Source organism: Prionailurus bengalensis, chromosome A1 (assembly GCF_016509475.1).
Source record: "Prionailurus bengalensis isolate Pbe53 chromosome A1, Fcat_Pben_1.1_paternal_pri, whole genome shotgun sequence".
Lineage (NCBI taxonomy): Eukaryota > Metazoa > Chordata > Mammalia > Carnivora > Felidae > Prionailurus > Prionailurus bengalensis.
Genome location: NC_057343.1, coordinates 197404656 through 197514919, shown reverse-complemented (window position 1 = coordinate 197514919; position 110264 = coordinate 197404656). Strand labels below are relative to the sequence as shown.

The following is a 110264-nucleotide window of genomic DNA, read 5'->3' as shown; positions in this document are numbered from 1 at the left end:
AAGCGTGGACACCGAAGGGCTTGTGGTGGGCCTCAGTTACCCTAGTGACCTTGACCTTTAGGGAGACCTTTCTTTGGTTGTACACTGCCCCCTCCTGGTGGGTCCTTCTGCAATGTGGCTCCTCCTGGACCACGCGGCCAAGCGAGGCCCCCTCCTTGCAAGGCAGAGTTGACTGTGCTGAGGTGACACGCTGAGGCAGTCAGGGAAGTCACCGTTAAAGAGGTGGTGTTTGCACTTGGCTTTGAAGAATGACCAGACAGGGATGAGCTTGAATGCCTATCAGGCAGCTGTGATTTATTCTCCTGGTCAGCGGTCCACCCAGAGGAGGTTTGATAAGCAGGGGAGAGATGCGATGCCAAATGCAGTGTGGAGAATGGACAGGGAAGGGGGGAGCAGGGCAGATACAGCTGGAGGCAAGGGACGTGTGGCAGTGGTCCAGGGAAGTGGGGTAGGGCCTGCCTCGGCCTCTACCCCACTGGGACCTCACCAGGTTAATTCCTGCCTCTGGCCTGTTTCCTTACCCGTGAGAGGAGAAAGCCAGGCTCCATGTTCTCCAAAGACTCTCTTCCAGCTCTGAGAAATAAAACCACGTAAATCAGAAATTATGTCGATGAGGTTGTGAATGGCTCCACCCTTTTGGCAGTTAATCCGGCTTTAGCTATTAAAATAAACCAGAGCATCCCCTCTGGCCTACTTTCATTCCATTCTACAAAAATTAAAGCTCCAGTCTGTAAGGACGTATTTACCAGGGTGTTAGAGCGGTGCTGTCGTATTAGCCAGAAAATGGGAAGTGAATAACCTAGGCCATGCATGCTATCTCCCCCCTCTGTCCGTCAGGAGTCCCCCGACCCTGTAGCCGGTGTCCATCCAAGCCCTGCCCCGCACTCACCAGCTTCAGGGCCTGGGCCTTAACTCGCTGAGCCTCACTTTCCTCCTCTGTAAACAGGGCAGGGAACCAGTTACCTGCTCCATAGCGTGCCCTGAGGGCCAAGCCAGGAAGTGCTCCCCACAGCACAGAGCCGGCTCATGGTTCAGGAGCTGCCACTCTTACTCAAAAGGCTGTGGCAGACCCCAGCGTCTGGAGAAATGGCTCTGATATATCACTAAGGGAAAAGCGTGAGTTGCAGCGAGAAAGAGAAGAGTGATGAAAACGCACAAACGGGAAGGGAGGATTAAAACCCTATGCAGGGTGTCTGTCTGCGTTGGTCCGAGGGAAGGGAGGAGGTGAAGGGACTTGACCCCAGGCCCCTGAGGTTACCAGCCCATTAGGGGAGGTTCTGGAGGGGCAGGGCAAGTGGGCTGGGAGTGGATGAGATGGAGGGAAGGACTAACTTGGTCTTTATACATCCCTGAATTGTTTGACTTACGATTTCAGTAATCACTTTTAAACCTTTTGTAAACCGTTAAAATCTCCGATGAGGCTGAAGAAAAAAGAAAGCAAGAAATTGTCATCCAGGGAGAGGGAAGGAGGCTATGGGAAACCTCCCGGCCCAAGTGATTTGGCCCAAGGCTAACCCATTGTTACAGTGAATGAAGGGGACATCTTTGGGTCCAGGGGGCAAAGGCAGTCTTCCCAGATGGGCTCCTCTCTTGAGAGTTCCAGTGCCAGAAGGGCCTTTGTCTAACCTCTTCAACCAAAACAATTGTTGAGGATCAGAGAGGGCAAGAGACTGGCCCAAGTTCACACAGCAGAGCCTGGCCAAAAAGGCAGTTTCCTGACTCCTGGCTCAGTAGCCACCACCCTACATGATGCTACCTTCCAACTCTGTGCAGGAGCCATCCTTCTGGGGAAAGAAGAATATCATGTCCCACCTGCTTAACTTCTTTCCGCTCCGCTGACAGTCCTTTCTTCTCTCATTTCCTGAGTGCCCTCGCTGTGCCCTGCTTGAGAATTCAAGGTGACTAAGGCATGCTGCTTACCCGAGAGGCACTCATCGTCAAGTGGTCTGGAAGCTTCTGGTTTCTACCACTAACAAAGACATCTTTTTCTAACTGGTAAAAAAAAAAAAATGCTCTGAGGCTAATTTTTTTTTTAATGTACTGTTTTGTTTGCTGCTGTCTTAATTGTTGCCATGTTATATTTTATCAGTTTAATGTTTTAATTTTGTGCTTGGGCGCTGAGGCAATTCAGTGAAGGGTATCATTCAGAAAATCAAGAAAATAAAAAAAAAAAAAATTGTCCACAGAAGAGGAAGCCTCCCAGGAGCTGAGGACAAAGCATAAGTGTCTGAAACGAATTTTATTAGGAACAAAACAAAATCAAACAACCTGTTGCCAGACAGAAGGTATTAGACCATCCTGGTTTTGGTTTTGTTTTTAATTTAATATCAGTTCTTCATTTTTCCCAACGTCAGCACAAGAGTCATCATCCCGTTCCCTTTACATTGCCGTCTAGAAGCTTCCCCATTTCTGCTTCCAGGCCTGTACTCACAGTGTGTGTCCTGCCTGATCTGCCCTCTTTCTTCTTCAGGAGATAGGCTATATGCTCTAACCACCCTTGTGTTTGCCAATATTTGTTGACAGGTGTTGGGATAACACAGCCAGCAAGACAACCCCAAATCTGCCTTCAGGGTATTTATATCCTACAAAGGTGTTCATTCTCAACGGGGGTGATGATACCACAAGGGAGTGAAAATTAGTTCTTGGAGCGGTGAAAAACATCTTTGGTTTCTCCCAAAGATTTGTATGTTCATCAGCCTGTTGACTAGCTCAGTCAGTGGCCCATCCAGCCACCCAGTCAGGAACCTGGGCATTGCCATCAGTTTGAGTCGTCAACCATCTCCCAGCTCAGGTTGCTGGTTATCAGCCTCAGGGTCGCCCAGACCGCAAAGGCTTCCCCTCTCTCCCTGCAAACTGACTCCGTCTGTCTCCACTTCCCTCCCTGCCCAGAGCCCAGAGGTTGGGCGCCTCTCTTGCCAACACTTTAGACCTCTGTGCCCCTTTCCCCCACCCATCTGGCAAAACCCGAGGCCTCCGGATAAACCCCACTAAGTACTTTCCCCCGGCCTGCACCTGGGTGGGAGAGCTACGAAGGGGGATGTCACTCAGCGGGATGGGACAGGACACACATAAATTAACGGTCGCCAGCCTCAACTGGGTTGTCAACACTGGGGATTTTGTGGGCAAGTTTGCTTCTCAACTCAGAATGCTCATTCTCCTCCTTCCTCCAGACTCTTCACCACCTCTTCCTCGCTCTCAGCAGAAGACCTTGCCTCCCACTTTGCAGAAAAAATAGAAGCTCAAGATGAAATCTCCCTTAACATCCCACTACAAACCTACATCTACATCTGCACCCGTCCTCTCTTTGTTCCTTCTTTTGGTTTTAGAGAAGTCATCCCTCCCCCTCTCTGAGACCAACCCCTCCACCCACGTGCCTGATCCCTCGCACATGCCCGTGAACATCACTCACTGATTTTCTCCCCTATTCCCTACACCCCTAATTAAACTCTCTCCCCTTGATCTGCCTTTAAACAAACCCAGCTCTCTTGCGCCTTAGAACACACCTCCCCCAACACGCACACACTGACCCTGTCACACTGTCTCTCTCGTCCGCTTCACTCAGAAACTTTCCAAAAGACCCACAACCTCCCTCATCCCGCCTTCAGTCATCAGACCACTGCCACCTGACTTTCCCCATCACACCACAGAAGTGGAACTCCCGAAAGCCATCAACAATCGCCATACCTGTCATTAACCCAACGCTCCTGGCTCTCTCCTCACCCCATCTGACTTCTTAGAGCATTCCCCATGGGCTCGCCCCACTTTCCTGAAGCTCTGTCCTTGCCTTCCTTCCCTACACCCACGGTCCTGGGTTTTCTCCTGTCTGTTCACTCCTTCTCAGTCTTTGCAGACACAACCTCCTTTGTGCAGCCCTAACCTGTGGGTTCACCTCTGAGCTCCATCCCGGGTCCCCCTTCTCTCCTCTGCCCCTGTTCTGCTCCCTGGGCAATCGGCCCTCATCCACAGCCACGATGAGCATCTCTCTACTGACAGTTCCCCGTCTTCACGGGAGTCCAAACCCAGGCTTCCAAGTGCCTACTCAACACCTGGACTCGACGTCTCAAAAGCATTGCAAGCTCCACGTGGCTAAAGTGGAACTTGTGCTTTTCATGTCCCCCTCACCACCCTCCCCTCCTCGCTCTGCCCCCACCCCAGTCCTCTCCCAGCGGTCTCTCTTTCGCAGGGAAAGTAGCTGCCTGCCAGGCTGCACAGAAACCTCAGAGTCCATCCTGACACTCTCTCTCCATTCCAACACAGCTCGATGACAATTTTACTTCCTGATGACTCTGGAATCTTCCACCACACTCCACCTTCACTGCCACCAGCATCACCCCATTATATTCTCTCTGGATGCCTGCCTGTGCTCCTACCCCTCACTTGGCTTCCAGCATGTACACATACACACCCTACTGCACCCTCCACTGAGAATTCACACAGGTCACATTAAAATGAAAAATCATCCTGTCCTTCTTGGACCTACACTGTCAAGTGGCTTCCTATCATACTTAAGATGAAAAGAAAGATCCTTAATGTGGAACCTGCCTCTGCCCACCTTCCATATTCCCCAATCCCCCTGTTCCTCTACACCCTGCTACCAAGGGCCGTTCTCGCCTCTTCTCTAAGCTGCACCTTCTGCCTCAGGCCCTTTGCACTGGTTCTTCCCTCTTCCTAGGAGTCTTCCCCTCCCATCCTCACCTATACATAGTTCATATTTCCTCACAAACAGCACTTCCTCAGGGAGTCCTTCCCTAACCCCTCCTTCCTGTTAAATGCTCTCACAACAATGGTTAACATACATAGAAGCACAGCACTATTGTTCGGAGCCCTTCTGAGCATTTCTGTTTAGAAGGCAGTTACTCCTCGTGACAACCCTATGATGTAGAAAGTATAATTATCTCTATTTTACAGATGAAGAAGCTGAGGCACAGAGAAGTTATGTAACTCATCCAAGGTTCCCTAGTGAACAAGAAGCAAAGCCAGAATCTGAACCCTAGCCCTGTGACTCCTGCCCTGTGTTTACTGTTCTGTAAGAAAACTCTATCCTTTTCCTATCTGCATGTCCTCGCTGTTTGTAACAATGTGTCTGTATGACTGTTTGTTTAGCGTGTCTCCAGCGTGTCTCCCGCTTTAGACTCTAAGCTCTGTTGGGGTGAAGATTACTTCATCCCCCATAGTAGGTGCTCAATAAATATTTTTTGGTAAATGGCTGAATGCAGACTCGTCTCCTCCCCCTTTCTCACTCACTGCATTCAGTCACCTAGCCCTGGCCCTGGTTCTTCCCAGAGCAGCAGTAACCCTAGGAGGTTCAGTTATGTGTTTATGTGCATCCTAAAACTGGAAGGAAAATGTTACGTCTGTACACATTCAAAATTTTCTACAGCAGGGTGCCTGGGTGGCTCAGTCCGTTGAGCATCAGACTTGATTTCAGCTCAGGTCATGATCCCTGGGTCGTGAATCGAGCCCTGCATTGGGCTCTGTGCTGAGTATGGAGTCTGTTTAGGATTCTCTCTCTCTCCTTCTGCCCCTCTGCAAAAAAAAAAAAAAAAAAAAAAAGGGAAAAAATATTTTTAATTCTCTACAGCAAAGTCTAGGTGGTTCATGCTGTCTCCAGTTTCTCAATGGGTTCATGAAGTTAAAAAGAACTGATGCAAATATTCCCCAGCCTACTTCATCCTCTCCCTGCCAACCTCTCCTCAACAAGTACAACAACCTTACATCTAGTTTTTATTCTCCACGCATCCATCTCTGCATTTTGATGATAGCAATCTTTTAAAAACACAAACCCAGGTCACCCTCCTACATAAAACCGGAGATTCTCTATCACCCTTGGAACAAAGTGCAGGCTCTGCTGGGCAGGAGAGGGTGCTGTAGGGCCTATTTCTTCCCCCATCCTCCTGTGTCCTTACTCTTCCCTCTTTCCCACAACTACAGCCCACCAGCACAGACTGAGTTCTATGTTTGGGCTTCCCAGCCTATACCGGGTGGTTTCTCCTGTCTGTATACAGGCACTGCCCTCTACCTGGAATGCCAGTCCTGTCTTCTGCAGAATCAGAAATTCCTATTGCATCTTTAAGCCTCAAGCTAGATATCTCTTTGGGGTTAGGTGCCCCTCCTCCCTGCGTCCATAGGCTGTGCCTATCCCTGACAATGCGCTCAAGGCATTGAACCATAGTTGCTTGGTTACCGACTCTCCTCCTTTTGAGCTTTGAGGGCAGCCACCATTTCTTAGTCATCTTTTTATCCCTACATTCTAGGTGAACACTAGCCTAAGGTATGGTGCTCAAAAACGGTTTATGCAGTGAATGAATAATTATAAGTAGTCATGGGCCCTAAAAAAAATCTGTGAAATGAATAAGAGTGGGTAACTAGAAGTTCGGGACCAGAGAGAGATGCAGATTTAAGATGTTCAGAGATGGGTAAGACCCTATCGCAACCGTCAGAGCTAACATGGAAGACAAATGCCTGCAGTGAACGAGTCTGGACGAGGTAAGAGGGAATCATTCATCTCAAGGCTGGGAGGAGGGTCTAGGTCTCAACACGCCCTCCTCCCGCCAATGGGAGGCCTCGTAACCCTCCAAGCCTCCGCCCCCTTCACCCGCTTGGGGCGGGGCCGGCCACTCCAGGAGATAAGACTACACTTCCCGGCGCGCCTCGCGGCCAGGGCGAACGAGGAGCCGGAAGTGGGCCGCGCGAGGTCTAAGGGCACGAGGGAAGTGGCGGGCGGGGACTCAGGGGGGCGTGCAGGTGAGCCGACTGGCAGGGGTTTGCCGGCATGGCTGAGGCCAGGAAGCGGCGGGAGCTTCTTCCCCTGATCTACCAGCATCTGCTACAGGCGGGCTACGTGCGCGCGGCGCGGGAAGTGAAGGAGCAGAGTGGCCAGGTGAGCGTGCGCGGGCCGTGTGCGAGGGCCGCGTGCTAGATCTGGAGAGGTGCTGCCTGCGCCCCCTCCCGTGGCGGCCTGGCGTGCGCCCAGAGCCGGACTCTTCGGTGGCCCGGGAAGCGACCAGGGGTACCGAAGGAGCCGCAGCCTCTGCACACTTCGGCTCCCTGTCGCTCTGGGCCTCAGTTTCCCGAGCTGTGCAGTGGGCGGGCCGGGATGGGAGATCCGACGCGGAGGGCTTTGTAATTCCCGCGCCCCTTACCTCCACCCCTTCCTGGTAGCGGCGGTTTAAAGTTTCCGAAGTCTCTGGCCACGTGGCTCCGCGGGCCGGGAAGGTTGCTGAGAGCCTGAGGGGTGGATTGCGACCAGCCCCCAGGGGAGGGTGAGGAGGCGAAAGAGGGAACCGAGGCGAAGGGGCTCGTGACCCCTTAGTTGAGCTGAATGAAGCTCGGGCCCTTATCCCTCCCGTATGGAGTCGGGCAGCTTTGGGATTCGAGCTTGTGGTGGAGTCATTGCACACTTCATTCATTCTTTTCAGCAACTCCTGAACTAGCGCTCAGGGTGCTGATGATAGAGTGTTGAGCACAGTCCCCCGGCCCTACTAGAGGTTACGGTCTAAATCCAGTAGGGGAGGTAGACATAAAGAATCGCAAAAGTAACTGTACACTTAACACATTAAGTGCCAAGAATGAGAGGCGTAGGGCGATAAGACAGGGATGGCAAGTTAGTTGCCTGGGTCAGGGACACCCAGGACAGCTTTCCTGAGGAAATGGATGTTGATTTGAGACCTGAGAGAAGAGAGGTGGATATTCAGGCAGAGGGGCACATGCCCTGTGGTGGGAGGGAACTCGTTGCATTTGTACTGGCCTCTGGAAATTCCATCGTGGCTGAAGGGTGGAGTACAGGGTGACGGGGAGAGTGGGGGGGGGGGGGGTGCTGGCTGGAGCCCCACGGTAGTCTGGTCTTCATCTGAAGAGCAGTGGTAAGCCACTGGAGAGTTTTAAATCGGTAAGGTGGATATTGACCTGATTAGTCAGCCCTCTGGCTGTGGTGTAGGCTCTGGTCCTGATGCTTGCTCCCAGGATCTGCATAGTCTAAAGGGTGATGGGCCCTAAGACATGATCCAAGCTTTTCCCAACCCTCTCCGGACCTTGACTGCCTTGGGCAAGAAACATTACCCGTGTTCATTGGGGCATTTGCCGAGGCAAAAGTATCCTGTCCTCATGGAGCTTACATCACAGCAGGGGCAGACAGATGACAAATCTTTAAAAACAAAAACAAAAAAAACTAAAGATACTGTGTGTCAGGTGATCATATGAGCCATAAAAATAAGGCAGGCAAGGAGGATAAGGAATGTCAGGGTTCAGTTATAAATAGGGTGATCAGGAAGCCCCACTGAGAAGGTGACATTTGGGCAGAGACCTGAAGGAAGTGAGGGAGTGAGCTGTGTGGTTAGCAGGAGAGAGCATTCTAGACAGACAGAATAGCAAGCCCGGATGGGGCCGGTGGCCTGACACATTTGAGGGACAGTGAGGAGGCCAGAGTGCCTGGGGCAGAGCAGGGTAAAACGGACTATTGGAGTCTCCCTGTTATCAGCTCATGTGCTGGGCACTGACTAGAATATCTTGTTCAGGCCCGACAGCACCCTGGGTGCTGCTCTTATCCCTGTGTTAGAAAGAAGGAGCCTGAAGTGTGAAGAGGTGAAGAGATGAGCTCAGCCAGTTAACACAGGAGCTCTGCCTGACTCCAGATGTACCCTCTTGGCCACTCTGCCCACGTCCCTGACACTGCTGTCACCTTACGTTGCTTTACTCAACCTCCCTGGGGCGCTTGACACCCTCGGTTCTTGACATTTGCAGAGTGGGCCATCTGGCCTCGGCTCCAAAGGGCTGGATTCCACCCGCTTCCCTCTGCGTCTGTCAAGGGACTGGGGCCATTTGGTTTAGTCTCTTCCCAGCGGATGAGTGGACTGCGGTCATGCCACCCGGACGCCTTGGATGTCTGGGCTGTGGTTCGTACTGCCCTGGGACGATTGACCCACCTGACCTTTAAAAGACTTTAGAAAGGTCAGGGGTAGAAAAAGCCCCGTCTTGTGGCCTCTGAGCGTGGTGGGTGTCAGGGAGAGGGAGCTGGATAATGCTAGCCTGGCACGTTCCAACTCCAGGTTCTCAAAGGTACCCCTCACTAATGTGTTATCTTAAAAGGTTTTGGCTGGAAGGACTTGCCCTGCTTGTCTCTGGAAGGTTTGAGCAGCACTGACGGGGCTAAGCAGACATATTTCCCTGGGCAAAAAGTCTCCCATGAGGCTGTGGAGAGTTGGGCCCAAAGAGGACCCTTATTGTGCCGGGGGGTTAATTGCTGCTTTCTCTTTACTTCTCTGCAGAAAAGTTTCCTGGCTCAGCCTGTAACCCTTCTGGACATCTATACTCACTGGCAACAGTAAGTCCGACAGGGCCTCAAGAGTGGAGTAGGGACAGCCCAAGCTGTCAGCTTGAAATAAGCTAGGATGCTAATCTGGTCTGCAGTCTGCCTCCATAGCCCAGTGTGGACACCAGTGTTGCCCCCAGGAAGCCAGGTCGCACACGGGGGTGCCCGATAGGGAGAAAGGACGTTGGGAGCTGTAATCAGTGCTCTTAAGGACCAGAGCTTCTCGGCCACTTGTTACTCATCCAGTCAACAAACACGTATTGAGTACCTACCTCCTAAATGCTGGGTCCTGCTCTAAGTATGGAGACACTGTCATGAGTGAGACAGACATGGTTCCTTCTTTCCTGGAGCTGATATTGGAGTCAGGGAGGTAGGCATGCCTCAACGAATGAAAGAAAGAAATGTAAAATTAAAATGATGGTAAAGCTTATGAAGAGGACTTGGTGCCAAAACCAGGTTAGCCTAGCCTCATTTAGGGGTTTAAGGAAGGTTTCCCTGTGGTGACCTTTGATTTGAGAGCTGCGGGGAGCGGGGAGTAAACCAGGGAGTAGTAGGTCTCATGAGGCAGGAGTTCACCTGGCATTGAGAACTGTGGGTGCCAAAGCCTATAGCTGGAGCCACAGGACAGATAAGGCCGGGCAGTTGGTGGGGCCCACCTCACTCCGGATCTGAACGTCTGTGGTGAGGAGCTGTGTCTTTGCCCCAGGAGCAGCGGGAGCCCTGAAAGGGGGGAGTAGGGAGCAGCGAGGTCACTGCAGGACAGCTTGGCTAGTCGGGGTGTGGACACCATCATCCAGGCAACAGCTTGTGGCGCTTAGACAGGAATAATGGGGTAGACAGTCAGCCGATTCCAGGAATATTAGGGGGTGAGACTGGGAGCTGGGGATGGTCTAGAGGGGCAGTCTCGTTGACTCCCAGGTGCCTGGCTTGTGCACCTGCATGGAAGGTGGGCCTGAGTGTGGAGCTGGAAGCGAATGCAATTGGAGGGAAAGATTTCAAGGACCTGTTGAGTGCGAAATGTCTGAAACGTGCAGAAAGAAGGAAGGGGTGATAATCCAAGGGCATATCAACAAAGGAATGGTTTGGGAGGGAGGGAGGGGAAAATCATTGTCTCCACAAAGTGGCCTGACCCACAGTCAACCAGGGAAGTGAAGGGCCTGCGATCATGTCCCATGGGGAATGATTGGAAAATACTGAATTGTCCAGGGTGGAAAAGAGCAAAGGGGCAGGTGATGTGTCTGCACATCTTTGAGGACGAAGGGAGTGGGGCATTCTCTGGGGCTCTGAGAGGCTGAAGTAGGACCCATATGTACCGTTTTAGGGAGACAGGTTTCAATTTCTGAATAGAAGCACTTGGTCATCAGAGCTGTCCAGAAATGAGATAGGCTATGGTTCCCTATCATCAGAGGTGTGTAAGGAAAGGCAAGAATGGTGTGGAAGAGATCGCAGCTTCCAATGGAGAGCTAAGGTCTTTGAAAGTCCTGTCAGCTCTCAGTTCTTGGCTTTCCTCTGCTGCTAAGGTAAGGTCAGAGCATAGGGCCCACCCTGCACTTCCTCTCCATCACCGCCTCCAACTTGCCCAGGTGTTTGGGTATGACAGCACTTCCTTCGAGAACTGCCTCAGTGAGCCCTTGTCACTGGCCCCTTTTGTGGGTGAGGGGTACTAACAAGAATGAGGACCTCACACCCACCAGAGGTGGCCTTGCCTGATGGTTCCCAGCAAAGTTCAAACCCAACAACTAGCTGTGTGAGCTTGGGCAGACTTGGCTTCCTTGAGTCTGTATGTTCATCTTTATCTGTAAAATATAATAATAGTAAATCAGGGGGCATCTGGGTGGCTCAGTCAGTCAGGCATCTGACTTTGGATCTCATCTCAGGTCTTGATTCTGAAGTTCAAAGGTCGTGAGTTCAAGCGTGGTGTTGGGTTTTGCGCTGGACTTGAAGCCTATTTAAAAACATAAGAAAATAAAATAAAATAAAATAAAATAAAATAAAATAAAATAAAATAAAATAAAATAAAATGGTAGTAAATCAGGTGCTAAACCTGACCATCAGAGTTATTTGTCCTGTAGGTATTTATTGAGCAGCTACTATGCGTCAGAACTGTTCTTGATATATCTGGAAACAACCAGAGAGAAATCCCTGCCCTTGTGAAACATTCTGTTCGGAGGAGGGAGAGCGGCAGAATGAATTGATAAGTGTAATAAATGAAACCTGTTTTTCAGGGGGGATTCCCAACAAGTGGCCTTCCTGGGAACAAGGGACCCACATCCCAAACTGTGGTAGAGCATGTCTATCCCAGCTGGAGAACATGGGACATAGACAGTGATTCCCTTGGGATGGGAGGGTGAGGTCACAGGAGCTGGTACTTGAAAGTTCCAGGGACTGAGCCATCTGGGTGCTTGTCCTGCCGATGCCCAAAACTTACTCTTTGACCCTGAGCAAGTCACTGAGTCGTTCATTTTTTGAGATGTGTGCTATGTGCTGAAGATACTTAATGAGCTAGCAGAGGTTCCTGCCAGCCCCTCCCCCCGCCCCGGGTTTGACCTTGTAGGGAGGGAGTCAGGCAGGAAGTAAGTAGAATAACAGGAGAGAGAAAAGTGCTCTGAAGAAAATGAAACAGGATGACAGAGCGGAGAATGTCAGGGGGAGGGGAATCATGATCAGGGAGGGGCTTTGAAGAAGCTGTATTGGAGCTGAGGCCTAAGGGACAAGAAGGAGCAGGGCTTCCAGAAAGAGGGCACTATAGGTGCTCTAAGTTCTGGAGGAGGGAGAACCCAGATGATTCTATGAACAGCCCGCAGGTGCTGGCACATACCAGTCAGTGATGGTTAGCTGCTGTGACTATGCAATGTCACCAGCCCTTACTGATTATTTTGGAGACTAATAGTTGTAAAACCAGTGTATGAAATGGGTGAAAAGGCAGAATACAAGTGTATCTACGCTGTTTTCAAACTCTGTGCGCATTTCCTGGCAGGGGTTGGGGGGGGGGGTGTCTTTCTTGTCAAATCTCCTGGCCTTGCCCTTGTCACCTGGTTGGTACAGCCAGTCACCCTTGTCCTGCAGGACGTCAGAGGTTGGCCAGAAGCGGAAGGCAGAGGAAGATGCAGCGCTGCAGGCTAAGAAGACCCGTGTGTCCGACCCCATTAGCAGCTCAGAGAGCTCAGAAGAGGAGGAGGAGGCAGAGGCCGAGACCGCCAAAGCCAGTACGAGTCCCACGCCCCGGGGGAGCCTCGGTCATTGGTGTTAGTGGGAGCTCAGCCCAGGGCCCTGCAGCTCTGGGGAACAGGCTTTTGGATATTGGGTTGTTCCAGGGGAGAGTCCACCTCCAGGTTCCCCTCCAGTGGGCCCTGGGAAGACCAGGACCTTCTAGAGAGAAGGCTGGAGGGCCCCACATATCTACTGCGGTATTTATTTGAACCCTTTCTCGTGGCAGACATTGTGTCAGAGGTACTGGGAATCCAGTGGTGAACAAAAACTTAGCTGGGCCCTTACAGCCTAACTTGGGGTACAACAGCTACATTTTTACAAGCCCCCAGGTGATTCTGACAGGTGGAAAGAAGCCTGCGTTTGTAGAAAAACTGCTGGAAAGATTGCAGAGAGGGCAGTTGGCAGGCACCTTTTCTGCGTCACCTGTGGCTGCTGGGGGAGCGGCTGGCTTTCCTGTTGTTTTGGACGTGTGCAGGTTAGCCCTGGAAGGCTGTCCCGGGCACTCTGGTTTCAGAGCATTGGCAGGGTTGACCCCGTGAGGCCTTCACAGCCCCTTCTCCCCAAGTCCTCCTGACAGTTTGTGTTTTAACCAACAGACTTTTGACTCCACAGAGGAATCATCCTTTTTCTCTGCAAGGTTATTAGCTTTTGCTTACATAGAAGGTGATTTCTTGATTCTTAAATGTATTTTCTGATTGTAAAGGAAATACAGGATTCGTTATGGATATGCAAATTACTTGTTAAAAAGGCAGGAAAAAAAATTACCCACGTTCTTGCCACCTACGATTTGGCAAATTATTCTTCCATTTATTTTTCCTGAGCATGTTTTTAAAAATATTCAATATCATGTTAAATACATATCTTATATCTTCATCTTTTAAAATCATAAATGCAAAACAAGTCCACTTTGAACTATATGTAAGCATCTGGAAGAAAAATGAGAGGTTTTCTATTCTACCCTGGATGGGTCCCTTTTACCCCCTGAATGCATCCTGGTGGGTAGCTTTAAAACTGTCCCCTGCGCATCTAGTCATACAGATAGCCGTGCATACGTGCATGTCCACACCAACACACTATGTAAAAGCAAAAATTGTTCAATTTCATACTGACTGATATTTGATCTTAATGGATTTTTATTTCATGAATTTTTTCTATGATAAGGGAATCGTTGCAAGAAGCACGCTGATATGTTTGTGGGCAACATGATACGATGTCTGGCATTTTTTTTTCAGAATAGTACTTGATGGGGAAGGGTACCGGAGAGGCCGGTTGACATCACACAGGCCACAAGCTGGTAATGGTTGGGACTGTGTGGTTTGCTGTACTTCCTCTCTACTTACAGATGTGTCTAAAAAAGAGAGGGAGATGGAGTTAAATTCCAGGAAGAGAGTCAGACCATGCCATTCATCTCAGCAGTGTCCCATGTCACAGCATACCCTAGAAATCTTACCCTGTCTGACATTTGGGGAGACAAGTTTCCTGCTGGAAGATCACCCAGAATCTGTAGGTCTCAACATCTCACCAGTTTCCGGTCTCATAGTTCAGCTCCTTTTCCCAGTACAAACTCTTGAAATCCCGAGCAGCTTTCTCTGTGGACCAGGGGCTGGCTGCCTGACTGCTGCTGCTGTCCTGCTGAGTGACTCTCGGGGCCGCAGCATGGTAGCCTGTGGGGATGGCCCACCCTGAAGTCATGTGGTGCCTTCGAGGGGGTCTGCAGCGGCACTGTGAGCCAGCGCTTCCTTTTCTGGGGTCTTCAGTGTCTCGTGCCATCAGGGAGTTGGGGCTCCATGGGGGATGCACACCCGTGGCTTTCGTGGTGCCCCGCTCTCCCGCTCCTGGTGGATGTGGCTCGTGCACCCCAGAGCTCTTTCCCACAAGTCTGGGCTCAGTCTCAGATGCTCAGGCCAGCACCAGGCACAGCCATACCAATTGAATCGTTAGGTGAGCTGAAACCTGTTGGCTGTTCTTAAATGAGAAAAAAAAGCTCATCTGGTTCATGCAGCGGGTGTCTGTGTCTTGCAGCCCCAAGACTGGTGCCCACCAACTCCTCGGTTCCGGGGGCAGTTGTGCCATCAGGCACGAAAGAAAAAGCCAGGGTGAGTAGGACCACCTCCAAGCTGTCGCCCTTTGGGAGTTACGTGCCCTGTAGGGGGACAGTCCCCTGTCAGAGAAGGATAGGGTTGTGAGCAGTTACCCAACCTGGATTCAGTTCTGGGCCTTTATCACCAGCTGTGTGATCCTGGTGACTCCTTTACCTCTCTGGGCCTCAGTTTCCTTTTCTGTAAAATGGAGGTGATGCCCCACTGCTTTGGGCCGCTGGGCACATCATGCACCTGTAACAATTTCTTTCCTCCTTCATCCGTGCATTCACCTGTTCAGCCAACGGCCTGTTACTGATCCAGTTACTTTCCAGGGACCGTGGGAGGCAGTGGGGGCACCACAGTAAGACGCCTGTGGGTCTGAAAGCTGGAAAACCATTTTCTAGACTGCAGCTCCTGAGAAGGTAGAATACCGTTGCTGGTAGTCCACAAAGCAGCATCACAGACGTGTAAAGCACACGTCCCTGAGATACCTGGAGCGCCAACTACAGCATGAGGTAGTGAGGACGGCCGCAGCAGGCTGCCAGTTACCGCTTAGCCAGTAACTCCTGGGTCCCAAGAGCTGTAATTTGGTTTTCTCCGTGCCTCTGTGAGGGGAGGTACCGTTCTCAGCCCCATCTTAAAGGTGAAGAAACAGACCAAGGGAGGTAATCTGTCCGAACTCCTACGCCTGGGAAGCGGTCTGTGCTGGTCATTCACCAGGCCACACCCAGCGTGTCTGTCACCCCCGTCCTTTGTAGGCAAAGACCAAGAAGGCCGGCAAGGTGGTGAACTCCACACCGCATCCTGCCGCTGGGAAGGCGGTGGCCCACCTTCTGTCTGGGAGGTCACCTAAGAAGTCAGCAGGGCCTTCAGCGAATACCATCCTGGCCTCAGAAACTGAGGAGGAGGGCAGTGTCCAGGCCCTCAGAACCACGGCCAAGCCTGGTGAGCGTCCCCAACTTGTAGACGTCAAGCCCCCTGAGTTTGGGCTGGGGAGGCAGGCCCGGCACTGCTTTGTCAAGCTCTGGGACGTTCTGGAATTTAGAGGTCTGTCTCCATGGCAGTAAGGTCCCGCGGCAGCCCAATAAGGAAGGGTCTGCTGCAGGGACATGTCAGGCTTTGCTAAGAGAGTTTGAGCAGCCCAGGTGATGGTGGAGCATTTTCTGGTTTATTGCTCTCAGCTGGGTACAGGGCCCACTGCGGAGGCTGAGGCTAAACCGAGGCCTGGGTTCGCTCCAGTTTCTCGTGTGAAATAGGCGTTTGCCCTGCCTGCCTCAGTGTGATGATGGAAGGAGATGCCCGGACTAGCAGACGGTGGCTTGTGTGTGGTAGGACCTAGCATGAGCCTTCCCGGGGTCACAGAGGTGTGGGCAACACAAGCGTACGAGTGGCACGTGCCTCAGCTGTGGGGCTTCAAGGTAGGCGGGGCTGAAGGTCCGCACTCGGGAAGCGAGCACAGGCACCTGCGTCTCATTTCCTGGCCTGGCAGAGAGCCGGGGAGGGGAGTCCGGAAGGGCAGGCCCTCAGTCCTCTCCTGCTTCGTCCCCCAGGAATGGCATCGGCCAGCCAGGCTGACAGCTCCAGCGAGGAGACCTCCACCTCGAGCGATGAGACATATGTGGAGGTAATTGCCACCCGTCCTCAGGAGCTGCCTCTGCAAACCTCTAACCCTCCCGGGGGCCTGGCCAGGGCTTCGCACACCAGCGGGGCCAAATCAACCGAGCAAGTGTTTCAGGGTGACCGGGAGCTGGAAAGGCTGAGGCCTGGGGAGCAGAGCCAGATGCTCTCGTCACACCGCGGGTGTGAAAAAGGTCTAGGGTTGTGGGGGAGAGACGCCGTCCAGCCTGTGAGACCAGGGAAGGCTTCCTGGGAGAGGTGGCACTGGAGCAGGGCCTTGACGCACAGGGGATTCTCCAGGAAGGGATGTGGGGGCAGGGTTCAAGCAGAAAGAGTTGCATGGCCGTCCTGCGGTGTGGTCCGGGTGAGTTGGGCGAGGCTGCTGAGTGGTTCTGGGTGGATGCCAGGCCTGGGCGCTTGGTCAGAGACGGTCAGGTCTTGGTCTGTGGCCTCATCTCTGCTCTGAACTGTGACCCGGAAGTCCTTCCTTATTGTGCAGCCGGGCCTTGGGGATCTAGTGGCAGCACGAGGTGCATGATTGCTGCTGCTATGGGGATGTGGGAGGTGGGGGGGGGGGTCCCTCAGAAGTCTGACCGCAGTGCTCATGGTTACTATAAAGGGAGAATGTAGAGAGCCCTGAGGGGCCCTAACAAGAATGTGAATGAGGTGAAAGTGCCTTAATTAAGAGGAGATCAGAGGTAGGCAGGGGCCACATCCCTGGGGTGCCTGGAGTACTTCTCACCTCCTGCCTCACCCAGTAACCTGTGAAGGTGGAGACCTTCCTCCCATTTACCCAAGGCCTATCCTCTTCCCACGTCCATCCCCACTTTCAGGCACTGGGTACAGCCATAAGAGCACCCAGGCTCCTGTTCCTACTTGGCCCTGGGAAACCAGCAGCCAAACACACAGCCTTGGGGGGCCAGAGGCCAGCACAGGGCCCTGGCAGCAGCGAGGAGTTTGCGATTGAGGAGATGGCTGCCCCAGAAACCCAGGGTCAGGTGAAATCTACCTGATGACAGATGTGGAGGTAGGGCACTGCCTGCCTTAGGAATGTCAGAATTTTAGAAGTCTAAGAAAGAGCCCATGGAGGAAAGGAATATGCCCGGGGTACCTCGGCAAGACTGGCATTCAGATCCTGGCCTCCCAGCCCCTGGGAAGGCCGCCATGATCGGATACCCCTGTAGTTGAAGGGGCAGGTAGGGTGGGCCTTCTGGTTGAGAGAGGCTGCCCCTGTGTGCCAGGCAGCAGGGGAGCATAGTGGATGGGAGTTCTGCCCCCAAGGCGACACAGACATGGGTTCTAGTCGTGACTTTGCCCTTAGTATTGGTCTTGAGTGACTTAACCTCCCTGAGCTTCTTGTCCCTCTCTGGAAAATGGGTGTAAAGATAGCATCTGACTCAGAGTTCTTTGAGAATTGGATGATGTTAGGAAAGGGGTTTGTAAACCATGAAGCCTCTCATAGCCCTCAGAGGCAAAGATTATTATTTCTTCTCTAATTGCATCCTCTTGTTCCAGGTGAAACCTTCAGTAAAACCACCCCAGGTCAAAACCTCACCAGCCCCTGCCAAGGACTCCCTAGGGAGAGGGGCAGCCCCAACCCCTGGGAAGGCAGGGGATGTGACACCCCAAGTCAGAGGAGGTGCCCTGACCCTAGCCAGCAAGGCCAAGAAGCCAGAAGAGGACTCGGAGAGCAGTGAGGAGTCGTCTGAGAGTGAGGAGGGGGCCCCTTTGGAGCTGCCCCACCAGGTGAGTCCTGGGGGCAGACCACGCCTCGGCGTCCTCAGGTCCCCCGGAGGCTGCCGAATGGCTATATAAGGAGCACCTGGTCTCCTCTGCCAGATAAGACTGACCTTGGGGTTTGGGGAGCAGGAGGTGGGGGTATGAAAATGAAGGACAAGGGCAGCTGGGCTTGTCAGTCCCCTATGGAAATTGCCTTCTTGTGTGAACCGCAGCCTGGAAGAGCTACTTCCCACAGGGTGGCCTTGCACCCTCCTCTCTGTCAGCAACTCCCCTTTACCTCAGTTTCCCTGTCTCGAGAATGGGATACGGCCAGCCAGTCCTATTGTGAAGGGACTTAAGTTTTAATTGCCTAGTCCTCTGGCTTCTTCGGCCAAATCATGGCTTCTTAGCTAACAGGAATCTTTACCTTCCATCTGCCGGGACCCACTCCTCTGGGCTGGGTGGCCAAGACTCTGGGTGCATCTGAAGGGAAAGCAGAGGGGCTGGGAAGCTGTTGGAGTCGGAGAGCCAGGAGGAGGAAGCATCAGACAGTGGTGGTAAAAGGCCCCGAAGCTGGCCCGGTGAGGCCCAGGAGTGGAGGTCCCAGCCCAGGGCCGGATGGTAAAGGAGAGATACAATAAGTAAAATAAAGTTCATCTTGCTGGGTGGTAATGAGGAAGGTAAGGGGGCGGGGGGCGGGCTGTAGGAATGGTCATTAAAACAGCGGCTCAGGGAAGGCCTTACAGAGACGTTGCGGGCCTGAAGGAGCAGGGTGGGGGTGTGTGCCACGTGGACATTTGGACAACGGTCGTTCTGCTGGGGAGCACGGCAAGTGCCCGGGCCCTGATGTGGCAGTGGGAGAGAGAATTGTGATCCGGAGTACAGTGGTCGACCACGCCAGCCGTGGAGCCTGTGCTCTCAGGGCTCGCCCGCTGACGGGAGCCCAGCCGAGGGAGCCTCTCTCTGATGCCTGTGTGTGGGTGACTCCGGGAGCGGTGCAGGGGTGTCGGGGAGAACTGCCACGAGGAACTGGTGTGTATCTCGGACCTAGAGGAGGAGGCAGCAGTGGCCAAGTGAGCTGGGCAAGGCTGCGAAGGCCCCGGGAGTGAGAGAGAAGCTGTCGGGCCGGGCCTGAGCCCCGGTCCAGGTGGAGAGCGAGAAGCACAGGGGGCTCTCGTGAGCCCCAGCTAAGGCCTAGGCTTCGTCCTGATGGCACACTGGAGGGTGAGGAGGGCAACAAAACCTCCCTTTCTCTCTCACTAGGCGAAGGCCTCGGAGAAAATTGTCCAGGCCAGGGCTGCCTCGGGCCCCGTTAAGGGGACCCCTGGGAAAGGGGCCACCCCAGCACCCCCTGGGAGGACAGGGCCTGCAGCTGCCCGGGCCAAGTCAGGGAAGCCAGAGGAGGATTCAGAGAGCAGCAGTGAGGAGGAGTCTGACAGCGAGGAGGAGCCGCCAGCTGCCAAGACACCACTTCAGGTGAGGCCTGGGGAGGGAGAGTCCATGAAGCCGTGCCCCTCCGCAGGAGGCCTTCTGAGGACCGGTTCCACTCTCTGTCTGCCAGGGCCCTAGACACACTTGGAGCCCTACCCCTTCTCCCCTGCAGTGTGTGTGGCGTCCTTTGCCCTGTCCAGCCTCTTGTGTCTCCTCACGTCCGCCCTTGTGCTCCCTCCCGATTCTGCTTGTCTCCCTCCAGGTGAAGCCTTCAGGGAAGACCCCCCAGGTCAAAGCTGCCGCAGCCTCTGCCAAGGAGTCCCCTAGGAAAGGGGCCCCTCCAGTGCCCCCTGGCAAGGCAGGGCCTACAGCTGCCCAGGCTCAGGTGGGGAAGGGGAAGGGGAAGGGGGAAGAAGACCCAGAGAGCAGCACTGAGGAGTCCGACAGCGAGGGGGAGGCGCCAGCAGCCGTGCCCCTAGCCACGAGCCCTGTTCAGGTGAGGCTGCAGGACGCCCCGCAACGGCGCGGTCTGCCCCGTTCTGGAGAGCCTGTCTGTCGGCTTATCCTCCCCTTCCACACCTTGGGTCCCGTGCCCTGCATTTGCTCTCCTCACCTGGTCTTCCCTCACGGCTAGTCTCCTGTGGGCTCCTGCCCTGATCCTGTCTTTTGCTACTCCAGGCAAAGCCCTTGGGGCAAAACTCCCAGGTCAGAGCAGCCTCCGGTCCCGTGAAGGGGCCCCCTCAGAAGGCAGGGCCTGCAGCCACCCAAGCAGGGAAGCAGGAGGAGGACTCAGGGAGCAGCAGCGAGGAGGAGTCAGACAGCGAGGGGGAGGCGCCGGCCCAGGTGAGGCTCCTGCCTGTAAGTTTCTTCCTTCCCCTTCAGTGTCAGGAGCCACCCCCCCCTCCCCCCACACACACACACCCACACGCTGACTCTGTTTGCCCTCTTGGTTTCTGGTGTCTCTGCACACAGCCATACTTTGTACTCCCTCCCCTGTTCCTGTGTGTCTCTCTCTGCAGGCAAAGTCCTCGGGGAAGATCATCCAGGTCACAGCTGCCTCACGTCCTGCCACGGGGCCCCCTCAGAAGGCAGGGCCTGCAGCCACCCAGGGCAAGGCCGAAAAGTGCAAGGACGAGTCAGAGAGCAGTGAGGAGGAGTCAGACAGTGAAGAGGAGGTGCCTGCAGCCGTGGCTCCAGCCCAGGTGGGCCCGGGAGGGGCTGCCCCACGGCCTGACCTGAGCCACTGGCACCCGTCGGCTCCCCGGGGAGCTGTGGGGAGGCATGGCGGCAGGGCTCCGCCCCAGAACAGATGGGGGCTCTGAGCTCAGGCTCCTTCTTTAGCTTCTGACTTCTTCCTCTCAGGCAAAACCAGCTATGAAAACACCCCAGACCCAGGCCCCTCCAAAGAGGGGCACCCCTGTTACCCCTGCACCTGCCAAGGTTCCCCCGGTGCGAGTGGGCACGCCAGCCCCTTGGAAGGCAGGAGCCACATCCTCTCCAGCCTGCGCCTCATCCCCAGCTCTGGCCAGGGGCGCCCAGAGGCCCGAGGCCTCTTCAAGCAGCGAGGAGTCGGAGAGTGAGGAGGAGACCACTCCTGCCCCACCAGCAGGACAGGTGAGGCCAAGTTGGTCTGGCAGATTCGGGGCTAGTCCTCTCGTCGCCCTTTGACCTGAGATACGTGTCTCTTCCTTGTCATTCCAGGCAAAGTCTGCGGGTAAAAGCGTCCCGGTGAAAGCTGCCTCTGCACCCACCAAGGGGTCCTCGGGCCAAGGGGCTGTCCCAGTACCCGCTGGGAAGGCAGGGCCTGCAAGGGCCCCGGCTAAAGCTGAGGTTCAGGAAGATTCAGAGAGCAGTGAGGAGGAATCAGACAGTGAGGAGGTGACTGCAGCCCCAGCCCAGGTGAGGCCTGGGAAGAGCCAGCCCATCCCGCCCACACCAGGGCCCGGGGCAGGGCTGAGGAGGGACTTTTCTGGGCTGGGCTTGCCCCTGGCTGTGCAGAAGCCTCGAGGGCAGCCTCAACTCAGCCTGGTTCCCCACTTTTCACTCGGTCTCCTCCCCTGTCAGAGGTGTAGTCTCCCCCGTGGCCTTCTCAGCTCCCATTGAGACTCCTTATGCCACCCGCAAGCTCTGTGGAGCGTTCCTCTGCCTGGTGCTGCCCTGTCTCCCTCAGGGAGTTCCCAGTCTAGATGGGGGCGTGGATGTGCACACAGGCTAGTCCAGCATAATGTGATAAGTTGGAAAATACGTCACGTACCTGGGTTACAGCACTGCAGGTGGGTAGCGTCTCGGGGTTTCCCCGACGGGAAGGCCTCCTGGAGGAAGTGGCATTGGAATTGTAGGCTTGAAAGATCTGGCCAGGGGAAATGGAGTGTTCCAGGCAAAGAAGCCTGCTCGTGCCCGGAGGGTGGGAGAGTGCCTGGCCTGAGGGAGCTGCCCCGAGCAGAGCATTTTGGTGGGATCACTGGGGGAAATGATGCAGTGGCAGACAGAGCAGGGGGCTTGGAGCCAGACTGCCTGGGTTCAAGTCCTGGCCCCATTTCCTACCAATTGATTCCTACCTATCAGGGCCTTTATTGACTCTTCTGTAAATTGGAAATTAGCTGTCACAGGGTTGAGAATTTAATGAGATCTCACCTACCATACCCAGCAAGGGCCCTGTGCACACAGCAAGCTCACTCCTCTGCCTCCCTGAGGGTGGGCCAGGCTGATGGGGAACAGAATCAGGAGTCCCCTCCCAGCCTGGAAGAGCTGAGCTGGGAAAAGTGAAGATGGCTCACACCTCATGCTCACCCATGGTTTATTTGTAATTGTCGCTCTTTTTTTTCCCCCCCAATAACCACTCACAAATGAGTCATTTCTATTTTCCCTGTACCAGAGCACGTGTTTTCTATGGGATTTTCTTTTGTCCCCCTCTCACAGTTGCCTTGTGGGACCCAGGGTCCTGTGATTCCCCTGTGATTTGACAGGTGCATGTGGGCCCTGTTGGAGTCCCAGCCCAGCAGCTCTTGTCCCGTTTCCACGCTGCAGACACATTCCAGACCAACACCTGAAAAGTTTCACTGTGCCCATCGCCTAAGTATTTGTCTCCCCATCTGAACCTCCCACCAATACCGTTAGATAGGTGTTCATTTGCTTTCGTTTCTGGAGGAGGAAATTAGAGCTTAGAAGAGTTGTTTGCTGACCAGCTTCAGCTCAGCAAGCCAATGAGGGTCAGCTGGGCCTGTGCCCCAGCGTGCCCGCCTCAGAAGCCTTTGCCTTTTATGCTTTCTCCTGCTACATTTTGGCCCAAACTTTTCCAACCACAGACATGATTATGTTGTGGGGCCTTACTTCCTCCCAAGGTGCAAAACAAAGCGGCTAATCCCTCTCTAGGGGCCCAGCCTTCTAGCCTGGTGCCCTGTCAGGAGATGGTGCCTTGCCTAATTTCAAGAGGCCTGAATTGCCCCCACTGAGACCGGCGGGTCTGATGGGAATCTTGTCTGGAGGATAAGGCTCATTAAGCCCCTGTTACGGGGTTAGGAGGATTCAGTGAAATAACACTTGTGTGGCCTCACTCTCAAAATGCTGTCTGTACATACTAAGTGGGTTCCACACTGTTCAGTGTAGCTGGGGTCAGAAGTGAGACACGTAGTCGCTGGTCTGCTCAGAGACCTCACCCAGCTCAAAGGAAACCATCTATGTGAGAGCTGAGGTTCAAAATAACGTAACAAAGACAGGATTGGTTCTGGAAAACCAGATGTGCCAAAGACCAAGGAAGGAGGTGATTCTCGGTTGAAATGCTATAGGAAGAGAGCCTTTGTGTGAGAAGGGTGGGAGAGCTGGTCAGTCAGAGTGTGAGGAATGGCTGCGTGAGTGGTAGAGTGCCTTTGGAGTCTGACCTTGCCTTGTATGTTGATCTTCCGTCCTGTGATGACGTTACATTTGCTTATCAATTTTCATGGCTTTTATAGATTCCCTAGGGTTTTTTTATATACAGATCTTGTTGCCTGTGAATAAGGACAGCTTCACTTTTTCCTCTTCAATCTAGACGGCTTTTATTTCTTTTTCTTGTCTTACTGCACTGGCTAGAACCTCCAGTACAATGGTGAGTAGCAGTGGTGAGAGCAGACACCTTTGCCTTGTTTTTAATTTAGGGCACAGCACTCAGTCTTTCACTGTTTAATAGGATGTCAGCTATAAATTTTTCAAAGATTCCCTTTATCAGGATGAGAAAGTTCTTTTCTTTTTCTTTTTTTAAAGATTTTATCTTTAAGTAATCTCTACACCCTCATGGGGCTTGAATCCATAACCCCGAGGTCAAGAGTCACATGTTCTACTGACCAAGCCAGCCACGTGCCCCAAGCTCTTTTCTATTCCTAGTTTGTTGAGAGTTTTTATTAGTTGAATTTTTGTCAAATGCTTTTTTCTGTTGAAGTGATCTTACTGGTTTTTTCCTTTGTTCTATTAATGCAGTGTATTATGCTTAGTTGGTTTTCAGGTGTTAAATCAACCTTTTGTTTTTGTGATAAATCCCACTTGGTCATGGTGTATACTCCTTTTTCTTGCCGGATTTGGTTTGCTCATCATTTGTTACGGGTTTTTGTGTTTATATCCATAAGGAATACTAGTCTGTAAATTTCATGTGATGTCCTAGCCTGGCTTTGGTATCGCCCTGATAACTGGCCTCAGAAAGTAAGTTGGGTGGTATTCTCTCCTTTGTTTTCTGAGGGTTTATGTTGGATTGGTATTATTTCTTCCTTAGTAGAATTCACCAATACAGCCATCTGGGCCTGTATTTTTTGTGTGTGGAAGATTTTTTGGTTTTTTAGTGTTTATTTTTGGGAGAGAGCATGCAAGCGGGGAAGAGGGGCAGAGAGAGCTGGGGACAGAGGATCCAAAGCCGGATCTTCGGTAACAGCAGCGAGCCCAGTGTGGGGCTCAAACTCAAGAACTGTGAGATCATGACCTGAGCCGAAGTTGGACGCTTAACCAACTGAGTCACCCAGGTGCCCTGAAGATTTTTTAATTAATCAATTTTGAAAATTGACTATTGGTCTATTCAGGTTTTCATTCTTCTTGAGTCAGTTCTATTTTGTACCTTTTAGTGATTTTGTGCACAGTTAATAATTTCTGCCTTTCTAGAAACTTGTGTGTTTTCATCTCCATTGTCTAATTTGGTGGCATAAATTTGTTCATAATATTCCCTATAATTCTTTTTAATTTCCATAGCGTCTATAGTGATGTCCTGCCTTCTTCCTAATTTTCGGTAATTTGTGTTTTCTATTTCTTGGTCAGCCTAGCTAAAGACTTACCAATTTTGTTGTTCTTTTCAAAGAAACAACTTGTGGTTCCATTGATTTATTTTGTGGTTTTTATTTCATTAATTTCCACTCATATATATATATATATATATATATATATATATGTATATTTTAAGAGAAAGTGGGGGGCAGGAGGGGCAGAGGGAAGAGAGAATCTTAAGAAGGCTCCATGCCCAGCAAGGAGGAGCCCGATACAGGCTTAATCTCACAACTGTGAGATCATGACTTGAGCTGAAATCAAGAGCTGGAGACTTAACCCCATCTGCTTTGATCTTTATTTTTATTACTCCTTCTTTTGGGTTTGATTTGCTCTTTCTTTCTAGCTTCTTAAGATGTGCATTTATTTTTGAGAGTGCACAAGCGAAAGAAGGACAGAGAGAGGGACAGAGGATCTGAAGCAGGCTCTGTGCTGACAGCAGCGAGCCCAATGTGGGGCTTGAACTCAGAAACCATGAGTGAGATCATGACCTGAGCCAAAGTCAGAAGCTCAACCTACTGAGCCACCCAGGCACCCCAAGGCGGAATCTTTAATTGTTTATTGTAGCTCTTGTTTTTCTTTTCTCTTTTTCTTACTTTTTTAAAATTTATTTACGTATTTATTTTGAGAGAGCGCACACGAGGGTGGGGGGGCTGGTTAGGGAGAGAAAATCCTAAGCAGGCTAGTGGAACACACACATACCACCTCCCCCCCGCTCCCCACTGACATCATGAAGCCCTACACCCTACTCCAGACTCATCTCACAAAATGTGAGATCATGACCTGAGCAGAAAAAAGCAGTTGGAGGCCACCCGGGTCCTTCTCCTTTTTTTCCAATGTAAGTGTTTAATGCAGTGAATTTCCCTGTAAGGACTGCATTAACTTTATCCCATGAATTTTGAAATGTTGGGTTTTTTATTCTTCTTTGACCCATGGGTTATTTAGAAGTGGGTTAACTTCCAAATATCTGGGACTATGCAGATTACTTTTTGTGGTTGATTTCTAATTTAATCCCATTGTGGCAGGAGAACATATTTGGTGTGATTTCAGTCCTTTTAAGTTTACTGAGACTTGTTAGGTCAACTTTGTCCTGGTGTCTTTTGTTTTCTTAAATGTAGGTAAACACACTACTCCCCTCAGGATGACTTTTTGGTGCTGATGAGCACCTTGACCTTTATCAGACACAGTCTGTGCTCTAAAGGGTTTTCTTTCTTGAAGTCCTGATTCTTAATTTCACTTGGTCTTGTGTGGATGAGGGAAGCTGGGCTGTGGGGGATGTCACTGATTAGGTAGCCTCTCTGAATGAGTCAGGGGCCTAGACGGGCTGTCAAATTCCTCATTCTACTTTACATCAGCAGGCTTTGCTTTCATACTCTTATCAACAATCTCACAGTCAGAGATTTTATTCTTTGTTGCTCTCATCTCTCTAGTCTGTGTTTGCTTGGATACCCCAACAGGCTTTTTGGGGATCACCTGGATAGCCACTAAGATTAGGTGAAATGGAAGAAACAACAGTGGTTTTCTTTTTTTTTTTTTTTTTAAATTTTTTTTTTCAATGTTTATTTATTTTTGGGACAGAGAGAGACAGAGCATGAATGGGGGAGGGGCAGAGAGAGAGGGGGAGACACAGAATCGGAAACAGGCTCCAGGCTCCGAGCCATCAGCCCAGAGCCCGACGCGGGGCTCGAACTCACGGACCGCGAGATCGTGACCTGGCTGAAGTCGGACGTTTAACCGACTGCGCCACCCAGGCGCCCAACAACAGTGGTTTTCTATCTTGTTCTGCCATGCTGAGTGTCGGCTCCCTCCTCCTAGACTAAGATGGCTGCTTGAGCTCCAGCTGTTACCTCAGCATTTCTTCCAGTTGGGAGGAAGAAGACACATGTTTTTTGCATGTGTAAGGATGTCAAATCGTGTACTCAACTTCCATTCTGTTAGCCAGAAGTTAAATTCATGGCTGCCTAGCTGAAAAGGGGCCTGGAAAACACCTGTGCTCTGGGTAGGCTTGTACTTAGCTAACATTAAGAAAAGTGCTCACGATAATAAGTTTACAGGAGTGCTTATTATGTGCCAGGCACCATGTTAATTAAACATTATGAATCTGTCATTTAATCCTCATAATAACCCTGTGGGTGGGCCTTGTTATGACCTCCATTTTACAGAGGGGGAAACTGAGGCCCAGTGAGGTCAGTGATTTGCCCAACTTCACATAGCCATTAAATGGAGGAACAAGAATCCAAGCTCGGGCCTCTGACTCCAGAATCCGTGTTCTTGGCTAACCACCCTGCTGCACCTCACCTTGTCCGTTCTGTCATCCCTGTTTCTCCTTCCAGGTGAAGACCTCAGCGAAAACCCCACAGACCAAAGCCAACCCAGCTTCCACCAGAACAGCTTCAGCCAAAGGGGCAGCGTCTGCTCCCGGAAAAATGGCCACTGCAGCAGCTCAAGCCAAACAGGAGTCCCCGGCCAAGGCAAGGGGGACCAGAAGCCCCGGGAGGTGCCAGAGGTGGGGTGGAGAGGAGGACCAAGCAGTTGCCTCCTCCTGGACAAGGGCCCTGTGCGGGCGGAAGGGACTTCCGTACGGTCACATCGTGGGTGGGGCTTAATCGAAGTGGAACCCTGTTGTCGACTTCCTTCCCCAATACACTTACCTCTTCACGATTCAGGTAAAGCCAACAGCAAGAACCCCCCAGAACAATGCTGTCTCAGTGAGGGGCCAGGGGTCTGTGGCAGCTCTGGGGAAAGCAGTGGCCACGGCAGCCCAGGCCCAGCCGGGGCCAGTCGGGGGCCCACAGGAGGGCTCGGAGAGCAGCGAAGAGGAGTCAGACAGTGACGGGGGAGCCCCCGCTCAGGTGAGGCCCGGGGAGGACCGAGAGCAGCCCCGTGCTGTCCCTTTCACTCCCTCCCCTGACTGTTTCTCTCACTCCAGGCGAAGCCCTCTGGGAAGACCCCCCAGGTCAGAACTGCCTCAGCCCCTGGCAAGGGGTTCGCCAGGAAAGGGGCTGCAGCAGTCTCCCCCGGGAAGTCAGGAGCCGTGGCCACCCAGGCCAGGAAGCCAGAGGAGGACTCGGAGAGCAGCAGTGAGGAGGAGTCTGACAGTGAGGAGGAGGAGGCAGTGGCGGCACCAGCCCAGGTGAGGCCTAAGGAGGAGGCGGCTGCCACGCGGGGCCTCTGAGCCACCGCCACCCACTCCTCGCTTAGAACTTGGGTTTGGGGCCAGGTGAGGAATGAAGACCAGATCGAGGCTGCGACTCCCGGATCCTTATCCCACCTGCTGTCTTCCATGTCTCTAGGTGAAACCTGCTGTAAACCACCCCCAGAGCAAGGCCTCCCTGACGAAAGGTGTCGCAGGCACTCCTAAATCTACCAAGGCTCCCCCAGCACGAGTGGACACACCGGCCCCACAGAAGCCTAGGCCAATGACTCCTGCCAAGGTAAACAAGGCCAAGAATCCAGAGATGTCACAGGGAGTCTTGAGGAGGCTTGGACTGGGAGGCAGGTACCATGCGTCCCCTGGGGAGCTGGAGGGAGACCCGTCCCTTACCTGGGCCCTCATGTAGGCGTGTACATCTCTCCACGGAGAGCTCATCTGGTGTGAAGCCTGGGGAGTGGAGAGAGGGAGGGAATGAGGAACGAACTTTTTTTTCCGGTCGGTCTTCCTTCTGTTTGCAGAATGCAGCAGGAGCAGCTGTGTCCTGTAGAAGTCCAGGGGGGACAAACTCCAGGACTTCTCGGGCTCAGACATATGCTGGAAATGATGTACATAGGCCTGGTGGTCAGCATCGAGCCTCGGTGTCAGGAGAGACCGTAGCGGGTGGTGGCAGCCAGGGCAAACTGGAGAGCTCTTGCCCCATCTAGAAACACGGTCCTTGTCAGCTCCAGCAGCCAGTTGTGACCTTGTAGAAATGTACCCTTCGGGTGGCCAGATCTTCGTGTTGTTTTTTGGTTTTTTGTTCTTAATGTATGTTTATTTTTGAGAGAGACGGAGACAGAAGGCGAGTGGGTTGGGCAGAGACAGAGGGAGACACAGAATCCAAAGCAGGCTCCAGGCTCTGACCTGTCAGCACAGAGCCTGACGCGGGGCTCGAACTCATGACCATGAGATCATGACCTGAGCCAAAGTCAGATGCCTAACCGACTGCGCCACCCAGCTGCCCCCAGATCTTCATTTCTTAAGGGGAATCGCTGTGCCAGCCTGAGCCCCATCCCCACTTAGATTCCTGTTTTCTTCACATGTGAAACAAGTACCAAGAAGTCTGTTGAGCACTCCTAGCACTGACTTCTGCCTTCAATGCACGAGACCAACTACGAGTGCCCTCTCTTGCTGATAGACACAGAGGGATAAAAGATGTTGGCCCTGCCCTCAGTGGGACCTGTAGTCAGTAGGGCAAGATGAAGTGGCTGTATTATTGAGGAATATTCTGGTAGTGCTCTGTCCGATGGAACTGGGAGAACAGGTCTCTGAGAGGCCCAAAGAGATGATTGAGCAGAACTTGAAGGAAGGAAGACCAGGGGTTCACCAGACAAAAAAGTGGAGCTAGGCACTCTGGGGCCCGAGGGCAGGGGTTGCCAAGGGGAAAGGATGTGAAGTCAGGTGTGTTCCACAAAGGCCAGCCATCCTGTAGGCAATACTCACTTCTAGTTGCTCGTTACCAGTACCATTTTTGGGGGGCCTCAGTGCCAGACTAAGACACAAGGGTCCCAGCCGTGTTTAGACATGCAGTATTTTGGTGTGTTTTTGTTTTTTAAGTTTCAAGTGGTTTCCTGTATCAGGACATCTGAATCTTCAGGAGAAAACCTAACTGCAAGAGCTTAAAGGGGATTGGCCATCTCCTAGTTTTGGGTACAACGTTTTGGGGTAACGCTGCTCTAAAGGTGGTCCATTCAGCTCGGCATCATTGGTAACCTCGATTTCTTATGCTCTACCTGCCTCATTTTCGGGGCAGGGCTGCAGCACCTCCAGAAAAGCTAGGAAGTCCCCCAGCTGACCTCCTTACCCCTTATCTCCTTGTCCAGATCTAGGACATGTACTTCCCCTGACAAAAAAAAAAAAAAACAAACAACCCCAAACTGCTCATTGGTAAGGGTCTTGTGGTTCTGTGATTGGCTGGGAGAAAGGGCCACCCTCCTCAGAGCCTGGTGGGGGGCAGAGAGACTACCAGAGCAGAGTTGGGGTTCTGTTAGCAAGGAACACATGGGGGCATGGCAGTTGCAGCGTGGGTTGTAGCTGACCCATTTAAAGATTAGGAAGTGACACCATTTTCGGGATCTTCTAGTGTCTCTTGAGAAATTGGATTCGGGCAACCTAGGTGGCTCAGCCACTTTGGTGCTGGGCTGAGTAGTAAAGAGGGGCCTCTGCCCTGCCCTGGGCTCCCCTGAGCTGGTTTCCCCCGGTGTCTGCTCCTCTGGCCCCCCGACAGCAGCTTCTGCCCAGCCAGCCTTCCTCGTGTATGCCTGGCCTGGCAGGAGGGGATGGCAGCCTTGGGCCACCTCCAGCTGGCTCCTGCCTTTCCCTGGGGGTGTCACAGCCAGATGTGAGCTGTGCTGGGGCCGCTGGCTCACCTCTGCAACCTCATCCTGGGCTGCTCTGTCCTCATTCAGACGCCTGGCCAACAGCACTCCAGCCCTCAGCTGTTAGTGGGTCTGACTCGCACGTCCCTTTCAAGAGTACACTCGGGAAGGGGTGTTCGCAGAGTGGAAGCCTGTGTTTCCACTGGCTATGGGGCAGGCCAAGCCGGCAGCTGTCCTCCTGTGCATGTAGTAAGGGGCCGTGCTGCCTTCCGTGGACAGCCAGCGTGTGTGAGGGTCATTGCCCACCGGCTGTGGTCCCCCTCAGCTAACACCTTCTCTCCCCTACCCGTCTGCTTGTCCCCTCAGAAGGAGAGTGACTCCAAAACTGCCAGAAGCAAGACCCTGGCCCCAGCACGTCCAGAGAAGAATGCCAGAGGGTCCTCGGAGAGCAGTGGCGAGGAGCTCCCGGCCAGCCAGGTAGGCCCTGCCTTCTCTTTGAGACACTGCAGACTCAGAGCAGGGCAGTGGGCCTCAGGTGGGTGGAGTGGGGGCGAGGGCAGCTCTTTGCCATTTAAACGGCACTTCACAATTTCCTGGACTCTTCCCTCTGTTTTGATACATCCATCTTCACAGTAACCCCTGGGAGGGGGGCAACAGAGCATCCTTGAACATTAGGCCTCAGAGCCAGTGTAGGGTCAACACCAGCTCTCCCGGCCACCAGTTCCGTGACCACGGGCACATCTTAACCATTCTGAGGCCCAGACGTTTCCACTGAAGCAGGCAGAGTAACAGTCCCCCTCCTGCGTCTGTGCTCTGCTGTAGGAGGGCACGTGCTTTTGCCCATTTGCTGTGTCAGGAGTCAGAGCCCAGTGAGTTGCAGTCAATTCCCCAAATACCCGTGACCCATAAGAAGCCAAGGCGGAGGTAGACGCCGGCCCCCTGCCTCCCTGTATCTCTCTGTTTCGTGTGTGGCCCTGGGAGCCTTCCCCACGGGGTTTGTCTGAAGCCAGGGGGCAGACCGTGCTGGCGCACCTGTGGCACACGTTCACGTGCTCTGCTGCACCCCAAGCCCTCCCCAGCTGCACCCCTGAGGTTGGGACCAAGCCCCCCGGGTCTCCCCAGCTTCCTAAGTCTACAAGACTGGTGTTCAGGCCTGTGTGAACCCCAGCCTTTCTAGCAATTTCTAAAATTGCCCTTTGTCCTCTAGCCCCAAGTGCCTAGAAGCTTCTGCCAGGTCCCCTCAGGGACGCAAGTCCTCCAGTTACCAGATGAGTGGGGTCTCCTTAACCGTCTCCCGCACATACCATACCATGTGCTGACCAGTCCATCAGCAAGTTCACATGTGCTTGCACACCCCGAGTGGTGGGGCACGGGGTTCACTGCCTTTCTCTTCTCAGTAGCAAGGATTATAAAAATCCTGATGAATGGCTACATCTGACATTGTTGGTCACTTTGTGTGTGCCAGGCACTGTGCTAAACGCCATACTTCATTATTCTGTGTAATTCCTACAACAGCCCTGTGAGGGTAGGTCCCTCTTTTATTCCCATTTTAAGGAGGAAGGAATGAGGCTCAGAGAAGTCGAGCGACCTACCCCAGCATCACACGGCCAGTGCCAAGTGGACAGACCTGGCGTTTGAACCCAGGCCGTCCGTGCTCTGCCCAGCACTGCCTCCCCACTCCTCTCCAGGGAAGGAGGAAGGCGGTTCAGCATTGCCCTCTAGCTCTCCATGGCACCCTTACGAGGCCGCCTTCTCTGCTCCGGATCGGGACAGCTGGGAGGGAGGGGGCCGCCTCGCCCTTCTCTGCGGGGGCGGACTAACACAATTACAATGAACATCACGCTTAAACTGAACCATTTAATTGGTACGTTAGTCCTGAAGATTCTGGAGTCCCTGTTAAAAAAGAAGGACAAAAGTTGACATTTTGCGCGTTTCCCTAGGATTCAGGGAAGACGGCACAGCCTGGGGAAGCCGCAGCCTCCTCCTGACTGGGGGTTTTTAGCGCCTCTGTCCTCAGCGCGCTGTGATTATTATCATTATTATGCATTTGTCAAGCACTTCTCTATTGACAAGTTTCACTCTGTCTTTATTATTAGCCCATCAGTGGGGAAAAGGGATCGATGCCAGGGTAGTGGGCAGAGCCTCAGGCTGGGAGGCGGGGAGGGGATTGTGACTCCATTCCCAGGCTCCCTCACTGTGCCTCAGTCTCCCCACCTGCAGGGATGGGCTCCAGCCTCTTTCTCTGAGAGGAATTCCTGGGGGTGGTCTGTGGCTCAGCCCTGTGGTGCTGGCATTGCTAACCCCAGGCCAGGGTCTGGGGCAGGTACTGTATTAAGACCTAAGCCCTGCCTTCAGAGTTTCCGGTGGAGTCAGAGAAAAAAGCCTGTAAGGAGCTAAATTAGGGCATTAAGTGGGAGCCCTGGCATGGTTGGTCCTGGAAGGAGCTCCTGTCTGGTGCCTGGAGAACTAACTTCCAGTACGGCTCTGGCACAGTTTGCTGGTCACCCTGAGTGAGGCCACTTGCCCTCTCTTGAGCCTCAGCCTTCTCAGCCCGTGGGGTGACATTCCCTGGGGGCTGGTGAACCACCGAAGCTCCAGGCTCCTCCTTGGAGGGTGGGATTTCCTGGCCCCTTAGGGCAGGGCTGGCCCAGAACCTGTTAACTAGCCCCAGGCAGCTCTCTGAGGCTCTTGGGGTGCTTTTTTGGCTCTGTTCTCCCCTGCCCCCCGCGGGGTTAACAGCCTGGGCTAGTCGGCCCCCTCCCCCACTCTGCCTCAGACTGGAATGAGGGCACAGTTGGAGAGCTCAGCTCTGACAGAAGATCCCCAGGTTTGCTTCTGCAGTGGGAAGGGAGTCCCTGCATTCCCTCTGGGCCCTTGGTGCCCACAGGGCGGCCCAGCCAAACGTTCAGGCTGCCTCAGCTTCCAGTGAGTCTTTGACTGTCACCTCTGTATGTGTATGCTGTGCTTTGCAGTTTCCAAAGCGAATCAGAGCCCCTCTGGTGAGCAAGCCCAGGCTGGGATTACTAATAGCCCTTTCAACAGGTGGGAAACTGAGGCCCACGAAGCTCAAGGGTTGGGCCACATGGTGAAGTCTGGCAGAGGGAGGATCAGAGGCGGGTTTCCCCTCATCTGTGGGTTGCATGACCCACCTTTTCAACTATCCACTGCCACTGGACTACTGTCGTGTCCCTGCCCTCCGAGCCAGGCCCCCTGCGCCGCCCCCGGCCCAGAGGCCATGTGGGCAGGTGGAGCAGGGAGGAGGAGGCGTTTGCTGCCGAGCTGCTTTTAACATCCCAGACGCTATTGTTTGCCTTGGTGCGTTCGGTGCCTCTCTTCATCCCCGACAATCTGTTCTTCTGTCTTCTCACATATATATAGATCCCCCCTCCCTCAACTGTAAGCCTTCTCCCACTTTCCATCCTTCTCTCTTTCATCATGTGGGAAGGCAGGCTCTGGAAGTGGCAGATCAGAGCAGCCGCGGGGGAGGCTGTTTGGCAAGGGTAGGAAGGGCCCCAGCCCAGCAAAGCTTCCAACCTCCGCGGTTACCCCTCTGCTTTACTTTTCACGGTGCCTCTCCCACTGCCCCCCTGCGCCCTGGAGGTAGGCAGGGTGGTGAGGTGGGCAAGACTGGGCCCTAGACGTCGGCCTTGGGCAACTTCCTCCTGCTGCTCCTGCTTCCTGTGTTTCCCCCAGGGCTAGACAGGGAGTGGAGCTCAGACCGAGTCTGACCCGAGGGTGGAAGGTGGGCTCATCTGGCGGCCTGACTCCTGGCTCCATGCGTGCGAGGGGCGCGTGCGAGCGGTGGGCATATCCACTGGAGCTGTGACCCCAGCCTGGTCCGCGGGATCCCAAGGAGCTGCCGCTTTCTCTTGTCTTTTGCTGTCTCGCTGGAAGATGGAAAGCCTGCCCAAAGATAGAACAGCATCAAAGAACCCCCACGTGTCTTCCCCAGCCTCAGCGGGTCTGCATTCGTGACCAGGCTCGCTTCCCGCAAACCCTCCGCTCCTTCCCCAGTACCCCGGCTTCCTTTTTTTTTAAAGGACAGCCACCATCCAACGTCACCCCTGAGAAGCTGACCCACAAAGTCAGTGTCTCCATTTCCCGGATTGTCTCATGAGTAATACTCTTTACATCTGGTGTGTTCCATGGAGTCCCTTAGGTCTTAATGTGTTGGGTATTTCCCCCGTGCGGTTTGTTTGTTGAAGACATTGGCTCTGTGTCGCTAGGTGGTGGCACCCTGGGCCGCGTCTCAGGAAGCCGCATCAGAGTCTCTGGGGTGGGGGCAGCTCGATGATGCACAGCTCCTCAGGTGAATGTGTGTTAGGGCCCAGGCAGCCGAGGGGCGTGGTGCTTAGAGCACCCTGCTGGGCGGGCATCTGGCCCTGGCTGTGTTTCAGTTAAGCTGTGCGCCCTTGGGCAGTTCTTTTCTCCTCTCTGAGCTTAGTTTTCTCACCTGTACAATGGAGCTTCTGCTGCTGACCTCAGGGGTTCCTGTGAAGGTCCAATGGGCTCCTATTGAGCCGTGAGGTACGGTGCAGGTCTTAGCAGGTGCATGGCCTGAGGGTGAGCCAGGAGTGCCCTGGGCGGCTGCAATGGCCTCTGCCTTCCCAGCGGCCCTGAGCTCTCTGGACCCCTTGCCCTGTAAACCCCCACCCAACTTCCCCTTTGCCTGGCCAAGCCTTTAATCACTCGGGGGGTTTGTTTTGTTTTTGTTTTTCAAGGTGATTAAACCCCCTCTGATTTTTGTCGACCCTAATCGTAGTCCAGCTGGCCCAGCTGCTACCGCCACACAAGCCCCAGCTGCAAACACCCCGAGGAAGGCCCGGGCCTCGGAGAGCACAGCCAGGAGCTCCTCCTCTGAGAGCGAGGATGAGGATGTGATCCCTGCTACTCAGTGCTCCATTCCCGGTGAGCACAGGCCTGTAATGCAGGGCTGACTCCCCTGCCGCACCTGCCAGGCTCACCTGGGAGGGACCGCCGGCACGTAACATACGTACGCACGCACACACGCATGCACCAGCCAGCACATCCACACGCACAGACCCCATCGAGGCCCGGAGGGGAGAGGATGCTGACAGAGTCAACACAGCATGTGGCTCAGGCGGGGCTTGGTTCATCCCTATAAGGAACTACCTCCGATCTCCATTTCTGGAGGAGTATTTGCCATGACTTCTGTGTGCCGACTCCAAGGGGTGGAACCCACGCTAGTGGCTAGGAGCTGCAGAGCAAGTTTGTACATAATCTAAGGAAGGGCTTTGTAGTGAATGATGGCCTGAACAGGGAGAATGGTAGTGAGCCTCCTGTTCTTGCTCGTATGTAAGGAGGGTTAGGTGATCCCCAGCCAACCATTGTAGGCAAGGATTGCATCTATCAGGGGGAGATAGTGCCGTATCTGGGGTTTCTTTTACTTCTGAGAATCTGTGGTACGACCGACGACATCAGGAAAGTGGTTAATATTGTAATGCTTTTTGTGAAGATAGTAACAATACCTGATCTTGGTAGGCTAATTAAACACAGAGCAGCACAAAAGAAAGAATGTCCCTGTAACCCCACTGTCTGGAATAATTGTTGATGTTTTATAGCTGTTAACTTTACAAAAACTTAAGCTTTGTATGTGTTTTTGTAAAGTGAGATCACATTGTATGTTACCCTCAGGAATTTTTACATATTTTGATGTTAGGTATTTACCATGGGATGCCTGCTGGCCACAAGGCAGTCCCTCGGGTGGACTTAGCCTAGTTTACGTAGGCAGGGCCGTACTAGAGGGAGCGAAAGGTTTTGTCTGGGGGCTCTGGGACTAGCACGAGTGGTGCTGCGGTGAACACGTGGACCTGAGCCTTTGCAGATGACTGTGCTATTGTTGTGGAGACTCTTCTAAATGCACAGAGTCCCATTTGGTACCGGTACTCCCCACCATTACTCAAAGTAGTGGCCTGGCCAGCTGAGGGGGAGCATCATCGAAGACAGAAGAATGGGGAGGGGCAAAGGGAAATCCTGGGGTCACTGCCACAGCACCCTGAGCTTGTAACGTGAGATGGTGACAGCTCCTCCGTGCAACACTGAGGGAGGGCATTACACAGGCTTCTGCGGATGACATGAGCCCTGGGCCAGGTCCCCAGGCTGATATCGGGGATCGCTCTTGCGTGCACTGACTTACATCCCGCCCCGCTCCGTCTCAGCCACTAGAACAAACGCGACCACGCTCGTGGCCCACCCAAGGCCCGCTGTCAGAGCCAGCAGCAGTGAGGCGTCCGGTCGGGTGTCGGAAGGCAAGAAACAGGAGGCACCAGTCGCTCAGGTACCTGGCAGGCGAGGGAGAGGGAGGGCCGTGCAGGCCAGCAGGGGTGAGGGGCCCTCTGTCCCTCGGTACCCGCACATGCTGCTGGGTGGGACTGCTGTTGCTTTTGTCCACCACCCCCCCACACCCCCCGGCCCTGACCGGGTTCCTGGATTCCTTTGAGCTAGGAGGAAGCGTTGTCCGGAGCACCGTGTCCCGCACACCCCTCGGCAGCCGTTCCGGCTCGGTTGTGCTTTTGGTTTCTTTTTCTCTCTCAGTTTGGAATTGCCGGGAACAAACCTTGCACTTTTGTAGCGTGGATAGCAGTGACTTCCTAGCTTTCACCACTTTCAGTGCATTTCTGTTGGGTCTTTGCCTAAATCCAGAAGCCTGAGCAGGGTAGAGTTAATGGCTCACTGTTCAAACAATGGAGCTGAGTGCTGCCCTTCAACAAGACAGTTGAGATTTGTCCAGGATTATTCAGGGCCCGAACCCAGGTCTCCTCACAGCCGGTCCATTGCTCCTGGGGCCATAGCGGTTAGTTTTCCTGTCCCGTTGCGCCTCATCCCTTCTGAGAGGGCAGGAGGGAGCACGGTTGTTGGGTGGGTGGCTGGGCTGCGGTCACTGCACCCAACAGCCTGCACCCATTCGGCCGTTCAGCCAGCAGATGGTGCCAGGCACTGGGGATGCAGCAGGAAGAAGGCAGAGAGCATCCCTACCCTCACAGGCCATCAAACGAGGACGCCAGAAAATAAAAGTACTCACCGACTGGTGGGTGCTTGAAAGAAAGAATATAAGCTAGAGAACAACGGGATGGGCCGCTTTAGGAAGGATCGGCAGGACTGGCCTCCCCAAGGAGGCTAGAGAAGCAGGCGAGCCAGGGAGTTCTCCAGCCAGGGAAGCACAGGTGCTGGGACCCTCAGGGGAGGCGCTTGGGGGTAAGAGACGGAGGAAGCAATAAGACGAGAGGGGCCGGGCCGGACAGGCCATGGTGGGGGCCACGCGGCAGCAGAGGGGGCCTGGAGGTTTTCAGGGGGGGCCCTGCCCAGCTCTCTTCCAGTTCTCTCTCCCCGACTGCTGGCGCATGTGGGAAGCAGGAGCGGCAGGCACCAGGGAGACTTTGAGGAGGCCGTTGCAGCCACCCAGCTAGAGACTTGTCCCTTGTGAAGGCTTCGGATGGGGTTGGGGGACTTTGGGTAGGGGCCCAGCTGCTTCCGACCCCTGGGCTAGAAGCCTTTGGATCCTCTGAGAACGATACGATTAGCTTATAACCTGAAGCCTGGCCCCATTTTCTGCCCACATGGTGGCATTGCCCCTTTGACTGTCCCTCAGTCCCCCACTCCAGCCCCATGGCTCCTTGTGCAGTTACAGGTCCCCTCCCGTGCCAGCCAGTATCTGTCCAGGGCACGGCATAGATGGCATCCTAAGAACTTAGGAGTCTCAGGGCTGCCTGTGGCTGTCCACAGGTGACAAAGAGGAACCCTGCTCACCTCCCGCTGACTCAGGCCGCCCTGAAGGTCCTTGCCCAGAAAGCCAGTGAGGCCCAGCCTCCTGCTGCCAGGACCCCGTCTTCAAGTGGGGTGAGCTGGGGGAGCCGGGTGGTGTTGGGGCCAGGCCCCACCCTGGAGGGGACAGTGATGAATGATTACAGAGCGCAGAAGGGAGGGCCCAGGAAGGGGCCCGAGTCCCAGGGCCAGCATTTGCCTGCCGTGTGACTGTGACGTGTACACTTGTCTCGTCCCCATACCCCGCACTCTCTGCTCCCTGGTCTGAGCATCTGTGGGAGGGCTGAGGCCTGGGTGCAAAGCAGCTAACAGTCGCCTAGCCGTAGGGTAACTGGGTGTTCAGGAGGCACCAAGACTTATTTCCCTTCTTTTTTTTCCTTCCACTCTCTTTTTTCACCAAATTAGGTTGACAGTGCTCTGGGAACACTCCCTGTGATGAGTCCCCAAAGAGCCCCTGTGCAGGCCAAAGTGACCAACAAGTTCAGGAAACCTGAGGTTCCTGTGGTCCAGCAGGCCACGGCCACCCCTGCAGGACGCCCCAGAGCCAAGGCCTCTGAGACCTCCAACGACAGTGAGGACAGCAGCGGCAGCTCTTCAGGGAGTGAGGAGGATGCTGATGGGCCCCAGATGGTCCCCTCGGCCCACAGACTGGGTGAGGGTCCCAGGAGGGGAAGGCTCGGCGGGCCCAGAGGAGGGGAGTGATGGCCTGGTGGAGCCCTGAGTTCAGGCCTGTGCTCTGGATCTTCACTTGTTCTGCATCCCGGGCCTAGTCATCCCATGCTGGGCCTCAGTTTCCCCACCTGTGCAACCCCATGAGGAGGTTAGTCCAAGTGATATCAGACTCCGCTGTTTGCCCACTCCCAGCTTTTTCGTACCAGGCTCGTAACTGGTCTCCCAGCATTCCAGGGGCATGCCCCCTTCCCACCCCCAGAAAAGCAGAGAAGCGGAAGTAGGGCCTCAGGAATTAGAACAGAAGGTTTTGGCATTTGGATGTCTTACTTAGAAGGCTGCAAACAGCCGTTGACCCTGGAAGGGAGTCATAGGAGCAGGTAAAGCCTTGGGCGGGAGGGCGGGGGGCATGTGGAAATCTCAGGCCTTCCTGGGGCCTCCCGGAGGGCTCTGCCTCACCCCACGCAGCCGGCCTCCCAACAGGGTGCCTGTGCTCCTCCAGTAGGTCCGGCCCCCTCCACAACGGAGACCTTGGTGGAGGAGACCACAGCAGAGTCCAGTGAGGACGAGGTGGTGGCACCCTCTCAGGTAACTGCCAGGGAGAGGGCTGGCACCTCAGGGGCCTTGGGGCGGGAGCTCGAGGCCACCTGATGCCTGTTAGGCCGAAGCCATCCCCCGCGGCAGGGCCTGGTGTCCCCGAGGCCGGGCTGTCTCCTCCGCTGAGGCTCTATTTCAGCCTAAGGCCACGAATAGTGGACTCTGAGTCTGTAGAAAGGGCTTGCCTTGATTTTAGATGAGTCCCGGAAGGGAAGATATTTTGTAACAGATGGGATTTCTTTAAGGTTATCTTCTGTACACGGCAAGCGCTAGTGATTTTCCATTCGCCTTAGCTGTAAGAAATTGTCTTTTTAAATGTGCCTGACGAAAATATGTACTAATTAAAATAGTGCAGGAGACCCATACAAAGGGCTAATGTGCCCACCACCGACAGGGTGGCCCGACCTTAGGGGCTCCCCATTTAGGGGCACCCCAGCAGGCCCTGTGCTCCAGGGCTAGGTGGGGCAGGGTTCCAACCTCGTTCACAGTGGGTTTCTTCAGTCTCTCCTCTCAGGTTATGTGACCCCTGGGCCAACTCTGGCCAATTCCCAGGCTTCAAAGGCCACTCCCAGGACAGATCTCGACCCCTCGGCTTCCTCTACTCCCGCCACCAAAGATGCCCCAGACGGCAAGCAGGAAGTGGAGCCCCAACAAGTAGCAGGCACCATATCCCCTAAAACAGGTGAGCCAAGGGCCACAGGAAAGACACAGTGGGACCCAATGGGACAAGGCAGTGGGCCCCTTCTTTTTCTCCCTCAGGAATAGTCCTACCGATAGGGTTGTATGTGTCACCAGGACCTTTCCAAGCAGGGCCTGGTGCCCCAGCGCCCAGGTGTCTGGCCATTATGATACGAGACAGCCTGGAAGTCGAGTTATCCAGCTTTGTGGGATGCTGGTGCATCTGGTAGGGTGAGCCCTGCCTTAGAGCAGTCTTGGCTCTTTCTAGCTGTGCCTGTTGACAACTGGGCTCGTGGTATGGGGTGTAAGGACTCGGGAGCTCAGACAAAAGGCAGGAGCCACGTTTGGAGAAGTTGCTAGCACGTGGCAGAGACCCCCGGTGATGGACTGATTTGTTGTAAAGCCTCAGACAAGACCCTGGGCCAGTCTAGGCTTGTGTGTCTAAACAACACAGGGCAGGGTAGATCCATCTAGTCAGCGTCAAGGCATGGCACATACAGAAAATAGTCACGTGGTATTAGGGCAGACTAGAGTGCTGAGGTCACCCGGCCAGGGGCATCCGCCAGCCCTGACTTGCCAGGGCTGAGGGACAGGGATCTCAGGTGGGCATGCCTGGGCCAGCTCTAGGGATCCAGTCCCCAGCTTTGGTGTTCCAGGGTATTTGTAGACAGGAAGCAGACAAGTGGGCTTCTGGAGGAGGAGGTTGCCAGCAAAAACTCTGCCCTCCTCAGCTGCCTTCTCCAACCCCGACCTTTGCCAGGAAGCAGCAGAGGACCGAATTGGGCCTCCCTCTGTCCCGGGACCCCCTCTGCTCAGCCTGCCGTGTCCACTTCCCCTCGCCCACCACAGCCCTGGAGCCAGAGCCGCTTCAGAGTTTGCTCCCTGGGCCCAGTGCATGCTGTGGGGCACAGCCCCCAGCCCCGTGATGCGGAGCTTGGCCGAGTCACCTGCGCACCTTCCAGAGCCCTGCGTGTAGGCATTCTCGTGCCCGTGAAGCCCAGAACACAGTATAGAGCTGCCGAGTCCCCTGGGAAGTTAGGGGCAGCGTTGGGACACTGCCGACGTCGGCCCCCGCATACACCCCTTCCGTGACTGTAGCTGCAGCTTGCCGGCACGGGTCAGCAGAGGAGTCATTGCTCACTTTCTTCCCCAGTGTTCTTTGTGAGAGGCGGGTGCGACAGGGAGACATTTTAGAGGGGGCTGTGGAAGGCTTTTTTCACACGTGTAGTCAGCACACAATTATCAAAGGAGAGCAGAGGCGTGGAAAATTCTAAACAAAGGCTGTACCAGAAGTCACTCTGGCAGGCAGCAAACCTGCTTAGTCAGCCGCCACGTGCTTATACAGCATGCCCGTCACCCCCCAAGCTGCCCTGTCCCCTGACCAGCTTTCACCGTGAGTCTCTGACTTGGAATAGGGCCCTCATTGTTCATCTGAGCTCTTACTTTACAAACAGGGAGACTGAGACCCTGGGAGGAGCGTAGTCCCACAGCCAGCTGGCGGTAGTCAAACCTGGAATCCAAGGCCCTTGCCTGCCAGCTCTGGACTTCTGACTGGACAAGACCATCTCCCTCCTGTCTGACCTTGTGTTCTGTTGACAGATTCAGGCCCCTTCCTCAATTAACATTCTGGAGTCTTTCTCCACCCCCAACCTGACTCGGGTTTTTCGTGTGAGGAGACAAGAGAGTGAAGTTTAAAACAGTAAAGAAAAGAGCTAAGTTAAAAGCTGCTGGAAAGATGTGAGCCAGGAGACCCCGCTGGGGCAGAGTGACCACTGGGCTGCCCTTTCCCTGTCTGTACCACATCAGGGGAGGTCGGTCGTGTCCCTAGACCCTTGGCTCTTACACAGTGAGTCTGTTTCCTGACTCTCCCTGATCTGTGACCCCAAATCCTCTCTCCATAGGCAGAAGACAGGCTGGTCCCACGCCTCAGAAGCCCCGGAAGCCCAAGAAGGAGGCTGGGAGCCCCCAAGCGTCCACGCTGGCGCTGCAGGGCGACATCAGCCGGCGCCTCCTGAACGAGCCCTGGCCCCTGAACGAGGCCCAACTCCAGGCCTCGGTGGTCAAGGTCCTGACGGAGCTGCTGGAGCAGGAAAGGAAGAAGGCCGCGGATGCCGCCAAGGAGAGCAGCAGGAAGGCCCGGGGGGGCCGCAAGCGAAAGCTGTCGGAGGACCAGACGGCTGCCAGGGCCCCCAAGAGCAAGAAGAAGAAGCAGCCGGTGGCTGGGGGAAGCGGGGAGGGTGCAGTCTCGCCAGAAAAGGCCTCCGGGACTCCTAAGGGGAAATCCAAGAGAGCCGGAGCAAGTGGTGACATCAAGGAGAAGAAGGAAAAAGAGTCTCCTGGCTCTCAGGGGGCCAAGGAGAGGCCAGAAGGGGAGCCGGGGACGCTGAAGGTGGAGGGTGGAGACCAGGGCAACCCCAAGAGCAAGAAAGAGAAGAAGAAATCCGACAAGAGTAAGTGGTGGACCGCAGCCAGGAGCACGCTTCCTGCTGAGAGCGGGTCCCCGCTTGGCCAGCCCGGGCGAGCGCTCAGTTGCACAGAAGGGAAGAGCTAAGGAATGTTTGTTTGCAGCCCCCGGGCAGGTAGTGGCAAAGCCAGAACTGGACCCCAGAGAGGCTCTGACTTCTGGGGTGATGCTCCGGCTTCTCAGGGCCCAGGCACCTAGGTAGCAGGTTCCCCTCAGAGCTCCCAGAAGCGGCCCCCTCTCGAGCTCTGTACGTGCCCGCATGCAGTGGAACCCCCTGTCATCCCCACGCTAGCCCTGTACCTTCGGTGACATTCCCATTTATGGGTAGAATGTAGCTTTTTAAAATAAATGTGTAGACGTTTTAGAAAGTGAGTTAAAAATAGTCCAAGTGGTCTGTGGATGGGGCAGAAACCCTGAGGCGGGCCCCACGGGCTCTCAGGCCAGGGCAGGTGGTCACAGAGCCCTGTGGGTCTGTGTTGGGATGGTTCCCCGATGTGTGGGGAGAGCCGGGACCTGGCTTCGGCAGGAGTGGGTTCTAGGACCCTGGTGACCTGCCCTGTCTCCATACTGATCCCGCCGCTTCTGGTACTAAAGAGGTTTACTTTCTTTCCTTAGAAAAAAAAGACAAGGAAAAAAAGGAAAAGAAGAAGAAAGCAAAAAAGGCCTCAACCAAAGACCCTGACTCACCATTCCAGAAGAAAAAGAAGAAAAAGGTAGCATGGGTTCCTCGGGGGGTCTCTGGCCAGAAAAAGGATCCAGACCCCATCCTGTGCATGTCAAGAGTATGGGTGGGGTGAACCAGACCTGGTCCCTGCCCCCTTTCCATTCTCGGGGTCCAGAGGTTGGGGGTTTGCGAGTTGTGACACACTGGAGAGGACCAGGGGAAGGCAGGTGCCACCTGAGGAGGGACAAGGTCTGTGCGTGTGGAAGCCGTGAGGTCTGTGAGGTAGAAGGATGTTCTTGGGGTGGGTGAAGGAGAGCCCCCAGGAGCTGGAGGCCAGCCAGGTAGGCTGAGGTGAGAGGAAGCCGTCCCTGGGATGTGTGTACCCCAGCTCGCAGGGTATCCCCACCACAGAATTATGGGTTCCAAAGACCGATCACATGACGTGAGGTGGGAGTGGAGGGTGCTCCGCACCTTATATGGGTGCAGTTCTCTCCTCGGCCAGCGGGGCTTCAGCTGTGCTCAGAAAAGCTGAGCATCTGTTACTCAGAGACCCAGGCTCCTTCCTGGGCAGATGGGGCCCCATCCCTGCCCTTGGGGACCCCTATATCTGTTCTCGGGGAGCCACGAATCCTCAGGAGGGAACCATCATATCGCTCCCGGTGGGGGCAGCATGGGGGGAGGGGGGAGATGCTTCCAGTACATGCTTCTACTTGTCTCCCTCACAGAAGAAGACAGCGGAGCAGACTGTGTGAGGGGCACAAGAGGACAGGTATGCTTCCTGGCCCGGGGATCCCTGCTGACCTCCCCTCCCCCGTGAGGGTGGGAGGGCAGCTCTAGCATCTGGCGCGGTCACAGGGGGCCGGGCAGGCGGGCTGGAGAAAGTGGTTCCGTCCCTCAAGGTCAGTGGGACCAGCGAGGTGATGCCAGAAGTCAGAGCTGCAGAATCAGAAGAGTCCAGAACAGCAATGGCAGTGACCAACACGGAGCTCCCTGGGTGCCCGCGCGGCTCGTGCCTTAGGAGCCGGGCACGGGGCTAGTGCCTCTTTGTATGTGAGGATGAGGCTTGAGGTCAGATACGGCTTGGTCTCTCCCCACCACTGTCTAGTTCCTTTTCCTTTTGATTTTGTAACTTTGAGGGCATCGTCCGAGGCAGAGGAAGACGGTTTAGTCAGGCCAGGCCATTCCTGGGGATCTGGGCTCGCTCTCGGGGTGGTGGTAGGAGGGATTGAGTGTTCCTCCCGGCCGATCGGCCCCAGCAGCCAGCAGCCTCCTGGAAATGGGGGTAGCCCAGCCTGCCTGGGTGTGGTGAGGGTTAAGTGGCTCGCTAGAGCACTCAGCCCAGTTCCTGGGACGTGGGCAGGGCCACCAAGTGCCCTCTGTGGTTAATGCTCCTTCCCTGCAAGACCAAGATACCAGGTCTTGCTTTTGTTTTCTTCTCTTTGGAGAAAAAGGTCAGAAATCTTCCATCTGGGTGTTTCCTTCACCTGGGGATTTCTTAGCCAGGCGGTGACCAGCCGCGTGCCTCTGCCCTCTGCCCACCATGGGTTGGAATTGAATCTTTAAGCTTCCCTCCCTCCCCAGAAGACGACAGCCAGCTGCAGTGTCCGTGCTGGCCGAGCGAGGGAGCCCTGCAGAGAGGCTGGTCCGAGGAGGAAGAGGAGGAAATGAATCCAGATCCAGTGACCTCCACTCACTGATTCCACGTCTGACTTCTGTCCTGACACCGAACGCTTCATATAGATGTGTACAGTATATATATATATTTTTTTAAGTGACCTGCCTCCCCCTTCAAACACAACATGCCCAGAGGCCTTGGGACTTTGCACCTCTTTGCCCTGCAGACCTAGCGAGGCCCAGCCTACAGCTCCTTCCATCCCTGGTCTCTGGCTGATGCTGAGGCCTTGTCCTCCTTTATCAGTTTTTTCCCTGTTTTGTTTGTGGTTTTTTTGTAACAACTCAAAATAAAAGGCTTGAAGGAAAGGTGGGAGTTCCTAGTGCATCGGGGACAGACGTTTTGCAGCTGACCTATTCTTGGAGAGTCTGGCCGACACCTGCAGGTGAACAAACCATCGCTCAGGATTTGTTCTTTACACATCAAGGCTCTGGGATGCTTTGGTGAGTGGGACAGACAGGTTGTCAGAGGAGACTCTTCAGAGTGCCCTCAGGTATTGAATCGGTGGGGAAGGAAAGCTTCCTGGAAGAAAGGGCGTCTCAGCTAAGGGGACCTCAAGCACGGTCATGGTCGATTTGCTAGGGCAGGCCAGGCAAGTACCCAGAGGCACGAAATGGAAGCGGGGGGTACTTTCCCAGCCACCTTTTGAAGTTAGGGTTTGAGCTGGAGGCAGGCCCTCTCGGGGAACCACGGGCAGAGGAGGAGCAGGAAGACCAGTTAGGCCTGAGGTGCCCTCGTGTCCAGGTAACAGAGGTTCTGTGATGGTGACGGTGAGAAACAAGGAACCCAAAAGAGCTGTCCGGGTGATCTCTGTATGACTTGGGGAGGGCAGCAGTGCGGTTGCCCAGAGCAGCATAGAGCACCAGAAGTCACGGCAATTTCTCTCCAAAGCTTCGAGCCTTCTGCTAGTGAGAGTAGGAGGCCGTGCAGATAGAGTGCTGGGCCGGAGGCCTTGGGAGACCCAGGGTGGCATCCGGCTGCACCCTTAACCTGGGGCCCTGCCCCCGTGCTTGCCTCTGTCCCCGCACCAAGGGTGTCGGTCTAGAGCAGGTACGGTTTTGATAGGGGTGAGCCCCCTGGTTCTCCACAGCCCCCACTCGCTGGCAGGCCTGACACCAGGCCTGGGTCACTGCCGTCTGTCCTCACACTCGTACTGTTCTTAGTACAGAAATGAGAACAGGGATCTGGGAAAATGGCAGCTGGACCAAGAGGAGCTTGCACTTAAAGAGCGATGGGCAAGAGCCTATTTCTTTTTGGAAGCAGAGTATTTCTGTGCGTTAACATGGAGACCCAAGTATGTCTGTATCTAAAGAGCGCACCCCCACAGCCCGCCTGGCCCCACGGGCCTCTGGGGGGCTCCCTGGGCTGCGCCCTCCCACCCCCACCGCTGGATTCAAGGTCTCTGTTACCTCCTTGGGATAAATGAACCAGATCCCAACAACAGTCAGGAACCAGAAGTGGTCTACTTACTATGTTTTATTCTCAGAGCCTCAGCCCTGGGGGCTAATGACAAGCTTGACTGCACACAGGGAACTGGGGGTTGGCAGAAAGGGAGGTGGGGTTGTGGAGAGGCTGGTTCTTCCTGGGTGAGTGTCGCTAGAGGGAAAGAGTGGCTCATCCCCCCCTAGTTAAATAGGCTACAAAGCCAAGGCCGAAAGAGAGCGACAGCAAACATGTTGGGTGTAGGGAAGCATCGTGCCCTCTCCCTGCACCTTCCCACTTCGTCCATGGGCCTGGATCTTGGGGCTCCATGTTGGAGGCTGAACTGGGGGTCAGCCTAGCTCTTGGTTCACCTTCGTGGGCCGTGCATCCCTGCTGATGTATGGGGTTTGGGCAGCAGGGCCCGCATCGTTATATCTGTGCTGCTCTGACAGGACGCGTGTCCAAGGACGATGGAGAGCCAGGTGCCAGGGTGTCATGGAAGGAGGCGCAGAAGGGGAGCTGGTGAGCAGGGGAGCGGTGTGTGAGGGAGGGGAGAGGGGCTAGGGTGGGAGGAGAGAGGGGAGCAGGGAAGCAGTGGCCATGCAGGGCTGGTTGTGTGCTGGCATCTGTGTCTGCTGTTTACATGACCACTATGGAGAAGAGAAGCAGCCGGTTAGGGTTGAGGTCCCCTGTTGTCCCTGACCCTTCCCAGCACCCTGGGATCTCAGAGCAGTTGAGGACTTGCCACCCCTGCAGCCCCTAGAGGTGGTGCTCGTGTGAAATGGTTGTCCCCGGGGAGGTTGGAGAATGACCCAGGGTCATGCTGCACTGGCCATTCATCCGTGAGGGATTCGGCCCCTCTGGGGATACGTTGCTGGGGACCAAATGTCCCCTGCAGGAGCCCTTACCTTGGCCCAGGTCCGGCTTGGTCATGCCCAGCCCAGATGACAGGTCTTCAATGTCCACTGACTCTGCAAAGGAGTAGCAAGTCCATTTGTCACTTGGCAGTCCAGCCTCCCACACCCACTGGCGAGGGGCCTGGGTCATTCTTCCCAGCCCAGCCACAGGACTCTTGTCGGATGGCAACAACCAGGCGTGGTCGGGGAAGGCCACGGGAGGGGATGATGACACGGGATGGGTGGGCCTGTACGACTCCCGGATGCACTGTGGGTGGTGCAGGGCTGCGTGAGCATCACAGGTGAGGGACAGAAGGACAGATGAGTAAGTAGATGAGTGGAAGTGAGGAGAGAAAAGGTGGATGGACAAACACGTGAGGAATGCACCGGTAGGTGGATGGATAAAGCGGTGGCTGAGCGGCTGCCCCCAGGAGCTCGACTGTCCGGGCCACGTGTGCGCCAGGAGGGACTTCTCGCCCCGCAGCCTTCCTGGACCTTCCTGCTCCTTTGACACTCCCTGGCCGAGTAGGCACTCTTACCACTGCAGTTACGGTGCCCGTGGCTCCTGGTGTGGGGGACCTCGGTGCCGTTGGGGAAGACGCACCAGCAGTAGCCGGTGCTCCCATAGCACTGGAGCGGCTTATAGTTGCCGTCCTCGTCGCACTCGGGCCTGAACGTGCCAGGGTGGACGGCGGGAATGCGGCTGACCTCTTCCTGGCACTTGGTCAGTACTGAAGCGACAGGCATGGCGAAGACAGTGAGTGAGCAGGCCCTGGGCCAGGGTCTCGGCAGAACGAGAGATCCACATACCACTGCTGTGGGCCTGATGCCTTCTGCCCAAGTGGCCGTGCTCACTCTACCCATTGCACAGATGGGGAAACTAAGGCATGGACCAGCAGAGTCTGAGATCAGAGGAAGTGAATGGCCATGTGGCTGATTTATCCCAGAACTTGATGATTTCTTCTGACACTCAAGGCCTATTAAAGTTTGGGATCGCACTTGTGAGTCTTATTTGTAGGGAAAAGCAGTGGGCATCTCGGGAAGTCTGAGCGGCTGTTACCGGGGTTATCCAAGTACAAACTGGGGCTTTGTTGAGGATGTAGAGGGAATTCAAACATCAGCTGGGAGTTGGTCGAGATGACACTGAACGTGCCTTCTGTGAACCTATGACGGAAAAATCGGAGGCCTAGGGTGGGGCGGGCCACTGTTCTTCTACTTCCAGACCTGACGCCCAGAAGGAAGACCCTGGCCCAGAGTTGCATGGCAAATTAGTGCCAGGATGGAGACCTGGCACTCTGCGATGCTTCAGGGCTGAAAATCCTGCCATACGTTGTCCACAAGATGGGAGAACCCCAAGGCCCTCTTGTCTGGCACCTGCTGGCTGTGAGCGTGAGGAGGGCCCTCTGAAGGTGGGGTCATGAGCCCTCCCAGCCCCCTCAGGAACCTGTGCAGTGTGGAGCGGGGAAGACCTTGTGATGACACCTGGGATGTTTCGGGTGGTTTTGCTCCAGGCCAACTTGTGCAGCGCTGACCTCCGCAAGGGAGGTCATCCCCTAAAAGGAGGCCTCTGCCTTGTGGGCCCTCAGGCAGGATGGGGGCTGGGGTTGGGGGGAGCAGCCAAGGCCAGAAGGAACAGGCAGGAAAGACAGGAATGAGAGCCCTGGAGAGTCCCAGTGCTTGGGTCAGGGAGTGATCAGGTCCTACCCTCTGCAGCTCCAGGAGAGTCCCGAGGGAGCCCCCAGAAGCCCTGGCAGCCCGAGGCTCCCACTCCCATACCTTTCAGTGGAATGTCGGCGGGGTGCTTCTCCAGGGAGTTCTTGCTCATTTCAAACAAAAGCCACTGATACATCCAGTTCTCGAAGACCTGATGGGATGAGGCAAGGGGTCAGGCTCATCAGCCCCCTCCAACCTTCCCTGGCTTTGCCCCTGGGGACAGACATGGGGGGTCTGACAGGGACTCGACACCCCAGAGTCCAGCTGCAGCCCGGACCCACGGAGTTTGGTCTAGGTGGTTCCTCAGCTGCAGCCCTCTTCATGGTTGTGGCTTTGTTGGTGTTGGCCAGACTACTGCAGCTCCCTGGGGATGGCTTCCCCGGACCCCACCCCCCTCCCTGTACAGCACCTTTTCCCAGCCCTGTCCTAATGTCAGGAACCAGAGGGAGCCAGTGTGGGGAAACCTGCTGACCTTCCAATCCAGGGTCCCCATGGTGTTCTTAAGGTGTTTCAGGTTCTCCGGGAAGTTCCCCTTCAGCTGCGGGTACACCTTCAGAGGGTCACCCTCCTGCAGGGTAGCAAGGCAGGAGGGAAGGTTTAAAAAGTGCTCCCCCGCAGGCATGGTGAAATGTGCAGCCCGTGTTCCCCTGGACCCTTGCCGTAACGGAGCCAGTGGGGACGGGAGGCGGCAAGGGCCGTCCAGCGGCACAGCTGCGTGATCCCCAGGCTGGGAGTAGAGAAACCCAGGTTCCAGGCCCGGATCTACCACTAACCCCCAGTCTTCTTTCTACTCCTTGCAGACTCTTCCTCACCTTTCAGGCCTCCCCTCCTCCACACCCCCTCCCCTGCCGTCACTCAGTCCGGTCCTCTGCTTCTTTCCATGCAAAGCTCCCTGCGTGTCCCTCATCACCTGGTCACTTTTCTGCCTCCCACACTAGTCTGGGACTCCCATGGGATTAGAAGCGAGTCTGAGTGTTTCCCAGTGTGAGCCCAGAGCCTTGCAGTGCCTGGCACAGAGTAGACATGCAGAAGAAATTTGGGGAGGAAAAAGTGGGCATCTTGAGCAAGTCACTCCTGGGCTTTGGGCCTCAGATTCTCTAACACTCAAAAAAGGGGATGGCAGGGCTAGACTATGACATTGAAGGGTCACCCTGGCATTCGTTCACTGATCCGGTGAGCCTGTCCTGAATGTCTCCTGTGAGCCCAGAATGGTGCAGGCCTTCGAGCAGGCTTTCCCTTCGGGGGAAACCTGGGTGGGTGGGCAGGGTCACTGGCTGGGTCCCACTCACCAGGAGCATGTGCATCACGTGGTCCTGTGTCATGTTGCCGTACTTGGTGGCGTTCTGCACGGGCTGTGGAAGGAAAGAAAAGGGGGTTACCAGCACTGGCCCACAGAGGAGGCGCCCTGCAGCAGAGCCAGCAGCTGGAGTCTGGGTAAGAGGCCCAGGTGCTCAACAGGAACAGGCCCATCTCTGCCACCTGCAAGCATGAGAGCTCAAGCCACTCACTTTACCTTCCTGCGTCAAGGTCCTTATTGGTCAAATCTGCATAAGCTTTCCTGTCCAGGACTTTGGGGACAACAGATTGTTTTATGAACAAAACCATTACCCATCTAGGACATCAAGAGCTTTGGGAAAGAGGGGACTGAGATGCTCTGGGAAACGAGAAGCACTTTGTAAGCACCCCAGGGATGGCCCCCAGAGGCTCTTTCCTCCCCCACTCCTGGGAGCCCTCTTCTTCCTAGGGTGGGCCCTGTCCCACCCCTCACAGCGGTCCGCTCCCCCTAGCCATGCTTTTCCTGGCTCAGCAGTCCTCCCCTGTCCCTTGGCACCTGCCCTCCATCTGGGCTACGTAACACCTCCCCGTTCCACCGTCCTGGGGTCGTCCTTACCGCCTGGAGCAGGCCTTGCATGGGCATCGTCTGCATCAGCATGGGGGTGGCTACCCGCAACTTGTTCAAAGGCTTGGCAGCTGTGGGAAGAGGAGGTACATACAGTATGAGCGTGGGTGCCCCCAGTGCCCAGGGAAGAGAGTACTCAGATGAGGGAGGAGAAGGCAGGCCCGGCCGGGTGCCGGAATGGGGTCTCTGAAGCCAAGGGACGTGGGGTGGGGGAGGTCAGGATGGAGGCGGGGCACGCACGCTTGGGAAGCTTCATGCGCAGGTTCTCCAGCTGCAGGTTCTGTGCGGTGACCGTCAGCTTGTCCAGCCGGCCCTGCTGCTGGTACAGGAAGTAGGCAGTGGTGGCCTGGCCGGCCAGGAGCAGAGCCACCAGGACAGAAAAGCCTGTGTACAGGGCTCCTCGGCTGCACTTGCTGTTGGGGGGATGGGGAGATAGGTCAGAGGAGAGTCCACAGAGGTGGCTGCCCCAAGGACTGACAGAGTGGGGGGATGCCCCATTTCTATCAGTCCCTCCACCCCCTCGGCTATCCCTAACACACACACACACACACACACACACACACACACACTTTAAGCACAAACAAGTCCCAACGGGCATGCAGCTTGAAAACATTCCCCAAGCCCCGTATTTCCAACCATTACTGTTCCTACGGTCCGCCTAAGCAGAAATCCTAGATCTATCCCCTGGACTTAGGATGAGTGGGGAAAAGCCAGGGACAAGTGCCTTGTCCTTTCTACCAGGGGATTTCCTGAGGATCAGGACTGCCCTCCAGAGGAAGGCAGTTTTCATCTCCCACCTACCCAACCCCCGCGGTGAAATCAGAGAAAAAGGAAAGAAGTGGGACCTGGACAGCAGAGTATGTGGCCCACCTAAAAACGAGAAGTGAGGCCTTGACATTTCAGGGGCAGGTTGGGGGCACTGGACGATGTCAGACTAGAACAGGGCCAGGCACCACCCCCTCTGGGGGCACATCCTCTGCCCCAGACTCTCAGTGTCTTTGAGCAAATCTCTGCTGTTCTTTGGGCCTGTCACGTGGATGCCTCTCACCTCAGCAATTCTAGGATCTGGTAGTTTTCTTCTTTGAAGTAAGATCTGACTGTGACCACAGAAAATATTTCAAATGATGATACCTACCCAGGGGGAATTTCAGCGGGAGTGTGGCGCTGAGCCTGTGTAACTGGGAGAGTGTCTCACATTCCCTAAACTGGATGGCCCTACTGGGAGGAGTAGCCAGATCTCAGCCCTTGGAGCTGTTGGCCTTGGATACGGTTTGGCAGGGCACATGGACGTGGTACAGTTTAGGGAAGGTAAGGATCCTGTGCCAGGAACCTGAGAGTTCCTGGCCTGTTTTCTCCCACCTCACCCCAGAGGCGGGACTACTAACTAGAACCCCCGTGGGAACTGTCTGGAAACTGTCGGGACGAGACTGCATTCTGCTTACTCCAGGAACCAACAAGGACATTTTAGGAAACTCCAGGAGACCCTTCTGCATAGTAACTCATGACGTCACAAACAGAGCTCATTCTCACTGGCTCTCTGCTTGCCAGTCCTCTGCATTTTCTGGGCCAAGGTCCAGACCAAAAGATTGTTGTTCTGTTAGGACAAAGCAAACACCCTGCATGGGGAAGAGGAGACGAGACGGGAGGGGAAAATGAAAACAAATCCCACTTCTAGGGCTTCTCAAGGAATAGGGGTAGCCAGCCCCTAAAGTTTGTAAAAAGTCCACCCGAGCCAGGGTCTTGTCTGGGCTCAAGCTCTCCAGCTCATTACCTACAGGCTCACGCGCGCCCCTTCCACAACCCCACGCCCAGTCTAATTCCAGTCTTAGGAGAAACTGAACGTCAGTTTCTCCTATGAGCGTAAGAATCTACACAGCCATATTGGAGATAAGGCCTGGTATGGAACCCTGGCTCTGCACCCCCTTAGCTCAGGGACCAGGGGCAAGTCACTTAACCCCTCTGAGTGAGTAACCTGAGATAGGAACAGCTACTCAAAGGGTTGTTACAGAAAATAAGATCCTGAGGGTAAAGCCCTTGGCTCCATACCTAGGCACACAACACTGAACACTTTCTCAGGAGTTAAGAGTTAAAACTTAGCATCTGGTTTCCTTCCTCTTTTTGCATCTTGAATGCGGTCCCCTGGTTCTGAATAACTGCCAACTCTTGTCCCCTCTATATTCATTTCCTCCTTTCCACTACCTCCTTCTTAAATAAACAATAATAACCGGCTGAAGTCAGGAGCCAACCAGAACTAGCAGGAATCATGATACAAATGTTGCCAGGCAGAAGTGCTCACAAAAGGGTCTGAGATCAGCTCAAGGCTGGAAAGGACTGGGCACACAGGGCAGGTCAGTTTTAGAAGCAGTAACTAAACTAAAAGGAAAACCAGACAAAGATTTGAGGAGGGGGCACCCTCTCCGTACACTGAGCCCATGCTGGGTCTGCACCTCACTGGGTGGCCTGAACTCAGAGGGCCTCCATCTCCCCTCCTTGCAAATCATGCTTCCAGATGGGGGCCAGATGGTAGTGAGCTCACACTTTGAAATCAGGCTAGTCCTGGGTTCAAATTCTCACTCCAACACTCACTAGCTGTGATAACTTAGGTAAGTTGCTAACTAACAAAGCCTCAATTTTCTCTTATGTAAAAATGGGGATGGGGTGCCTGGGTGGCTCAGTTGGTTAAGAATCCAACTCGATCTCAGCTCAAGTCTTGATCTCAGGCTTGTAAGTTCAAGCCCTGCACTGGGCTCTGTGCTGGGTGTGACGCCTACTTAAAAAATTAATTAATTAATTGATTAATAATAAATAAGTAAATAAATAAATAAATAATGTGGGGATGAGAAAAGTACCCGACTCTAGGGTTACTTTGAGAATTAGGATTGGGTTTAGCACATAACTAATCACAGTAATTACTAACAGTGACTGAGGACTGGTAACAGGTAGACAGTGAAAGGGGACTATCATCGTGGCTAGTATCATCACTGTCTTTATTTTTACTGAGACCCAGAGAGAAGCAGTGACTTGTTGCCTGGTCACCTGTCTCGCAGAATGCAGTTCCTCATGACATCTCTGAGCGTCTCTCCCAAACCCCTTTCTGCCTGGTAACAGCTGACATCACAGCTCTAAATCCCTGTAATTTGCAAATTACCTTTTTTTTTTTTAAGATTCTATTTTTAAGTCACCTCTACACCTAATGTGGGGTTTGAACCCACAACCCTGAGATCAAGAGTCACATGCTCTAGTGTCTGAGCCAACCAGGACCCCCAATTTGCAAATTACTTTTTGAAGACTGGGGACTATGGGGACACAGGGTAACTGCATTCTTTTTTTTTTTTTTAATGTTTATTTTTGAGAGAGAGATAGAAGGGAAGGGGCGCAGAGAGGGGGAGCGAGAGGGAGAGAGAAGAGAAGGAGAGAGAGGGAGAGAGAGGAAGAGAGAGGGAGAGAGGAGAGAGGGAGAGAGAGAGAGAGAGAGAAGGAGAGAGGGAGAGAGAGAGGGAGAGAGAAGGAGAGAGGGAGAGAGAGAGAGAAGGAGAGAGGGAGAGGGAGGGAGGGAGGGAGGGAGGGAGACCCAGAATCTGAACAGGGTAGCTGCATTCTAATCCTGCTTTTTTTCAGGAAACATCTGGATGAGAGAATCCTGGGGCTGGGAGAAGGTCCCGGGGTCCTCTGGGTGGCTGCTCCGGCCCCTTGCTACAAAGGAGAGGGACACAGGCAGGGCATGCCCACATCAACCTTCAGTGCCTTCTACAAATTTAGCCAGAGTCCCCCTTTGCCTTTCCCTGACCCCTTCCAGCATCTCTCAATCCCTCCTGTAATGGCGGACGCGTCCATCGACTCAACAAACACCTGTGACTATACTTCCCTGATACAAACTCATACACTGGTCCGTGGGAATTAGAGAGAAACCCCACTGTGATGAGCTGCTTCTACCATCCTCTTTGCGAAACTCTGTTTCTCCATCTAGGATCCATAGCATTTTCCAAATCTCGTCCAAAGTTTCTAACCTAGGATTCACAGTCCAGCTTCCTGAGGTCTGTGAAGCCTGTGATATCGTTTGAAACTCTAGGGAGAGAATCCGGGGCGCTCTCCTGATTTTCAGAAGCGTATCGTGCAAAGAAATATAAAACTCCTGCCCTCAAGAAGCCCCCTCATTGTACAGGAGGGAGAACAGAAGACCTGAGCAGGCCAGAGACTTGCTCAACATCACCCAGAGTCAGGGCCTGAATCTAGCCGTCCTGCGGCTCCCCATCTAGTGCTCCTCCCGCAGCACCTGGGCACATCTGTACGGTCCGGGATTTGTGTGCTCTCTCCCGAAGCTCACACATACCTCTCCGGGGCTGCAGGGCGCTGGCCCAGAATGGGCAGCTGCTCATGGTTGGAGATAAGGTCGCGCTGGTCTTCCATGGTTCTGGCCTCTAGTCTTCCCCACCACACCTCCTGCTGCTGCTGCTGCTGCTGCCTCCTGGGTGTCTGGGACCCTGAACCCGTGGCCCACCTCTTGAAGTCGGGGCTGAGGAGGAATCTGATTCGTCCACAGGAGGCCACTCCGCCCACTAGTTAAAGTGGAAGTGAAAACCACAGAGCTGGAAATACCCCCACTTGGGCAAAGCTGCCTTTAACAGGGCAGGATGAGGGGGTGGTGATGCTCCCCAGACAGGTGGAAAGGCCAGCATACTTCCATTGGTTGCTCAGGGCCCTCGTCACTTGTTTCCAGGCAGACCTTTGGATTCATAAGGCACTTTGGATATTTCAACAAACAGGCAAATGTTCACTCCCTAGACAGGAAACCACTTTGAAAGAGAAAATGCCTTTGTCTCCCCTGTTCCCCCATAGATAGCTGGGTGCAGAAAGGGAGAGGAAACGGTGGGCTCAGTGATCCCCCTGCTGCCTCCTAACTTGAGCATTTCATGAACTGAGTCCATGTTTCTAAGGCTCTGGGACTAACATTAACTGCCACTTACTAAGTCCTCCTTTGTGCCAGGCACAGTGCTAATTGTTTTACATGCTTTGTTTCATTTGATCTTTACAGTGACTCTTTGAAGCCTGTTTTATTTTATTATTTCCATTTATAGGGAGGGACACAGAGGCTTTTGAGAGGCTACGTGCTTGCCCAAGATCATGCATCCAAGAAGTGGGGAGTCTAGGTTTTTAACCACTCGGCTCTTCCGTCATGCTGATGTCCAAACCATGTATTTCAAATTCAGGACAGTGGGGGCCTCTGCGGAAGGCCTGAGAAGGGAGATTTAACTGTGTTGGCAAGGTTTTATTTCTTACTATCTGTGGCTCACATACCACATTTGTTTTATTAATCTTTATGTCTTTTATGTGTTTCAAAATTTACATTAGTAATTTTTAAAATAATTTTAACAGCTTTTAAAGACTTTGTGGTTTGGGGTGCCTGCGTGGCTCAGTCAGTTAAGTGCCCAACTCTTGGTTTCAGCTCAGGTCATGATCTCATAGTTTGTGACTTTGAGCCCGACATCAGGCTCTTTGCTAACAGCACAGAGCCTGCTTGGGATCCCTTCCCTTTCTCTCTGCCCCTCCTCTGCTCACGTTCTCTCTCTCTCTCTCTCTCTCTCTCTCTCAAAACAAATAAATAAAGTAAAAAAAAACATAAAACCTGTTAAAAATAAAAACAAAATAGACTTTGTGGTTTGAAGATTCAATGAGTCTAAGATTTCAAAAGTCAAGGGAGATAGTATATGTATTTTGAGGAGACGGAGAAGAGCAGACATGGCCTTCAATGCACCAGACCGGAGTTCAAATTCCAAGTCAGGAAGACCTAGCCCATGACCTGAGCCAGTGCCTTGACCTTTCTGAGTTGTTTTTCTCCTTTGTAAAGGAAGGACAATAATACTAAACTTGCTAAGTTGTAAGAGTAAATAAGCATTTAGCAGAGAGCCTGGTAACCATAGGAGATGCTCAAGAAATGAAACTGTTACTCAGATATTTACTAGTTAAGATATTTTCTGGATAATCAAGACAAATGAAATTATGTATCCATACAAACTTGAGCACAAATGTTCATAAAAGCCCTCAAGTGGAAATAACCCAAACCCAACATCACCTAGATAAACAAATTGTGGTTCACCCATACAATGGATACTACTTGCAAAAAAAGGAATGAACTATTGATACATATACAATCTGGATGAATCTCAAAATAAGTATACTATATGAAAGAAGCCAGAACAAAAGAGTATATACTGTATGATTCCATTTAGATAAAGTTCTAGGAAATGCAAACTAACTTACAGTGATAGCAAAGAAATGAGTAGTTACCTAAGGATTGAGGGGGTGTACGGGTGCCTGGGTGGCTCAGTAGGTTAAGCGTCCAACTTCAGCTCAGGTCATGATCTCGTGGTTTGTGAGTTGAAGCCCCACGTCGGGCTCTGTGCTGACAGCTCAGAGCCTGGAGCTCACTTCAGATTCCATCTGCCCCTCTCCTGCTCACACTGTGTCTCTCTCAAAAATAAATAAATATTAAAAAAAATTTTTTTTAATGAAAAAAAAAGGATTGAGGGGGTGTGGTGCAGGAAGGGACATGAAGGAGGGATGATAAAGTGGCACAAAGAAACTTTGGGGGCACTATCTTGATTGCAGAGCTTTATTCATGATGTATGCACATGTCAAAGCTTACCAAATTGTACACTTTAAATACACAAAATTTATTATGTATCAATCATACCTCAATAAAGCTATTTTTAAAATAAGACTTTTGGGGGCACCTGGGTGGCTCAGTCAGTTAAGTGTCCGACTTCGGCTCAGGTCATGATCTCATCATTGGTGAGTTCGAGCCCCGCATCGGGCTCTGTGCTGACAGCTCAGAGCCTGGAACCTGCTTCAGATTCAGTGTCTCCCTCTCTCTCTGACCCTCCCCTGCTCATGCTCTGTCTCTCTCTCCTTCAAAAATAAATAAAAACATTAAAAAAATTTTTTTAATAAAATAAGACTTTTTAAAAACATTCCTTTTTTTTAAGTTTATTTATTTTGAGAGAGAGAGCAAGCAGGAGAGGGGTAGAGAGAGGGAGAGAGAATCCCAAGCAGGCTCCAAATAGGGCTCAAATTCACAAACCATGTGGTTTCTAAGCTGAAACCAAGAGTAGGATGCTTAACTGACTGAGCCACCCAGGAGCCCCTTTTAAGATGTACAAATGGCCAATAAGCACATGAAAAGATGCTCCACGTTATGAGTTATTAAGGAAATGCAAATCACAGCCACAATGAGGTGCCACCTCACACCCACTATGGTGGCTGTAACCGAAAAGACAGACAATAACGAGTGTTGACAAAGATGTGGAAAAAATGAAAATGCCATATTTCTGGTGGGAATGTAAAATAGTACAGCTGGGGCGCCTGGCTGGCTCAGCCACAGAGAATGGCCACTCTTGATCTCAAGGTCCTAAGTTTGAGCCCAACATTGGGGGTAGAGTTTACTTTTTAAAAAATAAAATAAGGGGGCGCCTGGGTGGCTCAGTCGGTTAAGCGGCCGATTTCAGCTCAGGTCACGATCTCGCAGTCCGTGAGTTCGAGCCCCGCGTCGGGCTCTGTGCTGACAGCTCAGAGCCTGGAGCCTGCTTCCGATTCTGTGTCTCCCTCTCTCTCTGCCCCTCCCCCATTCATGCTCTGTCTCTCTCTGTCTCAAAAATAAATAAACGTTAAAAAAAATTTTTTTTAAATAAAAAATAAAATAAGGGGCACCTGGGTGGCTCAACTGGTTAAGAGTGACTCTTGGTTTCAGCACAGGTCGTGATCTCATGGTTGTTAGATTCTCTCCTTCCCTCTCCCTCTGCCCCTCCCCACTTGCTCTCTCTCTCTCTCTCTCTCAAAATAAACTTTAAAAAATTTTTTTAAAAATTAAAACATGGTACCACTACTTTGAAAAACAATTTGACAACTCCTCAACAAATTAAACAGGGTTACCGTATGAGCCAGTAACTCTGCTCCTAGATCTGGCACAAGAGAAATGAAAGCATACCCCCACACAAAAACCCGCACGATGGGGTGCCTGGGTGGCGCAGTCGGTTAAGCGTCCGACTTCAGCCAGGTCACGATCTCGCGGTCCGTGAGTTCGAGCCCCACATCAGGCTCAGGGCTGATGGCTCAGAGCCTGGAGCCTGTTTCTGATTCTGTGTCTCCCTCTCTCTCTGCCCCTCCCCCGTTCATGCTCTGTCTCTCTCTGTCCCAAAAATAAATAAACGTTGAAAAAAAAAATTTTTTAAAAAATTAAAAAAAAAAAAAAAAACCCGCACGCAAATGTTCTTAGCACCATTGTTCTTCATACCCCTAAAGTGAAAACAATCCAAATGTCCATCACCTGATGAGTGAATAAAATGTGGCATAGCCATACAATAGAATATTATTTAGCCGTAAAGAGGAGGTAATATATCAACAGAACTGGTTGTTTTTTTTTTTTTTTTTCAGAAACAGTGAAGTACTGATTCATGCCACTAAATGTTTGAATTTGGAAAACATCATGCTAAATGAAATAAACCAGACACAAAAGGCTACATACTGTATGATCTATTTCTGTGAAATGTCTGGATTTCCATAGAGAGAGAAATCCATAGAGAGAGAAAGTAGATCAGTGGTCGCCGGGGGCTGGGTGGGGAGGGGAGGATAGAGGATGATTGCTAATGGGTAGGAGGTTTCTTTTTGGGTGATGAATATATTCTAGAATTAGATAGTGGTGATGGTTACACGACTTTGTGGATATATGGAAAACCACTGAGTTGTACAATTTTAAAAGCTTGAATACTGTGTTATGTGAATTATAGCTCAATTTAAAAAAAGATTTCTTGGTAATGATGGCTCGAACACACATATAGCTTCACTTCCTCTCTCAAATGACATTTTTTTTAATTTAAACTATAAGGACAAGGAGGACAGAAGAGAAAGCAGCAGCAGAATTTTGGAAGCTGGAGAGCATATACACTAGAGGTAACTCCTGTAGCAGATCCAGAAAGCTAAATCCTAAACCTGCAGCTAGAAAAGCTGACAAGCCACCTATTTACATGGCAGATGCAAATCTGCTCAGGAACTGGGATATTAGGCAACTGGGTAGGAGTAACGGTGGGGCTAAGAAGAGGAGGATTGGTTGGAAGTCTGCTTACCAAACAGTTGGATACCCACTTCCTTTCCTGCCATAAGTTCCTCCTCCCTCTCTCAGGGAAGACTGGAAGTTTATCCTCTGGCACAGCATAGGACATGGGCTGGTACTAGAGCTAAGAGTCCCAGCCTTCTCCCCACTCCCGGTTCCCCAAATGCTAGAAGGCAGGCCTGTCCCTCCAGGCAGTACATGAGAAGATCCTTCTTTGGGGAACATGAGCATCCCAGGAGAAATGACCTAAAAATTCTGACATTGGGAGTTCCTCAATGAAACGGATAATGCTATAGGGGAGCTCTCAGTGGATAAGCCCTACTCATGGATCACAGCTTCTACTTGGTTTTTTAGATGATCAAGGGTTATAGAATATCTGAAGAAAGCCTCTAACATAAAAGAGAATGAACAAAACAAATAACCAACCCCCAAAAAGCACCACGGAGGAACAAAATGGCCATGATTAGCATCAGAGACATAAAATATGATACTATACCCATGAACAAGAATAGATGCCCTTAGAAGAAAAACACAGCTGAAAAAAAAAAAGAAGAAGAAAAACACAGCTATTGAAGATTAAAAGCACAAGGGCAGATATTAAACAATTGGTAGATGGAAGATAAAGGTTTTTTTTTTTCGTTTCTCAGAAAGATAAATTTCCCACAAAGACAAAAAGAAAAACTGGAAAGAAAAGAAAAGAGAATTAAAGACCAGTTTGGGAAGCCCAACAGCCAAATATCAGAGTTCCAGAAATAGAGAACAGAGAAAATCAAGGGGAAGAAATCATCAGTGAAATAAGTCAGTACAATTTCCAGAATTCAAGGGCATAAATTTCCAAACTGAAAGGGCCCAGGGAAGACCAAGGAAAAAGCATGAAAATAGTCTCAAACCAAGGCACATTACGGCGAGGCTTCAGAAAAATAGAGACAAAGAAAAGATTCCGCAAATTCCAAATTTCCAAAAAGGAAAAAACAAAACATATACAAAACACCAGGAATCACAATGACTTTGGACTTCTTAACAGCAACCCTGCAAACCAGAAGATAATGGAGCAATGTCCTCAAAATTCTACGGGAAAGTTATTTCCACCCTGGCATCTTCACTGAGCCAAATTATCAAATATGTGAGGGTGTCATGAAGATATTCTCAGACATTCAAGATCTCAAAATTTTTCCCTTCTCAGAAAGCTTCAGGAAGGTATGCTCCACCAAAATGAAGTCGTTCACTAAAAATACAAGGAGACCTGAGACACAGGAAACTGAAATTCCACTTGTGAGACAGAATAGGGATCCCCAAGAGGGTGGTGCACAGAAATTCTAGGAGTAAAACGAAAACATCTACATTGGATCAGGCCCAAAGGCTCTGAAAGACATCTCAATGTGACAAAATTGATACATATCTGATATGTCTGATAGATATATGATATGTACTGAGAGGCAATTTAGGTAGTTTTTGGAGAGTATAAAATTAAATTATGATAATTTCACTGAAAATTAAGTGAAGGAACACTCATACACTGTTGGTGGGACGCAAACTGGTGCAGCCACTCTGGAAAACACTATGGAGGTTCCTCAAAAAGTTAAAAATAGAAGTACCTCATGATCCGGTAATTGCACTACTGGATATTTACCCCCCAAATGCAAAAACATTAATTCAAAGGGATACATGCACCCCTATGTTTATTGCAGTATTATTTACAACAGCCAAATTATGGAAGCAGCCTAAGTGTCCATCAACAGATGAACCGATAAAGAAGATGTGGCACATATACACAATGGAATATTATTCAGTCATTAAAGAGAATGAAATCTTGCCATTTGCAACAACATGGATAGAAGCAGAGAGTAGAATCTTAAGCAAAATGTCAGAGAAAGACATATATCGTATGATTTCACTTATATGTGGAATTTAAGAAACAAGAAAACAAGGAAAAAGAAAAAAGAGAGAGAAAGACAAACCAAGAAACAGATTCTTAACTGTAGAGAACTGATGGTTACTGGAGGGGAGGTGGGTGGAGGGATGGGTAAAAAGGTGATGGGGGAATTAAAGAACACGCTTATCATGATGAGCCCTGAGTAATGTACACCTGAAACTAATATAACACTGTATGTTAACTGTACTGGAATTAAAATTAAAAATTTTAAAAAACAACAAAAAAGAAGGGCTGTTGGGTGGCTCAGTCCATTGAGCAACCCACTCTTGATTTCAGCTCAGGTAATGATTCCAGGGTTGTGGAAGCAAGCCCTAAGTCGGGCTCACGCTGAATGTGGAGACTGCTTAAGATTCTCTCTCCCTCTGCCCCTCCCTGACTCCTGCTCTCTCTCTCTCTCAAAAAAAAAAAAAAAAAAAAATAATAATAATAATAATAAAATTTAAATAAAAAAATTTAAAAAGGGGTGCCTCGGTGATTCAGTCAGTTGAGTAACCAACTTTTGGTTTCGGCTCAAGTCATGATCTCAAGGTTCATGGGTTTGAACCCCACATGGGTCTCCGTGCTGATGGTCTGGAGCCTGCTTGGGATTTTCTCTCTCTCCCTTTCTCTCTGTGCCTCCCCTGCTCATATGCACATTCTCTCTCTCTCACAAAATAAATAAATAACCTTAAAATTTTTTTGAATAAAAAATAAAAGAAAACAGGGGCACCTGAGTGGCTCAGTCAGTTAAGCAGCCGACTCTTGATTTCAGCTCAGATCATGATCTCGTGGTCATGGGATTGGGCCCCAAGTCAAGCTCCATACTAGATGTGGAGCCTAAGATTCTCTCTCCCTGTCTCTCTACCCATCCCCTGCTCACATGCTCTAGAAAGAAAGAAAGAAAGAAAGAAAGAAAGAAAGAAAGAAAGAAAGAAAGAAAGAAAGAAAGAAAGAAAGAAAGAAAATTAAGCAAATGAAAAACCAAGACAACTATTAAGTCTTGGGAAAACAGAAGTTATATATGAAATCAATAATAATCCTAGTATACTATGTAACTCAGCTTGAATGTCATACACATTGTCATAATATGGTAAACATTGAATGCTGATCATAAATAACCAAACGTATAATAGAGGTATAAGGGAGGAGGAAAGGACAAGAAAGAGTGACATAGAAGGACAGAAGAGGAAAGAGGCTAAATCCTCATCTTCCACTGTGAAAAACCAACCAGATAATGTTTAAAATTGAAAAATCAGGAAGTAAAATCAGAAGTTATTTAGAGATACAGAGATAGATACCAAAAGAATCAGCTAAAAAAGTTTAAGTGGTATAAAGAGGAAGATGAGGAAATGCTATTTTTCATAGTAAGCCTTACAGAAGTATTTGATTCTTTGAATATGTAAATTTTTGTAACTTTGATACAAAGGAAAACTAAATTTAAAAATAATGAAAAAAGGGGCACCTGGGTGGCTCAGCCGGTTGAAGCCTCCGACTTCAGCTCAGGTCATGATCTCGTGGTTTGTGGGTTTGAGCCCCATGTCGGGCTCTGTGCTGACAGCTCCGAGCCTGGAGCCTGCTTCAATTCTGTGTCTCCCTCTCTCTCTGCCCCTCCCCTGCTTGCACCCTGTCTCTCTTTCTCTCAAAAATAAATAAACATTAAAATTTTTTTTTTTAAATAATGAAAAAATACATCAAATTCAATTGATTGTAAGCTGACTGTGAAAACAAAATGGCAGGCCAAAACCTTTTCCTTGTGAAGCAACTGTAGGCTAAGGCCAAAAATGACCCCAAAAGTCAACCTGCTCTTGCGTGCAGGAGACTGGAGACTAATTCCAGCCAGGAGGGTGGACCCCAAGACTGAGTTTCTCCAGGGTGGGTGGGAGAGGGCTCTAGGCCCCACTGCCTACTGAAGGAGCCCTATGCCACCCCTCTCCCTGCATTGGGAAGGAGACAAAGTGGTGAGGAGCAGGAAGACTTGGTATCTAACACATCCTTAAGGTTAAGGCAGGATTCAACGACCCCGTTGTTCAGATGGGGAAAGTCTGGCTCAGAAAGGGGAAAGGAACTGGCCCAAGGCCATACAGCGAGGTCACAAAACACTGGGTCTGGCCCCTGCAGTTAAACAAAAGAGCCAAGAGCCAGTCTGCGGCAGACTTCCTGTATTCACGTCCAAGTTCTAGTAGTTGGATCACAGGGCAGAGAAAACGAAAATACAAGGTAGGTGTGTTGGAGACATCAAGAGAAACCAAGGAAATGTTCAAAGACTACTGGGATTTGTCAGAAGGATCCAGGATCCAAATGGAATGGGCAGCTGTCAGTGAAACATGGGACATTTCCAGAATCAATTAGAATAATTTACCTGCTCTTTAGAAGAAACTATAGTCCCACCCCAGGTGATAAAGAAAAATTCTTCTTAAAAAAAAATTTTTTTTTTAATCTTTATTTTTGAGAGACAGAGACAGAGTGTGAATGGGGAGGGGCAGAGAGAGAGGGAGACGCAGAATCTGAAGCAGGCACCAGGCTCTGAGCTCTCAGCACAGAGTCCAGTGCGGGGCTCAAACTCACGAAACGCAAGTTCATGACCTGAGCCGAAGTCAGATGTTTAACAGACTGAACCACATAATGCTCCCAATAGTCTTCTTTTTTTCCAAATGTTTATTTATTTTGAGAGAGAGAGAGTGTGTGTGTGTGTGTGTGAGCCAGGGAGGAACAGAGAAAGGAGACAGAGGATCAGAAGTGAGCTCTGTGCTGACAGCAGAGAACCCAACGCAGGCTGGAACTCACAGAACGTTGAGATCATGACCTGAGGTGAAGTTGGACGTTCAACCAACTGAGCCACCCAGGCACCTCAAAGAAAAATTCTTCTTTACAGAAGAATACAAGAAAACCAACATAAAAGAAAAGATAGAATTAGAAAATCACCTTTTAATAACCCCCAGTGCAATAGCTGGTTCAGGTAAGGGCCACCAATGGATGCCAAAGCCATGAGATGAAAGGTTGGAGAAGGAAAGGATATCATGCACTGAAGCAGCATCCCAAAGGTCCTCACTGGTTGCAAAGGGGGAAAGGCACTTTATGAGGGTGTAATCCTGTTATCAGCACCAAGTGATCAAACTTAGCATCACCAATCGTGGGACAGCCTGACAACAGGTTTCCTAATGGGATATAACACTGAGCATCAGCTGGGAAATATCTTTGCTAAAACATCATTAACCTGAATCTACCTTTTTTTTTTTTTTTTATAAGTTTATTTATTTAAGAGAGAGAGAACTGGGGAGGTGCCGAGAGGTGGCGGGGAGAGAATCCCAGGCAGGCCCCATGCTATCAGCATGGAGTCTGACGCAGGGCTCAAACCCACAAACCGTGAGATCAAGACCTGAGCCGAAACCAATAGCTGGATGCCTAACCAACTGAGCCACTCAGGCATTCCAACCTGAATCTCCCTTTAGACCTAAGTTTCAGTTTACAGTAATTAGAAGAATAGAAGAACAAGTGAAATGACACCAGAAGGAAAAAGACAAATCCAAGGACAGTCCATAAGACAATGACTGTTACCATCAAAGAGTCAATGCCATGAGAAAGTGTGTGTGTGGAGAGGGTTCTATATTTTAAAAGATTTAAGAAATAAAAAAGAAAAAGAAATGTAGGGACACGTAGCTGGCTCAATCAAGGGAGCATGTAACTCTTGACCTCAGGGTTGTGAGTTCGAACCCCACGTTGGGTATAGAGATTACTTAAAAATAAAATCTTTAGGGGCGCCTGGGTGGCTCAGTCGGTTAAGCATCTGACTTCAGCTCAGGTCACGATCTCACAGTCTGTGAGTTTGAGCCCCACGTCAGGCTCTGTGCTGACAGCTCAGAGCCTGGAGCCTGTTTCAGACTCTGTGTCTCCCTCTCTCTCTGCCCCCCCCTCCCCACTCTCATTCTGTCTCTTAAAAATAAGTAAACATTAAAAATCAAAATCTTAAAAAAAATAAAAGATTTACAAAATTTAATAACCAGGTGCAATTTATAAATCTTGGCAAGATTCTGGTTTGGAAAAAAAAAAGCTACAAAAGATATTTTTGAGAGGCCGAGGAAATGTGAATCTGGATTGAATATTAGAGGATATTTCGAAATTGTTACTGCTTGTCTTAGCAATAAGTGTGAAAGTGGAATTTTTGGCTGTTAAGTGATTATGTTTTCAGGAGCTGAAGACTGAATGAAATACTTGGAGGTGACATGACGATGTTTGCAACTTATTTTCAAATGGTTCAGAAAAAAAGATACAGATAGATAATAGGTAAAATTAACTAACAACGGTTGATCATAGATGGTGGGTATAGGAATGATAAACTTTTCTGTATGTTTAAAATTTTGCATAATAAATGGTTGGCAGAATGGTTTTCAAAGCCTACACAGGAACCGTGTTGGGTACTAAGAAGACACTATGTTGCCATCACTGTTACCTTGACACTTGTGGGGGCAGCGGGCTCTTTTACAGCACAGGCACATGTGCATCGTAATCTTTATTGGACTTTCTCAATAACTATTCAAAAGGTTTTTGGGGGTTTTTTTATAGGAAAAAATTCCAGCTCTACCACTTACTAGATGGGTGATTTTATGCCAATTACTTAACTCCCTTTTGCCTCAGTTTCCTCAAATGGGCATGCTAATAGAACCTATCTTATTGGGTTGCTGGGAGAATTGAAGGAGTCAACACACACATGCCTGCCATAGAGACTAAGTGTGCAGAATTTAGGTAGTTCGGTGATATGATTTCCCTGCAAACTTGCCACGTCTGAATTAGGGACCCTGCCTGTGTACAGAGATTTGGAGCCACTCAAGGAAAGGGAGCAGCAGGTATGTTTGTCTGAGCATGTGTATCCTCCCACCAGGGAACTTCCTGGGAGTCTCGAGGTGTACCCTTCAAGCTAGTCAGTTGAAATGCCTGCTCTCCCTTGGTGCAGACACTCTAGGCTCCAGAGGTGTGAGTTCCTGCCAGTTCATTTGGGTGAGCCAGGAGGTGGACTCTCTCAGGACCTCAGGCCCATCCTGTTCTCCTCCTCAGTCCCCAAGTCTCTGAGAGGGCGGAGCCACCCCAGGTAGCGGGCCGGCAGTGCGTATCCAGCCCTGCCCACCACCCCGCATGGCCTGGCCATTCTTTTGGCAGGAGGTCTCCAAGGACTCTGGTACACTTGGGCTGTGAACACAGAGCCAGGAAAGGGGCCCTTTGTGGGGAAGGAACAGGTCTGGGCTCCAGTCCCACATCTGCTATACCTGCCCCAGGCAAGTTACTTACTTCACTTCTTCCATTCACTCATTCAACACTTATTTATTGCACATCTTCTTGGTGCCAGGCACTGTCTTGGGTACTTGGGCTACATCAATGAACAAAGCAGACAACCATCTCTGCCCTTATGGAATTTACATTCTAGTGGGAGATAAGCAAGTAAACTATACTGTTTGTTAGAGAGAGATGAGCAAGCTGGGCAAAAGGGAAGGTATTGCTGGGGCAGGTGGATAGGGGTAGGGTGCAGTACTTTATAGGGTGTTGGAATGCACCTCACTGGCAAGGCCAGATTTGAGCATAGGCTTGAAGGTGAGGTTGTCTACTATGCCCACGTCTGGGGGAAGAGTGTCCTCAGCAAGAGAAAGCCAGAGAAAAGGTCCCATGGTGGGGATGTGCTTGGCATGGTTGAGGAATGGCAAGGAGGCTAGTGTGGCTGGAGTGGAGCCTCTGAGATGGAGAGCAAGCGCACAGAGGTCAGTGATGTCTGGTGCCAGGCCCTCTTCATGGTCTGGTGTGGCCATCTTCATGACTTTGACTTTTACTCTGAGTGAAATCAGGAGCCATGGGAAGCCTTTGAACAGAGGAATGCTGTTATGATTGTGTTTGGCTTTTTTTTTTTAGAGAATGCTTTGTTTTAATGTTTATTTTTGAGAGAGAGAAAGAGAAAGAGGGAGGGAGGGAGGGAAGGAGGGAAGGAGGGAGAAGGCAAACAGAGACACAGAATCCGAAGTAGACCCCAGGCTCTGAGCTGTCAGCATAGAGCCCAATATGGGGTGTGAACCCATGAACCATGAGATCATGGCCTGAGCCAAAGCCAGATATTTAATCAACCCAGCCACCCAGGTGCCCCTCTGATTGTGTTTTAAAAGGGTGGCTTGGGCTGCTGCTTTGAGAATCTCATTGGACTGCTGTGAAGGTCTAAGGAGAGCCTGGATGGAAAACACTTTGTAACAAAAAGCCCTGAATACAGTACAATGCTCTGGGGAAAAGAGACTAGCTGTTCTGCTTCTTCCCATCTTATCCAAGAGACAATCGAGTAAGGAAAGGATTTGACTTGCCCAAGGTCAGATGCTCTACAATCAATTTAGCATCTGGAACTCCCGGACTCTTCTCCCAGGTGCCATCTGGCAGGTAGGTAAATAGCTTTTGGACTTGTGGTCTCAGTGAGTGCATCTGAACAGGACCAACTGAGTGGTTCTCCCCCATGATTCATTCATCCAGCAAATATGTATTAAGCACAAGTTCTCCACCTGGCATTAGGATATAGGGGCAATCGAAGACACCTGGTGAGGGCTGAGCCCCAGTCTTTGATGGAGCAGGAGTCAGATATCAGTCAGAGGTCAGAGACCAGGCCACCAGTGGCTGGGGGTAAGCTTAGGGGTCGAGGGTCAGTCCATGGCTGGAATCAGCATGAGGCTGGAGGCAGAGAGACCAGTCAGGAGGCTGTGGTAAAAAGCCAAGCTGGAGAGGCAAGGCCTGGTGGAGACTGTGGCTGGGAGCATGAGGAAAGGGAACGAAGAGTAAAAACGTCAGGAGGAAAGTCCACAGGACTTGGGGGAGACTGGATATGAAGAAAGGGGTGGGACCAAGATGCTGCTGAGCATTCCTACTTGGGTGACAGAGATGATGTCATTCACAGAAACAGGAAGTCCTTGGCACATCTGAGGAACAGAAAGAAACGCCATACGTCTGAGCATAGTGAGCAAGGGGGGGGGGTGCGGTTTCAAATATTGTTGCTGAGACAGGCAGGGGCCAGATCATACAGACTTGGGTCTTAGTGGGTAGTATTCCAAAACAATGGGAAGCTAGCAGAGGGTGTCAGGCAGTGAGGGACTGTGCTTGGTTGATGTTTTAAAATCATGTGTGGCATACAGATTTAAGGGGGGCAGGAGTGGGAGCCTGGAGACCAGTTAGGATTAAGTAGCTTAGGCGAGAGATGGTGTTTTCCGGTGGTGGTGGAGACAGGGAGAAGTGGGTGGATTCCATAGCTGTTTTGAAGGGAGAGATGTCACGTGTGGGCATGAGATCAAAGGCAGTGCCTGGGTTTGGGGTGTACAATGGATGGTGCCATTCATCAAGATGGGGAAGATGGGAGAGCACATTCTGGGATAGGCAGACTCCAGAGTTCGGCTCTGGCTATATTCTGTGTGACATCCACATGTAGACATCAGGTAGATGGTTGAAGGTACCACACTGACACTTAAAAAAAGAGTGAACACGGACATTTGTAAATGGTTAACTCGCAGATGGTATTTAAAGCCATGGGACTAGGGCTGAGCCCTGGGGACCTTCAACATTTAGAGACTGGATGGAGGAGCAGCCCTGACCAGTGCGGAGAAGTCGTCAGGGAGGAGAAGGAAAACCAGGAGAGGGTGCACTCATACACCCCAATAAGGGAGTAGGGGGGGGAGGGTTTACTGTGCCCGATGCTGCTCAGAGAACCAGGCGGAGAAGAAGCCCCATGGGCTCGACCACGTGGGGGCCACGGGAGATGGAGACAAGAGCAGGTCGGCAAATTGGGTCAGGAGGTGAATGGGAGGGGAGGAAGCGATACCAGCATGAAAGGGGGGGGGGCAGGGAGTTGGGGGCCAGCAGCTGGAAGAGGACTCAGGTCACGGCTCTCGAGCATGTTTTGTGGATGGGAAAGATGAGGGAAGGGGGCAGGGGCTTAATTGTGCTGAGGAGGAGGGGCCTGCCCAGCTCCTGCGCGGGGCGTCCTGAGGTGCTTCTGCACAAGCTGCCCCTCCAAGAAAGGCCGCTCTGCCATCTAGCCTCCTCCGAAGCGCCTCCCCTCCACGGCCTTTCTTCTTCTCCTCCTCACCACCCGGACCTCCTGCCTCAGCACGACAGCTCATTCCCCCAGTGCTGCCACCACCAGCACCATCCACTGGATTTGAACTAAGTGAAACTTCCGGAAGTATACCAAGGCCTTTGTTCCTGGCTTTCGTTCCCTCCTAGGGTCTCACTTCTTTGAGTGCAACCTATTCCCACATGGTTGCTCATTGTATTGTCACAACAGCCCTGCGAGCCTCAGGGGGATTTAGGAGATGTACAAGTACAGCTAAGTGCGCAGCTAGTAAGTGGCGAAGCTGGGACTTGAACACACGTCTAGGCTGTCTGCAGAGCCCATTCTAACTACCGTCCCATGCTGCCTCCACAGACCTCTCACGCCTTTTGGCCAGTCTTGGTGAAGGCGACGCCTCCTGTACTCCTGTTCCCATGGGATGGGTTTGAAAGGCAGACGGGATTCTTTCCCCATCTGTGTTTCAGGGGGGCAATTTCTACAATTAGTCTCCAGACAAGCTAAGTACCAGTTCACCAGGCTTCTGTCGTGCCCAGGAATGACCCTTTCTGAACATTTCCTCACATCCCTGAGAATCTGTTTGCATGCCTTCAGAGACAGCGTATTATTACATCCACAAGCAGCCTGTTCTAGGCAGGAGGATAGCAGAGCAATGCAAAAACGGACTCCGACCCCAGATGCTTCGGCTGAATCTCAACTAGTATCTTGTGCCTGTTTCCTCATCTGCAAAATGGTAATGACAGAAGTGCCTACTTCCTAGTGTGATTACGAGGATTAATCAGATGCTACATTTAAATGGCCTGGGAAGTACATCATAAATTTCACTTATGAGCATCATCATCATGTTTCCTGAGGGCAAGCTACAACTCACTTTACTGCAACCTCCACTCGTCAGGCCCTTGGAATTCTACCCTCTTCTTCATTCACCTGCAGCTTAATCCTGTTGTTCTGCAGTCCTCAATTTTTATTTTCTCCTGACGTTTGGTTTTTTGGGTGGTTTTTTTTTTTTTTCGTAAGCTCAGTCATTTATCACGTAAACGTGATTTTCTTAAGATCATGATTTCTCCTTGACAGAGTCACTGGTTGTTTGCCAGGCAAGCGCAACAGTACCAAGCACATAACTAGGCTTGGAGAATGACAGCTTAAGGCCTCACCTCCTACCCTCACAAGCCCACTTGTCGGCTCCCAGGCTTTTGCGCTCCCTGGATTTGGAACCCTGTGAGCGGGCCCACGTGACTGCATATCTACCATCGGGGCAAGATTATGTCATGACGGAGAGCCCAGATTCTGGAGACAGAGCCAAGTTCAAATCCAGACTCTTCTGCTTACTTGCAACATGTCATCTTGGTCAAGACACTCAGTGTTCCTGAGCCTCAGTTTCTTCATCTGCAAAAATGAGATGATACTACCCTTGTTTACTTTATCAGGTGCTATGAGGATTAAGATAATGTATATAAAACGCTCAGCACAGTTCTTACCTCAATAAACATTTGCCATGAATGTTCTAGGGCTATGCCATCTAATAGAGCAGTCACTAGCTCTCTATATGTGGCAGTTGAAGCCTTAAACGTGGCTAGTCTGAACTGAGATGTGCTGTTAAGCACAGAATACACATTGGATTTCAAAGACTTAGTATAAGAAAAGAATGTAAAACCCTTTGATAACTTTTTATATTGCTTATATGTTGAAATGAAAACATTTTGGATATATTGTATTAATAAAATATAATTAATGTTATTTTTTCTATTAATAGGTCTTCTAGAAAATTTGGAATTACTTGTGGTTCAGTTTTGTCACTTACATTATATTTTTGGACAGTACTACGATGGTAGGGCTTCTGTCGTTTCAGGTGGGCGATGGTGGGGGTGGTTGTATTTTTTTTTGTTTTCCAGTGTGGCAGGGGGGAACAGTATAAGTGGTTTTGAGGTATTCGAATTTTAGTGGCTGTATCTGTCTCTTATAGATGGTATTTGAGCTGCAAAGGCTCTTTGGAGATTAAGTAGGCCAATATTCTCTCTCTAAAGATGGGGGAACTGAGGCCTACCCAGAGGCCCATGGGATATGCCTAGGGCCAGAGAATTAATGATAGCAGAACTCAAATCAGAACCCAGATACCTTCCCCATCCCGGCAAGCGGCTTCAGGTCAGAATAATGCTGCCACCTGGTGGTCACCCATAGATGAGCGTCACAAGCCAGGGCGGCAGCTAGGCTCCTTCAGGAGCAGGACTCAGCTGCCATCTACTTCCCTGTCCTCTGCAGAAGCTAGAACAGGAAGGACCCTCCTCCAACCTCCTTCCAGTCTGACTGCACAGAGCCCCAGCCTGCCAGGGGTATGAAAGTGTAGTGATTAAGGGCACTATCTGTGATTACAGACAAGTGAAGGATTAAATCCCAACTCTACTCCTCCTAGCTATGAGGCCCTGCAAAAGCCACTTATCTCTGATCCTTGGTTTCCCCATACGTAAAATGTGGGTAATAATAGAGCTTACCTCAAAGTTATTAAATTTGAGTCAACAAATATCTACAAAGCACCACCACTTATGCACTGTTCCTGGTACTGGGATATAGCAGTGAACCTAAAAAGACAAGCCCATGGTTCTCAGTGTGCCCTTTAGACCACTGAGAGCAGCAGCACCTGAAAACTTGTTAGAAATGCAAATCTTTAGGCCTCCATCCCAGATCTACTGATTCTGAATCTGACACATGCTCAAGGTTGAGAACCACTAGACTTGGACACGTAGATTATATATCAGGTGGGGTTAAGTGATATGAATATGGCAAATAAATGGCTAAATATCTTGAGAATAATGGCCAGGGGCGGGGGTTAGGTGGGGAACACTAATTGATCTGTGAGGGTCAGGGAGAGCCTACCTGATAAGGTGACAAGTTCCAGCAGACATCTGAAAGCAATTATCTAGAGGAAAGGTTAGAAGGATATGCCGTTTCCCCTTCAAAACACATCCTATATTTATAATAAGTCCTGGGGATAGAAGACAGGTGACTATAGTTAATTATTAAAAAAAAAAAAAAAAAAGACTTCCTGCAAACTGCATACATTCTACTTATATCCTATTGGCCACAACTTAGTCAGATGGACCACACCTAACCACCTGAGGAGTCTTTATTCTGATAAACCATATATCCAGCTAAAAACTGAGAGTCCTATTTACAATAGAAAATGAAGAAAAAGCATTTTGGTGAACAATGGTTTCTGCCATACTAAGAGATTCTGATGTAACCAGGCTTTGGGAGTCTGGTTTATACTTGTATGCCTCCAATGATGGGGGATCCCTATCTCGTGAAAATTTTATCCCCTCTTTGAGCAGCTCTTTTAGAAAACTCTTTGTTAACTCAAGTCTACCTCTCTGTAATTCCTACCACCGTGGGACTACGCGGAACAAGACTGCTTGCTCCCTCTTCCCCAAGGGAGAATTTACCTATTTTAAGTCCCCTATACATCTTCTCTTTGAACCACCTAAGGTCAATGGCTTCCCCCCTTGGGAAGAGTTTTCCTGATCCGGCATTAAGAGATTAAAAATGACCTTGACAGTAACCTCATGGATGACAGGGAGCCACATCATCACCTAGGTCCATGAAGATGAAGTGGAAGTCTAGTGCTCTACCTCAAGCAGAATGTGAAGGAAGCCAAGCAGGAATTGGAGTTCCAGTCTCATTGGACTTTTGTATTTCTTCAGGTTTATTTTGTAGTTCAGAAATTCTTCCTTCTGTTGGCTCTAATCTGCCATTGAACCCATCCACTGAGTATTTAATTTCAATAACTGTATGTATTTTTCTTTGGTTCCTTTTCGAAGACATCTGATTATATCTTGCCTACTTTTTTATTCCATTATTTCTTTAAGCATTTCATATGTAGTTATTTTATTTTTTTTAATATATTTTAATGTTTATTTTTGAGAGAGACAGAGACAGAATGCCAGTGGGTTAGGGGCAGAAAGAGAGGGAGACACAGAATCAGAAACAGGCTCCAGGCTGTCGACACAGAGCCCAACACAGGGCTCGAAGTCACGAGGCTTGAGATCATGACCTGAGCCAAAGTCGGATGCTCAACCGACTGAGCCACCCAAGCGCCCCTGTAGTTATTTTTTTATTTCAGAGAGAGAGTGTGAGCTGGGGAGAGGGGCAGAGGGAGATAATCTTAAACAGACTCCACAATCAGTGCAGAGCCTGATGGGAGGATCAATCCCACCACCCCAGGATTATGACCTGAGCCGATATCAAGAGTCGGAATGCACAACCAACTGAACCAACCACCCAAGTGCCCTGTTAGGTAGTTTTACATTTTGATAATTTTAATATGAACTCTTTGGGGGTATAGAAATCTTTTCTGTTTGGGGTGCTTATTTTCATGTGTTCGTATCTTTTTTGGGAGTGGAGGGAGCAGGAGTCATATTTGGTTGAACCTAATCTGTGAGAAACCACTGGGCTTCAATTGTGCTTCTGTCCAGAGGAGCTTTTGCTTTTTACCAAGAGCCCTGACACAGTCCTACTTAGGAGTTATTAGCCCAGAAATCTGAGGATTTCTGGCTTATTGTGAAGGTCAAGCTCAGCTCCCTCACCGTGGGGCCGAGGATAGGGAGAGGGGCAGAGCCTAAACTTAACTTCCTGGCACTGACTTGGTATTTGCCTTAAGAGCTACCCCAACTTTCTTTGCTGACAGCTATTCCCCAATCCATTTCAACTTGATGAACTTTTCTTTCGTTTCTTGAATGCCCCTGGGGATTTCTTTTTTAAAATTTTTAAAAATTATTTTAAGTAGGTTCCACACCCAGTGTGGAGCCCAACACAGGGCTTGAGCTCATCACCCTGAGATCCAAGTCGAGCTGACATGGAGAGTTGGCCACTTAACCCACTGAGCCACCCAGGTGCTCCTCCTTTATTTCTTTGAAGTCCAGGAATGCATGTTTGTTTTAATTTATCAAGGATCTAGAAATAGAAATGCTTTTTTAAACTATCTAGTTTGCAGAATCTATCTAGTCTACAGTAGGGGAAAGCCCATTCACCTATTCAGTGATTCATTCCACAAGCCATTATGGAGCCCATATCCAAAAGCTGGGTGGGAGGCACTGGACAAGACCCACTTTACCTTCTCAGAGCTCACACATTAGTGGGGAAAATAGGCTAGAATGCAGGGGAACGGTGGTGGCACATGGGAAGTGGGGGGTGCAGTGGGAATTCAATAGAGAAGCGCCTCGAGGGGCAACCAGGAAAGTAACTCTGAGAGAGGGATGAAGAACAGATTCTAACAGATGAGAAGACAGTGAGGTGACATGGGGGAGAGCAGATGCTGAAGAAGCCAAGCTGGGAGGGGATGTGAGCAGAAGACTGAAGGCACAGAGAATTGGAAAAGCAAAAGGACTAGGTTTGGCTTGGGCAGAGTGAGAGCATCAAGTATGGGCAGGACCAGGTAACAAAGCATGTGGTCTAGGGCTAGGCATGGAGGCTTGTTTAGTAGACTTACAAGAGCTCAGGTCAGAGAAAGGAGCCAGGAGGGCAGGAGGGACCATTTCTCGGGGCCTGGCTGGGGCTGCAGCTGCAGCCCACGACATCGGGCTCACCTGCCAAGGCTGTGCTCCCGTGGTTCGTGGTCTCAGGCGGGCAACAACTCCTCCAGTCCTGCCTTACATGTCTGTGGCCGACAGACTGCTGTTTCAACCTAAGCTGTGCAAACTGGCTCTCCTTGCAAACAAAACCCTGAGAGGAACAGCTTTCAAAGACCTGGCTGACTGCATCTCTGGTTACCAGGAAACAACAGTACAAGTTGCAAAGTCCCATCACAGGAAATAAAAAGAATGCTCTAGCAACCGCCAGCATTTTTCCACCGGGATTCCAGCCAGCTGTCATTCAGGCTCCTTGGCGTAAGAACTCAACAAGCTTAAGAATAGTGGTAGCTTCTTCAGAGCCAGGCACTGTGCTAAACACTTTAATCTTAATTCTTATGATACCCTAAGAGGCAGCCATTATCACAGGAAGTTTCACTAAATGGTCAAGCGGTTAAGTCATTTGCCTAAAGTTAGTCTGAAGCTGGGAACTAGGTATTTTCGTCCAGGCATGTTCACTTCTTGAGGGTCTGTACACATCCTGCCTTAGCAATGAGGCTGCCGGTAAGGAAGTACCGTTTTTTCCCCCTAACACTTTTAATTTTGGAATAATTTTAGATTTACCAGAAAGTTGCAAGGATCGTATGACTTTTCTACATACCACTCATCCAATTTTTCCCCTCATGTTAACATCTTACATCACCACAAAATATTTGTCAAAATTAAGAAATTAATTGAACTTCAGGCCTTACTCGTATTTTACCAGTTTTCACACTAACGTCCTTTCCGGTTCAGGATCCAATGGTGCATTAGTTAGGTCTAATCTCCTTTGGTCTTCTATCCTTGTTTTTCATCACTTTTGACTCAAGCACTGGCATCCTGCAGAATGTCCTCTAATTGGGTTACGGGTTTCTTAAGAGTATCAGAGTTCAAGTGCTCTCATCATCTTGCATCTAGAGTATTGCTGACCATTGAAGAGCATAGGTTTGAACTGCGTGGACAATTCACGTGGATTTTTTTCAATAAATACGCATAGAACTGTCTTCTCTCTTCCTTATAATGTTCTTAGTAACATTTTCTTCTCTCTAGCTTAATTAGCCACCCAACAGTGGAGCAGTTACCATCACAGGGCCCTATGCTAATCTCTTGCAGAACACTCTGTACCATCTGGTACCACTGGGTCCTCGGAGGTGGATGCAAGCTTCCGGAGAGCAAAAACTTTTTTAATCACTGATGAAAATAGGGCTTGGTGTGTATTTGTGGGGTGACCGAATCTCTATGTACTTTATGTACTGATGTGGAACAATCTCCAAGATCTGCCAAGTGAGAAAAAGCAAGACGCAGCAGAGTGCACTACCAATTTTGCACAGAAGGTGTGGGGGGCGAGTAGACACCCACGTATGTTTATATATGGCTCAAGTCTGGAAGGCTCCTCTTCTGCTCAGACTACACTCGGCTCAACAGTTTCCACTCTGCCCTGGCTCTTTAAGAATTGGTCCATTTTTGGAACCAACATCTGCTTTTCAAAACAAGGTCTCTAAGGTCTTGGTCTGCTTTAGATGATGGAGGCAACAATGCCACAACCAGCAGGGTGGAAAACACCCAACTGCACACAGGTACCTCGCCTCTCCTTAGGCTCCTCCTCCCAGGAAGTCACTTCACAGAACACAGGCTCATCCTGTCAAGTGTCAGGGGCCCAACCAGTATCTTCTGTGTTCCTGTTTGGCAGGAACCGTATCCTCTGCAGTAATATATCTGTTAAAGGCCTCCTGCTTTACCCTGCACCTGTGATCCCCAGAAGTCTTATGCCCTGGTCAAATGGAGCCAGGAGGAGAGAACCAAGTATCCCTGAAGGGTGGCCTCTACACGAAGGAGAGAAGACTGGAGTCGAAACAGCTTACACAAAGGCAATTTATTAACAGAAAACATTAATTTGAGGAATCCTGTTCACAGACGGCGACCACGGCGACCCCCCTTCCTGCGGGTGCTATCGGAGGGGATGGGGGTGACATCCTCTGTGGGGAGGAAGAGAAAATATCATTGCCTAGAGACGGATGGGAAGGAGTCCGGGCCTCCCTAGACCAGTGGCCTAACACACCAACAGTGGATCCTGCTGCTCCCCAAATAAACCCTCCATACATAACACACGGATGCGGACTGCCCCACCTGCTGCTTCCTCAAATTTTCCGATGTAGTCTGAACTCACTTTTCTGAAGGGAAAACTGAGGCTCAGAAAACGCATACAACTTACATACGAGGTCAGAAGCAGGCGAGAAATCACGTTTCTGACATCCAGCCCACTGACTCTCTAGTGAAAAGATTCTCCTACTAAACAGGGCAACCTAACACTATCTTCTTTCCAGTCAGTAAAAGGTTGAAAATATGCTGAAAAAAAATAAAACCTTAAGAGGAAAAGGTTGGACCACCAGATCGAGGGATCAGTACATGATGCGACCATGTGCACAGAAACAGGAAAAGGCTAACACCTTCTCAGGAGCTAGAAAGGATCAGGAGATCACAGGCGTGAGGAGGGCAGGCACTACACAGATATAGGGAATTTGCTGTGATTCTCCACCACAGGAGTTGCCACTCCCTGCATTCAGTTTTCATGGTCACAATGACTAGTGTACTCTTAATACTTAGTAGGCAAGGACCAAGGATACAGATGGTCCTACAATTCAGGAGACAGACTACACAAAATGCCAACTCCCTTAAGAGACACTATAGGGGCGCCTGGGTGGCGCAGTCGGTTAAGCGTCCGACTTCAGCCAGGTCACGATCTCACAGTCCGTGAGTTCGAGCCCCGCATCGGGCTCTGGGCTGATGGCTCAGAGCCTGGAGCCTGTTTCCGATTCTGTGTCTCCCTCTCTCTCTGCCCCTCCGCCGTTCATGCTCTGTCTCTCTCTGTCCCAAAAATAAATAAATGTTGAAAAAAATTTAAAAAAAAAAAAAAAGAAAAAAAAAAAGAGACACTATAAAGGACAGACAATTCATCTCCTATCAGTTCCACCAGCCACTGTCCCAAACCCTATACACCAGGCAGTGTGCGGCACTGGGGTTAAGAAATCAAACTGCGCTGTCCCAATGTAAAAGAGAAGGTCGACATTTACAACAGGTGATAGGGGTGTTCAGGGAGAAATTCTGTCACATGGTGCCTCTTGCAGCCCCCATTAACAACCCTAATTGCCAACAGTCCCCAGACCAAGCAGCACTGCATCCACTGGGTACATCACAAGCTTTCTGGGGTTAATACTTCAAAGTAAATCCAAACGCTAGCTAGAGGGGGGGACACTTACCAATCCGCCCAATCTTCATTCCTGAGCGGGCAAGGGCTCTGAGGGCTGACTGGGCCCCAGGTCCAGGGGTCTTGGTTCTAGGAAATGAGAAATCTATGTTAAGAAAAGCTTTGTCCAACTCATTAGGGGTTCTTTCTGAGATCCCACAACCCTCTAGCTAAGGAATCGGCAACTTTCCTTAAAGGGCCAAACAGTGGAGAGCCCAACGTGGAACTCAATGAACCTGAGATCAAGACTTGAGCTGAAATCGGGGCGCCTGGGTGGCTCAGTCGGTTAAGCGGCCGACTTCGGCTCAGGTCACGATCTCGTGCTCCGTGAGTTCAAGCCCCGCGTCGGGCTCTGTGCTGACAGCTCAGAGCCTGGAGCCTGTTTCAGATTCTGTGTCTCCTTCTCTCTGACCCTCTCCTGTTCATGCTCTGTCTCTGTCTCAAAAATAAATAAAACGTTAAAAAAAAAAATTTTTTAAAGACTTGAGCTGTAATCAGAGATGGACACTTATCGACTGAACCATCCAGGCACCCCCAAACAATAAATACTGAAGGTTTAGTGGGCCACTTATGATTTTTGTTGCATACTTTCTGACCCCTGGGTCATAGTTTGTGCTCTGCCCTGCCTGCAGCCCATTTAAAGCACTGTCCCTTTTTGCCACAGGCTATAATTCTTTTTTGGTGATCTGTTCATTTCCAACTGCTCCACCTGCCCCAAACCAAGACCCTAACATCTTTTCAGTGGACCACTTCATCTGGTCTGCTGTCCACACAGCAGCCATTGTTTTTGTTTTGTTTTGACACAAGCACTATGCCCAATGTGGGGCTTGAACTCATGACCCTGAGATTAAGAGTTGCATGCTCTACTGATGGAGCCAGTCAGATGTCCCAACACAGCAGTCATCTTTAAAAATGTCCAATCTTGGGGCGCCTGGGTGGCGCAGTCGGTTGAGCGTCCGACTTCAGCCAGGTCACGATCTCACGGTCCGTGAGTTCGAGCCCCACGTCAGGCTCTGGGCTGATGGCTCAGAGCCTGGAGCCTGTTTCCGATTCTGTGTCTCCCTCTCTCTCTGCCCCTCCCCCGTTCATGCTCTGTCTCTCTCTGTCCCAAAAATAAATAAACGTTGAAAAAAATAAAAATGTCCAATCTTGGGGTGCCTGGGTGGCTTTGTCGTTTTAAGTGTACAACTTCAGCTCAGGTCATTGTCCCACGGTCCGTGAATTCGCACCCTGCTTTGGGCTCTGTGCTGACAGCTTAGAGCCCGGAGCCTGCTTCAGATTCTGTGTCTCCCCCTCTCTCTGCCCCTCCCTCACCAAGCTCTGTCTCTCTCAGAGAAGGGGAAAAAAAAAAAAAAAAAAAAGTCCAATCTCAGGGCACCTGGGTGGCTCAGTTGATTAAGTGCACCAACTCCTGATTTTGGCTTAGGTCATGATCTCATGGTTCATGGGGTGCTAACAGCACAGAGCCTGCCTGGGATGTTCTCTGTCCTTCCCTGGCTAGTACTCTTGCTGTCTCTCAAAATAAATAAACTTTAAAAATGCCCAATCTCATCAGGTCATTACTATTAAAAAGTTCTTTTGCTCCCCCCACCTTTGGCTGAAGTCCAGCTCTTTACTGCTTCTTTAAGACCCAGCAGGAACTTGCTCCTGCCTAGCTCTCTGATCACAATTCAACAAATACTCTTCCCACAGATGTGCCAAGTCCATTCCCACTCGAGACTTTTCCACTGCAGCTGTATCTTGCTGAATACTTTCTCCCTGTCCTTCTTTCACTGGACCACTTCCTGGCACATTTAAGTCTTAGTTGAAATTACATCTTGTCACTAACTCCCATTCCTGACACCATACCTTTACTTTCTAGCACTTGCCACAAATGGGAAGCACAGGGGCCCCTGCTTAGGTTGTTTAAAGTCAGACTCTCCTACCTGCCTAGGTGCCCCTATACGGGAGAGGAGAGGTGATAGCTACTCTTTTCCATCATTCTTTTCTAGTACCCCAAACATAATACCTGGTATGCAGTGAGTGCTCAACAAAGTTGGGGAGGAAGGAGCAGAAGCGGTGGTGCAACAACCAACTACTAAATATGAACACACTTAACAGGTCTTGTGCAAAGTCACAAGAGAAAAACCAAGCCTCAAATCCAGGTGCTTTGGCATCCATGCCCAGAGACCTCACCTCCCAGCCCCCGACTCACGTACCTATTTCCTCCTGTGGCCCGGAGTTTGATGTGGAGAGCGGTGATGCCCAGCTCCTTGCACCTCTGGGCTACATCCTGGGCAGCCAACATGGCAGCGTAGGGAGAGGACTCATCTCGGTCAGCCTTCACCTTCATCCCACCAGTCACACGGCAGATGGTTTCCCTAGAACAAAAGCTCACGGTCATTCCGCTCACGCAACAAGGATTCTAAGTACTTAGCACATCCTAATGAGTGCCACAGTTCGGGTATGGCAGAAGATGAAGGTCAACTCGAATATGCATCCTTTCTAACAAGATGGCCATGGGTTCTGCCTTGATGGGGTTCAAAGACCCAGATGAATGGGACGCTGTATTAACAATATAAATTTACTTTTACATTTAATCCTCTCAATTGCTCCATGACGTAGACGTTAACCTCACCATATATATTAGGAGAAAACCAAATCTTAGAATTTGAGTGACTCTTGCTAATGGTGGCCAGAACCTGTACGTAGAGCTGACTTCCAGTCCACCACTGCTCCTACTAAGTACCAACAGATTGAGGATTCACGGATCACCACACTTTAAGGACACAAGGGCAGGGAACGTCTTTCTTGTAACTCAAATGCCTGGGAAATGACAGTATTTGTGACTAAACAAACACGTTTCCTTATCTGAACTTTTTAATTCTTTCAAGAGAACCCCTTAAACTGCCACCCAATTCCAGGAGAATTTCTTCCCCCAGACCCTTGCCAGTATGGTCTGTACCTCTTCACCCAGGTACTCACTTGCCAGAAAGATCGGTGACATGGACAAAAGTGTCATTGAAGGATGCAAAGATGTGGCACACGCCAAACACATTTTCTCCTTCAGCTACCTGAGGTCCAAGGCTGATGACCTGTTCTTCTTTCTTTTCTTTCCCCTTTCGAGGTGCCATTTCTGAAAGGAAGTAAAAAAAAAATCCCGAAGTTAGCAATGGACAAGAGGTTTCCACAACCTTTTCCTGGCTATTAAAGGAAATCTCCAAGTTTTGCTCCTCTGTGTCTCTTTCCCTCCACCCTGGGAATCTGTGCAATCTCATCTCTGCCTAAACTCACTTCTCTCTGCACTTAGGAGAGTTCAACTGGTGGCTAAAGAAGCAAAGTACCTTGAGATAACCTTTCTCCTGAATTTCCTTAAAGCACAGATCATAGCACTTGCTAAGCAGCCCAGAGTTCTAGCAGCAAGACCACAAGTATCCCTCCAATTTTTACCAAGTCGGCCTCAAAACCACGAAAAACACTGGCTTAGATCCCTAGAGACCTCCAAGTTCAACTGACAGCTCTGCAAACCCGGGTAATCAATTCTTCCTGGGCCTTAAAGCCCACAATATATATCCTGAGAAATTTTTAAAGATTTGTTTAGTGACACAACAAGTCAGTTGCAGAGCAGTGATGAGAACCAGGTTAAGGGATTCCTAGTCTACACTCCACAACACTTCCAATATCAGGAGGGCTTCTGGTCTCCTGGACCCCAAGTATCATTTACTGATTAGGCTCAAAGACTTTAAAGACTGCATTCAAAAAGATTAGTAGAAGGCCAAGACCAATGACCTACCCATGAACTGGTGACAGCTGAAGACCCTTTACGCAAGACACCTGCTGTCTGAACTCTGCACTAACTCCTACGCTTAGAATTCAAGGGTCCCTCACCCACATAGTTCTCTAGTTTCATCTACTACTATATCCTGTACCAGATCCCTCCAAAAAGCCAGTTCGAGGGCTATCTCCCATCCTCTGACAATTCATCTCCTGCTATCCTTCCACTACTGATTAAAACCAAATGCTTTTTTTTTTAATTTTAATGTTTTAAACATTTCTAAATGCTTATTTTTAAGAGACAAAGACAAAACATGAGTACAGGAGGGGCAGAGAAGGGGGGGACAGGACACACACAGAATCCGAAGCAGGCTCCCCCCTCCGGGCTGTCAGCACAGAGCCAGACGTGGGGCTCAAACTCACGACCACGAGATCAATGACCTGAGCCGAAGTTGGACGCTTAAGCAGCTGAGCCACCCAAGTGCTCAGAACCAAATTCTTAAACTTTTACTAGAATCGAGCATTAAAGGCAATAAAACATATCCTTTTGGAAGGCTAATGGAAAAGCCCCATCCCAAAGACTCAGTGTTAGCAAAATCAAGTAACTCTAATCTGACATAGCATGTAATGGAAGTGCAATTATTCCATCAAAGGAGGAAAAGCAAGTATGGGTAAGTGGAAGGCGAAGAGAGGACTACTTTCCGCCCAAAGCACCTCCTGACACTCAATCCGAACAATTCCCTAACACTTCCAGAAGACACTAGAAATCAGAAGGGCTCAGGTGACTTAGGCTGCACCCTTTCGGATGAAGACAAATTTGGCCTTGCCTTGGTTCGTAAAGACAGTGGCAAAACCAGACTTAAAAATCAGTGCCCCGACTCCCAGTCCAGCACTTTCTACCCCGTGCCAAGATGCTTTTATTCCATGAAGGACCACCATTCCAGAAAAAGAAAGTCCATGTCTCTTGCATTCCTGGATCTCCCCAGTGCCTTCCTTATACAAGGTCTGGGGAGTGACCACAGTAAGCACATGTGTAGGTCTCAGATGTACAAAGTAACTGTTCCTACGCTCAAATTACATCCAATGGAGTAAGAATTTTAAGGAAGGGGCCAAGAGTGCTCACAGGAAAAGTTTTAAGTTCTGCCTGGAGAAGCCCAGAAAGACCAGCAGATCAGAACTCCAGCAGATCAGATTCATCAGGAAGCATGAATACGAATTCCTAAAGTGGCCACCCCACAAATGCCGCCCTGAGGTGGTGATGAGACGGGTCCTTACAGAATATATAAACGCATGGCAGGTGCTCAACCAACACTGACGTACATCCTTCTCTACCTTTAATTTCTGGCTTTGTAAGGCGCGCCCAGTACTTGCGACGTGCCAGACCTAGCCATCAACCGGGTTCAGGGAGCACCCAACACAAGGCCGTTTTTTCTGATTCCGTCCCTGAATCCCCACCACAATCCCCACGGAATCCGGACGACAGTTAATCCTACTTCCCAAACAAGGAAACAAACTACAGATTAGGAGCCCGGCCTACGACCGCTCAAGAAGCTGGCGGAGTAGAGAGAAGCCACATCGGACTAGGGTCCCGGGTCCTTCCCAAACATGCTGTGCGGCCCCTTAAACGGAACGGTGGTGGCAGCGCGGAGCGAGGGCCTTCAGGGCTGTAGCCACACTCAACCCCCTCCCCTTCACAAGCTCCTCCTTGAGACAAGACCGCCGCTTCCGAGACCAGGCGCGAACCTGAGTCTGGGGTCGGCCGGCCGCGCCCCTCTCGCCTGACACCTGACTCGGCTTCCGCGGAAACACCCCAGCCCAGCGCCCCGAACCCCGATGGGTCCCCCTGCCTCAGGATGCCACTCGATTAAACCCGCTGAAGCCTCCTACCTGCGCGTCTTCGCTAGACTCCGCCACCGGAAAGAGAGAGCGAGAGAGGGCGGGGCGACGGGTCACGTTCGCGCTCCCGGAAGTGTACGTCTGAGGTCAAGGAGCGAAGCCGGTGGCCCGTTTCTAAGGAGTTGAAGATTCGCCCTCGGGAAAGGCGTTTTACTTAAAAGAGCGCTAAAGGAGGCAAGGGGCAGGGTGTCGCTGCGAGCGGGTCTGCCTCTGAGACTGCAGGAAGCAGCTACATCTGCTGAGCGAGGCGGGCCCTTGTGCGAAGATGGTGGCGGCCGCACCGAGACGGACTTCTTCCATCCTGACCCCGGGCCTAGTCGGCCCGGAGGCGGCAGCGCCTCTCGTGGCGCGGAGGGCAATAACAGCAATTGCCTGCTTTCATCACAGACTGGATGGCTGGCTGTGTCCTGAACAAAATAAGGATAAATTATTCAATATTTATTATATACTAGCTTGGGCTGAGCGATTTATATGCATTGCTTCATTTAATCCTCACAAAATTATCAAATAGATAACTTTTTATTTCTCTTTTACGGATAAAGGACGTTAACCAAGATTACACATTTGTGGCTGATTTGGATTTCTGACTTCAAAGACTGTATGTTTGATAGCTACTTCCATGTATCCCTCTAATAGTGAAGGACCTTGAAAGGTTGGGAGGTGTATAGATGGAGATATGAGGAAAGGCAAAGAAATAGATCGTGTGTGTGTGTGTGTGTGTGGCCCATGTAATAGACTACATATATTGCATATATATGAAATTTTTGAACAAAATTAGCGATTATACAGGGTAACATATAGCCCTTTCTTCACTAGAGTTGGTGCCACTGAACAGCTTTAACTCAGTTTAGCAAAGACCTCCTTTTTAAAAAAGTTTCCCCTTTACAAAAGCAATTAATTACAGAATACCTATAAAAGAGAAACATAAACATTCTCAAAGGAGAGTACAAGGAAGACAAAAGAGAAAAAAACCAGTGACAGTCTTACCCACCACAATTAACACCTTGGTGTACGTCCTTTCCAAACATGATCTATGCAAATACGTACAGAAGAGGCACTTACTTTTTTTTTTAATATGAAATTTATTGTCAAATTGGTTTCCATACAACACCCAGGAGGCACTTCATTTTTTTTTAAAGAAAAGAGAATAACCTTGCAATATTTTTTCCCAATGGCTAAAAAAATCTGTGCTCATAAACAATCCACATGATAAAGCGTATAGAAAAAAGTAAAAATCATTTCTAAATTCTTTCTTCTTTTTTTTTAAATTAATGCATGTTCATTTGGAAGTCACTTGAATGTAAAAAGAAAAACAAGTATCCATCCGAAGACAAACACTGTTTACAATTTTAAATACGTATGTATGTAATATATATACATACCCACGTGTATATATATATCACCTTTATTTTGCTTTTGGCATTATGCTATAGGATGTTGCTATGTTTTTAACTTTTGATTTTGAAATAATTGCAGATTCACAGAAAATCACAAAAAACACGTAGGGAGAGTTCCCATGTACTCTTCACCCAGTTTCCCGTAGTGGTAACATCTTGCGTAACTATAAAACACAATCACAGGAAACAAGCGATTGCGATGTATGCATAGTGTGCTATATAATTGTATCACACACGTACACCTGTGTAGCTACCATCACAATTACCACACAGAACTGTTCCATTACCACAAAACCTACTTGTGCTGCCTTTTCAGAGTCCCATCCACCTCTCTGCCCCTCCATCTCTACTACCACCCCTAATCTCTGGAAACCATTGATCTATTTTTTCAGCGCCAGAATTTCATTATTTCAAGAAAGTTATATAAATGGAATCACAAGTATGTGACCTTCTGAGATTTTTTTTTTTACCTAGCATAATTCTCTTGAGACACATCCATGTTGTTACATATATCAATAGATTCATTCATTTTTAATTGCTTAGTAGTATTCCATGTATAGATTTACCACATTATTTTATTTTATTTTATTAACTTGTTTTATTTTTTGTTTTTTTAAGTTTACATCCAAATTAGTTAGCATATGGTGCAACAATGATTTCAGGAGTAGATTCCTTAGTGCCCCTTACCCATTTAGCCCATCCCCACTCCAACCCCTCCAGTAACCCTCAGTTTGTTCTCCATATTTGTGAGTCTCTTCTGTTGTTATATTATTTTTGTTTCCCTTCCCTTATGTTCATCTGTTTTGTCTCTTAAAGTCCTCATATGAGTGAAGTCATATGATTTTTGTCTTTCTCTGACTGACTAATTTCCCTTAGCATAATACCCTCCAGTTCCATCCACGTAGTTGCAAATGGCAAGATTTCATTCTTTTTGATTGCTGAGTAATACTCCATTATGTGTGTGTATATATATACCACATTTTCTTTATCCATTCATCCATCGAGGGACATTTGAGCTCTTTCCATACTTTGGCTATTGTTGCGAGTGCTGCTATAAACATGGGGGTGCATGTGTCCCTTCGAAACAGCACACCTGTATCCCTTGGATAAATGCCTCATAGTGCAATTGCTGGGTCGTAGGGTTGTTCTCTTTTTAGTTTTTTGAGGAACCTCCATACTGTTTTCCAGAGTGGCTGCACCAGCTTGCATTCCTACCAACAATGCAAAATAGATCCTCTTTCTCCTCATCCTCGCCAACATCTGTCGTTGCCTGAGTTGTTAATGTTAGCCATTCTGACAGGTGTAAGGTGGTATCTCATTGTTGTTTTGCTTTGTATTTCCCTGATGATGAGTGATGTTGAGCATTTTTTCAAGTGTCGGTTGGCCATCCGGCTGTCTTCTTTGGAGAAGTGTCTATTCATGTCTTTTGCCCATTTGTTCACCGGATTATTTATCTTTTGGGTGTTGAGTTTGATAAGTTCTTTATAGATTTTGGATACTAACCCTTTATCTGATATGCCATTTGCAAATACCTTCTCCCATTCTGTCAGTTGCCTTTTAGTTTTGCTGATTGTTTCCTTTGCTGTGCAGAAGCTTTTTATTCTGATGAGGTCCCAGTAGTTCATTTTTGCTTTTGTTTCCTTTGCCTCTGGAGACGTGTTGAGTAGGAAGTTGCTGTGGCCAAGATCAAAGAGGTTTTTGCCTGCTTTCTTCTCGAGGATTTTGATGGCTTCCTGTCTTACGTTTAGGTCTTTCATCCATTTTGAGTTTATTTTTGCGTATGGTGTAAGAAAGTGGTCCAGGTTCATTCTTCTGCATGTCGCTGTTCAGTTTTCCCAACACCACTTGCTGAAGAGGCTGTCTTTATTCTTTTGGATATTTTTTCCTGTTTTGTCAAAGATTAGTTGGCCATACATTTGTGGGTCCATTTCTGGGTTCTCTATTCTGTTCCATTGATCTGAGTGTCTGTTCTTGTGCCAGTACCATACTGTCTTGATGATTACAGCTGTGTAGTATAGCTTGAAGTCTGGGGTTGTGATGCCTCCTGCTTTGGTTTTCTTTTTCAAGATCGCTTTGGCTATTCTGGGTCTTTTCTGGTTCCATACAAATTTTAGGATTATTTGTTCTAGCTCTGTGAAGAATGCTGGTCTAAATTCTTTCTTCTAGGGATACCACCATTATCAAATTATCATTATTGAATTGGAGCATAATTCCAGAAATAACTGTCTATATCTATATTTTTATCATAAAACACACAGTCTTACGTAAATGAAATCATATTCTGTATGCCATTTGGTAACCTTTTTTTCCCTCAACATTGTGGACATCTTCCCACAACTATAGTAGAGAACTACAACATTTTTTTTTTTACAAATACTTAAAATTTTATTTGTTATTTTGAATATTAAGTGCATTCACAAGAATAAAGAGACTATAAACAGATATGAAAAAGTGTGCAAAAAAAAAAAAAAAGATTTCCTCTCATCTCTGCCCCGGCAACCCTATCCTCTTCCTTGCAAGCAACCAGGAATAGCTGTATCTTTTTTAATTAAGAAAGAATTTTTTTACATTTATTTATTTTTGAGAGAGAGGGAGAGAGAGAGAGAGAGCACAAGTCGGGGAGGGGCAGAGAGAGAGGGAGACACAGAATCCAAAGCAGGCTCCAGGCTCTGAGCTGTCAGCACAGAGCACATCATGGGCTCGAACTCACAAACCATGAGATCATGACCTGAGCTGAAGTTGGACGCTTAACTGACTGAGCCACCCAGGTGCCCCTATTTTTTTTTTAATTTTATTTAATGTTTATTTTTGAGGGAGAGAGAGAGAGAGACAGAGTGCGAGCAGAGGAGGGGCAAAGAGAAAGGGAGACACAGAATCCAAAGCAGGCTCCAGGCTCCGAGCTATCAGCACAGAGCCGGATGTTGGACTCAAACTCACAAACTGTGAGATCACGACATGAGCCAAAGTTGGACGCCCAACTGGCTGAACCACCCAGGTGTCCCATAGCTGTATTGTATCATTTTTAACTACTACCTGGTATTCCTTTGTATAGCCAAACCATTATTTAACCAGTTCTCTGTTGGTGGGGACAAAATTTGTAAATGTAAACAAAACTGTCAGGAACATACTTGTGCCTTTCTTTCCTCAGGCTAGATTGCCAGAAGTCAAAAGGAATATATATTTGAAATTTTGATACATGTTGCTAAATTGCCCTCCAGAAAGTTCATGTCAATTTCCACTGCTGCTTAACTGAGAAACTATGTCTCTTAGTATTGTATTTCTTCCATAGTTAGTACAGTGAGATGTCTCTTTATGGATTGTTTTGAGCATTTGCATATTTTCTGTGAATTGTCTGTTGATAGTCCTGAAAAGGGAAGGCTTTTTATTCTCAAGTAGTAAATTCCTCAATAGAAGAGGTATGATAGCAGAGACTGGAGAATTGTGGAGTGAGCTCTTGCTTTGGATAAGAGTTGTACTAAACAGACCTTGGTGAGGGAAACATCATGAAGGGAGAATGGCTTAATCTTACGGCTGAAGGCAGTCCATACAGTTACTTCACAACTTATTTTTTTTAGGGGCACCTGGCTGGCTCCCTTGGTAGAGCATGTGACTTTTGATCTCAGGTTCATGACTTCAAGCCCCAGTTGGGCATAGAGCTTACTTTTAAAAAATAACACAAAACAAATACTTGTTTTTTTAAAAAGAAGAACCTATTTCTTTTACAGGGAAGTCTTATCTTCATATCAAATCATCAAAGCCACTGCTTTCAAACTCCACTTTGATTATTTAATCAACATATGTATTGTTTCTACAAAGAGTTGTTAGTTGTGGGCAAAAATTGTAACCTTTCTTGGCTTTAGTTTTCTATCTGTAAAATGGGATAATAACGGTATTTAAAAATGTATTTTGAAGCGTATGTCTTCATTGGGTACTTGCTCTGTGCCAACCTCTGAGATATAATAATACTGACATTTAGGCTAAGACTTAAAGGGGTGCCTGGGTGGTTCAGTCAGTTGAGCGTCTGAGTTCGGCTCAGGTCATGATCTCATGGTTTGTGAGTTCAAGCCCCGTGTTGGGCTCTGTGCTGACAGCTCAGAGCCTAGAGCCTGCTAGGAGGGATTCTGTGTCTCCCTCTCTCTCTCTGCTCATGCTTTGTTTCTCAAAAATAAATAAACATTTTTTTAAATGTTTTTATTTTTATTTTTTGAAGGAGAGAGAGAGACAGAGCATGAGCAGGGGAGGAGCAGAGAGAGGGAGACACAGAATTCGAAGCAGGCTCCAGGCTCTAAGCTGTCAGCACAGAGCCCGATGCGGGGCTCGAACCCACAAACCGTGAGATCATGACCTGAGCCAAAGCCGTACGCTTAACTGACTGAGCCACCCGGGCGCCCCCAAAATAAATAAACATTAAAAATTTTTTTAAAAAAAGACTTATTGGGCACTTAGTATGTGTCTGGCACTGTTCTAGATGCTTGGGGTACATTTGTGACCAAAGCAGACAACGATCCCTACCTTCTTGGGGTTTATATTCTGACAGCAAGGGCAGGCATAATATCTAAATAAATTCTCTATTATGTTACAAGGTGATCAGTTACTACGGAAAGAAGAAGAAGTTGAGTAAGTAAGGTAAAGGATATTGCAGGGGTGGGGGGTTCTCACGAAAGGGGTGGGGCACATAGCAGATTCAAATCGAGAGGGCAAGGTAGCCTTGTTGAGAGATTTGAGCAGAGGGGCGAGGCAGGAAAAGGAGCAAGTGTTGCCAGTATCTAAGGGAAGATTACCGCAGGCAGAGGGAACAGCATGTACAAAGGCCGCAGGTGAAGCGCCCATGGCATAGTCCAGGAACAGTAAGGCCAGTGTAGCCACAGTGCAGTGATGAGATGCAGTGATGGGAGGTAATGGATGGAATGGGCACATCATATAGGCCTTCAGGTCATTGCAAGGATGTTGGTTTTTATCCTGTAAGGAGCCATCAGAGGGTTTTGAGCAGAGGAGGGACAGAATCTGACTTATTTTTTTTTAAAGTTTACTTATTTAGAGAGAAAGAGAGAGAGAGAGAGAGAGAGAGAGAACACGAGGGGGGAGGGGCAGAGAGAGAGAGGAGAGAGAGAATCCCAAGCAGGCTCCATGGTGTCAGCATGGAGCCTGATGTGGGACTCGATCCCACAAACCGTGAGATCGTGACCTGAGCCAAAATCAAGAGTCAGACACTTAACTGACTGAGCCAGCCGGGTGCCCCCTGACTTAGGTTTTAATAAGACCCATGAGGATGCTCTGTGGAGAATAGACTCTCGGTCGGTATCGGGGTGGGGGTGAGAGGTAACATAGAAGGAGGGGTTCCAGTTTAGAGGGGAAAGATACTGGTAGCTGAGACCCAGGTGGCATCCGTGGGGGCAGAAAGAAGTGATTAAAATTCCATTATATTTCTGAAGTAGATCCAACAGGATTTCTTGATAGGTTAGACAGGAGACATAAGAGAAAGAGAATTATCAAAAATGATTCCGGGGCGCCTGGGTGGCTCAGTCGGTTAAGTGTCTGACCTCGGCTCAGATCATGATCTCACGGTTCATGAGTTCAAGCCCCACATCGGGCTCTGTGCTGACAGCTCGGAGCCTGGAGCCTGTTTCAGATTCTGTGTCTCCCTCTCTCTCTGCCCCTCCCCACTCACACTCTGTCTCTGCCTCTCAAAAATAAATAAACATTGCAAAAAAATTTTTTAAAATGATTCCAACACTTATGGCAGAAGAAACTGGAAGGATGGAGTGGTCATCAGCTAGGATGGGGAAGGCCAAGGGAGGAGTTGGTTTTTAGGGGAAGATGAGACGTTCAACCTTAGGCCTGAGTCTGAGGTGTTTACTGCACATCCAAGTGGAGATGCCAAGGAAGTTTTGGGGATGGATGAGTCTGGAATTGAAGAGCAGCGTCTCGTCTTCAGCATCTAGATGGTATTTGAAATCATGAGACTGTTGATGACCACCGAGGGGCTGAGTGCAGATAGAGAAGGGGAGTTCGGGACTGGGCATCAGAGCATGGGGATAAGAGAAAGAGACAGCCAAGGAAAAAGAAGCAGGGAACAGGAAGATGGGAGGAAAACGGAGAGGGAGGGCGTGTCTGAGACGCCAAGCGAAGAAAGGGAATCAAGGAGAAGGGAGTGGGCAGCCGAGAGGTATCTACCTCGGTGAGGCCGAGAATGTGCATAGATGCTGCAACACGGAGGGCACTGGGCACCTCCACAAGAGCAGTTTCAGCATGCACGTGTATCAGGGGAACGTGCGAATGGAGTAGATGTAAGGAAGAAATGAAGGTAACGTGTGCAAAAGGCAGAGGATGAGAGAATGAGGAAACGGGATCAAGAGGTTCTTTTGGGTTTTCTTTTTAAGGTTGCACCCACAACAGATATTTGTACACTGATGGGGGTGAAAATTTGAGGAAGGAGCTGCGTCCTTGAGCATGTGAGATCTGATGGGCTTTAGAGCCTGCAGGGATTAATTGGCTTTGGGTAGGAGCATGGGTAGGTAGTGCATCTGTGCAAATGAGGCAGAAGGAAGGTGCTGCAGGGAGCAGAGCACGTGTGGGGGGTGGGAGCTTGAGAACAGTCTCATTGGGGGAGTGGCATGAGGCTGGGGGTGGGCAGAGCGATATGGAAGGTTGGAGGTGATAGAAGACTTGAAACGATCACCGAGGTCCAGGGCAATAGAGGATGATTCCCAGGCAGCATTAAGGGCCCCCTTGAGGTTGGTGGTTGATGTCTTTTTCCAGCCACGTTCGGCGGCATGGATGCAGGCATGGAATAAACAGTGTGTTTGGACTAAACGAGAACTTGAGAGACCAGCGGGAGAAGGAGGGTGAGTGCACAGAACAGTGACCATGACTGAGCATGACATTGAAGCTGGATGACTGGGGCCATGAGAATGTCAAGGGGCTAAGGAGACACCCTAAAGGCTGTGGGGGCAACAGGTCAGAGGTCCCAGTGGGGCCAGGGACAGCTGAAGTCAGTTACCGGCCGATACTTTGGGCTGGCGATCAGGGGCCCAGGGGCATGAGACTGAGATGTTGGTTCAAAGAGGAGTTGCGGGCAGTGGTAAGACCATGGGAGTGAGTGGTCCAGATGGGCTGGGGAAGGAGCTCCTTGGAGTGAGTGGATCCAGGGTGATGGCAGCATCCTCTGTGTGAAAACCGAGACGACCAAGAACTAAAACAGGGATAGCCTGATTGAGAATGAAACTGAGTCCAGAGTAAAGAAGTCCTTGAGGATGGCAGGATGTGCCCCAGGGGTTGGTAGATGTCTGCACTGAGGGAGTAATGCTCCCTGGCTACACGTGGGCGGTGACAAGATTCAAAACTGGCGTCCTTTAGGGAGGAGGGAAGGGGAATGGCCTGGAAATAAGGAGTAGGAGAACAGCATGCTCACATCCTGCGGTTCCTACCCCCTTCTCTCACTTCCATAGCAGGGAGGCCACTGGGGGGCCTGCAGGGAAATGCAACGCCTTCAGGGGAGGGCCAGGTTTCCTAGGACGAGACGGGAATATCCAGAGAAGAAACTGGAAGGAGAAATCTCATTGCTGATGGTCTGGAATTCCTGAAGGGAGCAGAAGGCTTTGAGGAGCTGAAAGGGAATCGAAGTTGGGGACGGGGGGTGGGGGGGGGAACCGAGGAGGGGCTGCCAGGGCCCCACAGGGACCAGAGAGCAGAGACAAGGGAGGCCCTGGGGGTGGGGTGGGCAGATAAAGGCCCCAGAGACTAGTGACTGAACATCGCAGCTGCTTGTTGGACAGCAACAGCAATGGCAGCACCTACATTAATGATTTACAGCATGCCGGACCCTCTACTGAGCAAGGTGCATGTATCATCCCATTGAATCCTTTCAATCACCCTGTGAGGTAGAAATGTTTTGTTCCCCTCATTTTACAACGAAGGAAACAAGCAAGCGATCAAGAGCCATCAGTGGTGGTGTGGGAACCTGAGCCCACACAATAGGACTCCAGAGCCTGGATATTTTATTTATTTTTATTAGAAAGAGAGAGCATGCACGAGCCTGAGAGAGGGGCAAAGCAAGAGAGAGAGAGAGAGAGAGAGAGAGAGAGAGAGAATCCCAAGCAGGCCCCATGCTCAGCATTCAGCCCAAAGCATGCCACGGGGCTTGATCTCACAACCCTGGGATCATGACCTGAGCTGAAATCAAGAGTTGGACGTTCAACCAGCTGAGGTGCTCCAAATCGCTCCAGGCGCTCCAAAGAACCCAGCTATTTTAAATCTCAGATCCAGGTGTTTTCTAAATATCTATTGAGTAGGTAAACGAAGAGCAGGGCATTGGCCTGAGAAACCCAAACCCAGCCCTTTGCTGGGCGCTCAAGCCCAGCCTGGAGTGCCCCATACTTCCTATGCTTAGCAACTGTTCATACTTTAATTTCCTCATGGATTCCATCCTCTGCTCCCCTGGGAGGCTAGTTTTGCAAAGGGGAGCAAGGGAAGGGTGGGAATAAGAAGCTGTCGCCCAGACAGGAAGAGATAGTTCACCACAGACCCACAGCCTCCTAGCCCCATGGGCACCAGGCCTTGGAGGTGGGGCCCAGCCCAAAGCAGTACCTGTGTCCTTCCTGGAAACTCTCAGTTTCCATCCTCCATCGGCTGTGACCTGCCTGCTTCTGATGCTCACAGGACTCACCCTCAGTCTGAATGCATGGGCGCTGGATCCTCTCAGCACTTACAATGCGGAAGGAAGCATTACAGAGCTTCTGTCAAGGTCTTCGTTGAAGGAGGAATACAGGCAAAAATCATGGAGTATGTGGAGCAGGGCACGTGGGGTGTCCGTGGGGGCTACAGAGGGCAGGTTCAGCTTGGTCAGGGGCCTCTGGGCAGGTGCCACTCAAGTAGATGCCCAGAGTGGGAGTAGGGATCAGCCAGGACAGGGAGAAGAGGGTTGGGGAGAATTTCCAGGCTGAGAAGTTAGCCCGTGGGAAGGTCTTGAGTCCGTAGAGAACGTGGATCACTCAGGATCATTTGTGAAGTTCTGTGAAGTCCCGTGTGGCTGGAGCGGAGGGCATGGTGGGAAGTGAGCTCCAGGGCTGGGGGCTGAGAGGCTAAATGCCTGGATGGGCAGCCCTTGTGTTTGCTCCTAGGCCCAGCGCTGCCCACGGACGGAGATCAAGGTTGGGGTGGGGGAGGTCCCAGGGAGCTGCTGCCCCCACCTTGAGTGAAACAGAGGGGCTAAGAGTACCAGCTCCCTCCTAGGTTTCCCACTAGGTGGCGCCTGATCTCCACACTGGGAGGAAGGACAGGCGGATGCTGTTGTGTTAGGGAAGGGCTCTGCAGTTTCTGAGCCCAGAAGTTGATTGGGGAGTGTGAGTGTGAGTCTGTGTGTGTAAATCTGCACTTCAGTCAGGACATCCACCTGGGACATGGTTGTGATGTGGCCTTGGCATACATTCTCCCTTCGTGCTCAGCATACTACCAGAGGCTCGGATTTTTGTCCTCAGTGTCTAGAGTGGGAAGCCGAGGCTAGAGAAGGTCAGGGATGTGCCCAAGGTCACTGGGCTGGTTCAGAGTGGAGTAAGTGGATAGAGGTTACCACCGGGCCCCCCAGATCTGGATCTCAGGCTCTGCACCTTGCCACGCTGCAGGACTGGCTTTCAAAGGACCTGCTCTGGGTCAGTCTGAAGGGGAGAGCAAAGCCCCATGGGTTGGTGATACCAGGATATGGATTCTGGGCCATTTATCCATTCAGCACACTCCTTGAGTGCTGCCATGTGCCAGGCACTGTGCTAGGCATTGGTGAACAATAAGGCAATGGATATAGCATAGACCGGAAGGCACAATCTAGCAGGGGAGACGGCCAGACGACATACGAATAAACTGGCCGACGACTTTATTGTTACGGATTGTCGTAAGTGCTGTGAAGGAAACAGGCAGACCCAACAAGGCCAGAGGGGTGGGGTCCTTCTCTTGAAGGGGGTGGGGACCGGACTCTGAGGAAGAGACCTAAAGGGTAAGAAGGCACAGCTAGAGGAAATAGCTAGTCCAAGAGCTGCCAAGGCAGAAAAGAGCGTGAGGGACTGCATGGAGGAGGGGGCAAGTGAAGAGGGGGAAAGAAGTAAGATCATCCAGGAATCCAGGAGCCTGGTGAGCCCAGGTAAGGAGGGTGCCTTGGGAAGGCAGTGAGGAGCCATAAGCAGGGCATTGCACGTTCTGATTTGTGTATTTCAAAGCTCACCCTGAGGGCAGCTCGGTGGCTCCGTCAGTTAAGCACTGGACTCTTGATTTCAGCTCAGGTCATGATCTCACGGTTCATGAGTTCGAGCCCTGCTTGGGGCTCCACGCTGATAGTGTGGGGCCTGCTTGGGATTCTCTCTCTCTCTCTCTCTCTCTCTCTCTCTCTCTCCCCCCCCTCCCCCATTCATGCTGTCTCTGTCTCTGTCTCTCTCTCAAAATAAATGAACTTCAAAAAAAAAAAATGCTCACTCTGTCCCTGTCACTTTTGGACATCCCAGTAGACAGAGGGGGCAGGCAGTCGAGGCTCACTGGACAAGCCGGGGCTGCTGGTGTAACTTGAGGAGCCTCTAGACTGTACTCATATCAAGGGATTGGGGGAGGTCACACAGCCCACAGTCCAGGTGGCTCAACGATGGAGGGTAGCAAGGGCCCCATCACTGCAGGTGGGCAGGGGAGCCTGGCTGCTGGAAAGGGGAGGCCTCTTTGAGGGAGGTGGAAGAACGGAACGGCCTCTGAGGGTGTCAGAGACGGAGCCTGGGTGGCCCTGGGACTCTGGGGACAAGCTGGAGATGCTGACTCTGTCTCTTTGTCTGGTTAGATTCTCCTTCTCAGTAGCACTTCCCCCACTGCCATCTGGTAGGCTCCAGAGACAAGACCCCGGGTGGGGGCGGGGAGGCCAGCCCCAGGGACAGGCTGTAATTTTAGCTGGGGGCAGGGTTCCTGAGTTTCAGTGCCACCTGGTGTGAGGTTCCTCTTTCTGGCACCTCCCTCATGACTGGCTCTCTGCTGACAGTCCCTCCTCCCCAACTGCGGGGCTGTTCAGCTAGCTTCCCACCTGGAAAGACATTGAATCAGGTGGTACCGCATGGTGGGGGGGGGGGGAGGGGTAATTGGAGGGGGCCGCCAAGCTTAATTAATGGTTGTGAAGCCCTGGAAACTGCATCCGAGAGGCGCCCCCCCTCCACCTTGACTTTCATCTTCAAAACTTCCCCACCAGCCTGGATGAAAGGGCCAGGGAGGGGCCAGGTATTAATAGTAATTATTAGTTTCACTAATAAAGAGAAGACACGGGATTATCACCAAGTTTAACTTGTTCTCCCCTCTTTGTCTACCTCTTCTCTCCTTCCTCTGTCTCCATCTCTCTCTTCCTTCCTCTTTTCCTCCTTCCCCCTCTCATGCCTTGCCACTTCTGTGTGTCCTTGTTTTGAGGCCTCAGCATCCTGCAGATGGGTCTGGGTCTCAGCAGATCCTTGTGTTGGGATGTCTGGGGCACCAGGATATTGGGGGAGCACCCCTTGTCTGGGTTGCAGAAGGAGGGCAGGAAAACATGTGGGTGTGGGTGTGTATTAGGGTGTTTATGTCCATTCATTCATTCATTCATTCACTGTTTTACAAATGGTTATCGAACACCTACTGGGTGCCAAGCATTGGGTTGGGCCCCAGGGATTCAATGCTGAGCAAGACAGACTCGGGCCCTGCCCTTGGAACCAACATCCAAGGGGGGAGGACGGATAATAAACAGCAAACTGAGAAGTACACGCGAGGTCACAGACTGAGGTGCACATTACGTAGGGATAATTGGCAGCTATGATACAGAGTCATGTGGGGGACCACTTTAGACTGGGGGACCAGGGAGGCCTCCCCGAGGAGGTGGCGTTTGGGCGGAGACCTGAATGATGGGAAAATGGTCTGCAGGGAGGACAGCCTTTACAAAAGCCCTGAGGTGGGAAAAAGCTTAGAATGTTGGAGGATGAGAAAGGAGGGTAAGGGGGCCCTGTGACAGGAGGGGAGAGCTAGATGGAGAAGGGGCAAGATGAGCTGGTGCATGGCCGTGCCCTCCCCTACCCCGTGCATGCACACCAGCCCCACACCTACTAGGGTGCTCTGCTCTCACTGTCTTGAAATTCTTAATTTTTTAGAAAGACACCGGTAAACTTTATTTTCTTTAAGTTTATTTATATTTTGATAGAGAGTGGGGGGAGGGGGTAGCCGGGGTGGGGGACGGGCTGAGAGCTAGGGAGAGAGAGAGAATCCCAAGCAGGCTCCACACTATCAGCGTGGAGCCCGAAGCAGGGCTCGAACTCATAAACCATGAGATCATGACCTGAGCCCAAATCAAGAGTCAGATGCTCAGCCGACTGAGCCAACCAGGCGCTCCCTGAAATTCTTAATTTTTGAACAAGGGGTTCTGCATCTTTATTTTGTACTGGACTCCACAAAGTATGTAACTATTCTTGGCTGGGAAGGTCGGCAAAAGAAGTGAATGTCTGTGTAAAAAATACAAGGGCCACTGGGCTGGTGTTTGGTGAAGGAAGGAAAGAAGGAGGGAGGGAAGGGAGGAAGGAAGGAAGAAGGGAAGGAGGGAAGGAAGGAAGCCACGTGCACAAATGTGTGAGCTGATCAGTGACTGTCACATTCAGGCCACGTTAGCTTAGACCAGGGGCTGCTGTTATGTGTGGAGGGCTCACATGAAGATGTGGCCCCAACCAACACCCCCCAAAGTCCTGCGGCCCCTGCTACATTTCCCAGGGCTTGTTGCCTGAGGGGCTTCCAGAACCTGTGTGTACCAGGCCTGAAGCAGCACCATGCAGGGAGTGAGGCCAGGCTCATCCCAAGCCCCACTTTGGGAAACAGGGGGACTCCTTCACCCCAGGCGGAGGTAGGTCTGTCTCACCTGTATGATTTGAGACTTTAGAGCCAGACAGACTTGAGTTCTACTCTGACTCTGTCTAGTGGATGTAAATAACTGAACTTTGAGTAGGTGATTTGCTCCTCTGAGCCTCAGTTTCTGCATCTACAAAATGGGGGTCACCACTTAAATTTGTTGAGGGGATTAAATGAGGTAAGAGAAGAACTCCTGGCCGAGCCAGAGCTTGGTAAATATTTGCAACAATAGTTATCACTATCATACAATCTCTGGAGCCTTGGGTAAACATTCGCTTCTGCCTCTAAATGTCTGCATAATCATGAACCAGCATTTAACCCTCCTGGGCCTCGGTTTCCTCTTCTCTTAAATTGGAGTGATAGCAATCTAACACATTTCTAACTGGGGTGGTCTGGATGAAACCGCATGATCACTGAAGCTTCTCTGTAAACTGATATGTGTGCACATGAGCTGTTGGCACACTCCTGACCATTTGGGGGCAGGTTTTCTACAAATCTGCCCACTTGGAGAGAAAAGGACCCTTGGGTTATTGCAGCGCATTGAACCTAGTTCCTGGATTCCAGCCCTGAGTTATTTTGCACCCTTGCTGGAAAGTCTGCCCTGAGAGCGAACCTCAAGTTCAAGGTCTGCTTTTGGGCAAGGAAGAGGAAGGTCCAGAAACTGCAGCAGGGGAGGGAGAGGATGAGCTGAGGGAGGACAAAGGAGCCAGAGCCCAAATCCCTGGTGGCCTTGCTTCCTGCCTCCCTCGGGTCAGCAAGCAGCCAGAAAGCTATGAGAATTAGTCTCTGACCAAGGGTCCCAGGGGACAGGGTTGGCGTGGAAAGACCCCCCACTTCTCTCTCACGGACACTCCCAGCAGCTGATTGGCAGGTGCCTCCAAAACTCATGGGGATCCCTAAGCAACACCAGCACCAGCCTGGGAAGGGGAGCCCCTCCCCCCTAGAGGAGATCTGGCCAGGGGAACCTGGAAGAGAGAGCGAAAGGGCCCTCTGTCATCCCTGAGTGAAGTCTGCGAGCTCTGGATCCATGCCTAGGAACGGCCACAACCAGCAATGTGACCTCAGGACTATTTAGCCTCTCTGTGCCTCAGTTTCCTCATCTAGAACACATTACTCCTTCTGAGTGCCGCTGGGAAAACTAAACACTCTAAGGTTCTTAGCAAAGCCTGACAGACAGTGAGTGCTTTCACAACATTTGCTGTTATTATATTCCTTAAAAGACGAGACCATTCAGCACGTTGTGACGGTCTGTCAGATGTCCTGATAGACTAGCCCTCCTCTATATTTTGCTATAGTTTTGGTTGACAATAATCATTCCTTCATTCATTTACTCAGTAAGTATTTATGGAGCATATTTATGGCAGCAAAGGGTGGCAGATGGGGGACCCCAGGACTGCTTGGTTCCTGGAAGGGCATTTGAGCGAGAACTCACATTTATTCAGCACTGACTCTGGGCAGATTCCCACTACCCCGGAGATGGGCATTAGCCAGCTAACAGAATCCATCTAGAATCCAAATCTAGATTCCGGGTCTACCTTCCTGCTGCTCTTCCCCTCAACACCTGGCCCCTGCCCCCACTTCGGCACAGCCACATCCCTAGAGGCCAAAGGTTGGGCTGTGTTCTGTTGCCCTCTGTAGCAGGATCTTTGTCATTTCCTCTCCGGTTCTCCTGACCATGCAGAACAACCTTGGGGCTTTCCTCAGAGGGGAAACCCAGACTGGAAAGCAGCCCATGGAAAAATGTGGCTGCGGGTGACTCCTGATGTTTGTCTCTTCAGCTGCAGAGCGTCTGGGTGCTTGGGAGTGGAGCAAGGTGGGAGGCTCCCGGGATGCGTGTGGAACCAGTCATTCCGCCAGGGACTCCCTCTGGCTCTGTTACCTGAGACAGGTCATAGCGGCTCTTTGGGCCTCAGTTTCCCCACCTGTAGAAAACGGAAGAGTCACAAAGCTCCAGCAGCAGGCTCTCTGAATGGCATTTAGGCTGGGAGTTTATGTGCTATTGGCAAGTCCTGTCCACCTTTCCTCTTGCACTCTCGGGAGGATAAAGCGGGACCGTGGCTGCACAACCACTTTGAAGTGGAGGGCAGAGTGGGGGCAGATCGATGTTGACCAAACCCCTCACTGTCCAGCTCCAGCTTCTGCCTTGCCCAGACTCCCGCCTATACCTAAGTCCCCATTCCCCAGACCCTCTGAAGGACCCGAGAGCCTGGGGGCAAGGTTGGAGTCCGGGGGTCTCTGAGCCTGGCATGAGCCAAGAAGCCATTCACCTGGAGGAAACACCTGTGGGGCCTTCCCGCAGCTTTCCCGATGTCTCGCCATGCTGGGTTTGTGCTTTCACTTTCCCCACAGGCGGAGACAGGAGGGGGAATTTGAGAGTAGGAAGAGGGACCCTGTGGTTAACCAGAAGGCATCCTTCTGGCGGAGCACAACACTTATGCCTCGATTGGGAAACCCTTTCTGCTCTCCAGCCTCAGTTTCCTCATCTGCACAACTCAAGGGATACATCACATGACCTCAGAGAGCCCTCCCGGGTCTTCCAGCCCCAGATGGCAGGTTTCTGACTTCTGCCCTCCTCCGGGGCTCCAGGCTTCAGGCTCCAGCAAATGGAGACCAGTTCCACCCTCGGCGGACTCCATCTGGGGTTTTAACCACACTTCCCAGCTCCGTCTGCGGCAGCAGTCCCCAGATGCTCTCTCTGGGGTGGACAGAAACCAAGGGAGGGAGGCAGGGGCACGCCCCCTCTCCAGGAAGATTCAAAGGCAGGAGTCTCACTTCTAGGCTTGTGCGCATGGATGGAGAGATGATGAGCTGGAGGGATGGCTGGTGCGGCAGCTCCACACAGGCAGGCCAGCACCCTGGGCACATGGGCACGCCCACCCCTCTTCCACTGGCTGGGCCAGATGGAGGGGGCAGCTGAGGGGAGGGCTCCTTGCCCTCCACCCCCCTGGGACTCTGCAGGGGCCCGGATTTCTTTCCACACAAAAGACATCGGGGTGGGGCGGGAGCCTTAATCCAGAAACAGACTTGGGGTAGACTCAGGGAAGCGTTTTAATCTGGTGGAATCACCATTATAACATTACAGAACCAGAGTATGGTGCCGAATTCTAGAATCTCTGAGGCACCACCTCCTAGAGTTGTAGAAAAACGAGGCATAGATTTTAGATCTCTAAACTGCTGTCCAACACTGTAGCCGCTGGCCACGTGTGGCTAGTGAGCACTTGAAATATGGCCAGTCGGAATTGAGATGTGCTTGTAGATGTGACGTACCAGTGGATTTGGGATTTAGTACAAAAGAATTTAAAACATCTCAATAATAGTTTCTTTATATAATTGCATGTCAAAATGCAAATAGTTTGGGTATATTGAGTTCATATGATGTATTACTAAAATTAAGTTCACGTGTTTCTGTGTATTTTTTTAAATGTGGCTACTAGAAAATTTTAAATTTGATTTGTGGCTCGCATTATATTTCTAATGGACAGAACTGTTCCAGAACCTAAGAATCATAATATTTAAAAATCTCAGATTCATGAGGGGTGCCTGGGTGGCTCAGTAAGTTAAGCGTCTGACTTTGGCTCAGGTCACGATCTCCCGGTTGGCGGGTTTGAGCCCCATGTCAGGCTCTGTGCTGACAGCTCAGAGCCTGGAGTCTGCTTCAGATTCTGTGTCTCCCTCTCTCCCTGCCTCTCCCCTGCTCACGTTCTGTCTCTGTCTCTGTCTCTCAAAAAAAAATTTTTTTTAATTTTTTAAAAATCTCAGACTCATGAAATTGTTGCATTTCAGAACCTTAAAGTGATAGAATTCTAGAACCAGATTTTCAGATCTTTACATCACTTAGACACTAACTCTCAGAGCCTAGCCTAGAAGAATTGGAGAAGACTCCTGGTCTTTCTCCCACCCAGAGTAGGGACCCTTCTATTCAACCCTGACCAGTGCTGATGAGTTTCTGCCCACCCCTTCCCATCACCTGGCAGAAAGCGCCCTGGGGCCAAGGCTGCTGGGCTCCTCGAATGATTAGTTTCTCCATGTTGGGTGGGATCCACCCCCTGCAGCTTTTTCGACCTTTGAGATTGGTTCCCAGAGCACCTTCCAGGGCCTTCCAGACAAGTCTGCATCCTCCTCCCCATGAAAGGTAAGGACTCTGGGTCCTGTCTCTCCCCTTCCCAGGCTGTTGGCCTATAGGCTGCAGGGACTACTTTGACAACTGTTCCTAAAGATGGGCTTCAAGGACCCCCCCAAGCAGGGACCTTCAGGTCCAGATGACCCTCTCTGCTTCCCCATCCCTCAGAACTGTTCCTGGGGTCCCAATAACAGAGGTGGGGGGGAGTACTTCCAGCCTCTAATTTGTAGATTATCCTGTCTGTCCATCTGGATAACTGGCCTGTACCTCATGGTCTCGACTCTGCCCTGTTTTCAGCTCCAGGAAGATGGGAGGTGGGTGACCATGGGTACTGGGGCATGGTGTGGCACAGGAATCAGGGGATCCATTTAGAGTGCCCCAGATCTGCTTGAAAAGTGAGACTCTGAGAGGAAGAAGGAAGAGGCCTTTTCCCCAACCGAATCAGGAATTCCAAGGCAGGACTAAGTGGCAATGACTCAGAGGGCCCCAGCAATTCAGAGGCGGAAGACCAGAGGTCAGTCAGGGAAGGCTTCCTGCAGGAGGTAGGACTTGAAGGAAGGGGTGGGGAATTAGAGTTGTGAAGAAGTGGAGGTGAGGGAATCCTGGGCAGAAAGGATGTTTGTGCTCAGGTCCTGAGGGGCCCAGGCTGCCTAGAGTAGAGGGGTCAGTGGCGGGAGGGCTGTGAGGGTGGGGCAGCTGGATGAGGGCAACCTGTGGGTTAGCCTCTGGGGATGGGAGTGTATGCTAGAGAGAGAGGGAACTCCAAAGAGTTCCAAAGGGTCCCTCACTCTTCCCTCCCCCAGCCCCGCACCATCTCAGGACAGACCCAGCCCAGGCAGGTCCCTGTGAAGAGGGGCCTCGGAATGATAAAACTTCCGTGCCTGTTGGAGCAGATAGCCCCAGACCATCATGCCTGTCACGGAGCCAGCTTCCCACCAGGTCAGCTCTGCCCCGCTCCCCGTGCTGGCGCATCCGCAAGGGCCCAGGAATGATGTCAACACTTGGTCCTGGGCGTCCTTGCCTGGCTAGTTAGTGCCACTTCCTCAGCTTCTGCTCCGTGTGCAGCGGGGCACTGGGGACGGCTGCCTGGCAGGGCCCTCCCAGGTCGTCCTGGCTGTGCTACATCCAGGGAGGTGATGGGGGCAGGGCTCTGCCCCTCCCTGGGCCCCAGTTTCTCCATTTCTGGAAGGAGGCAGATTAGGACTAGTTCAGGAAATAAACTAAGATGCCAAGGGGGCCCATAATGCGAATGATGAAGTGGACTGGGCATGTGTATGAAATGGTGGGGACCAAGGAGAACGGGACAGCAGCCTCCAGACCAGGTGACCTAGACCTAGACCATCCCTCCCAGCTTTATGTGGGGGGTATGTGTGGGGCCGGGGGGGGGGTGGACTTCTACTGGGGCCCGGAGTCTCAGTTTCTTTAGCTAAAGAATGGGCATTATAATGCTTAACCCCACCCCCAGGGTGGGGGGTGATGAGAATGAACTAGGATAATTGTTGGAAATCTTATAGAGAAATGCCCCCCCCAACTTTGATTAGTGTAATCTTGTTTAAAAAATGTTTGTGTGTGTGTGAGAGAGAGAGAGAGAGCATGAGCAGGGGAGGGACAGAGAGAGAGGGAGACTCAGAATCCAAAGCAGGATCCAGGCTCCCAGGTGTCAGCACAGAGCCTGACACGGGGCTTGAACTCCTGAACTGTGAGATCATGACCTAAGCCAAAGTCAGCCGCTTAACAGACTGGAGCCACCCAGGCGCCCCTGATTAGTGTAATCTTTTGATTGAGTGATGTTGAAAGTATTTAGCTCCAGGGGATCAATTGAAGAGGATTGAAGAATGAGGAGGCCAGACAGTGGAGGAATGGATGAGAAATGGCCTGGGGGAAGGGGCAAGGCCAGGCAGAGTACCTCTGACCGGCAGGGCAGCCGGCAGCTGCGGCCAAGAGGTTTGGGAAAGAACAGTCCCTCCAGGCCCTTGGCACCTGCCACCCTGACGGCTGAGCCTTCCACTCCGCTTGCCAGGCTTCAACTCAACCCTGGACCCTGCCCTGCCCTCAGGAGACTTTGAGCTCTTGGAGTAACATCATTTAGAGACCACCTGTGTGTGTGTGTGTGTGTGTGTGTGTGTGTGCGCGCGCGCATGCGCGCGCGTTTTTTCTTTCACCAGGTTGTAATTGGTGCATCACAATGAACACAGAAAAAAAAGAAATTAAGCAATTTACATTTGTTTGCAGAACCCTTTACCTCTTCCTCATTGTGAAGATGTTCACCCTCCTTTCCCTCCTTTCCCATTCTAGCTGTTCTATGGGTCCACAGGGTCCACAAGAAGAAAGCAGGCAGGTGGCCCAAAGATCACGTTTAGCCTCAGCTCCGCTCCTTTGCCAGCCATGGGGCCCTCCTACAGGTTAGCCACATCTCCACTTTCTCATCTGCAAAAGGGGAGTGAAAAATCTCCACTGTGTCTACCTCTCAGGACTGCTATGTGGTGCCCAGCACTCGGTTTCCAGAATGAGAAAATGCTTTCCAAAACAAAGGAGAAGTGCTGCCCTGGAAAGGGATTGTGCTGGGTGAGCCAGCGGCCAGCGGCGGCTCCTGAGAGTGAGGGACAGTCTGGGGAAGGGGCGATATGGATCTTCAGTCTCTGCCCAACACAGGAAACTGGCCCCAGAGATGGAACTGCTTTGGAAACCAGTTGCAGCATCAGTGAAAGTGGGTGTACAACAGAGAGGTAAGAAGGGCCCCCCCCCGCTGGAGTGAGGGAAGGGAGCACAGAACCTAGGTGGGCTTGGACAGTGTGGGGGCTCATGGCCCCTCGGCACCAGGTGGGGTGAAGAGTGACAAGAACACAGTCCTTTAGTTGGATGGACCTGGATTTGAACTCTCCTCAGCTACTCCTGTCTGGGCGACCTTGGGGAAGGTGCTTCGCCTCTCTGAGCTTCACGCTGTCTGGGTTGCTGAGTAACAAACAGAAAGTGGGTGGCACTCACCAGGGCAAGTAATTAATTAATTGCTGTTAATTGCTCCTATATCCCATCTCAGACAGACAGTTTTTGGTTGGTTCCCAGAACATTCTATACCCATTGTCCATCTGAAGCATGGATAATCTGCCCATTTCACAGATTTTTTCCTTTATTTATTTGAGAGATATCAAGATCTGCCAGGAAGCACTCAATGTATGTGTGTGTGTGCGTGCGTGCAAGTGCGTGCATGTGTGCATGCATGTGTGTGCGTGTGTGTGGTGTGTGCGTGAGAGAGAGAGAGAGAGAGAGAGAGGAAACTGTTACACCATGTGGTCAGTGTTGTAATTACGGTGACTGTATTCTCCAAACCACAAATCAGGTCACGTGGCCTGACAGAGGCTATTTTCTGCCTCCCCTGAAGTCCAAACATGAAATCACATGTAGTTACACATTCATTGAATCACCTTGTATTTTTTTAAAGAAGCAAATGACATGAAATTTGGATTGTCCTTGACAAATCCCCCTGTAGTCCGAGAAAACTCACTAGAGCCATGACTGGGGCCCTTAAAGAGCCTTGGCAGAGGCAAGATGACTTCCCGGAGGAGGTGTTGCTTAAGGGGCCTTGAAGACTGAATAGGAGGTCTCCAGACAGAAAAAGAGGAGGTGGCCTGAATGCCCTTAGGACATTTAGAGCCTGAATGCTCTAAAGACAACCTTGCTAGGAACTGGGGATTCTGGCAACTGTGTCTGCTTTCAGTTACTTTTCACTTTAATTGTTCCAAAGACCTGCCTCAAAACAAGATTGTTACAGGCCAGTGTAACCACATGGTTACCCTGCATTGTATCTTCCGAGGCATGTACTCATCCTCTCTGCGGTGGACTATGCATTCCTCAGGGGCAGGGGCCATATCTGTCTTGCTCGTCTCTGTGTCCCTCCTCTCCTGTCCTCCCCCATAAGGATGGCATGAGGAAGACTATAGGAGAGGTACTAAAAATGTCAAATAAATAAATGAATAAAGTGCCGTTGATGAACTTTTCATAAGTAGACAGTCTCTCTATTTGGTCCTGCGTCTACTGAATTTCAGCTCATCTGTTTGGTTAGTGACTCTGTGCGGGCTGCCTACCCCACGTCTGACACTGTGCAGGGTGGTGGGGCTCTGAGGGGCGTGAGACCAACAAAGGCCTGCCCACACAGAGCTCACACTCTAGGGGGAGAGATGGGCAGAGGACAAGTAACTACAAGGGTGATGAAGAGGGGGTGAGACATGTAGACCCGCAAGCCTGGTCTGGATTAGGGGTCAAGGGGAAGCCCCGCAAGAGATGGAATTTAGCCTGAGACTTAAAGTATCCTAATTAATACTTAACATTTAAATAATGTCCACCCTGTGATAGACACCACCCTGAGGGCTTTATGTAATTAACTTAATACTCACAACAGCCCTGTAAAGCACAATGCTATTGTCGCCCCCATTTTAGAGGTGAGGGAACTGAGCACAGAAAGGTTGACAAATAGGACCAAGGTCACATAGCTTATAAGTGGAAAGGCCAGCATTCAAACCCAGGCAGTCTGGCTGAGTCCGCACTGTTATCAAGGACTTAGTCAGGTAAAGGGGAAGGTGGGACATTGCTTATTTAGGATAAGAGGTGAGGCTGGACATCAAGGCAGGGAATTTATCCTAAGATCCATGGGAAGCCATTGGTAATTTCAAGGAAGAAACGAGCACGATGAGGTTGCATCAGAGGGAGCAAAGCGGGAGGGAGGGAGGGAGAGAGAGAGCAATTAACAGACTGTGAACATGGACCACAGTAGGGACCATGTTCCACAGCTGCTTGGACTAGGGTGGCGGTGGTGCAGAAGAAGAAATGGGGTTGTTAGGTTAAAAACAAATCTGGAGGCAGAGCCAATGGGACTTGCTCGTGAAGGGGGTATGGGGACAAGGGGCTGGTGTCAGATTTCTGGACTAGACATGTGAATTGGGGACACAGGAGGAGGAAGAGGAGGAGGAGAGGAAGAAGATCTGGGTGGAAGATGATGAGTCCAGGCTCTGACTTGCGGAGTTGGATAAAGGTGACCTTCGGACAGCCCAGGGACATGTCAAGTGGGCGGAGGAGAGGCCACCTGGGGCGGAGGAGGGGGTCTGGGTCTGGGGGAATTGTCAGCACAAAGAAAGTCCCCAAAGCTCTGGGAGGTGTGGGTAGGTCCTGAGGGGATGGAGGAGGAGGGTATCTGGACCGCCTTCCTCAGGACATCCTGGGATGTGGTTGGAAACGCAGGTCCTCAGCTTCACCCAGTTCCATGGAGGCAAATCTTCTGGGTGGGCCCTGGGCCTTGCCTCCTGGGAGGCTTTCTGGGTGAGTTGGAGGGCCTTGAGGCCAGCTTGGTGAACAGCAACTCTGAAGACTTGGGAAGCGTCGGAAGAGGTAGCTACCCATGATGGGGAGTTACCCCAGCTCACTGCTGCCCCCCAAACGCTTTGGACCTGCAGCTCCAATGATGAGATGCCAGATCTCCATCAGCTTGGTCAGGAGGATGGCTTTGTGACCTGACTGGCCACCCTTCCCCTCAACCCTCCCACAGCATGGCTCTTATCACCTCTTCCACCTGCTTACAGCCGTCTTCTCCACCAGGTCCTCAAGATAATGTCTGATCTGTGGAGCTTCCCCCAAGAGGTCACCTATCATTTGCTCCTAACCCACCTCTCCAGTTTTCTTGCTCATTTCTTCCTTCTTGCTTCCTCCACCTTCTCCTCCTGCCCCCTGCCTCCCGCCCAGGCAACACTCAGCTTTTCCCGAGCACGTTCTATGTGGCCTTTGCACGGGTTGTTCCTCGTGCTGAATGTGTCCTTCTGCCCGCCCCAATCCTACCCGTTCATCCTGCTTCTGCTCCCAGGCTGCCTCTCCCCAAAGCTCCCTCATTCTATTCCCCTCTTACTATGGGCCATAGCCCTTGCCCTGGTCCTCCCTAGCAGGCAATCCCTCCTGGACACAGGAGGGACATGCAGATTGTCTCCGAACATGCTCGTCCACTTGACTGCAGACCCATGTGTCTTTCACCCCTGCTTCTCCCTTACCGGTACAGGAGCTCAGTGCCTGGCACAGTGAAGATGTTCACAGGACCTCAGGTGGGTGGAAATCGTCTTCTAACATTGTTTTTTAATATTTGGGGCACCTGGGTGGCACAGTCAGTTAAGCGTCATGATCTCACGGTTCGTGAGGTCAGGCCCTGCGTGGTGTTCTGTGCTGACAGCTCAGAGCCTGGAGCCTGGTTTGGATTCTGTGTCTCCCTCTCTCCATGCCCCTCCCCCACTCATGCTCTGTCTCTCACTGTCTCCCAAAAAGAAATAAACATTGAAAAAAATTTTTTAATGTTTATTTATTTTGGAGGGAGAGAGAGAGAGCATGACGGGACAGGGCGGGGGGTGGGGGATGGGAGGCCGAGAGAGAGAGAGAGAGGGAGACACAGAATCCAAAACAGGCGCTAGGCTCCAAGCTGTCAGCACACAGAGCTCGACGCGGGGCTTGAACTCACAACCCATGAGATCGTGACCTGAGCCAAAGTCAGATGCTGAACCAGGTGCCCTGGAAGTGGCCTTCTAAAGCAGAGATTAGCATGAGTAAGATTCTAGGGGGGCTTATTTAACCTGCCTAAGACTCAGAGCATATTCAAGGACTTTTAGATCATTGACCACAGGAACATAGATGATAAAGGATAATTGGCTGGTGGATGCTGATTTACGAGTGGCAGGGCTGGAGTATGCACTAAGAAGTCACAAGCCCATCTTTGAATGGGGCCTGCAATTTGGGCCTGTGACCACCACGATTAGGCTCCTTCCTGTCTGATGATACTCCACCCAAAGCTGTCACTTGGGCACAGCTAGGAGTCAGGAACCCAGTCCCATCCCCCAGCACCTTGTGGGGCTTAGCATCTTTCCCCCTGTGAAACATGCATGGGCTGGCTGAAAACCTCTTCCCCCCAGCACAAAGTTAGTTTTTAGGGGGATTGGGGTGAGTCTATCCTACTCTCACATGTCAGGTTTGGCTTTTCTACCTCTCTTGGCTCTGCTCTGGTTGCTCATATACTTTTTTTTTTTTTTTTTTTTTAGTTTATTTATTTATTTTGAGAGAGAGAGAGAGAGAGAGAGAGAGAGAGAGAGAGAGAGAAAACAAGCAGGGAGGGGCAGAGAGAGAGAGAGGGAGAGAGAGAGAATCCGAAGCAGGTTCGAGCTCACAGTGAGCTGGACGTGGGGTTCGATCTCACAACCATGAGATCATGACCTGAGTGGACATCAAGAGTGGATGCTCAACCAACTGAGCCACCCAGGCCCCCCTGCTCGTATGCTTTTTGAGCTTTGTTCCTACAGTTAATCTTGAGCCTCAGAAGGTTCTTAAGAAACTACCAATCTACTGTTTTCCAAATTTGCCCCAGCCCCACCCCAGGTCCACAGAGTCAGGACCACCAGGGGAGGGGCCTAGTTACATACATCATTAGCAAGCTCCTCAAGGCTCACTAATGGAATTCACCCCTCCCCCTCCGCCGCATCCCTCCTGGTTCTGGATGGTTCATGGATGCCAAAAAGCCCCTACCTAGTCAGTCAGATCTGAGCAGCCTCCATTCAGCTCTCTATGAGCCTCCGAGAAATCATCCCATGTCTCTGGGCCTCATTGTCCCCATCTGTTTCATGAGGAAGGCCACTGTAGTCTGGCCTAACTTGCAGGGTCTTTGAGAT

General features: G+C 50.8%; 3 protein-coding genes across 12 annotated transcripts; 1 reads left to right on the top strand and 2 right to left on the bottom strand.

The window, feature by feature from the left end:
• The first annotated feature begins 6648 nt into the window (after positions 1 to 6648).
• On the top strand, positions 6649 to 44987 carry TCOF1 (treacle ribosome biogenesis factor 1). 9 transcript variants are annotated; one of them, XM_043597875.1, is made up of 28 exons: positions 6654 to 6880; positions 9264 to 9319; positions 12374 to 12513; positions 14540 to 14613; positions 15357 to 15543; positions 16149 to 16222; positions 17731 to 17961; positions 19198 to 19410; positions 19628 to 19861; positions 20044 to 20208; positions 20385 to 20567; positions 20728 to 20979; positions 21067 to 21264; positions 26976 to 27113; positions 27309 to 27494; positions 27572 to 27775; positions 27936 to 28076; positions 30520 to 30630; positions 34875 to 35061; positions 36333 to 36451; positions 37897 to 38010; positions 38341 to 38587; positions 39107 to 39192; positions 39703 to 39883; positions 41781 to 42329; positions 42959 to 43056; positions 43733 to 43776; positions 44589 to 44987. In XM_043597875.1, exons 1-27 carry the CDS (start codon positions 6773 to 6775, stop codon positions 43757 to 43759), a joined length of 4503 nt encoding a protein of 1500 aa, XP_043453810.1. In that variant the 5' UTR covers positions 6654 to 6772; the 3' UTR covers positions 43760 to 43776; positions 44589 to 44987. The 9 variants fall into 9 exon arrangements, with proteins under 9 accessions (XP_043453868.1, XP_043453810.1, XP_043453837.1 ...); XM_043597902.1 differs by having other exon boundaries at positions 6665 to 6880; positions 30523 to 30630; XM_043597894.1 differs by having other exon boundaries at positions 6665 to 6880; positions 39110 to 39192.
• Positions 44988 to 46137: 1150 nt separating this feature from the next.
• On the bottom strand, positions 46138 to 76025 carry CD74 (CD74 molecule). Of its 2 annotated transcripts, XM_043597961.1 has the most exons (10): positions 76010 to 76025; positions 54941 to 55166; positions 50851 to 51023; positions 50602 to 50681; positions 50000 to 50062; positions 49183 to 49278; positions 48774 to 48861; positions 47537 to 47728; positions 47010 to 47072; positions 46138 to 46751 (listed from the first exon to the last, which is right to left on the bottom strand). In XM_043597961.1, coding segments are annotated over exons 1-10 (993 nt in total). In that variant the 5' UTR covers positions 76011 to 76025; the 3' UTR covers positions 46138 to 46740. The 2 variants fall into 2 exon arrangements, with proteins under 2 accessions (XP_043453896.1, XP_043453903.1); XM_043597968.1 differs by lacking the exon at positions 47537 to 47728.
• Positions 76026 to 77150: 1125 nt separating this feature from the next.
• RPS14 (ribosomal protein S14) lies at positions 77151 to 84471 on the bottom strand. The gene is made up of 5 exons (XM_043597981.1): positions 84181 to 84471; positions 81505 to 81655; positions 80739 to 80900; positions 78554 to 78630; positions 77151 to 77272 (listed from the first exon to the last, which is right to left on the bottom strand). Exons 2-5 carry the CDS (start codon positions 81651 to 81653, stop codon positions 77205 to 77207), a joined length of 456 nt encoding a protein of 151 aa, XP_043453916.1. The 5' UTR covers positions 81654 to 81655; positions 84181 to 84471; the 3' UTR covers positions 77151 to 77204.
• Between the last annotated feature and the right edge of the window lie 25793 nt (positions 84472 to 110264).

Bases quoted from the DNA above. Each gene is read 5' to 3' on its own strand.
- RPS14 (XM_043597981.1), bottom strand. From the start codon at position 81,653: ATGGCACCTCGAAAGGGGAAAGAAAAGAAAGAAGAACAGGTCATCAGC. The intron at 78,631-80,738 runs GTACGTGAGTCG...CTCATTTCCTAG, and splicing joins CGGGCCACAGGAGGAAATAG to AACCAAGACCCCTGGACCTG. The intron at 77,273-78,553 runs GTAAGTGTCCCC...TCCTCCCCACAG, and splicing joins AATGAAGATTGGGCGGATTG to AGGATGTCACCCCCATCCCC.
- CD74 (XM_043597961.1), bottom strand. The intron at 50,063-50,601 runs GTAAGGACGACC...TTCCTTCCACAG, and splicing joins TGCAAGGCCTGCTCCAGGCG to CCCGTGCAGAACGCCACCAA. The intron at 47,073-47,536 runs GTAAGAGTGCCT...ACTCCTTTGCAG, and splicing joins CGGGCACCGTAACTGCAGTG to AGTCAGTGGACATTGAAGAC.
- TCOF1 (XM_043597875.1), top strand. From the start codon at position 6,773: ATGGCTGAGGCCAGGAAGCGGCGGGAGCTTCTTCCCCTGATCTACCAG. The intron at 19,862-20,043 runs GTGAGGCTGCAG...TTGCTACTCCAG, and splicing joins TAGCCACGAGCCCTGTTCAG to GCAAAGCCCTTGGGGCAAAA. The intron at 28,077-30,519 runs GTAAACAAGGCC...TTGTCCCCTCAG, and splicing joins GGCCAATGACTCCTGCCAAG to AAGGAGAGTGACTCCAAAAC.